The 144,179-nt window shown below is 36.8% G+C and overlaps 2 protein-coding genes across 2 annotated transcripts; one reads left to right on the top strand and one right to left on the bottom strand.

Moving 5' to 3' along the window:
- The first annotated feature begins 81,034 nt into the window (after positions 1 to 81,034).
- Positions 81,035 to 97,121, top strand: timm8a (translocase of inner mitochondrial membrane 8 homolog A (yeast)). Its single transcript, XM_072663291.1, has 2 exons — positions 81,035 to 81,249; positions 96,706 to 97,121. The coding sequence occupies exons 1-2, from the start codon at positions 81,139 to 81,141 to the stop codon at positions 96,865 to 96,867; spliced, it is 273 nt and encodes a 90-aa protein (XP_072519392.1). The 5' UTR covers positions 81,035 to 81,138; the 3' UTR covers positions 96,868 to 97,121.
- Positions 97,122 to 106,699: 9,578 nt separating this feature from the next.
- btk (Bruton agammaglobulinemia tyrosine kinase) lies at positions 106,700 to 138,194 on the bottom strand. Its single transcript, XM_072663069.1, has 18 exons — positions 138,114 to 138,194; positions 131,734 to 131,898; positions 131,430 to 131,534; positions 115,089 to 115,170; positions 114,869 to 114,997; positions 114,686 to 114,744; positions 114,410 to 114,597; positions 113,997 to 114,059; positions 111,102 to 111,156; positions 110,909 to 110,991; positions 110,675 to 110,802; positions 110,511 to 110,585; positions 108,272 to 108,443; positions 107,939 to 108,155; positions 107,790 to 107,854; positions 107,569 to 107,687; positions 107,318 to 107,475; positions 106,700 to 107,216 (listed from the first exon to the last, which is right to left on the bottom strand). Exons 2-18 carry the CDS (start codon positions 131,872 to 131,874, stop codon positions 107,145 to 107,147), a joined length of 1,911 nt encoding a protein of 636 aa, XP_072519170.1. The 5' UTR covers positions 131,875 to 131,898; positions 138,114 to 138,194; the 3' UTR covers positions 106,700 to 107,144.
- Positions 138,195 to 144,179: the final 5,985 nt, after the last annotated feature.

Genomic DNA, 144,179 nt, shown 5'->3' with positions numbered 1-144,179 from the left:
CCAGCTTTAAATAGCGTTTAGAGCCTTCTAGCTCATAAAAGAACTCGTTTTGTACTAAATTCTGAACAGGGTTATTTTTACTGAAGTGAAAAGTGGCAGAGAATTCTTTTCTGCTTCTGGCACACTGAACATTCGTTTCAGCAACTGAAAAACAATATCAAACACTTTATCTTTGTGTTGAAGCACCAATAACAGTTTTCTGAAGGGAAAATATCAACTACATTCAGAAACGACTTTTCTAGCTTTAAATAGCGGTTACAGCCTGCTAGCTCATAAAAGAACTCGTTTTGTACTAAATTCTGAACAGGGTTATATTGCCTTCAGTTATAAGTGGCAGAGAATTGTTTTCTGCTTCTGGCACACTGAACATTCGTTTCAGCAACTGAAAAACTATATCAAACACCTTCAACCTTTGTGTTGTATCACCAATAACAGTTTTCTAAAGGGAAAATATCAACTACTTTCAGAAACGACTATTCTAGCTTTAAATAGCGTTTACAGCCTGCAGACTCATAAAAGAACTCGTTTTATACTAAATTCTAAACAAGGTTGTATTACCTTCAGTTAAAAGTGGCAGAGAATTTTTTACTGCTTCTGGCACACTGAACATTCGTTTCAGCAAATGAAAAACAATATCAAACACTTTACCTTTGTGTTGAAGTACCCGTTTTCTTAACGGAAAATATCAACTACTTTCAGAAACGACTATTCGAGGTCTAAATAGCGTTTTGAGCCTTCTAGCTCATAAAAGAACTCGTTTTGTACTAAATTCTAAACAAGGTTATATTACCTTCAGTTAAAAGTGGCAGAGAATTCGTTACTTCTCCTGGCACACTGAACATTCGTTTCAGCAACTGAAAAACAATATCAAACACTTTATCTTTGTGTTGAAGCACCAATAACAGTTTTCTGAAGGGAAAATATCAACTACATTCAGAAACGACTTTTCTAGCTTTAAATAGCGGTTACAGCCTGCTAGCTCATAAAAGATCTCGTTTTGTACTAAATTCTAAACAAGGGTATATTACCTTCAGTTAAAAGTGGCAGAGAATTATTTTCTGCTTCTGGCACACTGAACATTCGTTTCAGCAGCTGAAAAACTATATCAAACACTTTACCTTTGTGTTGAAGCACCAATAACAGTTTTCTGAATGGAAAATATTAACTTCTTTCAGAAACGACTATTCTAGCTTTAAATAGCGTTTACAGCCTGCTAGCTTATAAAAGAACTCGTTTTGTACTAAATTCTGAACAGGGTTATTTTTACTGAAGTTAAAAGTGGCAGAGAATTCTTTTCTGCTTCTGGCACACTGAACATTCGTTTCAGCAACTGAAAAACAATATCAAACACTTTACCTTTGTGTTGAAGTACCAGTTTTCTTAAAGGAAAATATCAACTACATTCAGAAACGACTTTTCTAGCTTTAAATAGCGTTTACAATCTGCAGGCTCATAAAAGAACTCGTTTTGTACTAAATTCTAAACAAGGTTGTATTACCTTCAGTTAAAAGTGGCAGAGAATTTTTTACTGCTTCTGGCACACTGAACATTCGTTTCAGCAACTGTAAAACTATATCAAACACTTTACCTTTGTGTTGAAGCACCAATAACAGTTTTCTGAAGGGAAAATATCAACTACATTCAGAAACGACTTTTCTAGCTTTAAATAGCGTTTACAGCCTTCTAGCTCATAAAAGAACTCGTTTTGTACTAAATTCTGAACAGGATTATATTGCCTTCAGTTAAAAGTGGCAGAGAATTGTTTTCTGCTTCTGGCACACTGAAAATTCGTTTCAGCAACTGAGAAACTATATCAAACACTTTACCTTTTTGTTGAAGCACCAATAACAGTTTTCTGAAGGGAAAATATTAACTTCTTTCAGAAACGACTATTCCAGCTTTAAATAGCGTTTAGAGCCTTCTAGCTCATAAAAGAACTCGTTTTGTACTAAATTCTGAACAGGGTTATTTTTACTGAAGTTAAAAGTGGCAGAGAATTCTTTTCTGCTTCTGGCACACTGAACATTCGTTTCAGCAACTGAAAAACAATATCAAACACTTTACCTTTGTGTTGAAGTACCAGTTTTCTTAAAGGAAAATATCAACTACATTCAGAAACGACTTTTCTAGCTTTAAATAGCGTTTACAGTCTGCAGGCTCATAAAAGAACTCGTTTTGTACTAAATTCTAAACAAGGTTGTATTACCTTCAGTTAAAAGTGGCAGAGAATTTTTTACTGCTTCTGGCACACTGAACATTCGTTTCAGCAACTGAAAAACTATATCAAACACTTTACCTTTGTGTTGAAGCACCAATAACAGTTTTCTGAAGGGAAAATATCAACTACATTCAGAAACGACTTTTCTAGCTTTAAATAGCGTTTACAGCCTTCTAGCTCATAAAAGAACTCGTTTTGTACTAAATTCTGAACAGGATTATATTGCCTTCAGTTAAAAGTGGCAGAGAATTGTTTTCTGCTTCTGGCACACTGAACATTCGTTTCAGCAACTGAAAAACTATATCAAACACTTTACCTTTGTGTTGAAGCACCAATAACAGTTTTCTGAAGGGAAAATATTAACTTCTTTCAGAAACGACTATTCCAGCTTTAAATAGCGTTTAGAGCCTTCTAGCTCATAAAAGAACTCGTTTTGTACTAAATTCTGAACAGGGTTATTTTTACTGAAGTGAAAAGTGGCAGAGAATTCTTTTCTGCTTCTGGCACACTGAACATTCGTTTCAGCAACTGAAAAACAATATCAAACACTTTACCTTTGCGTTGAAGTACCAGTTTTCTTAAAGGAAAATATCAACTACATTCAGAAACGACTTTTCTAGCTTTAAATAGCGTTTACAATCTGCAGGCTCATAAAAGAACTCGTTTTGTACTAAATTCTAAACAAGGTTGTATTACCTTCAGTTAAAAGTGGCAGAGAATTTTTTACTGCTTCTGGCACACTGAACATTCGTTTCAGCAACTGAAAAACTATATCAAACACTTTACCTTTGTGTTGAAGCACCAATAACAGTTTTCTGAAGGGAAAATATCAACTACATTCAGAAACGACTTTTCTAGCTTTCAATAGCGTTTACAGCCTTCTAGCTCATAAAAGAACTCGTTTTGTACTAAATTCTGAACAGGATTATATTGCCTTCAGTTAAAAGTGGCAGAGAATTGTTTTCTGCTTCTGGCACACTGAAAATTCGTTTCAGCAACTGAGAAACTATATCAAACACTTTACCTTTTTGTTGAAGCACCAATAACAGTTTTCTGAAGGGAAAATATTAACTTCTTTCAGAAACGACTATTCCAGCTTTAAATAGCGTTTAGAGCCTTCTAGCTCATAAAAGAACTCGTTTTGTACTAAATTCTGAACAGGGTTATTTTTACTGAAGTTAAAAGTGGCAGAGAATTCTTTTCTGCTTCTGGCACACTGAACATTCGTTTCAGCAACTGAAAAACAATATCAAACACTTTACCTTTGTGTTGAAGTACCAGTTTTCTTAAAGGAAAATATCAACTACATTCAGAAACGACTTTTCTAGCTTTAAATAGCGTTTACAGCCTTCTAGCTCATAAAAGAACTCGTTTTGTACTAAATTCTGAACAGGATTATATTGCCTTCAGTTAAAAGTGGCAGAGAATTGTTTTCTGCTTCTGGCACACTGAAAATTCGTTTCAGCAACTGAGAAACTATATCAAACACTTTACCTTTTTGTTGAAGCACCAATAACAGTTTTCTGAAGGGAAAATATTAACTTCTTTCAGAAACGACTATTCCAGCTTTAAATAGCGTTTAGAGCCTTCTAGCTCATAAAGAACTCGTTTTGTACTAAATTCTGGACAGGGTTATTTTTACTGAAGTTAAAAGTGGCAGAGAATTCTTTTCTGCTTCTGGCACACTGAACATTCGTTTCAGCAACTGAAAAACAATATCAAACACTTTACCTTTGTGTTGAAGTACCAGTTTTCTTAAAGGAAAATATCAACTACATTCAGAAACGACTTTTCTAGCTTTAAATAGCGTTTACAGTCTGCAGGCTCATAAAAGAACTCGTTTTGTACTAAATTCTAAACAAGGTTGTATTACCTTCAGTTAAAAGTGGCAGAGAATTTTTTACTGCTTCTGGCACACTGAACATTCGTTTCAGCAACTGAAAAACTATATCAAACACTTTACCTTTGTGTTGAAGCACCAATAACAGTTTTCTGAAGGGAAAATATCAACTACATTCAGAAACGACTTTTCTAGCTTTAAATAGCGTTTACAGCCTTCTAGCTCATAAAAGAACTCGTTTTGTACTAAATTCTGAACAGGATTATATTGCCTTCAGTTAAAAGTGGCAGAGAATTGTTTTCTGCTTCTGGCACACTGAACATTCGTTTCAGCAACTGAAAAACTATATCAAACACTTTACCTTTGTGTTGAAGCACCAATAACAGTTTTCTGAAGGGAAAATATTAACTTCTTTCAGAAACGACTATTCCAGCTTTAAATAGCGTTTATAGCCTTCTAGCTCATAAAAGAACTCGTTTTGTACTAAATTCTGAACAGGGTTATATAGCCTTCAGTTAAAAGTGGCAGAGAATTCTTTTCTGCTTCTGGCACACTGAACATTCGTTTCAGCAACTGAAAAACTATATCAAAGACTTTATCTTTGTGTTGAAGCACCAATAACAGTTTTCTGACGGGAAAATATCAACTACATTCAGAAACGACTTTTCTAGCTTTAAATAGCGTTTACAGCCTTCTAGCTCATAAAAGAACTCGTTATGTACTAAATTACAAACAAGGTTGTATTACCTTCAGTTAAAAGTGGCAGAGAATTTTTTACTTCTTCTGGCACACTGAACATTCGTTTCAGCAACTGAAAAACTATATCAAACACTTTACCTTTGTGTTGAAGCACCAATAACAGTTTTCTGAAGGGAAAATATCAACTACATTCAGAAACGACTTTTCTAGCTTTAAATAGCGTTTACAACCTTCTAGCTCATAAAAGAACTCGTTTTGTACTAAATTCTGAACAGGATTATATTGCCTTCAGTTAAAAGTGGCAGAGAATTGTTTTCTGCTTCTGGCACACTGAACATTCGTTTCAGCAACTGAAAAACTATATCAAACACTTTACCTTTGTGTTGAAGTACCAGTTTTCTTAACGGAAAATATCAACTACTTTCAGAAACGACTAATCGAGCCCTAAATAGCGTTTTTAGCCTTCTAGCTCATAAAAGAACTCGTTTTGTACTAAATTCTAAACAAGGTTATATTACCTTCAGTTAAAAGTGGCAGAGAATTCTTTACTGCTTCTGGCACACTGAACATTCGTTTCAGCAACTGAAAAACTATATCAAACACTTTATCTTTGTGTTGAAGCACCAATAACAGTTTTCTGAAGGGAAAATATCAACTACATTCAGAAACGACTTTTCTAGCTTTAAATAGCGGTTACAGCCTGCTAGCTCATAAAAGATCTCGTTTTGTACTAAATTCTAAACAAGGGTATATTACCTTCAGTTAAAAGTGGCAGAGAATTATTTTCTGCTTCTGGCACACTGAACATTCGTTTCAGCAGCTGAAAAACTATATCAAACACTTTACCTTTGTGTTGAAGCACCAATAAAAGTTTTCTGAATGGAAAATATTAACTTTTTTCAGAAACGACTATTCTAGCTTTAAATAGCGTTTACAGCCTGCTAGCTTATAAAAGAACTGGTTTTGTACTAAATTCTGAACAGGGTTATTTTTACTGAAGTTAAAAGTGGCAGAGAATTCTTTTCTGCTTCTGGCACACTGAACATTCGTTTCAGCAACTGAAAAACAATATCAAACACTTTACCTTTGTGTTGAAGTACCAGTTTTCTTAAAGGAAAATATCAACTACATTCAGAAACGACTTTTCTAGCTTTAAATAGCGTTTACAGTCTGCAGGCTCATAAAAGAACTCGTTTTGTACTAAATTCTAAACAAGGTTGTATTACCTTCAGTTAAAAGTGGCAGAGAATTTTTTACTGCTTCTGGCACACTGAATATTCGTTTCAGCAACTGAAAAACTATATCAAACACTTTACCTTTGTGTTGAAGCACCAATAACAGTTTTCTGAAGGGAAAATATCAACTACATTCAGAAACGACTTTTCTAGCTTTAAATAGCGTTTACAGCCTTCTAGCTCATAAAAGAACTCGTTTTGTACTAAATTCTGAACAGGATTATATAGCCTTCAGTTAAAAGTGGCAGAGAATTCTTTTCTACTTCTGGCACACTGAACATTCGTTTCAGCAACTGAAAAACTATATCAAAGACTTTATCTTTGTGTTGAAGCACCAATAACAGTTTTCTGACGGGAAAATATCAACTACATTCAGAAACGACTTTTCTAGCTTTAAATAGCGTTTACAGCCTTCTAGCTCATAAAAGAACTCGTTATGTACTAAATTCTAAACAAGGTTGTATTACCTTCAGTTAAAAGTGGCAGAGAATTTTTTACTGCTTCTGGCACACTGAACATTCGTTTCAGCAACTGAAAAACTATATCAAACACTTTATCTTTGTGTTGAAGCACCAATAACAGTTTTCAGAAGGGAAAATATCAATTACATTCAGAAACGACTTTTCTAGCTTTAAATAGCGCTTACAGCCTTCTAGCTCATAAAAGAACTCGTTTTTTACTAAATTCTGAACAGGATTATATTGCCTTCAGTTAAAAGTGGCAGAGAATTGTTTTCTGCTTCTGGCACACTGAACATACGTTTCAGCAACTGAAAAACAATATCAAACACTTTACCTTTGTGTTGAAGTACCAGTTTTCTTAACGGAAAATATCAACTACTTTCAGAAACGACTAATCGAGCTCTAAATAGCGTTTTTAGCCTTCTAGCTCATAAAAGAACTCGTTTTGTACTAAATTCTAAACAAGGTTATATTACCTTCAGTTAAAAGTGGCAGAGAATTCTTTTCTGCTTCTGGCACACGGAACATTCGTTTCAGCAGCTGAAAAACTATATCAAACACTTTACCTTTGTGTTGAAGTACCAATAACAGTTTTCTGAATGGAAAATATTAACTTCTTTCAGAAACGACTATTCTAGCTTTAAATAGCGTTTTGAGCCTTCTAGCTCATAAAATAACTCGTTTTGTACTAAATTCTAAACAAGGTTATATTACCTTCAGTTAAAAGTGGCAGAGAATTCGTTACTGCTCCTGGCACACTGAACATTCGTTTCAGCAGCTGAAAAACTATATCAAACACTTTACCTTTGTGTTGAAGCACCAATAAAAGTTTTCTGAATGGAAAATATTAACTTCTTTCAGAAACGACTATTCTAGCTTTAAATAGCGTTTACAGCCTGCTAGCTTATAAAAGAACTCGTTTTGTACTAAATTCTGAACAGGGTTATTTTTACTGAAGTTAAAAGTGGCAGAGAATTCTTTTCTGCTTCTGGCACACTGAACATTCGTTTCAGCAACTGAAAAACAATATCAAACACTTTACCTTTGTGTTGAAGCACCAATAACAGTTTTCTTAAGGGAAAATATCAAATACTTTCAGATACGACTATTCGAGCTGTAAATAGCGTTTACAGCCTGCTAGCTCACAAAAGAATTCGTTTTGTACTAAATTCTGAACAGGGTTATATAGCCTTCAGTTAAAAGTGGCAGAGAATTGTTTTCTGCTTCTGGCACACTGAACATTCGTTTCAGCAACTGAAAAACAATATCAAACACTTTATCTTTGTGTTGAAGCACCAATAACAGTTTTCTAAAGGGAAAATATCAACTACTTTCAGAAACGACTATTCTAGCTTTAAATAGCGTTTACAGCCTGCAGGCTCATAAAAGAACTCGTTTTGTACTAAATTCTGAACAGGATTATATTGCCTTCAGTTAAAAGTGGTAGAGAATTGTTTTCTGCTTCTGGCACACTGAACATTCGTTTCAGCAACTGAAAAACTATATCAAACAATTTACCTTTGTGTTGAAGCACCAATAACAGTTTTCTGAAGGGAAAATATTAACTTCTTTCAGAAACGACTATTCCAGCTTTAAATAGCGTTTAGAGCCTTCTAGCTCATAAAAGAACTCGTTTTGTACTAAATTCTGAACATGGTTATATAGCCTTCAGTTAAAAGTGGCAGAGAATTATTTTCTGCTTCTGGCACACTGAACATTCGTTTCAGCAAATTAAAAACAATTTCAAACACTTTACCTTTGTGTTGAAGTACCAGTTTTCTTAACGGAAAATATCAACTACTTTCAGAAACGACTATTTGAGCTCTAAATAGCGTTTTGAGCCTTCTAGCTCATAAAAGAACTCGTTTTGTACTAAATTCTGAACAAGATTATATTACCTTCAGTTAAAAGTGGCAGAGAATTCGTTACTGCTCCTGGCACACTGAACATTCGTTTCAGCAACTGAAAAACAATATCAAACACTTTATCTTTGTGTTGAAGCACCAATAACAGTTTTCTGAAGGAAAAATATCAACTACATTCAGAAACGACTTTTCTAGCTTTAAATAGCGGTTACAGCCTGCTAGCTCATAAAAGAACTCGTTTTGTACTAAATTCTGAACAGGGTTATTTTTACTGAAGTTAAAAGTGGCAGAGAATTCTTTTCTGCTTCTGGCACACTGAACGTTCGTTTCAGCAGCTGAAAAACTATATCAAACACTTTACCTTTGTGTTGAAGTACCAATAACAGTTTTCTGAATGGAAAATATTAACTTCTTTCAGAAACGACTATTCTAGCTTTAAATAGCGTTTTGAGCCTTCTAGCTCATACAAGAACTCGTTTTGTACTAAATTCTAAACAAGGTTATATTACCTTCAGTTAAAAGTGACAGAGAATTATTTTCTGCTTCTGGCACACTGAACATTCGTTTCAGCAGCTGAAAAACTATATCAAACACTTTACCTTTGTGTTGAAGCACCAATAACAGTTTTCTTAAGGGAAAATATCAAATACTTTCAGATACGACTATTCGAGCTGTAAATAGCGTTTACAGCCTGCTAGCTCACAAAAGAATTCGTTTTGTACTAAATTCTGAACAGGGTTATATAGCCTTCAGTTAAAAGTGGCAGAGAATTGTTTTCTGCTTCTGGCACACTGAACATTCGTTTCAGCAACTGAAAAACAATATCAAACACTTTATCTTTGTGTTGAAGCACCAATAACAGTTTTCTAAAGGGAAAATATCAACTACTTTCAGAAACGACTATTCTAGCTTTAAATAGCGTTTACAGCCTGCAGGCTCATAAAAGAACTCGTTTTGTACTAAATTCTGAACAGGATTATATTGCCTTCAGTTAAAAGTGGTAGAGAATTGTTTTCTGCTTCTGGCACACTGAACATTCGTTTCAGCAACTGAAAAACAATATCAAACACTTTACCTTTGTGTTGAAGTACCAGTTTCCTTAACGGAAAATATCAACTACTTTCAGAAACGACTATTCGAGCTGTAAATAGAGTTTTTAGCCTTCTAGCTCATAAAAGAACTCGTTTTGTACTAAATTCTAAACAAGGTTATATTACCTTCAGTTAAAAGTGGCAGAGAATTCGTTACTGCTTCTGGCACACTGAACGTTCGTTTCAGCAACTGAAAAACTATATCAAACAATTTACCTTTGTGTTGAAGCACCAATAACAGTTTTCTGAAGGGAAAATATTAACTTCTTTCAGAAACGACTATTCCAGCTTTAAATAGCGTTTAGAGCCTTCTAGCTCATAAAAGAACTCGTTTTGTACTAAATTCTGAACATGGTTATATAGCCTTCAGTTAAAAGTGGCAGAGAATTATTTTCTGCTTCTGGCACACTGAACATTCGTTTCAGCAGCTGAAAAACTATATCAAACACTTTACCTTTGTGTTGAAGCACCAATAACAGTGTTCTGAATGGAAAATATTAACTTCTTTCAGAAACGACTATTCTAGCTTTAAATAGCGTTTTGAGCCTTCTAGCTCATAAAAGAACTCGTTTTGTACCAAATTCTAAACAAGGGTATATTACCTTCAGTTAAAAGTGGCAGTAAATTTTTTACTGCTTCTGGCTCACTGAACATTCGTTTCAGCAACTGAAAAACTATATCAAACACTTTACCTTTGTGTTGAAGCACCAATAACAGTTTTCTGAAGGGAAAATATCAACTACTTTCAGAAACGACTATTCGAGCTGTAAATAGCGTTTACAGCCTGCTAGCTCATAAAAGAACTCGTTTTGTACTAAATTCTGAACAGGATTATATTGCCTTCAGTTAAAAGTGGCAGAGAATTGTTTTCTGCTTCTGGCACACTGAACATTCGTTTCAGCAAATGAAAAACAATATCAAACACTTTACCTTTGTGTTGAAGTACCAGTTTTTTTAACGGAAAATATCAACTACTTTCAGAAACGACAATTCGAGCTCTAAATAACGTTTTGAGCCTTCTAGGTCATAAAAGAACTCGTTTTGTACTAAATTCTAAACAAGGTTATATTACCTTCAGTTAAAAGTGGCAGAGAATTCTTTTCTGCTTCTGGCACACTGAACATTCGTTTCAGCAACTGAAAAACTATATCAAACACCCTCAACCTTTGTGTTGAAGCACCAATAACAGTTTTCTAAAGGGAAAATATCAACTACTTTCAGATACGACTATTCTAGCTTTAAATAGCGTTTACAGCCTGCAGGCTCATAAAAGAACTCGTTTTGTACTAAATTCTAAATAAGGTTGTATTACCTTCAGTTAAAAGTGGCAGAGAATTCTTTACTGCTTCTGGCACACTGAACATTCGTTTCAGCAACTGAAAAACTATATCAAACACTTTATCTTTGTGTTGAAGCACCAATAACAGTTTTCTGAAGGGAAAATATCAACTACTTTCAGAAACGACTATTCGAGCTGTAAATAGCGTTTACAGCCTGCTAGCTCATAAAAGAACTCGTTTTGTACTAAATTCTGAACAGGGTTATTTTTAACTGAAGTTAAAAGTGACAGAGAATTCTTTTCTGCTTCTGGCACACTGAACATTCGTTTCAGCAGCTAAAAAACTATATCAAACACTTTACCTTTGTGTTGAAGTAGCAATAACAGTTTTCTGAATGGAAAATATTAACTTCTTTCAGAAACGACTATTCTAGCTTTAAATAGCGTTTTGAGCCTTCTAGCTCATAAAAGAACTCGTTTTGTACTAAATTCTAAACAAGGTTATATTACCTTCAGGTAAAAGTGGCAGAGAATTCTTTACTGCTTCTGGCACACTGAACATTCGTTTCAGCAACTGAAAAACTATATCAAACACTTTATGTTTGTGTTGAAGCACCAATAACAGTTTTCTGAAGGGAAAATATCAACTACATTCAGAAACGACTTTTCTAGCTATAAATAGCGTTTACAGCCTGCTAGCTCATAAAAGAACTCGTTTTGTACTAAATTCTGAACAGGATTATATTGCCTTCAGTTAAAAGTGGCAGAGAATTGTTTTCTGCTTCTGGCACACTGAACATTCGTTTCAGCAACTGAAAAACTATATCAAACACTTTACCTTTGTGTTGAAGTACCAGTTTTCTTAACGGAAAATATCAACTACTTTCAGAAACGACTATTCGAGCTCTAAATAGCGTTTTGAGCCTTCTAGCTCATAAAAGAACTCGTTTTGTACTAAATTCTAAACAAGGTTATATTACCTTCAGGTAAAAGTGGCAGAGAATTCTTTTCTGCTTCTGGCACACTGAACATTCGTTTCAGCAACTGAAAAACTATATCAAACACTTTACCTTTGTGTTGAAGCACCAATAACAGTTTTCTGAAGGGAAAATATTAACTTCTTTCAGAAACGACTATTCCAGCTTTAAATAGCGTTTAGAGATCTTCTAGCTCATAAAAGAACTCGTTTTGTACTAAATTCTAAACAAGGTTATATTACCTTCAGTTAAAAGTGGCAGAGAATTCTTTACTGCTTCTGGCACACTGAACATTCGTTTCAGCAACTGAAAAACTATATCAAACACTTTATGTTTGTGTTGAAGCACCAATAACAGTTTTCTGAAGGGAAAATATCAACTACATTCAGAAACGACTTTTCTAGCTATAAATAGCGTTTACAGCCTGCTAGCTCATAAAAGAACTCGTTTTGTACTAAATTCTGAACAGGATTATATTGCCTTCAGTTAAAAGTGGCAGAGAATTGTTGTCTGCTTCTGGCACACTGAACATTCGTTTCAGCAACTGAAAAACTATATCAAACACTTTACCTTTGTGTTGAAGTACCAGTTTTCTTAACGGAAAATATCAACTACTTTCAGAAACGACTATTCGAGCTCTAAATAGCGTTTTGAGCCTTCTAGCTCATAAAAGAACTCGTTTTGTACTAAATTCTAAACAAGGTTATATTACCTTCAGGTAAAAGTGGCAGAGAATTCTTTTCTGCTTCTGGCACACTGAACATTCGTTTCAGCAACTGAAAAACTATATCAAACACTTTACCTTTGTGTTGAAGCACCAATAACAGTTTTCTGAAGGGAAAATATTAACTTCTTTCAGAAACGACTATTCCAGCTTTAAATAGCGTTTAGAGATCTTCTAGCTCATAAAAGAACTCGTTTTGTACTAAATTCTAAACAAGGTTATATTACCTTCAGTTAAAAGTGGCAGAGAATTCTTTACTGCTTCTGGCACACTGAACATTCGTTTCAGCAACTGAAAAACTATATCAAACACTTTATGTTTGTGTTGAAGCACCAATAACAGTTTTCTGAAGGGAAAATATCAACTACATTCAGAAACGACTTTTCTAGCTATAAATAGCGTTTACAGCCTGCTAGCTCATAAAAGAACTCGTTTTGTACTAAATTCTGAACAGGATTATATTGCCTTCAGTTAAAAGTGGCAGAGAATTGTTGTCTGCTTCTGGCACACTGAACATTCGTTTCAGCAACTGAAAAACAATATCAAACACTTTACCTTTGTGTTGAAGTACCAGTTTCCTTAACGGAAAATATCAACTACTTTCAGAAACGACTATTCTAGCTTTAAATAGCGTTTTGAGCCTTCTAGCTCATAAAAGAACTCGTTTTGTACTAAATTCTAAACAAGGTTATATTACCTTCAGTTAAAAGTGGCAGAGAATTCTTTACTGCTTCTGGCACACTGAACATTCGATTCAGCAACTGAAAAACTATATCAAACACTTTATCTTTGTGTTGAAGCACCAATAACAGTTTTCTGAAGGGAAAATATCAACTACATTCAGAAACGACTTTCCTAGCTTTAAATAGCGTTTACAGCCTGCTATCTCATAAAAGAACTCGTTTTATACTAAATTCTAAACAAGGGTATATTACCTTCAGTTAAAAGTGGCAGAAAATTTTTTACTGCTTCTGGCACACTGAACATTCGTTTCAGCAACTGAAAAACTATATCAAACACTTTACCTTTGTGTTGAAGCACCAATAACAGTTTTCTAAAGGGAAAATATCAAATACTTTCAGAAACGACTATTCTAGCTGTAAATAGCGTTTACAGCCTGCAGGCTCATAAAAGAACTCGTTTTGTACTAAATTCTAAATAAGGTTGTATTACCTTCAGTTAAAAGTGGCAGAGAATTCTTTACTGCTTCTGGCACACTGAACATTCGTTTCAGCAACTGAAAAACTATATCAAACACTTTATCTTTGTGTTGAAGCACCAATAACAGTTTTCTGAAGGGAAAATATCAACTACTTTCAGAAACGACTATTCGATCTGTAAATAGCGTTTACAGCCTGCTAGCTCATAAAAGAACTCGTTTTGTACTAAATTCTGAACAGGGTTATTTTTAACTGAAGTTAAAAGTGACAGAGAATTCTTTTCTGCTTCTGGCACACTGAACATTCGTTTCAGCAGCTAAAAAACTATATCAAACACTTTACCTTTGTGTTGAAGTAGCAATAACAGTTTTCTGAATGGAAAATATTAACTTCTTTCAGAAACGACTATTCTAGCTTTAAATAGCATTTAAAAGAACTCTTTTCTGCTTCTGGCACACTGAACATTCGTTTCAGCAACTGAAAAACTATATCAAACACTTTACCTTTGTGTTGAAGTACCAATAACAGTTTTCTGAATGGAAAATATTAACTTCTTTCAGAAACGACTATTCTAGCTTTAAATAGCGTTTAAAGAACTCGTTTTGTACTAAATTCTGAACAGGGTTATATTACCTTCAGTTAAAAGTGGCAGAGAATTCTTTACTGCTTCTGGCACACTGAACATTCGTTTCAGCAACTGAAAAACTATATCAAACACTTTACCTTTGTGTTTAAGTACCAATAACAGTTTTCTAAATGGAAAATATCAACTTCTTTCAGAAACGACTATTCTAGCTTTAAGTAGCGTTTAAAAGAACGCGTTTTGTATTAAATTCTGAACAAGGTTATATTGCCTTCAGTTAAAAGTGGCAGAGAATTCTTTTCTGCTTCTGGCACACTGAACATTCGTTTCAGCAACTGAAAAACTACATCAAACACTTTACCTTTGTGTTGAAGTACCAGTTTTCTAAAGGGAAAATATCAACTACATTCACAAACGACTTTTCTAGCTTTAAATAGCGTTTACAGCCTGCTAGCTCATAAAAGAACTCGTTTTGTACTAATTTCTGAACAGGGTTATATTGCCTTTAATTAAAAGTGGCAGAGAATTCTTTTCTGCTTCTGGCACACTGAACATTCATTTCAGCAACTGAAAAACTATATCAAACAATTTACCTTTGTGTTGAAGCACCAATAACAGTTTTCTAAAAGGAAAATATCAACTACATTCAGAAACGACTTTTCCAGCTTTAAATAACGTTAAGAGCCTGCTAGCTCATAAAAGAACTCGTTTTGTACTAAATTCAGAAAAGGGTAATATTGCCTTCAGTTAAAAGTGACGGAGACTTCTTTACTGCTTCTGGCACACTGAACATTCGTTTCAGCAACCGAAAAACTATATCAAACACTTTACCTTTGTGTTGAAGCACCAATAACAGTTTTCTGAATGGAAAATATTAACTTCTTTCAGAAACGACTATTCGAGCTCTAAATAGCGTTTTGAGCCTTCTAGCTCATAAAAGAACTCGTGTTGTACTAAATTCTAAACAAGGTTATATTACCTTCAGTTAAAAGTGGCAGAGAATTCGTTACTGCTTCTGGCACACTGAACATTCGTTTCAGCAACTGAAAAACAATATCAAACACTTTATCTTTGTGTTGAAGCACCAATAACAGTTTTCTGAAGAGAAATGTCAACTACATTCAGAAACGACTTTTCTAGCTTTAAATAGCGGTTACAGCCTGCTAGCTCATAAAAGAACTCGTTTTGTATTAAATTCTGAACAAGGTTATATTGCCTTCAGTTAAAAGTGGCAGAGAATTCTTTTCTGCTTCTGGCACACTGAACATTCGTTTCAGCAACTGAAAAACTACATCAAACACTTTACCTTTGTGTTGAAGTACCAGTTTTCTAAAGGGAAAATATCAACTACATTCAGAAACGACTTTTCTAGCTTTAAATAGCGTTTACAGCCTGCTAGCTCATAAAAGAACTCGTTTTGTACTAATTTCTGAACAGGGTTATATTGCCTTCAATTAAAAGTGGCAGAGAATTCTTTACTGCTTCTGGCACACTGAACATTCGTTTCAGCAACCGAAAAACTATATCAAACACTTTACCTTTGTGTTGAAGTACCAATAACAGTTTTCTGAATGGAAAATATTAACTTCTTTCAGAAACGACTATTCTAGCTTGAAATAGCGTTTAAAAGAACTCTTTTGTGCTTCTGGCACACTGAACATTCGTTTCAGCAACTGAAAAACTATATCAAACACTTTACCTTTGTGTTGAAGTACCAATAGCAGTTTTCTGAATGGAAAATATTAACTTCTTTCAGAAACGACTATTCTAGCTTTAAATAGCGTTTAAAAGAACTCGTTTTGTACTAAATTCTGAACAGGGTTATATTTAACTGAAGTTAAAAGTGGCAGAGAATTCTTTTCTGCTTATGGCACACTGAACATTCGTTTCAGCAACTGAAAAACACTTTACCTTTGTGTTGAAGTACCAATAAAAGTTTTCTAAATGGAAAATATCAACTACATTCAGAAACGACTTTTCTAGCTTTAAATAGCCTTTACAGCCTGCTAGCTCATAAAAGAACTCGTTTTGTACTAAATTCTAAACAAGGTTATATTACCTTCAGATAAAAGTGGCAGAGAATTCTTTACTGCTTCTGGCACACTGAACATTCGTTTCAGCAACTGAAAAACTACATCAAACACTTTACCTTTGTGTTGAAGTACCAGTTTTCTAAAGGGAAAATATCAACTACATTCAGAAACGACTTTTCCAGCTTTAAATAACGTTAAGAGCCTGCTAGCTCATAAAAGAACTCGTTTTGTACTAAATTCAGAAAAGGGTAATATTGCCTTCAGTTAAAAGTGACGGAGACTTCTTTACTGCTTCTGGCACACTGAACATTCGTTTCAGCAACCGAAAAACTATATCAAACACTTTACCTTTGTGTTGAAGCACCAATAACAGCTTTCTGAATGGAAAATATTAACTTCTTTCAGAAACGACTATTCGAGCTCTAAATAGCGTTTTGAGCCTTCTAGCTCATAAAAGAACTCGTGTTGTACTAAATTCTAAACATGGTTATATTACCTTCAGTTAAAAGTGGCAGAGAATTCGTTACTGCTTCTGGCACACTGAACATTCGTTTCAGCAACTGAAAAACAATATCAAACACTTTATCTTTGTGTTGAAGCACCAATAACAGTTTTCTGAAGAGAAATGTCAACTACATTCAGAAACGACTTTTCTAGCTTTAAATAGCGGTTACAGCCTGCTAGCTCATAAAAGAACTCGTTTTGTATTAAATTCTGAACAAGGTTATATTGCCTTCAGTTAAAAGTGGCAGAGAATTCTTTTCTGCTTCTGGCACACTGAACATTCGTTTCAGCAACTGAAAAACTACATCAAACACTTTACCTTTGTGTTGAAGTACCAGTTTTCTAAAGGGAAAATATCAACTACATTCAGAAACGACTTTTCTAGCTTTAAATAGCGTTTACAGCCTGCTAGCTCATAAAAGAACTCGTTTTGTACTAATTTCTGAACAGGGTTATATTGCCTTCAATTAAAAGTGGCAGAGAATTCTTTACTGCTTCTGGCACACTGAACATTCGTTTCAGCAACCGAAAAACTATATCAAACACTTTACCTTTGTGTTGAAGTACCAATAACAGTTTTCTGAATGGAAAATATTAACTTCTTTCAGAAACGACTATTCTAGCTTGAAATAGCGTTTAAACGAACTCTTTTGTGCTTCTGGCACACTGAACATTCGTTTCAGCAACTGAAAAACTATATCAAACACTTTACCTTTGTGTTGAAGTACCAATAGCAGTTTTCTGAATGGAAAATATTAACTTCTTTCAGAAACGACTATTCTAGCTTTAAATAGCGTTTAAAAGAACTCGTTTTGTACTAAATTCTGAACAGGGTTATATTTAACTGAAGTTAAAAGTGGCAGAGAATTCTTTTCTGCTTATGGCACACTGAACATTCGTTTCAGCAACTGAAAAACACTTTACCTTTGTGTTGAAGTACCAATAAAAGTTTTCTAAATGGAAAATATCAACTACATTCAGAAACGACTTTTCTAGCTTTAAATAGCCTTTACAGCCTGCTAGCTCATAAAAGAACTCGTTTTGTACTAAATTCTAAACAAGGTTATATTACCTTCAGATAAAAGTGGCAGAGAATTCTTTACTGCTTCTGGCACACTGAACATTCGTTTCAGCAACTGAAAAACTATATCAAACACTTTACCTTTGTGTTGAAGTACCAATAAAAGTTTTCTGAATGGAAAATATCAACTTCTTTCAGAAACGACTATTCTAGCTTTAAGTAGCGTTTAAAAGAACGCGTTTCGTATTAAATCCTGAACAAGGTTATATTGTCTTCAGTTAAAAGTGGCAGAGAATTCTTTTCTGCTACTGGCACACTGAACATTCGTTTCAGCAACTGAAAAACTATATCAAACACTTTACCTTTGTGTTGAAGCACCAATAACAGTTTTCTAAAGGGAAAATATCAACTACATTCAGAAACGACTTTTCTAGCTTTAAGTATCGTTTACAGCCTGCTAGATCATAAAAGAACTCGTTTTGTACTAAATTCTGAACAGGGTTATATTGCCTTCAGTTAAAAGTGGCAGAGAATTATTTTCTGCTTCTGGCACACTGAAAATTCGTTTCAGCAACTGAAAAACTACATCAAACACTTTACCTTTGTGTTGAAGTACCAGTTTCCTAAAGGGAAAATATCAACTACATTCAGAAACGACTTTTCTAGCTTTAAATAGCGTTTTCAGCCTGCTAGCTCATAAAAGAACTCGTTTTGTACTAATTTCTGAACAGGGTTATATTGCCTTCAATTAAAAGTGGCAGAGAATTCTTTACTGCTTCTGGCACACTGAACATTCGTTTCAGCAACTGAAAAACTATATCAAACAATTTACCTTTGTGTTGAAGCACCAATAACAGTTTTCTAAAAGGAAAATATCAACTACATTCAGAAACGACTTTTCCAGCTTTAAATAACGTTAAGAGCCTGCTAGCTCATAAAAGAACTCGTTTTGTACTAAATTCTGAAAAGGGTAATATTGCCTTCAGTTAAAAGTGGCAGAGAATTCTTTTCTGCTTCTGGCACACTGAACATTCGTTTCAGCAACTGAAAAACTATGTCAAACACTTTACCTTTGTGGTGAAGTACAAATAACAGTTTTGTAAAGGGAAAATACCAACTACTTTCAGCAACGACTATTCGAGCTTTAATTAGCGTTTACAGCCTGCTAGCTCATAAAAGAACTCGTTTTGTAATAAATTCTGAACAGGGTTATATTTAACTGGAGTTAAAAGTGGCAGAGAATTATTTTCTGCTTCTGGCACACTGAACATTCGTTTCAGCAACTGAAAAACTATATCAAACACTTTATCTTTGTGTTGAAGCACCAATAAAAGTTTTCAGAAGGGAAAATATCAAGTACATTCAGAAACGACTTTTCTAGCTTGAAATAGCGTTTAAAAGAACTCTTTTGTGCTTCTGGCACACTGAACATTCGTTTCAGCAACTGAAAAACTATATCAAACACTTTACCTTTGTGTTGAAGTACCAATAACAGTTTTCTGAATGGAAAATATTAACTTCTTTCAGAAACGACTATTCTAGCTTTAAATAGCGTTTAAAAGAACTCGTTTTGTACTAAATTCTGAACAGGGTTATATTTAACTGAAGTTAAAAGTGGCAGAGAATTCTTTCCTGCTTATGGCACACTTAACATTCGTTTCAGCAACTGAAAAACTATATCAAACACTTTATCTTTGTGTTGAAGCACCAATAACAGTTTTCTGAAGGGAAAATATCAACTACATTCAGAAACGACTTTTCTAGCTTTAAATAGCGGTTACAGCCTGCTAGCTCATAAAAGAACTCGTTTTGTACTAAATTCTAATCAAGGTTATATTACCTTCAGATAAAAGTGGCAGAGAATTCTTTACTGCTTCTGGCACACTGAACATTCGTTTCAGCAACTGAAAAACTATATCAAACACTTTACCTTTGTGTTGAAGTACCAATAAAAGTTTTCTGAATGGAAAATATCAACTTCTTTCAGAAACGACTATTCTAGCTTTAAGTAGCGTTTAAAAGAACGCGTTTCGTATTAAATCATGAACAAGGTTATATTGCCTTCAGTTAAAAGGGGCAGAGAATTCTTTTCTGCTTCTGGCACACTGAACATTCGTTTCAGCAACTGAAAAACTATATCAAACACTTGACCTTTGTGTTGAAGCACCAATAACAGTTTTCTAAAGGGAAAATATCAACTACATTCAGAAACGACTTTTCTAGCTTTAAGTATCGTTTACAGCCTGCTAGCTCATAAAAGAACTCGTTTTGTACTAAATTCTGAACAGGATTATATTGCCTTCAGTTAAAAGTGGCAGAGAATTCTTTTCTGCTTCTGGCACACTGAAAATTCGTTTCAGCAACTGAAAAACTACATCAAACACTTTACCTTTGTGTTGAAGTACCAGTTTTCTAAAGGGAAAATATCAACTACATTCAGAAACGACTTTTCTAGCTTTAAATAGTGTTTTCAGCCTGCTAGCTCATAAAAGAACTCGTTTTGTACTAATTTCTGAACAGGGTTATATTGCCTTCAATTAAAAGTGGCAGAGAATTCTTTACTGCTTCTGGCACACTGAACATTCGTTTCAGCAACTGAAAAACTATATCAAACAATTTACCTTTGTGTTGAAGCACCAATAACAGTTTTCTAAAAGGAAAATATCAACTACATTCAGAAACGACTTTTCCAGCTTTAAATAACGTTAAGAGCCTGCTAGCTCATAAAAGAACTCGTTTTGTACTAAATTCTGAAAAGGGTAATATTGCCTTCAGTTAAAAGTGGCAGAGAATTCTTTTCTGCTTCTGGCACACTGAACATTCGTTTCAGCAACTGAAAAACTATGTCAAACACTTTACCTTTGTGTTGAAGTACCAATAACAGTTTTGTAAAGGGAAAATACCAACTACTTTCAGCAACGACTATTCGAGCTTTAAATAGCGTTTACAGCCTGCTAGCTCATAAAAGAACTCGTTTTGTAATAAATTCTGAACAGGGTTATATTTAACTGGAGTTAAAAGTGGCATAGAATTATTTTCTGCTTCTGGCACACTGAACATTCGTTTCAGCAACTGAAAAACTATATCAAACACTTTATCTTTGTGTTGAAGCACCAATAAAAGTTTTCTGAAGGGAAAATATCAAGTACATTCAGAAACGACATTTCTAGCTTTAAATAGCGTTTACAGCCTGCTAGCTTATAAAAGAACTCGTTTTGTACTAAATTCTGAACAGGGTTACATTGCCTTCAGTTAAAAGTGGCAGAGAATTCTTTTCTGCTTCTGGCACACTGAACATTCGTTTCAGCAACTGAAAAACTATATCAAACACTTTATCTTTGTGTTGAAGTACCAATAACAGTTTTCTGAAGGGAAAATATCAACTACATTCAGAAACGACTTTTCTAGTTTTAAATAGCGGTTACAGCCTGCTAGCTCATAAAAGAACTCGTTTTGTACTAAATTCTGAACAGGATTATATTGCCTTCAGTTAAAAGTGGCAGAGAATTCTTTTCTGCTTCTGGCACACTGAACATTCGTTTCAGCAACTGAAAAACTAAATCAAACCCTTTACCTTTGTGTTGAAGCACCAATAACAGTTTTCTGAAGGGAAAATATCAACTACTTTCAGAAACGACTATTCGAGCTGTAAATAGCGTTTACAGCCTGCTAGCTCATAAAAGAACTCGTTTTGTAATAAATTCTGAACAGGGTTATATTTAACTGGAGTTAAAAGTGGCAGAGAATTATTTTCTGCTTCTGGCACACTGAACATTCGTTTCAGCAACTGAAAAACTATATCAAACACTTTATCTTTGTGTTGAAGCACCAATAAAAGTTTTCAGAAGGGAAAATATCAAGTACATTCAGAAACGACTTTTCTAGCTTGAAATAGCGTTTAAAAGAACTCTTTTGTGCTTCTGGCACACTGAACATTCGTTTCAGCAACTGAAAAACTATATCAAACACTTTACCTTTGTGTTGAAGTACCAATAACAGTTTTCTGAATGGAAAATATTAACTTCTTTCAGAAACGACTATTCTAGCTTTAAATAGCGTTTAAAAGAACTCGTTTTGTACTAAATTCTGAACAGGGTTATATTTAACTGAAGTTAAAAGTGGCAGAGAATTCTTTCCTGCTTATGGCACACTTAACATTCGTTTCAGCAACTGAAAAACTATATCAAACACTTTATCTTTGTGTTGAAGCACCAATAACAGTTTTCTGAAGGGAAAATATCAACTACATTCAGAAACGACTTTTCTAGCTTTAAATAGCGGTTACAGCCTGCTAGCTCATAAAAGAACTCGTTTTGTACTAAATTCTAATCAAGGTTATATTACCTTCAGATAAAAGTGGCAGAGAATTCTTTACTGCTTCTGGCACACTGAACATTCGTTTCAGCAACTGAAAAACTATATCAAACACTTTACCTTTGTGTTGAAGTACCAATAAAAGTTTTCTGAATGGAAAATATCAACTTCTTTCAGAAACGACTATTCTAGCTTTAAGTAGCGTTTAAAAGAACGCGTTTCGTATTAAATCATGAACAAGGTTATATTGCCTTCAGTTAAAAGGGGCAGAGAATTCTTTTCTGCTTCTGGCACACTGAACATTCGTTTCAGCAACTGAAAAACTATATCAAACACTTGACCTTTGTGTTGAAGCACCAATAACAGTTTTCTAAAGGGAAAATATCAACTACATTCAGAAACGACTTTTCTAGCTTTAAGTATCGTTTACAGCCTGCTAGCTCATAAAAGAACTCGTTTTGTACTAAATTCTGAACAGGATTATATTGCCTTCAGTTAAAAGTGGCAGAGAATTCTTTTCTGCTTCTGGCACACTGAACATTCGTTTCAGCAACTGAAAAACTACATCAAACACTTTACCTTTGTGTTGAAGTACCAGTTTTCTAAAGGGAAAATATCAACTACATTCAGAAACGACTTTTCTAGCTTTAAATAGTGTTTTCAGCCTGCTAGCTCATAAAAGAACTCGTTTTGTACTAATTTCTGAACAGGGTTATATTGCCTTCAATTAAAAGTGGCAGAGAATTCTTTACTGCTTCTGGCACACTGAACATTCGTTTCAGCAACTGAAAAACTATATCAAACAATTTACCTTTGTGTTGAAGCACCAATAACAGTTTTCTAAAAGGAAAATATCAACTACATTCAGAAACGACTTTTCCAGCTTTAAATAACGTTAAGAGCCTGCTAGCTCATAAAAGAACTCGTTTTGTACTAAATTCTGAAAAGGGTAATATTGCCTTCAGTTAAAAGTGGCAGAGAATTCTTTTCTGCTTCTGGCACACTGAACATTCGTTTCAGCAACTGAAAAACTATGTCAAACACTTTACCTTTGTGTTGAAGTACCAATAACAGTTTTGTAAAGGGAAAATACCAACTACTTTCAGCAACGACTATTCGAGCTTTAAATAGCGTTTACAGCCTGCTAGCTCATAAAAGAACTCGTTTTGTAATAAATTCTGAACAGGGTTATATTTAACTGGAGTTAAAAGTGGCATAGAATTATTTTCTGCTTCTGGCACACTGAACATTCGTTTCAGCAACTGAAAAACTATATCAAACACTTTATCTTTGTGTTGAAGCACCAATAAAAGTTTTCTGAAGGGAAAATATCAAGTACATTCAGAAACGACATTTCTAGCTTTAAATAGCGTTTACAGCCTGCTAGCTTATAAAAGAACTCGTTTTGTACTAAATTCTGAACAGGGTTACATTGCCTTCAGTTAAAAGTGGCAGAGAATTCTTTTCTGCTTCTGGCACACTGAACATTCGTTTCAGCAACTGAAAAACTATATCAAACACTTTATCTTTGTGTTGAAGTACCAATAACAGTTTTCTGAAGGGAAAATATCAACTACATTCAGAAACGACTTTTCTAGTTTTAAATAGCGGTTACAGCCTGCTAGCTCATAAAAGAACTCGTTTTGTACTAAATTCTGAACAGGATTATATTGCCTTCAGTTAAAAGTGGCAGAGAATTCTTTTCTGCTTCTGGCACACTGAACATTCGTTTCAGCAACTGAAAAACTAAATCAAACCCTTTACCTTTGTGTTGAAGCACCAATAACAGTTTTCTGAAGGGAAAATATCAACTACTTTCAGAAACGACTATTCGAGCTGTAAATAGCGTTTACAGCCTGCTAGCTCATAAAAGAACTCGTTTTGTACTAAATTCTGAACAGGGTTATTTTTAAATGAAGTTAAAAGTGGCAGAGAATTCTTTTCTGCTTCTGGCACACTGAACATTCGTTTCAGCAGCTGAAAAACTATATCAAACACTTTACCTTTGTGTTGAAGTACCAGTTTTCTAAAGGGAAAATATCAACTACATTCAGAAACAACTTTTCTAGCTTTAAATAGCGTTTACAGCCTGCTAGCTCATAAAAGAACTCGTTTTGTACTAATTTCTGAAAAGGGTTATATTGCCTTCAATTAAAAGTGGCAGAGAATTCTTTACTGCTTCTGGCACACTGAACATTCGTTTCAGCAACCGAAAAACTATATCAAACACTTTACCTTTGTGTTGAAGTACCAATAACAGTTTTCTGAATGGAAAATATTAACTTCTTTCAGAAACGACTATTCTAGCTTGAAATAGCGTTTAAAAGAACTCTTTTGTGCTTCTGGCACACTGAACATTCGTTTCAGCAACTGAAAAACTATATCAAACACTTTACCTTTGTGTTGAAGTACCAATAACAGTTTTCTGAATGGAAAATATTAACTTCTTTCAGAAACGACTATTCTAGCTTTAAATAGCGTTTAAAAGAACTCGTTTTGTACTAAATTCTGAACAGGGTTATATTTAACTGAAGTTAAAAGTGGCAGAGAATTCTTTTCTGCTTATGGCACACTGAACATTCGTTTCAGCAACTGAAAAACACTTTACCTTTGTGTTGAAGTACCAATAAAAGTTTTCTAAATGGAAAATATCAACTACATTCAGAAACGACTTTTCTAGCTTTAAATAGCCTTTTCAGCCTGCTAGCTCATAAAAGAACTCGTTTTGTACTAAATTCTAAACAAGGTTATATTACCTTAAGATAAAAGTGGCAGAGAATTCTTTACTGCTTCTGGCACACTGAACATTCGTTTCAGCAACTGAAAAACTATATCAAACACTTTACCTTTGTGTTGAAGCACCAATAACAGTTTCCTAAAGGGAAAATATCAACTACATTCAGAAACGACTTTTCTAGCTTTAAGTATCGTTTACAGCCTGCTAGCTCATAAAAGAACTCGTTTTGTACTAAATTCTGAACAGGGTTATATTGCCTTCAGTTAAAAGTGGCAGAGAATTATTTTCTGCTTCTGGCACACTGAAAATTCGTTTCAGCAACTGAAAAACTACATCAAACACTTTACCTTTGTGTTGAAGTACCAGTTTTCTAAAGGGAAAATATCAACTACATTCAGAAACGACTTTTCTAGCTTTAAATAGTGTTTTCAGCCTGCTAGCTCATAAAAGAACTCGTTTTGTACTAATTTCTGAACAGGGTTATATTGCCTTCAATTAAAAGTGGCAGAGAATTCTTTACTGCTTCTGGCACACTGAACATTCGTTTCAGCAACTGAAAAACTATATCAAACAATTTACCTTTGTGTTGAAGCACCAATAACAGTTTTCTAAAAGGAAAATATCAACTACATTCAGAAACGACTTTTCCAGCTTTAAATAACGTTAAGAGCCTGCTAGCTCATAAAAGAACTCGTTTTGTACTAAATTCTGAAAAGGGTAATATTGCCTTCAGTTAAAAGTGGCAGAGAATTCTTTTCTGCTTCTGGCACACTGAACATTCGTTTCAGCAACTGAAAAACTATGTCAAACACTTTACCTTTGTGTTGAAGTACCAATAACAGTTTTGTAAAGGGAAAATACCAACTACTTTCAGCAACGACTATTCGAGCTTTAAATAGCGTTTACAGCCTGCTAGCTCATAAAAGAACTCGTTTTGTAATAAATTCTGAACAGGGTTATATTTAACTGGAGTTAAAAGTGGCATAGAATTATTTTCTGCTTCTGGCACACTGAACATTCGTTTCAGCAACTGAAAAACTATATCAAACACTTTATCTTTGTGTTGAAGCACCAATAAAAGTTTTCTGAAGGGAAAATATCAAGTACATTCAGAAACGACATTTCTAGCTTTAAATAGCGTTTACAGCCTGCTAGCTTATAAAAGAACTCGTTTTGTACTAAATTCTGAACAGGGTTACATTGCCTTCAGTTAAAAGTGGCAGAGAATTCTTTTCTGCTTCTGGCACACTGAACATTCGTTTCAGCAACTGAAAAACTATATCAAACACTTTATCTTTGTGTTGAAGTACCAATAACAGTTTTCTGAAGGGAAAATATCAACTACATTCAGAAACGACTTTTCTAGTTTTAAATAGCGGTTACAGCCTGCTAGCTCATAAAAGAACTCGTTTTGTACTAAATTCTGAACAGGATTATATTGCCTTCAGTTAAAAGTGGCAGAGAATTCTTTTCTGCTTCTGGCACACTGAACATTCGTTTCAGCAACTGAAAAACTAAATCAAACCCTTTACCTTTGTGTTGAAGCACCAATAACAGTTTTCTGAAGGGAAAATATCAACTACTTTCAGAAACGACTATTCGAGCTGTAAATAGCGTTTACAGCCTGCTAGCTCATAAAAGAACTCGTTTTGTACTAAATTCTGAACAGGGTTATTTTTAAATGAAGTTAAAAGTGGCAGAGAATTCTTTTCTGCTTCTGGCACACTGAACATTCGTTTCAGCAGCTGAAAAACTATATCAAACACTTTACCTTTGTGTTGAAGTACCAGTTTTCTAAAGGGAAAATATCAACTACATTCAGAAACAACTTTTCTAGCTTTAAATAGCGTTTACAGCCTGCTAGCTCATAAAAGAACTCGTTTTGTACTAATTTCTGAAAAGGGTTATATTGCCTTCAATTAAAAGTGGCAGAGAATTCTTTACTGCTTCTGGCACACTGAACATTCGTTTCAGCAACCGAAAAACTATATCAAACACTTTACCTTTGTGTTGAAGTACCAATAACAGTTTTCTGAATGGAAAATATTAACTTCTTTCAGAAACGACTATTCTAGCTTGAAATAGCGTTTAAAAGAACTCTTTTGTGCTTCTGGCACACTGAACATTCGTTTCAGCAACTGAAAAACTATATCAAACACTTTACCTTTGTGTTGAAGTACCAATAACAGTTTTCTGAATGGAAAATATTAACTTCTTTCAGAAACGACTATTCTAGCTTTAAATAGCGTTTAAAAGAACTCGTTTTGTACTAAATTCTGAACAGGGTTATATTTAACTGAAGTTAAAAGTGGCAGAGAATTCTTTTCTGCTTATGGCACACTGAACATTCGTTTCAGCAACTGAAAAACACTTTACCTTTGTGTTGAAGTACCAATAAAAGTTTTCTAAATGGAAAATATCAACTACATTCAGAAACGACTTTTCTAGCTTTAAATAGCCTTTTCAGCCTGCTAGCTCATAAAAGAACTCGTTTTGTACTAAATTCTAAACAAGGTTATATTACCTTAAGATAAAAGTGGCAGAGAATTCTTTACTGCTTCTGGCACACTGAACATTCGTTTCAGCAACTGAAAAACTATATCAAACACTTTACCTTTGTGTTGAAGCACCAATAACAGTTTCCTAAAGGGAAAATATCAACTACATTCAGAAACGACTTTTCTAGCTTTAAGTATCGTTTACAGCCTGCTAGCTCATAAAAGAACTCGTTTTGTACTAAATTCTGAACAGGGTTATATTGCCTTCAGTTAAAAGTGGCAGAGAATTATTTTCTGCTTCTGGCACACTGAAAATTCATTTCAGCAACTGAAAAACTACATCAAACACTTTACCTTTGTGTTGAAGTACCAGTTTTCTAAAGGGAAAATATCAACTACATTCAGAAACGACTTTTCTAGCTTTAAATAGCGTTTTCAGCCTGCTAGCTCATAAAAGAACTCGTTTGGTACTAATTTCTGAACAGGGTTATATTGCCTTCAATTAAAAGTGGCAGAGAATTCTTTACTGCTTCTGGCACACTGAACATTCGTTTCAGCAACTGAAAAACTATATCAAACAATTTACCTTTGTGTTGAAGCACCAATAACAGTTTTCTAAAAGGAAAATATCAACTACATTCAGAAACGACTTTTCCAGCTTTAAATAACGTTAAGAGCCTGCTAGCTCATAAAAGAACTCTTTTTGTACTAAATTCTGAAAAGGGTAATATTGCCTTCAGTTAAAAGTGGCAGAGAATTCTTTTCTGCTTCTGGCACACTGAACATTCGTTTCAGCAACTGAAAAACTATGTCAAACACTTTACCTTTGTGTTGAAGTACCAATAACAGTTTTGTAAAGGGAAAATACCAACTACTTTCAGCAACGACTATTCGAGCTTTAAATAGCGTTTACAGCCTGCTAGCTCATAAAAGAACTCGTTTTGTAATAAATTCTGAACAGGGTTATATTTAACTGGAGTTAAAAGTGGCATAGAATTATTTTCTGCTTCTGGCACACTGAACATTCGTTTCAGCAACTGAAAAACTATATCAAACACTTTATCTTTGTGTTGAAGCACCAATAAAAGTTTTCTGAAGGGAAAATATCAAGTACATTCAGAAACGACATTTCTAGCTTTAAATAGCGTTTACAGCCTGCTAGCTTATAAAAGAACTCGTTTTGTACTAAATTCTGAACAGGGTTACATTGCCTTCAGTTAAAAGTGGCAGAGAATTCTTTTCTGCTTCTGGCACACTGAACATTCCTTTCAGCAACTGAAAAACTATATCAAACACTTTATCTTTGTGTTGAAGTACCAATAACAGTTTTCTGAAGGGAAAATATCAACTACATTCAGAAACGACTTTTCTAGTTTTAAATAGCGGTTACAGCCTGCTAGCTCATAAAAGAACTCGTTTTGTACTAAATTCTGAACAGGATTATATTGCCTTCAGTTAAAAGTGGCAGAGAATTCTTTTCTGCTTCTGGCACACTGAACATTCGTTTCAGCAACTGAAAAACTAAATCAAACCCTTTACCTTTGTGTTGAAGCACCAATAACAGTTTTCTGAAGGGAAAATATCAACTACATTCAGAAACGACTATTTGAGCTGTAAATAGCGTTTACAGCCTGCTAGCTCATAAAAGAACTCGTTTTGTACTAAATTCTGAACAGGGTTATTTTTAAATGAAGTTAAAAGTGGCAGAGAATTCTTTTCTGCTTCTGGCACACTGAACATTCGTTTCAGCAGCTGAAAAACTATATCAAACACTTTACCTTTGTGTTAAAGTACCAGTTTTCTAAAGGGAAAATATCAACTACATTCAGAAACAACTTTTCTAGCTTTAAATAGCGTTTACAGCCTGCTAGCTCATAAAAGAACTCGTTTTGTACTAATTTCTGAAAAGGGTTATATTGCCTTCAATTAAAAGTGGCAGAGAATTCTTTACTGCTTCTGGCACACTGAACATTCGTTTCAGCAACCGAAAAACTATATCAAACACTTTACCTTTGTGTTGAAGTACCAATAACAGTTTTCTGAATGGAAAATATTAACTTCTTTCAGAAACGACTATTCTAGCTTGAAATAGCGTTTAAAAGAACTCTTTTGTGCTTCTGGCACACTGAACATTCGTTTCAGCAACTGAAAAACTATATCAAACACTTTACCTTTGTGTTGAAGTACCAATAACAGTTTTCTGAATGGAAAATATTAACTTCTTTCAGAAACGACTATTCTAGCTTTAAATAGCGTTTAAAAGAACTCGTTTTGTACTAAATTCTGAACAGGGTTATATTTAACTGAAGTTAAAAGTGGCAGAGAATTCTTTTCTGCTTATGGCACACTGAACATTCGTTTCAGCAACTGAAAAACACTTTACCTTTGTGTTGAAGTACCAATAAAAGTTTTCTAAATGGAAAATATCAACTACATTCAGAAACGACTTTTCTAGCTTTAAATAGCCTTTTCAGCCTGCTAGCTCATAAAAGAACTCGTTTTGTACTAAATTCTAAACAAGGTTATATTACCTTAAGATAAAAGTGGCAGAGAATTCTTTACTGCTTCTGGCACACTGAACATTCGTTTCAGCAACTGAAAAACTATATCAAACACTTTACCTTTGTGTTGAAGCACCAATAACAGTTTCCTAAAGGGAAAATATCAACTACATTCAGAAACGACTTTTCTAGCTTTAAGTATCGTTTACAGCCTGCTAGCTCATAAAAGAACTCGTTTTGTACTAAATTCTGAACAGGGTTATATTGCCTTCAGTTAAAAGTGGCAGAGAATTATTTTCTGCTTCTGGCACACTGAAAATTCGTTTCAGCAACTGAAAAACTACATCAAACACTTTACCTTTGTGTTGAAGTACCAGTTTTCTAAAGGGAAAATATCAACTACATTCAGAAACGACTTTTCTAGCTTTAAATAGCGTTTTCAGCCTGCTAGCTCATAAAAGAACTCGTTTGGTACTAATTTCTGAACAGGGTTATATTGCCTTCAATTAAAAGTGGCAGAGAATTCTTTACTGCTTCTGGCACACTGAACATTCGTTTCAGCAACTGAAAAACTATATCAAACAATTTACCTTTGTGTTGAAGCACCAATAACAGTTTTCTAAAAGGAAAATATCAACTACATTCAGAAACGACTTTTCCAGCTTTAAATAACGTTAAGAGCCTGCTAGCTCATAAAAGAACTCGTTTTGTACTAAATTCTGAAAAGCGTAATATTGCCTTCAGTTAAAAGTGGCAGAGAATTCTTTTCTGCTTCTGGCACACTGAACATTCGTTTCAGCAACTGAAAAACTATGTCAAACACTTTACCTTTGTGTTGAAGTACCAATAACAGTTTTGTAAAGGGAAAATACCAACTACTTTCAGCAACGACTATTCGAGCTTTAAATAGCGTTTACAGCCTGCTAGCTCATAAAAGAACTCGTTTTGTAATAAATTCTGAACAGGGTTATATTTAACTGGAGTTAAAAGTGGCAGAGAATTATTTTCTGCTTCTGGCACACTGAACATTCGTTTCAGCAACTGAAAAACTATATCAAACACTTTATCTTTGTGTTGAAGCACCAATAAAAGTTTTCTGAAGGGAAAATATCAAGTACATTCAGAAACGACTTTTCTAGCTTTAAATAGCGTTTACAGCCTGCTAGCTTATAAAAGAACTCGTTTTGTACTAAATTCTGAACAGGGTTATATTGCCTTCAGTTAAAAGTGGCAGAGAATTCTTTTCTACTTCTGGCACACTGAACATTCGTTTCAGCAACTGAAAAACTATATCAAACACTTTATCTTTGTGTTGAAGCACCAATAACAGTTTTCTGAAGGGAAAATATCAACTACATTCAGAAACGACTTTTCTAGCTTTAAATAGCGGTTACAGCCTGCTAGCTCATAAAAGAACTCGTTTTGTACTAAATTCTGAACAGGATTATATTGCCTTCAGTTAAAAGTGGCAGAGAATTCTTTTCTGCTTCTGGCACACTGATCATTCGTTTCAGCAACTGAAAAACTAAATCAAACCCTTTACCTTTGTGTTGAAGCACCAATAACAGTTTTCTGAAGGGAAAATATCAACTACTTTCAGAAACGACTATTCGAGCTGTAAATAGCGTTTACAGCCTGCTAGCTCATAAAAGAACTCGTTTTGTACTAAATTCTGAACAGGGTTATTTTTAAATGAAGTTAAAAGTGGCAGAGAATTCTTTTCTGCTTCTGGCACACTGAACATTCGTTTCAGCAGCTGAAAAACTATATCAAACACTTTACCTTTGTGTTGAAGTACCAGTTTTCTAAAGGGAAAATATCAACTACATTCAGAAACAACTTTTCTAGCTTTAAATAGCGTTTACAGCCTGCTAGCTCATAAAAGAACTCGTTTTGTACTAATTTCTGAAAAGGGTTATATTGCCTTCAATTAAAAGTGGCAGAGAATTCTTTACTGCTTCTGGCACACTGAACATTCGTTTCAGCAACCGAAAAACTATATCAAACACTTTACCTTTGTGTTGAAGTACCAATAACAGTTTTCTGAATGGAAAATATTAACTTCTTTCAGAAACGACTATTCTAGCTTGAAATAGCGTTTAAAAGAACTCTTTTGTGCTTCTGGCACACTGAACATTCGTTTCAGCAACTGAAAAACTATATCAAACACTTTACCTTTGTGTTGAAGTACCAATAACAGTTTTCTGAATGGAAAATATTAACTTCTTTCAGAAACGACTATTCTAGCTTTAAATAGCGTTTAAAAGAACTCGTTTTGTATTAAATTCTGAACAGGGTTATATTTAACTGAAGTTAAAAGTGGCAGAGAATTCTTTTCTGCTTCTGGCACACTGAACATTCGTTTCAGCAACTGAAAAACTACATCAAACACTTTACCTTTGTGTTGAAGTACCAGTTTTTTAAAGGGAAAATATCAACTACATTCAGAAATGACTTTTCTAGCTTTAAATAGCGTTTACAACCTGCTAGCTCATAAAAGAACTCGTTTTGTACTAATTTCTGAACAGGGTTATATTGCCTTCAATTAAAAGTGGCAGAGAATTCTTTACTGCTTCTGGCACACTGAACATTCGTTTCAGCAACTGAAAAACTATATCAAACAATTTACCTTTGTGTTGAAGCACCAATAACAGTTTTCTAAAAGGAAAACATCAACTACATTCAGAAACGACTTTTCCAGCTTTAAATAACGTTAAGAGCCTGCTAGCTCATAAAAGAACTCGTTTTGTACTAAATTCTGAAAAGGGTAATATTGCCTTCAGTTAAAAGTGGCAGAGAATTCTTTTCTGCTTCTGGCACACTGAACATTCGTTTCAGCAACTGAAAAACTATGTCAAACACTTTACCTTTGTGTTGAAGTACCAATAACAGTTTTCTGAATGGAAAATACCAACTACTTTCAGCAACGACTATTCGAGCTTTAAATAGCGTTTACAGCCTGCTAGCTCATAAAAGAACTCGTTTTGTAATAAATTCTGAACAGGGTTATATTTAACTGGAGTTAAAAGTGGCATAGAATTATTTTCTGCTTCTGGCACACTGAACATTCGTTTCAGCAACTGAAAAACTATATCAAACACTTTATCTTTGTGTTGAAGCACCAATAAAAGTTTTCTGAAGGGAAAATATCAAGTACATTCAGAAACGACATTTCTAGCTTTAAATAGCGTTTACAGCCTGCTAGCTTATAAAAGAACTCGTTTTGTACTAAATTCTGAACAGGGTTATATTGCCTTCAGTTAAAAGTGGCAGAGAATTCTTTTCTGCTTCTGGCACACTGAACATTCGTTTCAGCAACTGAAAAACTATATCAAACACTTTATCTTTGTGTTGAAGCACCAATAACAGTTTTCTGAAGGGAAAATATCAACTACATTCAGAAACGACTTTTCTAGTTTTAAATAGCGGTTACAGCCTGCTAGCTCATAAAAGAACACGTTTTGTACTAAATTCTGAACAGGATTATATTGCCTTCAGTTAAAAGTGGCAGAGAATTCTTTTCTGCTTCTGGCACACTGAACATTCGTTTCAGCAACTGAAAAACTAAATCAAACCCTTTACCTTTGTGTTGAAGCACCAATAACAGTTTTCTGAAGGGAAAATATCAACTACTTTCAGAAACGACTATTCGAGCTGTAAATAGCGTTTACAGCCTGCTAGCTCATAAAAGAACTCGTTTTGTACTAATTTCTGAAAAGGGTTATATTGCCTTCAATTAAAAGTGGCAGAGAATTCTTTACTGCTTCTGGCACACTGAACATTCGTTTCAGCAACCGAAAAACTATATCAAACACTTTACCTTTGTGTTGAAGTACCAATAACAGTTTTCTGAATGGAAAATATTAACTTCTTTCAGAAACGACTATTCTAGCTTGAAATAGCGTTTAAAAGAACTCTTTTGTGCTTCTGGCACACTGAACATTCGTTTCAGCAACTGAAAAACTATATCAAACACTTTACCTTTGTGTTGAAGTACCAATAACAGTTTTCTGAATGGAAAATATTAACTTCTTTCAGAAACGACTATTCTAGCTTTAAATAGCGTTTAAAAGAACTCGTTTTGTACTAAATTCTGAACAGGGTTATATTTAACTGAAGTTAAAAGTGGCAGAGAATTCTTTTCTGCTTATGGCACACTGAACATTCGTTTCAGCAACTGAAAAACACTTTACCTTTGTGTTGAAGTACCAATAAAAGTTTTCTAAATGGAAAATATCAACTACATTCAGAAACGACTTTTCTAGCTTTAAATAGCCTTTTCAGCCTGCTAGCTCATAAAAGAACTCGTTTTGTACTAAATTCTAAACAAGGTTATATTACCTTAAGATAAAAGTGGCAGAGAATTCTTTACTGCTTCTGGCACACTGAACATTCGTTTCAGCAACTGAAAAACTATATCAAACACTTTACCTTTGTGTTGAAGCACCAATAACAGTTTCCTAAAGGGAAAATATCAACTACATTCAGAAACGACTTTTCTAGCTTTAAGTATCGTTTACAGCCTGCTAGCTCATAAAAGAACTCGTTTTGTACTAAATTCTGAACAGGGTTATATTGCCTTCAGTTAAAAGTGGCAGAGAATTATTTTCTGCTTCTGGCACACTGAAAATTCGTTTCAGCAACTGAAAAACTACATCAAACACTTTACCTTTGTGTTGAAGTACCAGTTTTCTAAAGGGAAAATATCAACTACATTCAGAAACGACTTTTCTAGCTTTAAATAGCGTTTTCAGCCTGCTAGCTCATAAAAGAACTCGTTTGGTACTAATTTCTGAACAGGGTTATATTGCCTTCAATTAAAAGTGGCAGAGAATTCTTTACTGCTTCTGGCACACTGAACATTCGTTTCAGCAACTGAAAAACTATATCAAACAATTTACCTTTGTGTTGAAGCACCAATAACAGTTTTCTAAAAGGAAAATATCAACTACATTCAGAAACGACTTTTCCAGCTTTAAATAACGTTAAGAGCCTGCTAGCTCATAAAAGAACTCGTTTTGTACTAAATTCTGAAAAGCGTAATATTGCCTTCAGTTAAAAGTGGCAGAGAATTCTTTTCTGCTTCTGGCACACTGAACATTCGTTTCAGCAACTGAAAAACTATGTCAAACACTTTACCTTTGTGTTGAAGTACCAATAACAGTTTTGTAAAGGGAAAATACCAACTACTTTCAGCAACGACTATTCGAGCTTTAAATAGCGTTTACAGCCTGCTAGCTCATAAAAGAACTCGTTTTGTAATAAATTCTGAACAGGGTTATATTTAACTGGAGTTAAAAGTGGCAGAGAATTATTTTCTGCTTCTGGCACACTGAACATTCGTTTCAGCAACTGAAAAACTATATCAAACACTTTATCTTTGTGTTGAAGCACCAATAAAAGTTTTCTGAAGGGAAAATATCAAGTACATTCAGAAACGACTTTTCTAGCTTTAAATAGCGTTTACAGCCTGCTAGCTTATAAAAGAACTCGTTTTGTACTAAATTCTGAACAGGGTTATATTGCCTTCAGTTAAAAGTGGCAGAGAATTCTTTTCTACTTCTGGCACACTGAACATTCGTTTCAGCAACTGAAAAACTATATCAAACACTTTATCTTTGTGTTGAAGCACCAATAACAGTTTTCTGAAGGGAAAATATCAACTACATTCAGAAACGACTTTTCTAGCTTTAAATAGCGGTTACAGCCTGCTAGCTCATAAAAGAACTCGTTTTGTACTAAATTCTGAACAGGATTATATTGCCTTCAGTTAAAAGTGGCAGAGAATTCTTTTCTGCTTCTGGCACACTGATCATTCGTTTCAGCAACTGAAAAACTAAATCAAACCCTTTACCTTTGTGTTGAAGCACCAATAACAGTTTTCTGAAGGGAAAATATCAACTACTTTCAGAAACGACTATTCGAGCTGTAAATAGCGTTTACAGCCTGCTAGCTCATAAAAGAACTCGTTTTGTACTAAATTCTGAACAGGGTTATTTTTAAATGAAGTTAAAAGTGGCAGAGAATTCTTTTCTGCTTCTGGCACACTGAACATTCGTTTCAGCAGCTGAAAAACTATATCAAACACTTTACCTTTGTGTTGAAGTACCAGTTTTCTAAAGGGAAAATATCAACTACATTCAGAAACAACTTTTCTAGCTTTAAATAGCGTTTACAGCCTGCTAGCTCATAAAAGAACTCGTTTTGTACTAATTTCTGAAAAGGGTTATATTGCCTTCAATTAAAAGTGGCAGAGAATTCTTTACTGCTTCTGGCACACTGAACATTCGTTTCAGCAACCGAAAAACTATATCAAACACTTTACCTTTGTGTTGAAGTACCAATAACAGTTTTCTGAATGGAAAATATTAACTTCTTTCAGAAACGACTATTCTAGCTTGAAATAGCGTTTAAAAGAACTCTTTTGTGCTTCTGGCACACTGAACATTCGTTTCAGCAACTGAAAAACTATATCAAACACTTTACCTTTGTGTTGAAGTACCAATAACAGTTTTCTGAATGGAAAATATTAACTTCTTTCAGAAACGACTATTCTAGCTTTAAATAGCGTTTAAAAGAACTCGTTTTGTATTAAATTCTGAACAGGGTTATATTTAACTGAAGTTAAAAGTGGCAGAGAATTCTTTTCTGCTTCTGGCACACTGAACATTCGTTTCAGCAACTGAAAAACTACATCAAACACTTTACCTTTGTGTTGAAGTACCAGTTTTTTAAAGGGAAAATATCAACTACATTCAGAAATGACTTTTCTAGCTTTAAATAGCGTTTACAACCTGCTAGCTCATAAAAGAACTCGTTTTGTACTAATTTCTGAACAGGGTTATATTGCCTTCAATTAAAAGTGGCAGAGAATTCTTTACTGCTTCTGGCACACTGAACATTCGTTTCAGCAACTGAAAAACTATATCAAACAATTTACCTTTGTGTTGAAGCACCAATAACAGTTTTCTAAAAGGAAAACATCAACTACATTCAGAAACGACTTTTCCAGCTTTAAATAACGTTAAGAGCCTGCTAGCTCATAAAAGAACTCGTTTTGTACTAAATTCTGAAAAGGGTAATATTGCCTTCAGTTAAAAGTGGCAGAGAATTCTTTTCTGCTTCTGGCACACTGAACATTCGTTTCAGCAACTGAAAAACTATGTCAAACACTTTACCTTTGTGTTGAAGTACCAATAACAGTTTTCTGAATGGAAAATACCAACTACTTTCAGCAACGACTATTCGAGCTTTAAATAGCGTTTACAGCCTGCTAGCTCATAAAAGAACTCGTTTTGTAATAAATTCTGAACAGGGTTATATTTAACTGGAGTTAAAAGTGGCATAGAATTATTTTCTGCTTCTGGCACACTGAACATTCGTTTCAGCAACTGAAAAACTATATCAAACACTTTATCTTTGTGTTGAAGCACCAATAAAAGTTTTCTGAAGGGAAAATATCAAGTACATTCAGATACGACATTTCTAGCTTTAAATAGCGTTTACAGCCTGCTAGCTTATAAAAGAACTCGTTTTGTACTAAATTCTGAACAGGGTTATATTGCCTTCAGTTAAAAGTGGCAGAGAATTCTTTTCTGCTTCTGGCACACTGAACATTCGTTTCAGCAACTGAAAAACTATATCAAACACTTTATCTTTGTGTTGAAGCACCAATAACAGTTTTCTGAAGGGAAAATATCAACTACATTCAGAAACGACTTTTCTAGTTTTAAATAGCGGTTACAGCCTGCTAGCTCATAAAAGAACACGTTTTGTACTAAATTCTGAACAGGATTATATTGCCTTCAGTTAAAAGTGGCAGAGAATTCTTTTCTGCTTCTGGCACACTGAACATTCGTTTCAGCAACTGAAAAACTAAATCAAACCCTTTACCTTTGTGTTGAAGCACCAATAACAGTTTTCTGAAGGGAAAATATCAACTACTTTCAGAAACGACTATTCGAGCTGTAAATAGCGTTTACAGCCTGCTAGCTCATAAAAGAACTCGTTTTGTACTAATTTCTGAAAAGGGTTATATTGCCTTCAATTAAAAGTGGCAGAGAATTCTTTACTGCTTCTGGCACACTGAACATTCGTTTCAGCAACCGAAAAACTATATCAAACACTTTACCTTTGTGTTGAAGTACCAATAACAGTTTTCTGAATGGAAAATATTAACTTCTTTCAGAAACGACTATTCTAGCTTGAAATAGCGTTTAAAAGAACTCTTTTGTGCTTCTGGCACACTGAACATTCGTTTCAGCAACTGAAAAACTATATCAAACACTTTACCTTTGTGTTGAAGTACCAATAACAGTTTTCTGAATGGAAAATATTAACTTCTTTCAGAAACGACTATTCTAGCTTTAAATAGCGTTTAAAAGAACTCGTTTTGTACTAAATTGTGAACAGGGTTATATTTAACTGAAGTTAAAAGTGGCAGAGAATTCTTTTCTGCTTATGGCACACTGAACATTCGTTTCAGCAACTGAAAAACACTTTACCTTTGTGTTGAAGTACCAATAAAAGTTTTCTAAATGGAAAATATCAACTACATTCAGAAACGACTTTTCTAGCTTTAAATAGCCTTTACAGCCTGCTAGCTCATAAAAGAACTCGTTTTGTACTAAATTCTAAACAAGGTTATATTACCTTAAGATAAAAGTGGCAGAGAATTCTTTACTGCTTCTGGCACACTGAACATTCGTTTCAGCAACTGAAAAACTATATCAAACACTTTACCTTTGTGTTGAAGTACCAATAAAAGTTTTCTGAATGGAAAATATCAACTTCTTTCAGAAACGACTATTCTAGCTTTAAGTAGCGTTTAAAAGAACGCGTTTCGTATTAATTCCTGAACAAGGTTATATTGCCTTCAGTTAAAAGTGGCAGAGAATTCTTTTCTGCTTCTGGCACACTGAACATTCGTTTCAGCAACTGAAAAACTATATCAAACACTTTACCTTTGTGTTGAAGCACCAACAACAGTTTTCTAAAGGGAAAATATCAACTACATTCAGAAACGACTTTTCTAGCTTTAAGTATCGTTTACAGCCTGCTAGCTCATAAAAGAACTCGTTTTGTACTAAATTCTGAACAGGGTTATATTGCCTTCAGTTAAAAGTGGCAGAGAATTATTTTCTGCTTCTGGCACACTGAAAATTCGTTTCAGCAACTGAAAAACTACATCAAACACTTTACCTTTGTGTTGAAGTACCAGTTTTCTAAAGGGAAAATATCAACTACATTCAGAAACGACTTTTCTAGCTTTAAATAGCGTTTTCAGCCTGCTAGCTCATAAAAGAACTCGTTTGGTACTAATTTCTGAACAGGGTTATATTGCCTTCAATTAAAAGTGGCAGAGAATTCTTTACTGCTTCTGGCACACTGAACATTCGTTTCAGCAACTGAAAAACTATATCAAACAATTTACCTTTGTGTTGAAGCACCAATAACAGTTTTCTAAAGGGAAAATATCAACTACTTTCAGAAAGGACTATTCGAGCTGTAAATAGCGTTTACAGCCTGCTAGCTCATAAAAGAACTCGTTTTGTACTAAATTCTGAACTGGGTTATTTTTAACTGAAATTAAATGTGGCAGAGAATTCTTTTCTGCTTCTGGCACACTGAACATTCATTTCAGCAGCTGAAAAACTATATCAAACACTTTACCTTTGTGTTGAAGTACCAATAACAGTTTTCTGAATGGAAAATATTAACTTCTTTCAGAAACGACTATTCTAGCTTTAAATAGCGTTTTGAGCATTCTAGCTCATAAAAGAACTCGTTTTGTACTAAATTCTAAACAAGGTTATATTACCTTCAGTTAAAAGTGGCAGAGAATTCTTTACTGCTTCTGGCACACTGAACATTCGTTTCAGCAACTGAAAAACTATATCAAACACTTTATCTTTGTGTTGAAGCACCAATAACAGTTTTCTGAAGGGAAAACTATCAACTACATTCAGAAACGACTTTTCTAGCTTTAAATAGCGGTTACAGCCTGCTAGCTCATAAAAGAACTCGTTTTGTACTAAATTCTGAACAGGATTATATTGCCTTCAGTTAAAAGTGGCAGAGAATTCTTTTCTGCTTCTGGCACACTGAACATTCGTTTCAGCAACTGAAAAACTAAATCAAACCCTTTACCTTTGTGTTGAAGCACCAATAACAGTTTTCTGAAGGGAAAATATCAATTACTTTCAGAAACGACTATTCGAGCTGTAAATAGCGTTTACAGCCTGCTAGCTCATAAAAGAACTCCTTTTGTACTAAATTCTGAACAGGGTTATATTGCCTTCAGTTAAAAGTAGCAGAGAATTCTTTTCTACTTCTGGCACACTGAACATTCGTTTCAGCAACTGAAAAACTATATCAAACACTTTACCTTTGTGTTGAAGTACCAATAACAGTTTTGTAAAGGGAAAATACCAACTACTTTCAGAAACGACTATTCCAGCTTTAAATAGCGTTTACAGCCTGCTAGGTCATAAAAAAACTCGGTTTGTACTAAATTCTGAACAGGGTTATATTTAACTGAAGTTAAAAGTGGCAGAGAATTCTTTTCTGCTTCTGGGACACTGAACATTCGTTTCAGCAGCTGAAAAACTATATCAAACACTTTACCTTTGTGTTGAAGTACCAATAACAGTTTTCTGAAGGGAAAATATTGACTTCTTTCAGAAACGACTATTCCAGCTTTAAATAGCGTTTAGAGCCTTCTAGCTCATAAAAGAACTCGTTTTGTACTAAATTCTGAACAGGGTTATATTGCCTTCAATTAAAAGTGGCAGAGAATTCTTTACTGCTTCTGGCACACTGAATATTCGTTTCAGCAACTGAAAAACTTTATCAAACAATTTACCTTTGTGTTGAAGCACCAATAACAGTTTTCTAAAAGGAAAATATCAACTACATTCAGAAACGACTTTTCAAGCTTTAAATAACGTTAAGAGCCTGCTAGCTCATAAAAGAACTCGTTTTGTACTAAATTCTGAAAAGGGTGATATTGCCTTCAGTTAAAAGTGACGGAGACTTCTTTTCTGCTTCTGGCACACTGAACATTCGTTTCAGCAACCGAAAAACTATATCAAACACTTTACCTTTGTGTTGAAGTACCAATAACAGTTTTCTGAATGGAAAATATGAACTTCTTTCAGAAACGACTATTCTAGCTTTAAATAGCGTTTAAAAGAACTCTTTTTGTATTAAATTCTGAACAGGGTTATATTTAACTGAAGTTAAAAGTGGCAGAGAATTCTTTTATGCTTCTGGCACACTGAACATTCGTTTCAGCAACTGAAAAACTATATCAAACACTTTACCTTTGTGTTGAAGTACCAATAACAGTTTTCTGAATGGAAAAAATTATCTTCTTTCAGAAACGACTATACTAGCTTTAAATAGCGTTTAGAGCCTTCTAGCTCATAAAAGAACTCGTTTTGTACTAAATTCTGAACAGGGTTATATTTAACTGAAGTTAAAAGTGGCAGAGAATTCTTTACTGCTTCTGGCACACTGAACATTCGTTTCAGCAACTGAAAAACTATATCAAACACTTTACCTTTGTGTTGAAGTACCAATAAAAGTTTTCTGAATGGAAAATATCAACTTCTTTCAGAAACGACTATTCTAGCTTTAGGTAGCGTTTAAAAGAACGCGTTTTGTATTAAATTCTCAACAAGGTTATATTGCCTTCAGTTAAAAGTGGCAGAGAATTCTTTTCTGCTTCTGGCACACTGAACATTCGTTTCAGCAACTGAAAAACTATATCAAACACTTTACCTTTGTGTTGAAGCACCAATAACAGTTTTCTAAAGGGAAAATATCAACTACATTCAGAAACGACTTTTCTAGCTTTAAGTAGCGTTTACAGCCTGCTAGCTCATAAAAGAACTCGTTTTGAACTAAATTCTGAACAGGGTTATATTGCCTTCAGTTAAAAGTGGCAGAGAATTCTTTTCTGCTTCTGGCACACTGAACATTCGTTTCAGCAACTGAAAAACTACATCAAACACTTTACCTTTGTGTTGAAGTACCAGTTTTTTAAAGGGAAAATATCAACTACATTCAGAAATGACTTTTCTAGCTTTAAATAACGTTAAGAGCCTGCTAGCTCATAAAAGAACTCGTTTTGTAGTAAATTCTGAACAGGGTAATATTGCCTTCAGTTAAAAGTGGCAGAGAATTCGTTTCTGCTTCTGGCACACTGAACATTCGTTTCAGCAACTGAAAAAATATATCAAACACTTTACCTTTGTGTTGAAGCACCAATAAAAGTTTTCTGAAGGGAAAATATCAACTACATTCAGAAACAACTTTTCTAGCTTTAAATAGCGTTTACAGCCTGCTAGCTTATAAAAGAACTCGTTTTGTACTAAATTCTGAACAGGGTTATATTGCCTTCAGTTAAAAGTGGCAGAGAATTCTTTTCTGCTTCTGGCACACTGAACATTCGTTTCAGCAACTGAAAAACTGTATCAAACACTTTACCTTTGTGTTGAAGCACCAATAACAGTTTTCTAAAGGGAAAATATCAACTACTTTCAGAAACGACTATTCGAGCTGTAAATAGCGTTTACAGCCTGCTAGCTCATAAAAGAACTCGTTTTGTACTAAATTCTGAACAGGGTTATTTTTAACTGAAATTAAAAGTGGCAGAGAATTCTTTTCTGCTTCTGGCACACTGAACATTCGTTTCAGCAACTGAAAAACTGTATCAAACACTTTACCTTTGTGTTGAAGCACCAATAATAGTTTTCTAAAGGGAAAATATCAACTACTTTCAGAAAGGACTATTCGAGCTGTAAATAGCGTTTACAGCCTGCTAGCTCATAAAAGAACTCGTTTTGTACTAAATTCTGAACAGGGTTATTTTTAACTAAAATTAAAAGTGGCAGAGAATTCTTTTCTGCTTCTGGCACACTGAACATTCATTTTACGAACTGAAAAACTATATCAAACACTTTATCTTTGTGTTGAAGCACCAATAACAGTTTTCTAAATGGAAAATATCAACTACATTCAGAAAAGACTTTTCTAGCTTTAAATAGCCTTTACAGCCTGCTAGCTCATAAAAGAACTCGTTATGTACTAAATTCTAAACAAGGTTATATTACCTTCAGTTAAATGTGGCAGAGAATTCTTTACTACTTCTGGCACACTGAACATTCGTTTCAGCAACTGAAATACTATATCAAACACTTTACCTTTGTGTTGAAGTACCAATAAAAGTTTTCTGAATGGAAAATATCAACTTCTTTCAGAAACGACTTTTCTAGCTTTAAGTAGCGTTTAAAAGAACTCGTTTTGTATTAAATTCTGAACAAGGTTATATTGCCTTCAGTTAAAAGTGGCAGAGAATTCTTTTCTGCTTCTGTCACACTGAACATTCGTTTCAGCAAATGACAAACTATATCAAACACTTTACCTTTGTGTTGAAGCACCAATAACTGTTTTCTGAAGGTAAAATATCAACTACTTTCTGAAACGACTTTTCTAGCTTTAAATAGCGTTTTTACAGCCTTCTAGCTCATGAAAGAACTCGTTTTGTATTAAATTCTGAACAAGGTTATATTGCCTTCAGTCAAAGGTGGCAGAGAATTATTTTCTGCTTCTGGCACACTGAACATTCGTTTCAGCAGCTGAAAAACTATATCAAAAACTTTACCTTTGTGTTGAAGCACCAATAACAGTTTTCTAAAGGGAAAATATCAACTACATTCAGAAACGACTTTTCTAGCTTTAATATCAACTACAATCAGAAACGACTTTTCTTGCTTTAAGTAGCGTTTACGACCTGCCAGCTCATAAAAGAACTCGTTTTGTACTAAATTCTGAACAGGGTTATAATTGCCTTCAGTTAAAAGTGGCAGAGAATTCTTTTCTGCTTCTGGCACACTAAACATTCGTTTCAGCAACTGAAAAACTATATCAAACACTTTACCTTTGTGTTGAAGTACCAATAACAGTTTTGTAAAGGGAAAATACCAACTACTTTCAGAAACGACTATTCGAGCTTTAAACAGCGTTTACAGCCTGCTAGCTCATAAAAGAACTCGTTTTGTAGTAAATTCTGAACAGGGTTATATTTAACTGAAGTTAAAAGTGGCAGAGAATTCTTTTCTGCTTCTGGCACACTGAAAATTCGTTTCAGCAGCTGAAAAACTATATCAAACACTTTACCTTTGTGTTGAAGTACCAATAACAGTTTTCTGAAGGGAAAATATTAACTTCTTTCAGAAACGACTATTCCAGCTTTAAATAGCGTTTAGAGCCTTCTAGATCATAAAAGAACTCGTTTTGTACTAAACTCTAAACAAGGTTATATTACCTTCAGTTAAAAGTGGCAGAGAATTCTTTACTGCTTCTGGCACACTGAACATTCGTTTCAGCAACTGAAAAACTATATCAAACACTTTACCTTTGTGTTGAAGCACCAATAACAGTTTTCTGAAAGGAAAATATCAACTTCTTTCAGAAACGACTATTCTAGCTTTAAGTAGCGTTTAAAAGAACTCGTTTTGTATTAAATTCTGAACAAGATTATATTGCCTTCAGTTAAAAGTGGCAGAGAATTCTTTTCTGCTTCTGGCACACTGAACATTCGTTTCAGCAAATGATAAACTATATCAAACACTTTACCTTTGTGTTGAAGCACCAATAACAGTTTTCTGAAGGTAAAATATCAACTACTTTCTGAAACGACTTTTCTAGCTTTAAGTAGCGTTTACAGCCTGCTAGCTCATAAAAGAACTCGTTTTGTACTAAATTCTGAACAGGGTTATATTGCCTTCAGTTAAAAGTGGCAGAGAATTATTTTCTGCTTCTGGCACACTAAACATTCGTTTCAGCAACTGAAAAACTATATCAAACACTTTACCTTTGTGTTGAAGTACCAATAACAGTTTTCTGAAGGGAAAATATTAACTTCTTTCAGAAACGACTATTCCAGCTTTAAATAGCGTTTAGAGCCTTCTAGCTCATAAAAGAACTCGTTTTATACTAAACTCTAAACAAGGTTATATTACCTTCAGTTAAAAGTGGCAGAGAATTCTTTACTGCTTCTGGCACACTGAACATTTGTTTCAGCAACTGAAAAACTATATCAAACACTTTACCTTTGTGTTGAAGCACCAATAACAGTTTTCTGAATGGAAAATATTAACTTCTTTCAGAAACGACTATTCTAGCTTTAAATAGCGTTTAAAAGATCTCGTTTTGTACTAAATTCTGAACAGGGTTATTATTAACTGAAGTTAAAAGTGGCAGAGAATTCTTTTCTGCTTCTGGCACACTGAACATTCGTTTCAGCAACTGAAAAACTATATCAAAACACTTTACCTTTGTGTTGAAGTACCAATAACAGTGTCGTAAAGGGAAAATACCAACTACTTTCAGAAACGACAATTCGAGCTTTAAATAGCGTTTTCAGCCTGCTAGCTCATAAAAGAACTCGTTTTGTACTAAATTCTGAACAGGGTTATATTTAACTGAAGTTAAAAGTGGCAGAGAATTCTTTTCTGCTTCTGGCACACTGAACATTCATTTTACGAACTGAAAAACTATATCAAACACTTTATCTTTGTGTTGAAGCACCAATAACAGTTTTCTAAATGGAAAATATCAACTACATTCAGAAACGACTTTTCTAGCTTTAAATAGCCTTTACAGCCTGCTAGCTCATATAAGAACTCGTTTTGTAGTAAATTCTGAACAGGGTTATATTTAACTGAAGTTAAAAGTGGCAGAGAATTCTTTTCTGCTTCTGGCACACTGAAAATTCGTTTCAGCAGCTGAAAAACTATATCAAACACTTTACCTTTGTGTTGAAGTACCAATAACAGTTTTCTGAAGGGAAAATATTAACTTCTTTCAGAAACGACTATTCCAGCTTTAAATAGCGTTTAGAGCCTTCTAGATCATAAAAGAACTCGTTTTGTACTAAACTCTAAACAAGGTTATATTACCTTCAGTTAAAAGTGGCAGAGAATTCTTTACTGCTTCTGGCACACTGAACATTCGTTTCAGCAACTGAAAAACTATATCAAACACTTTACCTTTGTGTTGAAGCACCAATAACAGTTTTCTGAATGGAAAATATCAACTTCTTTCAGAGACGACTATTCTAGCTTTAAGTAGCGTTTAAAAGAACTCGTTTTGTATTAAATTCTGAACAAGATTATATTGCCTTCAGTTAAAAGTGGCAGAGAATTCTTTTCTGCTTCTGGCACACTGAACATTCGTTTCAGCAAATGACAAACTATATCAAACACTTTACCTTTGTGTTGAAGCACCAATAACAGTTTTCTGAAGGTAAAATATCAACTACTTTCTGAAACGACTTTTCTAGCTTTAAGTAGCGTTTACAGCCTGCTAGCTCATAAAAGAACTCGTTTTGTACTAAATTCTGAACAGGGTTATATTGCCTTCAGTTAAAAGTGGCATAGAATTATTTTCTGCTTCTGGCACACTAAACATTCGTTTCAGCAACTGAAAAACTATATCAAACACTTTACCTTTGTGTTGAAGTACCAATAACAGTTTTCTGAAGGGAAAATATTAACTTCTTTCAGAAACGACTATTCTAGCTTTAAATATCGTTTAAAAGAACTCGTTTTGTACTAAATTCTGAACAGGGTTATTATTAACTGAAGTTAAAAGTGGCAGAGAATTCTTTTCTGCTTCTGGCACACTGAACATTCGTTTCAGCAACTGAAAAACTATATCAAAACACTTTACCTTTGTGTTGAAGTACCAATAACAGTGTCGTAAAGGGAAAATACCAACTACTTTCAGAAACGACAATTCGAGCTTTAAATAGCGTTTACAGCCTGCTAGCTCATAAAAGAACTCGTTTTGTACTAAATTCTGAACAGGGTTATATTTAACTGAAGTTAAAAGTGGCAGAGAATTCTTTTCTGCTTCTGGCAAACTGAACATTCATTTTACGAACTGAAAAACTATATCAAACACTTTATCTTTGTGTTGAAGCACCAATAACAGTTTTCTAAATGGAAAATATCAACTACATTAAGAAACGACTTTTCTAGCTTTAAATAGCCTTTACAGCCTGCTAGCTCATAAAAGAACTCGTTTTGTACTAAATTCTAAACAAGGTTATATTACCTTCAGTTAAAAGTTGCAGAGAATTCTTTACTGCTTCTGGCACACTGAACATTCGTTTCAGCAACTGAAAAACTATATCAAACACTTTACCTTTGTGTTGAAGTACCAATAAAAGTTTTCTGAATGGAAAATATCAACTTCTTTCAGAAACGACTATTCTAGCTTTAAGTAGCGTTTAAAAGAACTCGTTTTGTATTAAATTCTGAACAAGGTTATATTGCCTTCAGTTAAAAGTGGCAGAGAATTCTTTTCTGCTTCTGGCACACTGAACATTCGTTTCAGCAAATGGCAAACTATATCAAACACTTTACCTTTGTGTTGAAGCACCAATAACAGTTTTCTGAAGGTAAAATATCAACTACTTTCTGAAACGACTATTCCAGCTTTAAGTAGCGTTTAGAGCCTTCTAGCTCATAAAAGAACTCGTTTTATACTAAACTCTAAACAAGATTATATTACCTTCAGTTAAAAGTGGCAGAGAATTCTTTTCTGCTTCTGGCACACTGAACATTCATTTCAGCAAATGACAAACTATATCAAACACTTTACCTTTGTGTTGAAGCACCAATAACAGTTTTCTGAAGGTAAAATATCAACTACTTTCTGAAACGACTTTTCTAGCTTTAAATAGCGTTTTTACAGCCTGCTAGCTCATAAAAGAACTCGTTTTGTATTAAATTCTGAATAAGGTTATATTGCCTTCAGTCAAAGGTGGCAGAGAATTCTTTTCTGCTTCTGGCACACTGAACATTCGTTTCAGCAACTGAAAAACTATATCAAACAGTTTACCTTTGTGTTGAAGCACCAATAATAGTTTTCTAAAGGGAAAATATCAACTACATTCAGAAACGACTTTTCTAGCTTTAAATAGCGTTTACAGCCTGCTAGCTCATAAAAGAACTCGTTTTGTACTAAATTCTGATCAGGGTTATATTTAACTGAAGTTAAAAGTGGCAGAGAATTCTTTTCTGCTTCTGGCACACTGAACATTCGTTTCAGCAACTGACAAACTATATCAAACACTTTACCTTTGTGTTGAAGTACCAATAACAGTTTCGTAAAGGGAAAATACCAACTACTTTCAGAAACGACTATTCGAGCTTTAAATAGCGTTGACAGCCTGCTAGCTCATAAAAGAACTCGTTTTTTACTAAATTCTAAACAAGGTTATATTACCTTCAGTTAAAAGTGGCAGAGAATTCTTTACTGCTTCTGGCACACTGAACATTCGTTTCAGCAACTGAAAAACTATATCAAACACTTTACCTTTGTGTTAAAGTACCAGTTAAAAGTGGCAGAGAATTCTTTACTGCTTCTGGCACACTGAACATTCGTTTCAGCAACTGAAAAACTATATCAAACACTTTACCTTTGTGTTAAAGTACCAGTTTTCTTAAAGGAAAGAATTTACTACTTTCAGAAAAGACTATTCTAGCTTTATATAACGTTAAGAGCCTGCTAGCTCATAAAAGAACTCGTTTTGTACTAAATTCTGAAAAGGGTAATATTGCCTTCAGTTAAAGTGACGGAGACTTCTTTTCTGCTTGTGGCACACTGAACATTTATTTTACGAACTGAAACACTATATCAAACACTTTATCTTTGTGTTGAAGCCCCAATAACAGTTTTCTGAAGGGAAAATATCAATTACATTCAGAAACGACTTTTCTAAGCTTTAAATAGCGTTTACAGCCTGCTAGCTCATAAAAGAACTCGTTTTGTACTAAATTCTGAACAGGGTTATATTGCCTTCAGTTAAAAGTGGCAGAGAATTCTTTTCTGCTTCTGGCACACTGAACATTCGTCTCAGCAACTGAAAAACTATATCAAACACTTTACCTTTGTGTTGAGGTACCAATAACAGTTTCGTAAAGGGAAAATACCAACTACTTTCAGAAATGACTATTCGAGCTTTAAATAGCATCTACAGCCTGCTAGCTCATAAAAGAACTCGTTTTGTACTAAATTCTGAACAGGGTTATATTTAACTGAAGTTAAAAGTGGCAGAGAATTCTTTACTGCTTCTGGCACACTGAACATTCATTTTACGAACTGAAAAACTATATCAAACACTTTATCTTTGTGTTGAAGCACCAATAACAGTTTTCTAAATGGAAAATATCAACTACATTCAGAAACGACTTTTCTAGCTTTAAATAGCGTTTACAGCCTGCTAGCTCATAAAAGAACTCGTTTTGTAATAAATTCTCAACAAGGTTATATTGCCTTCAGTTAAAAGTGGCAGAGAATTCTTTACTGCTTCTGGCACACTGAACATTCATTTCAGCAACTGAAAAACTATATCAAACACTTTACCTTTGTGTTGAAGTACCAATAACAGTTTTCTGAAGGGTAAATATCTTATACGTTCAGAAACGACTTTTCTAGCTTTAAATAGCGTTTACAGCCTGCTAGCTCATAAAAGAACTCCTTTTGTATTAAATTCTGAACAAGGTTATATTGCCTTCAGTTAAAAGAGGCAGCGAATTCTTTACTGCTTCTGGCACACTGAACTTTCGTTTCAGCAACTGAAAAACTATATCAAACACTTTACCTTTGTGTTAAAGTACCAGTTTTCTTAAAGGAAAATATCAACTACATTCAGAAACGACTTTTCTAGCTTTAAATAGCGTTTACAGCCTGCTTGCTCATAAAAGAACTCGTTTTGTACTCAATTCTGAACAGGGTTATATTTAACTGAAGTTAAAAGTGGCAGAGAATTCTTTTCTGCTTCTGGCACACTAAACATTCGTTTCAGCAACTGACAAACTATATCAAACACTTTACTTTTGTGTTGAAGCACCAGTAAAAGTTTTCTTAAGGGAAAATATCAACTACTTTCAGAAACGACTTTTCTAGCTATAAGTAATGTTTTTACAGCCTGCTAGCTCATAAAAGAACTCGTTTTGTATTAAATTCTGAACAAGGTTATATTGCCTTCAGTTAAAAGTGGCAGAGAATTCTTTTCTGCTTCTGGCACACTGAACATTCGTTTCTGCAAATGAAAATCTATATCAAACACTTTATCTTTGTTTTGAAGCACCAATAACAGTTTTCTAAAGGGAAAATATCAACTACATTCAGAAACGACTTTTCTAGCTTTAAATAGCGTTTACAGCCTGCTAGCTCATAAAAGAACTCGTTTTGTAATAAATTCTCAACAAGGTTATATTGCCTTCAGTTAAAAGTGGCAGAGAATTCTTTACTGCTTCTGGCACACTGAACATTCGTTTCAGCAACTGAAAAACTATATCAAACACTTTACCTTTGTGTTGAAGTACCAATAACAGTTTTCTTAAAGGAAAATATTAACTACTTTCAGAAAAGACTATTCTAGCTTTAAATAACGTTAAGAGCCTTCAAGCTCATAAAAGAACTCGTTTTGTACTAAATTCTGAAAAGGGTAATATTGCCTTCAGTTAAAAGTGACGGAGACTTCTTTTCTGCTTGTGGCACACTGAACATTCATTTTACGAACTGAAAAACTATATCAAACACTTTATCTTTGTGTTGAAGCACCAATAACAGTTTTCTGTTATTACACTAAACATTCGTTTCAGCAACTGAAAAACTATATAAAACACTTTACCTTTGTGTTGAAGTACCAATAACAGTGTCGTAAAGGGAAAATACCAACTACTTTCAGAAACGACAATTCGAGCTTTAAATAGCGTTTACAGCCTGCTAGCTCATAAAAGAACTCGTTTTGTACTAAATTCTGAACAGGGTTATATTTAACTGAAGTTAAAAGTGGCAGAGAATTCTTTTCTGCTTCTGGCAAACTGAACATTCATTTTACGAACTGAAAAACTATATCAAACACTTTATCTTTGTGTTGAAGCACCAATAACAGTTTTCTAAATGGAAAATATCAACTACATTAAGAAACGACTTTTCTAGCTTTAAATAGCCTTTACAGCCTGCTAGCTCATAAAAGAACTCGTTTTGTACTAAATTCTAAACAAGGTTATATTACCTTCAGTTAAAAGTTGCAGAGAATTCTTTACTGCTTCTGGCACACTGAACATTCGTTTCAGCAACTGAAAAACTATATCAAACACTTTACCTTTGTGTTGAAGTACCAATAAAAGTTTTCTGAATGGAAAATATCAACTTCTTTCAGAAACGACTATTCTAGCTTTAAGTAGCGTTTAAAAGAACTCGTTTTGTATTAAATTCTGAACAAGGTTATATTGCCTTCAGTTAAAAGTGGCAGAGAATTCTTTTCTGCTTCTGGCACACTGAACATTCGTTTCAGCAAATGGCAAACTATATCAAACACTTTACCTTTGTGTTGAAGCACCAATAACAGTTTTCTGAAGGTAAAATATCAACTACTTTCTGAAACGACTATTCCAGCTTTAAGTAGCGTTTAGAGCCTTCTAGCTCATAAAAGAACTCGTTTTATACTAAACTCTAAACAAGATTATATTACCTTCAGTTAAAAGTGGCAGAGAATTCTTTTCTGCTTCTGGCACACTGAACATTCATTTCAGCAAATGACAAACTATATCAAACACTTTACCTTTGTGTTGAAGCACCAATAACAGTTTTCTGAAGGTAAAATATCAACTACTTTCTGAAACGACTTTTCTAGCTTTAAATAGCGTTTTTACAGCCTGCTAGCTCATAAAAGAACTCGTTTTGTATTAAATTCTGAATAAGGTTATATTGCCTTCAGTCAAAGGTGGCAGAGAATTCTTTTCTGCTTCTGGCACACTGAACATTCGTTTCAGCAACTGAAAAACTATATCAAACAGTTTACCTTTGTGTTGAAGCACCAATAATAGTTTTCTAAAGGGAAAATATCAACTACATTCAGAAACGACTTTTCTAGCTTTAAATAGCGTTTACAGCCTGCTAGCTCATAAAAGAACTCGTTTTGTACTAAATTCTGATCAGGGTTATATTTAACTGAAGTTAAAAGTGGCAGAGAATTCTTTTCTGCTTCTGGCACACTGAACATTCGTTTCAGCAACTGACAAACTATATCAAACACTTTACCTTTGTGTTGAAGTACCAATAACAGTTTCGTAAAGGGAAAATACCAACTACTTTCAGAAACGACTATTCGAGCTTTAAATAGCGTTGACAGCCTGCTAGCTCATAAAAGAACTCGTTTTTTACTAAATTCTAAACAAGGTTATATTACCTTCAGTTAAAAGTGGCAGAGAATTCTTTACTGCTTCTGGCACACTGAACATTCGTTTCAGCAACTGAAAAACTATATCAAACACTTTACCTTTGTGTTAAAGTACCAGTTAAAAGTGGCAGAGAATTCTTTACTGCTTCTGGCACACTGAACATTCGTTTCAGCAACTGAAAAACTATATCAAACACTTTACCTTTGTGTTAAAGTACCAGTTTTCTTAAAGGAAAGAATTTACTACTTTCAGAAAAGACTATTCTAGCTTTATATAACGTTAAGAGCCTGCTAGCTCATAAAAGAACTCGTTTTGTACTAAATTCTGAAAAGGGTAATATTGCCTTCAGTTAAAGTGACGGAGACTTCTTTTCTGCTTGTGGCACACTGAACATTTATTTTACGAACTGAAACACTATATCAAACACTTTATCTTTGTGTTGAAGCCCCAATAACAGTTTTCTGAAGGGAAAATATCAATTACATTCAGAAACGACTTTTCTAAGCTTTAAATAGCGTTTACAGCCTGCTAGCTCATAAAAGAACTCGTTTTGTACTAAATTCTGAACAGGGTTATATTGCCTTCAGTTAAAAGTGGCAGAGAATTCTTTTCTGCTTCTGGCACACTGAACATTCGTCTCAGCAACTGAAAAACTATATCAAACACTTTACCTTTGTGTTGAGGTACCAATAACAGTTTCGTAAAGGGAAAATACCAACTACTTTCAGAAATGACTATTCGAGCTTTAAATAGCATCTACAGCCTGCTAGCTCATAAAAGAACTCGTTTTGTACTAAATTCTGAACAGGGTTATATTTAACTGAAGTTAAAAGTGGCAGAGAATTCTTTACTGCTTCTGGCACACTGAACATTCATTTTACGAACTGAAAAACTATATCAAACACTTTATCTTTGTGTTGAAGCACCAATAACAGTTTTCTAAATGGAAAATATCAACTACATTCAGAAACGACTTTTCTAGCTTTAAATAGCGTTTACAGCCTGCTAGCTCATAAAAGAACTCGTTTTGTAATAAATTCTCAACAAGGTTATATTGCCTTCAGTTAAAAGTGGCAGAGAATTCTTTACTGCTTCTGGCACACTGAACATTCATTTCAGCAACTGAAAAACTATATCAAACACTTTACCTTTGTGTTGAAGTACCAATAACAGTTTTCTGAAGGGTAAATATCTTATACGTTCAGAAACGACTTTTCTAGCTTTAAATAGCGTTTACAGCCTGCTAGCTCATAAAAGAACTCCTTTTGTATTAAATTCTGAACAAGGTTATATTGCCTTCAGTTAAAAGAGGCAGCGAATTCTTTACTGCTTCTGGCACACTGAACTTTCGTTTCAGCAACTGAAAAACTATATCAAACACTTTACCTTTGTGTTAAAGTACCAGTTTTCTTAAAGGAAAATATCAACTACATTCAGAAACGACTTTTCTAGCTTTAAATAGCGTTTACAGCCTGCTTGCTCATAAAAGAACTCGTTTTGTACTCAATTCTGAACAGGGTTATATTTAACTGAAGTTAAAAGTGGCAGAGAATTCTTTTCTGCTTCTGGCACACTAAACATTCGTTTCAGCAACTGACAAACTATATCAAACACTTTACTTTTGTGTTGAAGCACCAGTAAAAGTTTTCTTAAGGGAAAATATCAACTACTTTCAGAAACGACTTTTCTAGCTATAAGTAATGTTTTTACAGCCTGCTAGCTCATAAAAGAACTCGTTTTGTATTAAATTCTGAACAAGGTTATATTGCCTTCAGTTAAAAGTGGCAGAGAATTCTTTTCTGCTTCTGGCACACTGAACATTCGTTTCTGCAAATGAAAATCTATATCAAACACTTTATCTTTGTTTTGAAGCACCAATAACAGTTTTCTAAAGGGAAAATATCAACTACATTCAGAAACGACTTTTCTAGCTTTAAATAGCGTTTACAGCCTGCTAGCTCATAAAAGAACTCGTTTTGTAATAAATTCTCAACAAGGTTATATTGCCTTCAGTTAAAAGTGGCAGAGAATTCTTTACTGCTTCTGGCACACTGAACATTCGTTTCAGCAACTGAAAAACTATATCAAACACTTTACCTTTGTGTTGAAGTACCAATAACAGTTTTCTTAAAGGAAAATATTAACTACTTTCAGAAAAGACTATTCTAGCTTTAAATAACGTTAAGAGCCTTCAAGCTCATAAAAGAACTCGTTTTGTACTAAATTCTGAAAAGGGTAATATTGCCTTCAGTTAAAAGTGACGGAGACTTCTTTTCTGCTTGTGGCACACTGAACATTCATTTTACGAACTGAAAAACTATATCAAACACTTTATCTTTGTGTTGAAGCACCAATAACAGTTTTCTGTTATTACACTAAACATTCGTTTCAGCAACTGAAAAACTATATAAAACACTTTACCTTTGTGTTGAAGTACGAGTTTTCTTAAAGGAAAATATTAACTACTTTCAGAAAAGACTATTCTAGATTTAAATAACGTTAAGAGCCTGCTAGCTCATAAAAGAACTCGTTTTGTATTAAATTCTGAAAAGGGTAATATTGCCTTCAGTTAAAAGTGACGGAGACTTCTTTTCTGCTTGTGGCACACTGAACATTCATTTTACGAACTGAAAAACTATATCAAACACTTTATCTTTGTGTTGAAGCACCAATAACAGTTTTCTAAAGGGAAAATATCAACTACATTCAGAAACGACTTTTATAGCTTTAAATAGCGTTTACAGCCTGCTAGTTCATAAAAGAACTTGTTTTGTACTAAATTCTGAACAGGGTTATATTGCCTTCAGTTAAAAGTGGCAGAGAATTCTTTTCTGCTTCTGGCACACTGAACATTCGTTTCAGCAACTGAAAAACTATATCAAACACTTTACCTTTGTGTTGAAGTACCAATAACAGTTTTCTGAATGGAAAATATTAACTTCTTTCAGAAACGACTATTCTAGCTTTAAATAGCGTTTAGAGCCTTCTAGCTCATAAAAGCACTCGTTTTGAACTAAATCCTGAACAGGGTTATATTACCTTCAGTTAAAAGTGGCAGAGAATTCTTTTCTGCTTCTGGCACACTGAACATTCATTTCAGCAACTGAAAAACTATATCAAACACTTTACCTTTGTGTTGAAGTACCAATGACAGTTTTGTGAAGGGAAAGTATCAACTACTTTCAGAAAGGACTATTCGAGCTTTAAATAGCGTTTACAGCCTGCAAGCTCATAAAAGAACTCGTTTTGTATTAAATTCTGAACAAGGTTATATTGCCTTCGGTTAAAAGTGGCAGAGAATTCTTTTCTGCTTCTGGCACACTGAACATTCGTTTCAGCAACTAAAAAACAATATCAAACACTTTACCTTTGTGTTGAAGTACCAATAACAGTTTTGTAAAGGGAAAGTATCAACTGCTCTCAGAAACAACTTTTCCACCTTTAAATAGCACGTAGTGCCTGCTAGCTCATAAAAGAACTCGTTTTTTAATTAATACTGAAAAAGTTCATATTGCCTTCAGTGAAAAGTGGCAGAGAATTATTTTCTGCTTCTGGCACACTGAACGTTCGTTTCAGCACCTGAAAAACTATATCAAACACTTTACCTTTGTGTTGAAGTACCAGTTTTCTTAAAGGAAAATATTAACTAATTTCAGAAAAGACTATTCTAGCTTTAAATAACGTTAAGAGCCTGCTAGCTCACAAAAGAACTCGTTTTGTACTAAATTCAGAACAGGGTTATATTGCCTTCAGTTAAAAGTGGCAGAGAATTCTTTTCTGCTTCTGGCACACTGAACATTCGTTTCAGCAACTGAAAAACTATATCAAACACTTTACCTTTGAGTTGAAGTACCAATAACAGTTTTCTGAATGGAAAATATTAACTTCTTTCAGAAACGACTATTCTAGCTTTAAATAGCGTTTACCGCCTGCTAGCTCATAAAAGAACTCGTTTTGTACTAAATTCTGAACAAGGTTATATTGCCTTCAGTTAAAAGTGGCAGAGAATTCTTTTCTGCTTCTGGCACACTGAACATTCGTTTCAGCAACTGGAAAACTATATCAAACACTTTACCTTTGTGTTGAGGTACCAGTAAAAGTTTTTGGAAGGGAAAATATCACCTACTTTCAGAAATGACTTTTCGAGCTTTAAATAGCGTTTACCGCCTGCTAGCTCATAAAAGAACTCGTTTTGTATTAAATTCTGAACAAGGTTATATTGCCTTCAGTTAAAAGTGGCAGAGAATTCTTTTCTGCTTCTGGCACACTGAACATTCGTTTCAGCAACTGGAAAACTATATTAAACCGTTTACATTTGGTTTAAACAACCAATAACAGTATTTTGAATAGATATGATAAAGTTCTCTCAGAAACGACTTTTCTAGCTTGAAATAGCGCTTAGAGCCTGACAACTCACGAAAGAACTCGTTTTGTTATAAATTCTGAAAAATATTATGTTGCCTTCAGTTAAAAGTGACAGAGAATTTTTTTTCTGCTTCTGGTACACTGAACATTCGTTTCAGCAACTAGAAAAGAATATCAAACAGTTTGCCTTTGTCTTGAAGTACCAATAACAGTATTGTGAAGGGAAAATACCAACTACTCTCAGAAACGCACTTTCTTGCTGTAAAAAACGCTTAGAGCCTGAAAGGTCACGAATGTACTCCTTTTGTATTAAATCCTGAACAAGTTTATATTGCCTTCAGTTAAAAGTGGCAGAGAATTTTTTTCCTCTTCTGGCAAACTGAACATTCGTCTTCAGCAACTGGAAAACAATATCAAACAGTTTACCTTTGTGTTGAAGTGCCAATAACAGTTTTGTGAAGGGAAAATACCAACTACTCTCAGAAACGCACTTTCTTGCTGTAAAAAAGGCGTAGAGCCTGAAAGCTCGCGAATGTACTCCTTTTGTATTAAATCCTGAACAAGTTTATATTGCCTTCAGTTAAAAGTGGCAGAGAATTTTTTTCTGCTTCTGGCAAACTGAACATTCGTTTTCAGCAACTGGAAAGCTATAACAATCTGTTTACATTTGATTTAAACAACCAATAACAGTATTGTGAATAGATATGATCAAGTTCTCTCAGAAACGACTTTCATAGCTTGAAATAACGCGTAGAGCCTGATCGCTCACGAAAGAACTCGTTTTGTTATAAATTCTGAACAATATTATGTTGCCTTCTGTTAAAAGTGGCAGAGAATATTTTTCTGCTTCTGGCAAACTGAACATTCGTTTTCAGCAACTGGAAAACAATATCAAACACTTTACATTTGTGATGAAGTACTAATAACAGTTTTGTGAAGCTAAATTATCAAGTTCTCTCAGAAACGACTTTTCTAGCTTGAAATAGAGCGTAGAGCCTGATAGCTGAAGAAAGAACTCGTTTTGTTATAAATTTTGAACAAGATCATATTGCCTTCAGTTAAAAGTGGCAAAGAATTTTTTTCTGCTTCTGGCAGAAACATTCGTTTCAGCAACTGGAAAACTATATCAAACACTTTTCCTTTGTGTTGAACTAGTAGTAAAGTTATTTGAAATGATCAAGTTCTCTCAGAAACGACTTTTATAGCTTAAAATAGCGCGTATAGCCTGATGGCTCACGAAAGAACTCGTTTTGTAATAAATAGTGAACAAATTTATATTGCCTTCAGTTCAAAGTGGCAGATTTTTTTTTCTGCTTCTGGCACACTAAACATTCGTTTCAAGCAACTGGAAAACTATATCAAACACTTTACATTTGTGTTGAATTACCAATTACAGTATTGTGAAAGGGAAATATCACCTACTCTCCGAAAGGACATTTTTACCAGTTTAAGGTGATTCAGAGACAGAAAGCTCCCAAAGTATCTTGTTTTGTATGATATTTTGGGTAAGTGTATAATGCCTTGCAGAATGGCAGAGTTATTATTTTCTGCTTGTGGCACACTGCCCTTTCGTTTAAGCAACTGGAAAACTATATCAAACAATTTACATTTGTGTTTAACGATTAATAACAGTAATGTGTAGGGAAAATATCAACAACTCTCCGAAACCACTTTTCGAGCTTTAAAAAGCGCCAAGAGCCTTAAAGCCAGCGAAAGAACTCGTTTTGTATTAAAACCTGAACAAGTATATATTGCCTTCAGTTAAAAGTGGTGGAGAATTTTTATCTGTGTCTGGTACACTGAACATTCGTTTCAGCAACTGAAAAAATATATAAAACACATTTCTTTTGAACTACCAATAACAGTATTGTGAAAGGAAAATATCAACTACTCATACATTTTTGCTTTTCTAACGTGATTTAGAGACAGAAATCTCCCGAAATATCTTGTTTTGTATGATATTTTGGGCAATTTGAGCATACCTTTAGTTAAAAGTGGCAGAGTTTTTTTTTTATCTGCATCTGGCACGTTGAACATTCGTTTCAGAAACTGGAAAAGTATATGAAACAATTTAAATTTGTGTTAAACGACCAATAACTGTCTTGTGAAGGGAACATATAAAATACTCTCAGAAACAACTTTTCTATCTTTAAAAAGTGCTAAGAGTTAGTAAGCTCCCGAAGACTCCTGATTTGTTTTAAAACTTGTACAAGTGTATATTGACTTCTGTAACATTCGTTTCAGCGCATTAAAAATAACATCAAACACTTTACATTTGTGTTAAACGACCAATCAAAGTATTGGGATGGGAAAATATCAATTACTCTGAAACCACTGTTTCAGCCAGAAAGCTCCCAAAATAAATTGTTTTTGTGTTAGAACTTGAACAAATGTACACTCTAAAAAAGAATATAGTGGCTCTACTTAAAAAGTATTGTTACCATTTGCATGGATTTTTGTAAGTAATCTCAACTAGAATTGTTTTAAGTAAATGTTATGAGCATTTTGCCATTAGACTTTAATAGTTTACATACTATCAATATTAAAATCTTCCACATTAGAAAACCAAAATAATTTGGTCCCACTTGATAGTAATTACAACACAATTTTGTTTCTGTTCCACCTAAAAATGTAAATTCAAAAAGTTACCTTGCTGTTTTCTATTACAATCAAGGGCAGATGAAGGCTCATTTGGCAATGTGACCATTTATTACATACAAAATTAAGTGTACAATAAATACATAAACATACATATACATAGTATAGTACATATAATACATATAGTACATTTTTTGCATAGTACAAAAAAAAACAAAAAAAAACAAAACAAACAAAAACCCTGGCAACATTCTATCTGAACATTGCAAACATTAATACTCTCAATCTGAACTGAACATGTAGTTAGTAGATATTTGATGGTGATTTACAGATAAACTGAATAAATGACATTTGAATGCATTCCACTCACTGCCATGAATTGATTCTCCACGTGATAGAACTTAGCCGCAGCGAAGTCTGGACCACCACCCACCAGCACATCCAGACCTTCCTGCGACACTATAAACATCAGGTGAATCGTAGGAGAGGGGAAACCCCGTCCTATGAGCCTGGATATCTACAGACGGGGATTCCACCCTCACAAACTTTCAGTTAAGTTTTCTGGACCTTATTTGATTTCAAAGAAAATGATGTTTCTTATAAGTTACAGTTTGCACCCCGCTCACGCATTCACCCTGTTTAATTTTTTCCAGCCTGTGGTGCTGGGCCCCCTGGACGAGGTGTCCCTGGCGGACACAACCTGGAGCCAGTGGAAGTAGAGGGGACCCCCACTTACACGGTCAGGCAGATGCTGGATTCCTGGAGGCACAGAGGTCGAATGCAGTACCTCTTGTACTGGGAGGGCTTTGGTCCTGAAGAGCGCTCCTGGGCTCCTTGTGTAGATTCTTAGTTTATTCCGGCTCATCCCCTGTCACTCCCTGCTCCTCCCAGGTTTGTTGTGTTTGACACTTGGTTTGTCACCTGTTTGTCTAGTTTTGACCTGCACCTTGTTTTCTTTGCACCTTGTTTTGTACTCCCTTTATGTTTAAATTAAACATTGCTTAGTTCCATCTCTGCAAGTGTTTATCCCATCTTGTCTGGCGACACATGCCATGTCACAGGTCAGTTTGTGTCAGGAGTGACTAGGTCGGACAGAGAGGGTGAACACTCGCTGGGGATGGACCAAAGCGAGAATGTTTATTTAACACAATAAATGGGGTAAACACAAGAAATGGCAGCAAACGTTACAGGGGGAAAAGGGTCAACCAAAATCAAACAGTGACAACAGAATGTGGGCGAAACAAAGGAGCACACCTGAGGCTGGCGAGAAACAAGGGCTAGGCTAGCTTGCCAGGGCTGAGCTAGAACTATGATGCTAACCAAAACCTATGGGCAGTGCCTGGGAAAACTATAGATAAACAAAGGACTGCACTCGTCAGGCGCTCTTGAACTTACTTGACTCAAGAGCTGAGGGAACAGCTGCCGAACCTAAATGACAGAACCGATACAGTAACGGGGCTAGCTACCCTGAGTACTTTACATGAATACAGCTCATTGCTAGAGCTCAAGACCGTGATTAAGCTTCGTGAGAGAAGCTAAATGAGTTAGGCGCACTCTCGTGAATCAGCCCCTGAAGGTTCCTACGGTTCAGTCTGTTCCTCGGGTGAAGTGAGTCAGCTTGCCCAGTGCGCCCTCTCAAGCCAAGGTGAGCAGTGCCGGCTGCCTGAGTTTTGGCCATGCCGGTGCTTGCTGCCCTGGTATCCATGATGATTGCATTGGCCCCTGCTATGTTGATGGCGCCCTCCGCGCCGGTTCCTATGATGACTAAGGCGCCCTCCACGTCTTTACCCGCGATGATGACGCCCACTGCATCGGTTCCAGAGTCTGCGGCCGGGGTAGTCCGGGGTAGGCCACGGTGGTCTCAAACCGCAGACGCCTAGAGTCTATGAGTTAAGTTGTTTTCGTTCTAGTCTGGTTTCTTGTTTTCATGTCATATTCTTGTTCACGTTTTTACCCCAGTCATGTCTTGTTTTTCATGTGTTCCAGATCAGCCTGTGAGGCTGTATATCCTTTATTAATCCTGTTTTGTAGTTAAAAGTTAAAAGAATGTGCCACTAAATATACCAATCAGTCATTAAGCAAACACCAAATAATGACCCACACCCAATTAATACCTATTCTGTGGGTCCTGTGGGGTCCTGACCATTGAAGAACAGGGTGAAATGAAGCTAACAAAGTATTCAAAGAAACAGATACAGTCAGACTACAGTCTGTAATTACAGAACTACAAAGTTCTCCTACATGATAAGTGGAGCTGATAAAACAAACAATGAGTGTAGAACCAATGACATGGTGTCAAGGTTGTGGCTGATTGGTGTATACCACTTGTTAAAGTGACTTTAAACTGTCAGTTTAGGGCTTTATTTTATTGTGTTCAAGTTATTACATTATTCTTATTCTTAATATATATTTTTTTGTTACTGATTTATAATGTAACAAGCGCATAATGTAATAGCTTACTACATTTTGTGTAGAAGCATTGCTGTGGAATTGGATGAAGATTTTATTGTTATTACCAGTTTATTACATTATGAGCTTTTATTACATATGCATAATTACATTATGTGCAGTTATTACATTATGAGTTGCTCCACTGGATTAAGATACTCTTGTTTTTTGTCATAAAAACGTGTCTTCTAGTTGTTTTCCACATTTAAATGTTTCAGATCATCCAGCTCATTGTAATATAAGATTAAGACAACATGTCTAAACACAAAATGCAGCTTTAAATGACCATTCCATTTATTAAAGATTTGTTCAAAAGCAGCACCTCAGAGAGTTACTTACTTTGAAAGTGGTCATTCTAATTGCAGTTATACATCAGAATTTTTTATGTCTCAAGGAAACTTGGATTAGACCTGATAAATATTTAGCACTCTTACAGGTTATAATTACGTACACAGCCCAAGATTATCAGACAAATTATGCGTATAAGTTACAGAAAATACTTTGTACCTTGTGGTGAGACCAAGTGTGAACACCAGTAAATGTTTTTACCCTCTCTTTTGAGCTATAGTCATTCTGACATAAGATTCAAGACTCAGTTCGAGACTATGGAGAACATAAAATGAAAATAAATAAATAAATTTGCAAATGTACTTACATATTATGTTATATTGTTATATATATTATATTATATTGTTGTATGTATGTTGTGAGCAGTCTTAACCTGAGTTTAAACAGGATTGGCTAAAAAGGTGTTAAAGGGGGTTGGTCCTTTTTTCAAGTCTAAGGAGCCTGAACAGCTAAAACTAAACCTGGTGAGCTAAAGTCAAATCAACTGGCGTTGTCATAAAGCATTTGTACAGAATCAGTAATCAGTAAGAAGACAAGAAATCAACAACAGAAAAAGACATGAAAACCTAAGCAAGGCGACAGTGGCAATGAAAAACTTCAAGATCATCAGAGCTGGGGGAAAAATCCTTGGGAGGAGCCAAGACTCACAAGGGGGACCCCTGCTATATAGAGCTGTATATCATCTGCATAAGTTTGCTAATAACTGTGCCCAGTGGTAACATGTATAATGTGAATAATAGTGGTACAAAATAGAGTGTTCTCACATATCTCACATTTCTCACTTTTGTAAATTTTTAAGATAAATCTTAAACTGATAGCATTCTTTACTAGTTATCTTTACTAGAACTGTTTCAGTGCTAAGATAGGGTCTGAATCCAGATTGGAATTTCTCATACATGTGGTTCTTACCCAGTCTCTTACCCAGGGCCACAGCTTTTTCTAAGACCTTAGAAATCAATGTTAAGTTAGAAATAGTACTAGTAATTAGACAGTACACTAGGATCAAGATTTGGTTTCTTGATTGAAGGTTTTATGACTGCTAATATAAGGGCTTGGGTACATGCTCTAAGCTAAGGGACAAAGTTACTATTGTTGAAAGAGGTCTGATTATAATTGTGAATACTTCTTTTAGTAGTTTTGAGGAAAATTTGTTAAATGCACCGGTTTACATTACATTCAATTCAACTTTTGTATGTGAACAGATATCGCGGAACAGCCTCGCTACAGTCTCAAAATTCTGCGGTCACAGATTTTGGTGAAACACCTGATTCTGGAGTCGGAATTTGCCACAATACCTGTTCCACCTGCTAATGTGGAAAACCTCTAATGTGTGGCTTCTGTGGAAAATAAAACCTTTGCAGAAAAAGGTAAGTTTATTGCCTGTTTTCTGTCAAGAAAATAAAGGAAATAAAATATGTAACTTAGGGTACAGCTAAGTTATCTAATACAATGTAATTTAGCTAATACTTGCTAACTGACCTGAGCTAGCTCCCTGTTATTATTTTAAAAATGTAATTAAGAATTGGTAAATTGCTAAGTTGTTTTATTAAGTTCACAAAGTCTGTTACTGACTCTTATTAATTATAATAGCTTTTAGCTAACATTTTGAATCTGTGATTTATCTTGGATGAATGAGTCAGCATGATTTTGAGAGCCAGCTAACTAACCAAAAGAGCAAACGTAAGCATTAAGGAATGCATTCTGCAGCTATATAAAGTTATCACGTTCGTAGTTATTTAGTATTTACACTTACATTTACATTTAAGACTCTTATCCAGAGCAACTTACAAAAGTGCTTTGCTATAACTTCAGCTAGTTTAAATAGACTAAAAATTCAAAGATACCGTTAAGCTTAGACACTACTAAACACAAGTCAATAGGGAGACCATAATACTCTTCACCCAAGTACTCTCGGAAGAGGTGGGTCTTCAGTCTGCGTTTAAAGACAGCGAGCGACTCTGCCGTTCGGACACGCAAGGGAAATTCGTTCCACCACTTTGGTGCCAGGACAGAAAAAAGCCTGGACGCTTGTCTTCCGTGGATTTTAAGGGATGGTGGGTCAAGCCGAGCCGTACTTGAAGCTCATGGGCTCTTGTGCAGATCGGCTTTTGACCATTGCCATCAAGTATGGAGGGGCTGGTCCGTTCTTGGCTTTGTAGGCCAGCGTCAAGGTTTTGAATCTGATGCGGGCAGCTATAGGAAGCCAGTGAAGAGAACGCAGCAGTGGAGTGACATGGCTGAATTTAGAAACGTGGAAGACAACCCATGCCGCTGCATTCTCAATAAGATGCAGGGGCCTGATGGTGCGCAAAGGAAGACTAGCCAGAAGAGAGTTGCAATAGACAAGTCTTGAAATGACATGAGACTGAACGAGCACCTGGGCTGTTTGGAACATGGCTTGAGAACGATAACTGATCGTTCATGACTACACCAAGGCTTTGAGCTTCTGTAGATGGGGTGACAAGTGAGTTCTCAAAGGACATGGCAAGATCAATGTGAAGTTCCGCAGTTCCCGGGATGTACAGCAGCTCTGTCTTGCTGGGGTTGAGTGTAAGGTAGGGAGCCTAACTAAGAGGATATCACTTTACCAAGAGAGCTAGTGTAGAGTGAGAAAAGAAGAGGACCATGCACCGAGCCTTGTGGAACGCCAGTGGAGAGACTACAAGGAGCGGACGTGTCCCCCTGCCATGTTACCTGGTATGAGCATCCCTGCAGGTACATTGCAAACCATCGCCATGCAGAGCCGGTAATTGCAAGGCCGCCAAGGATAGACAACAGGATCTTGTGGTCCATTGTGTCAAAAGCTGCGAAGAGATCAAGGAGAATCAGAACCGATGACAGTTTGGCAGATTTAGTTGCATGGAGCTTCTGCTGTGTAACTGCTGTGTGCTGCTTTGAAGCCAGACTGGTTAGGGTCCTGTAGATTGTTCTAAATGAGAAAGAGAGACAGTTGTCTCAGTTGTAGATGGAATGTTCAAGAATTTTTGAAAGAAAGAGAGAAGAGAAATGGGTCTATAGTTGCAGATGTCCAAGCTGTTCAGAGTTGGTTTCTTTAAGATAGGGACAACTTTGGCCAACTTGAAGGCAGATGCATGATCTGATGACAAAGAGCTGTTTATGATAAAAGAGATGAAAGGAAGGAGGTTTGAAGCAATAGTTTGGAATAGTGTGGATGGAACAGGGTCTAGCGGACAGGTGGTAGGATTATTAGAAGTGATAAAATGTAGGAGGTCATCTGTGGAAAGAGGAGAGAAGCAGGACAGAGAAGAGGGAGGAGGAAGACTGTGTCTATTTATCTGTAAATCACCATTCAATTTTTACTAACTGCATGTTAAGTCCATTACACTGCACAATCAAATTAGTTATTGGTAATTCAGGATCCCTGAGTATTTAATTGTAGCTACATATTAATTAATTTTCTTATGTTCACTACCTGCTGTCTGAACAAACATAGTCACATCAAATGATTGAGAAAATGACATTAAATATATAATAAAATAATGGTTGCAGGTGGCTGCAGACCTGGAAGGAGTAAGAAAGAGGCGAATGAGGAGTGAGGAGTAGTTGCATGGACAAGTGTTTTTTGTTACACATAACATGACCCCTTTCAACCCACATATCTCACCACACACAGTCATATGACAAAACAAGTACACCCACTTCTCTGGTTTTATGTATCAGGGCATAAAACAGAATTTGGTCTATAGGAGGTCTATTAGATGGACAACAACACACAACATATATCACCAAATTATTCTTCATCTAACAAAAATTATTTCAAAATGTACATGCAGTGTGTGGGGAAAAAGTGTGGTATATTCCATGATTCAGTAGCTTGTAGAACCACCTTTAGCAGAATATGCTGAATGTCATGTCGGGTTAGGCCAGACATAGAGGGATGAACACTCGCAGAGATGGGTCCAATTGAAGTAGTTTATTAACACAACTCAAGAAAATACACGGGGGCAAAATAAAGCAAAAGAGGCAGCAGCTACACGGCATAAATGTGAACACAACGCAAACTTGACAAACGAAAAGGCGAAAACAAAACACACCTGAGACTGGGGGTTTAGCTGGGGGACCAGCTACTTGGCAAGAACGCTCGCGCAGCAGTGCCGACCAAATCTGGCACTGCTGCGTGGGTCGCCTAGCTAGAACGAGAGTTGTGGAACTCGCTGAGTCCTTGAATGGCCGGGTGGCCTGCTCGCGAACGAGGATGTAGATCAGAAGCAGGCCTTAACACACCGTGGGCAGTAACGGCAACCTCTCAGGCTACCTCAAGGTTCCAAGCATGCAATTCTCGACCTCGAACTAAACGTCGAGGTTCCTTAAGTACACCTAGCCTCAGGTGAAACACATGAACATAAAATGAGACACTGAATCGACACAATTAACCAAACATGAACACAAATAAACATGAATCACGATTCGAAACACATGAAAAGAACCAAATGTGGGCAGCGGCTCGGAATTTCCCCGGGAGAGGCCACGATACAGAGGGGCTGACAGTACCCCCCCGAGGCGGTCGGGCGTCGTCATCTCAAGAAACCGACACGGAGGGCAGCGTCATCTCAGGAATGGGGCGGCAGGAACCGCCTTCGCTAAACCAGTGGTAGTGGGCACTGCTCGCCTTGGGGCAGTTGCAGGTACCACTGCCTGACCAGACCTTGAAACAGGGGCAGCTGGCACTGCTTGCCTGGTAGTAGGTGCAGATGCCGGGACATGAACAGAGGCAGGCAGGCTGGTGAGACATGAACAGAGGTGAGTGGTGCCGCCGAGACAGGAGCAGAGGTTGGCGGGGCCGCCGAGACAGAAACAGAGGCAGGGGGGGCACCGAGACAGGAACAGAAGCGGGCGGAGAGGCGCTGGTCGGAGAGGCGCTGGGCGCAGCCACCAGAGTAGGGACCATTGGCGTAGACCAGGGGGCGTGGACCTCGGGCGTAGATGTTGGCGTGAGGAGACACACGCCCACCACCATCGGTCCGCTGTCCGGCGGACCCATCACGGAGGTGGCTAGGCTGATCAAGGCTAGGCCGACCCATCACGAACGGCTAGAACGAGAATCGTGGGTTTATGTTGGCAGAGAGCGAGCGCACCTCGCTGAGTCCTTGAAAGGCCGGGTGACCTGCTCGCGAACGAGGACGAAGATCAGAAGCTGGCCTTAACACACCGTGGGCAATAACGGGCTACCTCAAGGTTCTAAGCATGCAATTCTCGGCCTCGGACTAAGCGTTGAGGCTCCTTAAGTACCCCCTGCCTCAGGTGAAACACATGAACATGAAATGAGACACTGAATCGACACAATGAACCAAACATGAGCACAAATGAACATGAATCATAAACCAAAACACATGAAAAGAACCAAACACATGAAGCAAACGAGGCAGAACTTCTTATTTGAGCCTGTGGGTGGCGGCTTGAAATCGCCCCAGGAGAGGGTGCATTGCCGAGGGGCTGACACTGAAGTAATGGTTTTCTGTATGACTTTTAATAATTCTGGAAGAATTTTGGACCACTCTTCTTTATATTATTGCTTCAGTTCTTTGAGGTTTGTAGACATTTGTTTATGCATAGCTCTCTTAAGGTTCCTCTGATATGCTGATATGCTGTGTTTGGTTTTCATCAAATGTACAGCAACATCTCCACTTTGGTGTCATCTGTCCAAAGGACATTATTCCATAAATCCTGTGGTTCATTCAGATGCAACTTTGCATTAACTTTTCCACTGTGCTGCCATGTTATTTTTGGAAAGACAAAGCTTTCTCCTAGTAACCCTTTCAAACAAGCCATATCTGTGTCTTTTTCTAATTTTTACTGTCTTGAACTTTTACCATGATAATTGAGGGCAGCAGAGTCTAACTCTTGGGTTTCTGCAGTTTCTCTAAACATTGCACGGTCTGACTTCAAATTGTTTGAAAATGGCCTTATAACCCTCTCCAGATTGTCTTTCCTTTCTGGCAACACACAACTGAATGCCCACTATGTGGTCAATAGTTATACTAACTATCTTCTAGCAAGAACGAAATCCAAGACTGGACACTGGATACTGTGTAACTGGGTCCTGGATTTCCTATTATTTAACAACATCTCCAGCACCACCATACTGAGCACCGGTGCACCCCAAGGCTGTGTGCTAAGCCTACTGCTGCTGACATGGTCCCTCAACACCGGCTCCACAGCCAAGAAAGCCCAGCAGCACCTCTTCTTGTAAAGACTGAGGAAAGCTCATCTTTCCCCTTCAATCATCCAATTCCATGTTGCACTGTTGTTCTGGAAAAAAATAATTTCATTCCACTGTGTACTTGTACAGAGCTGAAATGACAACAAAAGCCTCTTGACTTGACTTGGATTTAAGGTCCAGATTTGAAGACCTGGGCAGAGGAGGGCAACAAGACACAGAATCCAGCAACAGACCTACTACAACAAATAAAAGGTGGACTCAATTAGGCGTACTTGAACAGTAAAAGGACACAACTGTGCAAGTGGTAACTTACAGCCTTACAACACTTGAGGCCAGGTAGCTACACCACAATATAAATTTCAACTGACCACATAGCCTGGGGAAATGACAACGTACTGATGATGAGAGCAGAGTAGAAAGACACACCCAATATACAAATATATGGTGCTGTCATGGTGTGTACGGCTAGACAAGAAGGGATGAACACTCGCATAGATGGAACAAAGCAGTTCCCAGTCCCAGGCGCAACGCATGACCACAAACAAACACAAATGAACAGAAATCAACACAAATGACCAGGAAGTCAGAAAAATGCCAAAAAAAGGTGAGAGTTTTACTCAAGATTGCACTTCCCAAACATAAGGCTCACCCGAAAGACCACCAAATTCATTTAAATCAACTGAAAATAAAATCTTCTTGCACACAATATGCCACAAAAGTTGACACAAAGTAACTGTGTGTGTGTGTTTCTCAACTATTCATTTTTAAGCTAGTTGGACTGAATCAGCTTAAGTGATCCCAACTTTCTGTAGTATTTAAGGTATGTGAACCTAATTCATTTACGTAGTGCGTAAAATACGTAGTTAGCTGTTACAGTGACAGTGGTGCTTGAATATTTAAAAAATTAATTTAACATTTATGTATGTTTGACTTAAAACTATTTACACTTTTCACAGAATTATTAAAAGCAGAGAAGAAGAACAAATAACTTTGTTTTTGTCATGATACACTGACACAAACCTGTGTTGTAAAGATCAGACTTTGATAGATATCTGCTATTTAGATAAAACAAGGCACCTATTTGTCATCCCACTGATTGAAAACACATGACTCTAATTTCACCTTCAAATGGTCCTAAATAGGATTATTGCTAATACTAAAGATCACAGATTCCAGATATGTAATATTGGATCATATTCCAGATATGTAATATTTTCAGCAGAAAAATAACCAATTAAATATTTTCTTCTAGTCTTCTTCTGGTTCCTAAGGTCTTCATAAAGTCCCCTGAAAAGACAAGTTACATGCTCAGAATCAAAATGTTTCGTAACTCGTTAAGCATTTATCAGCAGTACAACTACTTTCAACAGTTAATTTGACATGAAACATTTATTTTTGACTAAATAAACTAAAATACAGGTCAGAGAATGAAAAATACCAAAGCTACTGAAACATTGCTATTTTGAATGAGTCGATGACGAGTAAAGGAGGCAGCCTTCTGCAGAGGTAAAAGCTAGGGCTAATGATAAAGGAACACTTGTATTACTTGTTGCTTGCTTTGTTGGTAAACCTTATTGTGAATTAATTAATTAATTATCTTCATACACAATATTTAAAGGTGAAGGTCACTGTACAGCAAAATGTGTCCTCTGCATTTAACCCATCGGTGGTAGTGAACACACACACACACTAGAGGCAGTGAGTACACACACCCAGAGTGGTGGGCAGCCAACTCCAGCGCCCAGGGAGCAGAGAGGGTAAAGGGCCTTGCTCAAGGGCCCAACAGTGGCAGCCTGGGAATTGAACCCACAACCCTGTTATCGATAGCCCGGCGCTCTAACCGCTGAGCCACCAATACCCCTCTACTTAATAGCAAAACAAATAAAAACTACATGCTTTAAAGACCTATGTACACTATATTGCCAAAAGTATTTTCTTGCATGCCTTCGCATGCATATGAACTTGAGTGACATCCCATTCTTATATGGTTATGTTATTCTATAACAGCCTCAACTCTTCTAGGACCGTTTTTCCATGAGGTTTAGGAGTGTGTTTATGGGAATTCTTCCAGAAGCACATTTGCTCACAAATGACACTGATGTTACTATTTAAATAAAGCTGCTTTGTGATGACAACAGTTGTAAAAAGCTCTATACAAATAAATCTGACTTGACTTGACTTGACATATGTAACTGCTTTTAATGTAATATGTGTGATGTACATGTGATGAAGCTGTTTTGTCATTTTTTGCATAATCAAAAACTTGTTTTGACCAGCATTTTTCCATCATTAAACTGACAAAGCATATCTTCAGACTCTGTCTTCATTTGACTTTCATCAAAGACCTTAAACAGTTGACTGTGGAATATTTAGTAGTGAGGAAATTTCACGACTGGACCTGTTGCTCAGGTGGCCTCCTATAATGGCACCATGCTGGAATTCACTGAGCTCCTGAGAGCGTCCCATTCTTTTCCAAATGTTTGTAGAAGCAGAAAGTAGAGCGCTTCAGTTGTTTACAGGTTTTACACTGCACTCCAGTGTACTATATAGGGAATCTAATTTGTCATAAGTGAAAGCAATAACTTAGAATCTGGTTGAATTTGTTGTGCTGGATGACCAGCCCTTATCAGTCGTCGATAATATAGGTTTTCGAAACAAGAACCAAGGTACAACTTGCCTAATCTGTGCTACCTTACTGAGACGGCTCTACCACAGCTATACACCCGAGTCTATGAACATGTAAAGGAGACCTTGAAAGATGTTCCCAAGGTTAGCTTTACCTCAGATGTGTGCGCCTGGAGGATTTTCAGCCTGACTTGAAATGACCTGTTAAACGACTGCAGCAAGATGTACATACCAGGTAGAACAGCTGGAAACAGAAAGAAAATGTTGCTACAAAAACATACTTGCTGTCATACTTGCTACAAAAACATACTTGGGTGATGGTTATCAGCCGATATAGCTTATTTGTTGTAGCTCAGGCTCCTTGCAAAAGGCAAGGATTGCTTTGACACAAATTGTTGAGAATATGGAAGAAAAAGGTTCTGAAACTTTTTTTTTTACATAGAACGTTTTTGTTTGCTTACTTTTACATTAGCACTTCTTTGTTTTAATTGGAAATGCAGTGTGAATTGAATGTAAACCATTAAAAAGCTGTTTGGTGACCTTCTAGCATCTGTTTTTGCATTGTGGCAATTTTTATTTTTTCATAGCTCTGAAACTTTTTAAAGGTGCAGTTACTCAACCAATAAACGCTGTTATTTCAAGCTTATTATATATTATTTATGATAAGATATAAAAAGTACCTATAAAAAGTAAAATTATATAAACACTATAAATATTTATAGCCATATTTGGAGCATTTAAGTTAGAGTTGGTATCGATATCGGTACTCGGTTTCTGCAGATACTTGAAAAGCTGGTCTTGGTATTGGAAAGGAAAAAGTGGTATCGGTGTATCCCTAAGAAAAACACCAATCAATATGACTATGTCAGCATTGTCTAATTAACATCTTGTTGTTTAACTCAGATGGTTATAGAAGGCTACTCTGGTGGCTTCAATTGTTCAAGGACAAACACAACAATTTCTTATCTCATGACACTGCATCCTTCTTTATTAACAATCAGTTTCCGTACATCAAATAATATTTAAGTGTCTTAAAGTCTGTGAAAAGGCGAATGAGAAGACCTGATTTGTTGGAAAATGCCTGTGTACTGCTTTACGCTGTGTAGGACAGGCTTGGTTACTAGCACATCCCTCAATTAGCTTGTTTTCCCTGTAGATAATGCTCTCTCATCTTGAGACCACTTCATCTCAGTACTGCCAAACACATTCAAGTGTCTCCAAGGCCTGAACAGTCACTGTGAGACAGCTAAAGAAATAACATATTAAAGACCACATATCCTTATTAATGATAATATATATATATATATATATATATATATATATATATATATATATATAGGTAATACATTATTAAAAAGAACAACAAAATCAGTTATAAGAGAGTTAGGGGGTTTGTCCTTAGTTGCCCTCCTCAATGCGTTCATACTGAAGATAAGAGCTGAATACAGAACAAATAAGGTTATTATAGTTTTACAATAATTTATTATTGAGTAAAAGAACAGGATGAAGGTATGTCTTTGCATGAAAACATTTGTGAACCCCTTCTTTAGGCTGTAAGCTGATAGCAACATGCCATGCTAAGCTAGACTCAAGCTGACTGATGTCTGAAATGAAAATAAAAATTAAAGCAAGAAACCTTGCAGTGGCAGCCCGGGTATTGAACCCACAACCCTGTTATCGATAGCCCGGCGCTCTAACCGCTGAGCCACCAATACCCCTCTACTTAAGAGCAAAACAAATAAAAACTACATGCTTTAAAGACCTATGTACACTATATTGCCAAAAGTATTTTCTTGCATGCCTTCGCATGCATATGAACTTGAGTGACATCCCATTCTTATATGGTTATGTTATTCTATAACAGCCTCAACTCTTCTAGGACCGTTTTTCCATGAGGTTTAGGAGTGTGTTTATGGGAATTCTTCCAGAAGCACATTTGCTCACAAATGACACTGATGTTACTATTTATGTAAAGCTGCTTTGTGATGACAACAGTTGTAAAAAGCTCTATACAAATAAATCTGACTTGACTTGACTTGACATATGTAACTGCTTTTAATGTAATATGTGTGATGTACATGTGATGAAGCTGTTTTGTCATTTTTTGCATAATCAAAAACTTGTTTTGACCAGCATTTTTCCATCATTAAACTGACAAAGCATATCTTCAGACTCTGTCTTCATTTGACTTTCATCAAAGACCTTAAACAGTTGACTGTGGAATATTTAGTAGTGAGGAAATTTCACGACTGGACCTGTTGCTCAGGTGGCCTCCTATAATGGCACCATGCTGGAATTCACTGAGCTCCTGAGAGCGTCCCATTCTTTTCCAAATGTTTGTAGAAGCAGAAAGTAGAGCGCTTCAGTTGTTTACAGGTTTTACACTGCACTCCAGTGTACTATATAGGGAATCTAATTTGTCATAAGTGAAAGCAATAACTTAGAATCTGGTTGAATTTGTTGTGCTGGATGACCAGCCCTTATCAGTCGTCGATAATATAGGTTTTCGAAACAAGAACCAAGGTACAACTTGCCTAATCTGTGCTACCTTACTGAGACGGCTCTACCACAGCTATACACCCGAGTCTATGAACATGTAAAGGAGACCTTGAAAGATGTTCCCAAGGTTAGCTTTACCTCAGATGTGTGCGCCTGGAGGATTTTCAGCCTGACTTGAAATGACCTGTTAAACGACTGCAGCAAGATGTACATACCAGGTAGAACAGCTGGAAACAGAAAGAAAATGTTGCTACAAAAACATACTTGCTGTCTTTGGGTGATGGTTATCAGCCGATATAGCTTATTTGTTGTAGCTCAGGCTCCTTGCAAAAGGCAAGGATTGCTTTGACACAAATTGTTGAGAATATGGAAGAAAAAGGTTCTGAAACTTTTTTTTTTACATAGAACGTTTTTGTTTGCTTACTTTTACATTAGCACTTCTTTGTTTTAATTGGAAATGCAGTGTGAATTGAATGTAAACCATTAAAAAGCTGTTTGGTGACCTTCTAGCATCTGTTTTTGCATTGTGGCAATTTTTATTTTTTCATAGCTCTGAAACTTTTTAAAGGTGCAGTTACTCAACCAATAAACGCTGTTATTTCAAGCTTATTATATATTATTTATGATAAGATATAAAAAGTACCTATAAAAAGTAAAATTATATAAACACTATAAATATTTATAGCCATATTTGGAGCATTTAAGTTAGAGTTGGTATCGATATCGGTACTCGGTTTCTGCAGATACTTGAAAAGCTGGTCTTGGTATTGGAAAGGAAAAAGTGGTATCGGTGTATCCCTAAGAAAAACACCAATCAATATGACTATGTCAGCATTGTCTAATTAACATCTTGTTGTTTAACTCAGATGGTTATAGAAGGCTACTCTGGTGGCTTCAATTGTTCAAGGACAAACACAACAATTTCTTATCTCATGACACTGCATCCTTCTTTATTAACAATCAGTTTCCGTACATCAAATAATATTTAAGTGTCTTAAAGTCTGTGAAAAGGCGAATGAGAAGACCTGATTTGTTGGAAAATGCCTGTGTACTGCTTTACGCTGTGTAGGACAGGCTTGGTTACTAGCACATCCCTCAATTAGCTTGTTTTCCCTGTAGATAATGCTCTCTCATCTTGAGACCACTTCATCTCAGTACTGCCAAACACATTCAAGTGTCTCCAAGGCCTGAACAGTCACTGTGAGACAGCTAAAGAAATAACATATTAAAGACCACATATCCTTATTAATGATAATATATATATATATATATATATATATATATATATATATATATATATATATATATATATATAGGTAATACATTATTAAAAAGAACAACAAAATCAGTTATAAGAGAGTTAGGGGGTTTGTCCTTAGTTGCCCTCCTCAATGCGTTCATACTGAAGATAAGAGCTGAATACAGAACAAATAAGGTTATTATAGTTTTACAATAATTTATTATTGAGTAAAAGAACAGGATGAAGGTATGTCTTTGCATGAAAACATTTGTGAACCCCTTCTTTAGGCTGTAAGCTGATAGCAACATGCCATGCTAAGCTAGACTCAAGCTGACTGATGTCTGAAATGAAAATAAAAATTAAAGCAAGAAACCTTGCAGTGGCAGCCCGGGAATTGAACCCACAACCCTGTTATCGATAGCCCGGCGCTCTAACCGCTGAGCCACCAATACCCCTCTACTTAAGAGCAAAACAAATAAAAACTACATGCTTTAAAGACCTATGTACACTATATTGCCAAAAGTATTTTCTTGCATGCCTTCGCATGCATATGAACTTGAGTGACATCCCATTCTTATATGGTTATGTTATTCTATAACAGCCTCAACTCTTCTAGGACCGTTTTTCCATGAGGTTTAGGAGTGTGTTTATGGGAATTCTTCCAGAAGCACATTTGCTCACAAATGACACTGATGTTACTATTTATGTAAAGCTGCTTTGTGATGACAACAGTTGTAAAAAGCTCTATACAAATAAATCTGACTTGACTTGACTTGACATATGTAACTGCTTTTAATGTAATATGTGTGATGTACATGTGATGAAGCTGTTTTGTCATTTTTTGCATAATCAAAAACTTGTTTTGACCAGCATTTTTCCATCATTAAACTGACAAAGCATATCTTCAGACTCTGTCTTCATTTGACTTTCATCAAAGACCTTAAACAGTTGACTGTGGAATATTTAGTAGTGAGGAAATTTCACGACTGGACCTGTTGCTCAGGTGGCCTCCTATAATGGCACCATGCTGGAATTCACTGAGCTCCTGAGAGCGTCCCATTCTTTTCCAAATGTTTGTAGAAGCAGAAAGTAGAGCGCTTCAGTTGTTTACAGGTTTTACACTGCACTCCAGTGTACTATATAGGGAATCTAATTTGTCATAAGTGAAAGCAATAACTTAGAATCTGGTTGAATTTGTTGTGCTGGATGACCAGCCCTTATCAGTCGTCGATAATATAGGTTTTCGAAACAAGAACCAAGGTACAACTTGCCTAATCTGTGCTACCTTACTGAGACGGCTCTACCACAGCTATACACCCGAGTCTATGAACATGTAAAGGAGACCTTGAAAGATGTTCCCAAGGTTAGCTTTACCTCAGATGTGTGCGCCTGGAGGATTTTCAGCCTGACTTGAAATGACCTGTTAAACGACTGCAGCAAGATGTACATACCAGGTAGAACAGCTGGAAACAGAAAGAAAATGTTGCTACAAAAACATACTTGCTGTCTTTGGGTGATGGTTATCAGCCGATATAGCTTATTTGTTGTAGCTCAGGCTCCTTGCAAAAGGCAAGGATTGCTTTGACACAAATTGTTGAGAATATGGAAGAAAAAGGTTCTGAAACTTTTTTTTTTACATAGAACGTTTTTGTTTGCTTACTTTTACATTAGCACTTCTTTGTTTTAATTGGAAATGCAGTGTGAATTGAATGTAAACCATTAAAAAGCTGTTTGGTGACCTTCTAGCATCTGTTTTTGCATTGTGGCAATTTTTATTTTTTCATAGCTCTGAAACTTTTTAAAGGTGCAGTTACTCAACCAATAAACGCTGTTATTTCAAGCTTATTATATATTATTTATGATAAGATATAAAAAGTACCTATAAAAAGTAAAATTATATAAACACTATAAATAAAAATATAAAAATATATATATATATATATATATATATAAATAGGTAATACATTATTACAAAAGAAAAACAAAATCAGTTATAAAAGAGTTAGGGGGTTTGTCCTTAGTTGCCCTCCTCAATGCGTTCATACTGAAGATAAGAGCTGAATACAGAACAAATAAGGTTATTATAGTTTTGAGACATTTACATTTACATTTACATTTACGGCATTTAGCAGACGCTCTTATCCAGAGCGACTTACAAAGTGCTTTGCTATTTACCCAAGAAAAGCCTTAGCTAGTTAGAATAGACTAATAATACAAAAAATACCTCCAAGCTTAGACATTACTAAACACAATACAATAAGGCGACCATAGAACTATTCGTCCAAGTACTCTCTGAAGAGGTGGGTCTTCAGTCTGCGTTTGAAGACAGCGAGCGACTCGGCCGTTCGGACATCCAGGGGCAGCTCGTTCCACCACTTTGGTGCCAGGACAGAAAAAAGCCTGGACGCTTGTCTTCCGCGGATTTTGAGGGATGGTTGGTCGAGCCGAGCCGTACTTGAAGCTCGAAGGGCTCTTGGTGCGGATCGGCTTTTGACCATTGCCATCAGATACGGAGGGGCTGGTCCGTTCTTGGCTTTGTAGGCCAGCGTCAGGGTTTTAAATCTGATGCGGGCAGCTACTGGAAGCCAGTGGAGAGAACGCAGCAGTGGAGTGACATGGCTAAATTTTGGGACATTGAAGACGACCCGTGCCGCTGCGTTCTGGATGAGTTGCAGGGGCCTGATGGTGCGCAGAGGGAGACCAGCCAGAAGAGAGTTGCAGTAGTCAAGTCTGGAAGTGACGAGAGACTGAACAAGCACCTGGGTGGCCTCTCTAGAGAGGAAGGGTCGAATTCTGCGGATGTTGTACAGGAGAAATCTGCAGGACCGAGTTACGTTTGCAACATGACTTGAGAACGATAACTGATCATCCATCACTACACCAAGGCTTCGGGCTTCAGTAGAGGGAGTGACCAGTGAGTTCTCGAAGGTGATGGCAAGATCGTTTCTTGGTCCAGCAGTTCCCGGGATGTACAGCAGCTCCGTCTTGCTGGGGTTGAGTTTGAGGTGGTGAGCCGCCATCCAAGACGAGACGTCGGCAAGGCATGCTGAGATACGGGCAGAAACCTGTGTGTCAGACGGTGGGAAAGAGAGCATGAGTTGAGTGTCGTCGGCGTAACAGTGGTAAGAGAATCCATGGGAGGATATCACTTTACCAAGAGAGTGAGTGTACAGTGAGAAAAGAAGAGGACCAAGAACTGAGCCTTGTGGAACGTCAGTGGAGAGACTACAAGGAGCGGACGTGTCGCCCTGCCACGTTACCTGGTATGAGCGTCCCTGCAGGTATGATGCAAACCATTGTCATGCAGAGCCGGTAATTCCAAGACCGGCAAGGATAGACAGGAGGATCTTGTGGTCCACTGTGTCAAAAGCTGCGGAGAGGTCAAGAAGGATCAGAACCGAGGACAGTCTGGCAGCTTTAGCTGCATGGAGCTTCTCTGTAACTGCAATGAGAGCAGTTTCAGTAGAGTGTGCAGCTTTGAAGCCAGACTGGTGGGGGTCCTGAAGATTGTTCAGAGTGAGAAAGAGAGACAGTTGGTTGTAGACGGAATGTTCGAGAATCTTTGAGAGGAAAGAGAGAAGAGAGATAGGTCTGTAGTTGCCGATGTCCAAGCTGTCTAGAGTTGGTTTCTTTAGGATGGGCACGACTCTGGCAGACTTGAAGGCCGAAGGTACCTGACCTGACGACAAAGAGCTGTTTATGATAGAGGAGATGAAGGGGAGGAGGTTTGGAGCGATTGTTTGGAACAGAGGGGATGGAATAGGGTCTAGTGGACAGGTGGTAGGATTATTGGAGGTGAGAAGATGTAGGAGGTCATCTGTGGAAAGAGGAGAGAAGCAAGTCAGAGAAGAGGGAGGAGGAGGGCAGTGTCTAAAGAGGGGGGAAGAGGCAGGGGGGAAGGATCGGTGGATCTTGTCAACCTTTTCTTCAAAGAAGGAGACAAAATCATCTGCAGACAGGGTAGTGGGAGGTGGGGGAGTAGGAGGGTTGAGGAGAGAGGAGAAGATGGTGAATAGTTTGCGTGGGTCAGATGCAGAGGATTCCAATTTCCACCTGTAGTAAGATGCTTTAGCGGCAGCAACCATTCTAAACCTGGAGAGAAGAGACTGATAGGAGTGGAGGTCGGAGTCGTGTTGTGACTTCCGCCACTTCCTTTCAGCCAGTCTTAGCTCTCTACGGTTGTTGCGGAGAACATCTGACAGCCACGGGGAAGGTGGAGAAGAATTTGCTGACCTAGGGGAGAAAGGGCAGAGAAGGTCGACAGAGGTGGAGATAGAAGAGAGGAGAGTGTCCCATTCTTTTCCAAATATTTGTAGAAGCAGAAAGTAGAGTGCTTCAGTTGTTTACAGGTTTTACACTGCACTCCAGTGTACTATATAGGGAATCTAATTTGTCATAAGTGAAAGCAATAACTTAGAAACTGGTTGAATTTGTTGTGCTGGATGACCAGCCCTTATCAGTCGTCGATAATATAGGTTTTCGAAACAAGAACCAAGGTACAACTTGCCTAATCTGTGCTACCTTACTGAGACGGCTCTACCACAGCTATACACCCGAGTCTATGAACATGTAAAGGAGACCTTGAAAGATGTTCCCAAGGTTAGCTTTACCTCAGATGTGTGCGCCTGGAGGATTTTCAGCCTGACTTGAAATGACCTGTTAAACGACTGCAGCAAGATGTACATACCAGGTAGAACAGCTGGAAACAGAAAGAAAATGTTGCTACAAAAACATACTTGCTGTCTTTGGGTGATGGTTATCAGCCGATATAGCTTATTTGTTGTAGCTCAGGCTCCTTGCAAAAGGCAAGGATTGCTTTGACACAAATTGTTGAGAATATGGAAGAAAAAGGTTCTGAAACTTTTTTTTTTTACATAGAACGTTTTTGTTTGCTTACTTTTACATTAGCACTTCTTTGTTTTAATTGGAAATGCAGTGTGAATTGAATGTAAACCATTAAAAAGCTGTTTGGTGACCTTCTAGCATCTGTTTTTGCATTGTGGCAATTTTTATTTTTTCATAGCTCTGAAACTTTTTAAAGGTGCAGTTACTCAACCAATAAACGCTGTTATTTCAAGCTTATTATATATTATTTATGATAAGATATAAAAAGTACCTATAAAAAGTAAAATTATATAAACACTATAAATATTTATAGCCATATTTGGAGCATTTAAGTTAGAGTTGGTATCGATATCGGTACTCGGTTTCTGCAGATACTTGAAAAGCTGGTCTCGGTATTGGAAAGGAAAAAGTGGTATCGGTGCATCCCTAAGAAAAACACCAATCAATATGACTATGTCAGCATTGTCTAATTAACATCTTGTTGTTTAACTCAGATGGTCATAGAAGGCTACTCTGGTGGCTTCAATTGTTCAAGGACAAACACAACAATTTCTTATCTCATGACACTGCATCCTTCTTTATTAACAATCAGTTTCCGTACATCAAATAATATTTAAGTGTCTTAAAGTCTGTGAAAAGGCGAATGAGAAGACCTGATTTGTTGGAAAATGCCTGTGTACTGCTTTACGCTGTGTAGGACAGGCTTGGTTACTAGCACATCCCTCAATTAGCTTGTTTTCCCTGTAGATAATGCTCTCTCATCTTGAGACCACTTCATCTCAGTACTGCCAAACACATTCAAGTGTCTCCAAGGCCTGAACAGTCACTGTGAGACAGCTAAAGAAATAACATATTAAAGACCACATATCCTTATTAATGATAATATATATATATATAAATAGGTAATACATTATTAAAAAGAACAACAAAATCAGTTATAAGAGAGTTAGGGGGTTTGTCCTTAGTTGCCCTCCTCAATGCGTTCATACTGAAGATAAGAGCTGAATACAGAACAAATAAGGTTATTATAGTTTTACAATAATTTATTATTGAGTAAAAGAACAGGATGAAGGTATGTCTTTGCATGAAAACATTTGTGAACCCCTTCTTTGGGCTGTAAGCTGATAGCAACATGCCATGCTAAGCTAGACTCAAGCTGACTGATGTCTGAAATGAAAATAAAAATTAAAGCAAGAAACCTTTTTTTCCTCTGCTATACTGAAATCATACTAAACTGTGAAGTGTGTGTGCCAAATTGTGACTTTTGTGTACTGTTACACACCTACACGCCTGTAGTAATTGTATTATTCTATACCACAAAAAAGTATTATGTTTCTAGTGCCCCTTTGAATGAAAATGGTTTGTTTCTTAATAATGGTATATTTATGAAAGTACATGAAATATCTATGAAAGCCACAGAGAAAACAATTACTGCTATATTGTATTTCACACTGAAGTTGTTGTGCATTTGATTTTGTGTTTAAAATATATGTAATATTTGATTGGTTAACTATATATATGTATATATATATATATACACACACAATTAACTATATATATATATATATATATATATATATATATATATATATATATATATATATAGATCAGCCAGTTATTATATGTATATTGTATTAATTTCACAGATTTCACATGTGTGTGGATTTTCAATGGACATAAAATGAGTTTATATGTATAGACATGTACAGACATTGTGTTTTACCAAAAGTCTTATAGAGATTTTATTGTGGTTTTACATAGCTAAAATGTGTTGCTTCTTGCTTCATCTCTAACTAATCGGTGCTGCAAACTCCAGACCAGTATGTGGCGGTAATGCGAGATTCGTTTGTCAACCCCCTTCAAAAATCTACGAGAAAGAAGACTATCTCTAGCTAAGCTTCCATATGAAGGTCAGCCTGATAACGCTGACTTATCACATTATCACAGTACATTATAAACCTGCTATAAAGTCGGTCTAATGGATACTCAGGGAGTGACGACGGACCCTCATCTGCAGCAATTCATCGAGGTTGAGTCTCAGAAGCAGAGGTTTCAGCAGCTGGTTCACCAAATGACAGACGTATGTTGGGTAAGTAACCTAAGATTGGATGTTAACATAGGGCGTTTTCTCGCTTCAAAGTCCGGACCAAGGTCCCAGCCAAGGTTCGTGGTTCTGTTACATTAAGCACTACCCCGGAAGAAGGTAGAGGAATCGAGAAGCGGAGAGGAGCAGGAGGAATCAAGAGAAGGAGCAGTAATTGAACAGTATTACTGTCCAGCCAATCACAGCTGTTGCATAAAGCAGCACATATACGACAATTCTGTCCATTTAACTGCGTTAATTGTGAATTACACCCCCTGCTCATTGCAGATATAGTGAACAGTATAATCTAAATGTAATAATATACACAATACATAAAATATATAATAACGTGTTAGAAATAGGGCCATTAATAAAGTTTTGCTATACATACAGTACTTGCAGTTGTGTTAACTGCATATAGAATATTTAAGCTCAGTTCCTATATATAAGCCATGTGGTAAGTAAGCAGGGGAGCGTGTTAGTTTATCTAAAGTCTATTTATATACTTTATTGGTCATTGTATTAGATAAGGAACCTAGTTAATATATACATTTATGGTGTGTGTTGCCTTCTTCATTTCCCCATGGTCTCTGGGTGTGCAGGCAGTGATGTCACTCCAAAAGACTTCCTGGGTAGGATATTCTAATGTAAGATGGCGCCACAAAATAAGTTTCCGGGTCATGGAGGAAAGGAGGAGGATCTGTGGGAAAAAGCAGTAACTTTTGGGGTTTCTGGACGCAGCCTGTCCCATTTGAAAGGCTCCTTCGTATGTGGCCGAGAAATGCGTCCTTCTTTTCCATGGTAACGAACGATCCAAAGGGTTGATCCTTCACCAGCATTACAGTCAAGGACATCCAAACTAAAAGTTTTCGGTTCATTTTGTGTCGAAATGGTAGGGGCAGGAACAGCAGTGCTGTGACATAAACAGGAAAAATCTTGTGTTCTCATGTAGCAAATCCCCAGTCAACTAAATTATATGTACCGTTACTGCTGGATCAAAACCTTATCTACAAAACAAGAAAGATCTTTAAATGTTAATGGTAAAGGTTGCAAAACATGAAATGATTTTATTCCAAGTATTTTGGTTGACTTATATTGGTCCATTCACCATATTAAATAACCGTTTGAAACAAACATCTTGCCCCAGCATGCGGGTTATTAAAAAAAGAAAGAAAAAGTCACAACAAACATCAACAACAGTGGTATCTCACAAAAACACACTTGTTTACTTAATTAGAGACAAACATGGTAATAGTAGTGATTCCTTTTAAGGTGTAATGTAATCCTGCTAGCAATCACTCTATTTTATAAATGTAACTCTAATACTAATAATAATGGTGGAAGCATCTGTGAGTTTGTAACAGGCCTTAAGCATTACCCAAGAGAGAATCTTTGTAGAGAATCTCAACTTCAAAAGTAAAGGTAGAGCTATGTTGTTGTAGATGTCCTCATCTAATCTGGACTTGATTTAGCTACATGCCTGTCAATCACTTTATCTTATTAAATCACAAGATGGTGTCTCTTATATTTCGGTTTGTGGTTGATATGCATTACTGTTTCCGGGTGCAGTAGTTGTAAGCAGAACTGAGAGAATTTGTGGATAGCAATAGCGATCATGAGGGATAAAGGAGAAATTATTAACATATCAACATCAAGAGAAGAAGATGTGTCTACAATGTTGTGTGCCTTTGTGTGCTAATTCTTTAAGGTACGACTCGAAGAAAAGCTTTCATAGGTTTCTAGTGGATCCTGCGATGTGGGCTCTGTGGCTTACAAAGACACTTATGGACAACTATAAAGTACTCTCCCCTTTAAAGTACTCGCATTTGTAGTAGGCATTTCAACACAGGTGACTTTGTTGTGACGGCTGTGAGAAAGAGAAAACTCAATAAACAAGCAATGAAGCAATGAAAAAACGCGTCTTTGCATTTAAAGCTTATTTATTGCATATTTAGTTGATTGTCAAATTAGCATCTACAGTAGGCCATCCAACTAAAGTGATGCCTGGACTAATTCTAAGAGCTGTGCGAGATAGATGAGTACAGAGTTAATTTATCTTTAAATAAATAAATGTCAGAGGACAGACACTGACATCTGTAAAACTACTCTTTGATTAGTCTAATTAAAAAGGCAAATGCATCCTCCGTACTGTGTTTGTCTTTAATTACACTAAAAGAAGGCAATAGGGCTGAATAACTAAATTTATTACCACTGGCCACATGAAAAAATTGCAGATTTACAATTACTAACTTCAAACAAACTGCCATTTTAAAGTAAAAACATTTTTTTCTGTGATTCTTTTTTTTTTTGCTCAATATCAGATACACAGGGTTTGATTTGTTGTCTAATATTTTCTGCTTTATTATAGAAAATCGTACTAAAAGTATTCTCTGATTGTTTTTTGTTATTCCCAGTCAGCGAGGCCAGATATGCTGAGCGGGCTTTAGTGGACTTCCAGGCAGTGTGGAATACCTCCAGCTTGGTCAACTGCATTTTTCGCTCTAATTATAATACCGTTTGTTTAAAGATCCAAATTTGTTCACAGGCCCAGTTACGTTTTTGGGTAATAGTAAACGCATCTAATGGATTATTGGTCCATACAGAATTAATGTCAAAATCTTCTACAATTATAACTTTATCACTGCACACTGCTAAGCCTGTGGCAAAATCACAAAATTGTTTGACTAATTCTGACTGGAGGCCTGTAAATAGAGCTGGGCAAAATAATATTTTATCGTATTGTGATAACTTTTGTTATTGTGATAATATGCTTTTCTAAGCTGCAGGTTTCATTACAAACAGTGCAATTAGATTGGTTTAATTAGATGAAGTGCAGCAGATGTTAAATAAAAATCAATCTGTACAGTACAGGAGAGTATCTGAATAGTAGTTTTTAAGAATCTGTTGCTACTGTTTTGTTTTTTTTTTTAGTCTGTGATTGCATGTATTGTGATAATTTCCGTGTATTGCGAAGTCTTACTTGAACAAAATAAAAAAATGTGTATGCATAGGTTGCAACAGTGGCATGCCTCAACCTTGGGCATTTTTCATTAGCTCCAAATGGGGAGACACGCTACTAGTTAGATTAGAAAAGCCCTGTCCTTCAGCAAAAACAGCCAATCAGCTTGCTAGTTATGCCGCAAGCAGAAGGCAGTCGAGGATGTTGTGATGCTAGTGGGAAAACCCACCTGATGTGGAGATCTGTTCAAGGACTGTGGTCCGAACAAGCCAAAAAGTCAGGTTCTTGAGCCAAATGCTACAAACTATTAATGAGGTGTTGTTTTAAAAATGGTAATCTGACCTTCAGTTTCCAGTATTCTTGTCTTGCCCCATTCTGAAATGGAAGCCTGGTCTGGTGTGACTGGAAATAACTGCCTGGTGGTGTTGTTAAGATGGCCGCCGAATGAGCAGAATTGCATATAAGGACTTTGACCGAGTTTCATATGTTTAATTTACATTGTTACATGATCACATTCACAACAACTGCGTTCAAACAGTGCAACAAGTGCTGGTTCCAACAGTAATTTAATTTATATTTAATTTCAGAAAGTTTCTGTGTAGCATTTCGGAAAATATTTAATATTCACCAGGGGTGCTCAGATACCTGTAACTCTGTAGTGTACACTGAAACTTGGCTAAATTTGTGATTGTAATGTAGGTATTACTAGGGATGCACCAGTATAATACTAGGATTGGATATTGGCCCCGATATCTAACCAGCATAGTTCCCACGACCTGTCATCAACTGTCAGCACGTAATCCAGCTTGGGAAAATGGCTAAAATCCCAGCTAAAATTGGGCGTCCCAAAAGTATCCAAAATCTACAGATTATGTTTTTTTTACCAAATATTAGTTTATGTCAGATTTAAATCCCCGGTCACTGTTTTTAAAAGCCACAGAATTACTGTTTCTGGCGTTTTTCGAAGACTGACAGAGACAAAAGCTAAACTGTTCGGTTGGAGACTTGCGGTTAGAGGACAGCGGAGAGTGAGGGGAAAGGGTAATGATTTCACTGCCATAGCTGGTCTTTCATATAAAGAGAACCGAGAGCTGCTAGCTCCTCTTTGATTTTACAATTTCAGAATAAAAGTCCAGAGACCAGACAACAGTATGCATAGGTCCAGCACAATTATTTGTTTTAGTAACAAATAAAAAGCAGTTAATTTAAATCTGTGTTAATTTAATTAGCAAAATATAACAAACTAATAAAATAAATGATGGTGCTTTAAATCTCTCCGACATGGTGGTATTGGTTTAATAATTATTTAATAATGAGGTATTGGTATCGGCTGGCATGCAAAATGTATCTATTAAATTGGAACAGAAAAAGTTGGATTTGTGCATACCTAGGTATTACATGTATCGCACTGTACCTCTATTGCCTGAAAATGAAAAAAAAACAGTGACAGGTACAATATTTTGCTTAGTGCATTGCCCAAATACAGAAAACTGTAATGTTTTAATGCTGCGCAACATAGTAGTAACTTTTCAGTAAAACAATAGCAAAGCCCCTCACAACAAGATCTGATTTCATTCTGGGTTTGATTTCACAAACATTTGGTTAAGAATTTATAGAGCAGATTTCTTCTTGGGCTGAAGCCCAGGTCTCTAGGCACTAGACCTAGGCAAATTAATGCAATTTATACAGCACAAATACCTAGAATGGATCACTGACAGTGCTGAAAGAGGGCATATTTTAAAGTGTATAACTGATATTCATAACCCCAGTTAAACCATTACAGTAAGCATCTAAATATAACTGAAGCTCCACTACAAGCATGTATTCCAAAGAAGCAGTATAAATACAATCAATGTTAAATTCAAATATGGATACTGACAGAGCCTTCTTTTGGTACTCTATGTTCATTTAATCTCAATTTGTGCACATTCCCTGAAAGTTTAAGGCTTATTTATACTCCTTTTACCTATGAAAATGAAAATGTAACGGTCACTGCCCCCATACATCTATGTGTCTTTGGTATGGCATTGCTGTGGATATTAAGCAATACATCCACTAGAGGGCTGTTCAGAGTCAAAGGTTTCTGACGATAAACATGGCAACAGTGATGGCGGTTGTGATGATGCACTTATTACAAAAATACGAAAGAAACAGCAGTGTAAATGGCAGTAAGCTGTCTTTTCTGCCAGAGTATCGTCTTTATTGTGTCCATATTGCAGTAGTCGTGCTTCACTGCTTTAACTGTTGTCAACATTGGCCCTGTGATTTCCAGTGATACTGCTCTGTTTCTGTTCTGTGCCATTGTCTGACTCATGTCTTGTACATTGCTTACATAAAGTAACATACAACAGAAAGAGTAACACTTGCTCCTGCCCCTAACACCTGGGGTTTCAGATGGGGCCCAGCCCAGTCCCTTTCCCTATACTCTACTCGCACACTACATCATGAGCTCTTCCGGGTAGGCACCTCCCGTTCTATGTTGCTGTGGCCTTTTATGATCCGATCGGAAACACTTTCATCTCTTGTGAAATTTACTTGCATGAAAATGACAAGATCCTACATCTAACAATTAAGGTTGCTGTGGCCGATCAGCATTGTTTAACATTAAGTAAACTAATGCACAAAAATTAGAAGATCCTACACCTAACATTAAAGCTACATTAAACCTTCCCCTTTACCCATACACTAATCACCTACTACATCACAAGTTCTTTACAGGTGTCATCACTTAGGCGCCTCCCTTTGTTAGTGTTTTGCTGAAGTAAGCCCATGACATTTCTGGAAGGCTCAACAGTAAAGTTTGGCATCCCAGACCCACTCCTCTCCAAGCTCACTTGATAGGATTTCAAAGGATTTTACTCACAGCCTAAATACCACAATTCCAACAGAATACACACAAAGCAGCATATATTGGCTCTGCTGTTCTTTACCTAACTTCAGCACTTCTTAGCTACAACCACTGACTAGATCTTTTAGCTTGCTGCCCTCAGCATCCAGCCACTGAATTGTTAAAGGGAACTGTTAGTTCCCTTAAAAAAACAACAACTGTCTGTTTGTCTGAGTATAACAATATCCAGGCCTCAGAGTAGGTCCTGCCGTGCAATGTGGAACCTGTAGTTTATTGCCTACATCTGCAGCTTGCAATCTTGCGCATCAGCCTGTTTATCAATATTCAAACCCTGTACTCATTCTTCATTACTGCCCCTCATGCGCAAATCAATTGCCCTGTTGCCACTAACAGTAGGCATGTCATTAACCTCTAAGTGCTTCTTATCAAATGCACCTGCTAGACCTGATACCTGATTATACCTTATACCTTTATGCTTCCATGTGTAGCTTGTAACAAACACCTTACATGCTGACAAAATGTATTTTGACACTCCATTTGCAGCACATAATTTATAACTTGGATCTTCACTTAATCACTGCCCAAGGTTTTGCACAGGGCTGCTGATTGTCAAAAGTATGATTCGCAATTCAAAAAGGTAAACTGTAAATTTATTTATTTATTAAATGTACAGTGACATAAACTTAAAGGCTTATAGCTTGTGAAACTCAAAAAATATATTTTAAATTATTTGTAATTTAAATTGATTAATATTTTGTAAGATCAAACTGAAGTATTAGAGAGCATTGATATTTTTCAAAACCAATATTCAGTAGGCTACAATAAACGATTTTTACGAGGGGTCCCTCTGACACAGGAGGAACAATGGTGTACCTGGGGCAAAACCTCATAGCTGGATGTTGTCTACCTTAGGAATGCTTCAGGAGGTTGTTGAACACACAAAATTCATTATTTTCATTGATCTCCTCATACCAGACAAAGCTCAGTTGTTTTTTCTGACTCAATTCAGTATTGTCTCATCGGCTCTATAGCGCCACATATGTTTTCAAAGTATATTTGACACTTCTGGAATGCTAGAAAACTTTTAACAAAAAATCTTGGACATGCATGCATTCTAGAAAATCTGTTGGCATACATTTTAAATGCAACTTTGACACTTTGAAATCTTATCCAATTTGACACACACATTAATGTTTGATAAAGGTTCACAATTCTTTGGCCACTTACCTTGGGTGTGGCCAGTGAACCCCTAATTTTTTTTAAATAAGTGTCACTGTGATTGCCACAATCTTTGTCCAATGTTCACAAAATTATGCGTGGCTACTAATGGTCTAGTTCTGATTACATACATGTTATGAAGCATGGGTATAATGCCAATTACAAAAAATCATGTTTACTGCATGTTAAGGTATGCTTTTTGTAAGTTTTTGGGTGATGTGCAGTCAACAGTTACATTCAGTTTTGTGGATTGGCCCAGGTCCACTTTGTACTGCTGTGCGAGGGCCCTTCATCCCTCTGTCTCAGAGGGAACTCTTGCTGTTATTATTATTATTATTATTATTATTATTATTATTAGGGTCCGAACACCGGAGGCACAGTCAAAGCCTGCACAGGAAGTGCAAAGCCCTATTGGTTTTTTTGGTGTTTATTGTTATTATTTATTTATTTTAATCCGTATTTCATTTAAATGTCGTGTGAAAATGTATGAAATTTTGCACAAGCCTCAAGCCAGTGAAAAATCTAAAGTTACATAGACCATAGGCTTGGATGTGGCTCCATGGAGCCATCAAATGCAGACAATGGTAAGGTGTTGGCAGTGGCAGTGTTTTGAGGGATGTACGATGATTGCAAACTCATAAAACTAGTCTACTGGATATAGTACATGTTTGATATGATGTTGCAGGTCAGTAAATGCTGACTCATTGCCTCTCAATAGCTAGTGGACTCAGTAGCTCTCCCTAAAGGTTTAAAATCAGTTTATTAATTTGGTTGGCGCAGTCTTCGTTCAGAGTACACAAATTTTGACAGGAACATTGTACTCACTATGACTGTTAGATCACCCATTGGGTTGTCTTAGCTTTGCCCAACAGGATGTCTGCCATATTGGGATTTGTGCATTTGACATATTATGAGCTCTTTTGATCTACTTGAAGGTACTTCATTGGATTTCCTAGAAATCCAGTGGAAATGACCTGTGCTGACATGCAGTGATACATTTTGAAGGACTAATGGATATCTCCAACAGGGACATAATGGTGGGCATTTGCTTGAGACACAACTCTACATGCGACAAATGTTATATACTACAAGCTCAAAAATTCATGTATTTTGGTTTAAGCATAACTGACAGTGATGTAATGTCTCTGCTTTCTCTTGTTTGTGTATATGTGTGCATATATGCTTTTGTGTGTATGTGTGTGAGAATGTGTGGTGAGGACTAGGTACACCACATTTGGCACACTATCTCAGAATCATGTGTTGTATATGAATCCGTCTTGTAAACGTACGAGTTATTACCCGAAGAATTGTCCAGATATGTTGATTGACATGTAGGTACCCTGGGTTATAATTTCACGTTACATCAATAATTATTCCCCATTTATTTGATTTATGAGTAACACTTGAAATATGAAAAACTGATTCTTGAGTCAAATACAACACTTTGTATTCAATGCAATGCAGCACTTTGTATTCAAACAATACATACAAACCACAGTCAATATAAATATAACCCTATATGAACAAAAGTATTGGAATACCCGCTCATTCATTGTGTCTTATGATATCAAGGGTACTAAAACAAGTTTATCATGTTGTTGTTGGAGTAACTGTCTACTTTCCAGGGAAGGCTTTCTTCTACATTTTGAAGCTTTTTGAGGATGTGAAATCAGCCAGATCAACCTATAGCGCATGCAAACACGTAAGCAAAAATGTTCACATTTTTATTTGTTTTTTACCTGATTCCTTGGGCCATGACAAACCAAAGCTTGATACTTGATGGAGATGCAGATTTGACAAGATTATCATTGCCCAATCAGGATAAAACTTGAATGGTATGTTCATGTAATGCCTTTATAGTTATGTGTAACGTTTTTAACAGGTTGGCCACTGGGGCCATTATTAATGAAAATCAAGTATACCAGGTTCAGATTTTGACCAGTTGACATAAAATTGGATATGTTTTATCCAATACAGTGGTCCAGACACAGTTTAATATTCAAGGGTGTTAAATAATGCTTTGTTTATTTGTAATGGTTCTGAAATCTAGCTAGTCTCTGAAATTTTGTCTGGCAATGTCTGATTGCAACAGATTTAATGTTGTTGCACACCTTGGAGCTTAAAGAAGTAATTGTAAACTTTTTGGCGATTTGTATTATCAACATATTGATCAAATAGGTACAGGAATTTATTTTCTGAGTTGCATATCTGAAGCTTTTGTGGTTAGATAAATATGACATTCTGAGGAAAACTGCCAAGTTTGAGCTAGATCAGCCACTGGTAGGCTCTGCAGTGTTGTAGTGTCCAGTTACCTCTTTTGCATATATTCAAAGGCCTGGTGTATTCAAACCTAAATGGACAAGTCACATCAACCCAGAAATTGAAACACTTTTATGTAATGACCGTATGATGTTGAGTGCTATGTTTGAGCCAGATAAGCAATCAATTAACTAAAGAGCGCCCACTAACCCTCTATATATGTCACAGGTCTTGATTTTCAAAGATAGGCAGATACCTTGGATACAGGATACTTAGGCCATATCAACATAGAAATTTACACACATATATGTAATGATATTATGATGTCCATTGGGAGAATTTATGCTGATGTAATCAGAAAATAATGTGACTAATAAAATCAAAGTAGAGTTAGTACAAATTATGAAAGTAATGATGGTGGTTAATGGTGGCAGTAATAATAATAGTAAATAGTTAGAGTCTATGTAAACTTTAACATGGTCACAGAGGATCTGACAAGAACAGCTTAACTAAAAGGCAGAGCCATAAGGTAACACCCTAGGGAGCACTTTAAAATGCTGGCATCTGTCCGTTCCACTGTCCATAAACCTGAGTAATTGTGTTCAAGCTGCGGGGATGGCAGCTCCAACATCTCACCACAATTCCCTGTGTCCATGTACCTCTGAATCTGCAGCCCTTATCTAAAGGGAAATATTACCAACATCTAAACTAAACAAATGTGTTTTCAGCCTAGATTTGAAGATTAAGACTGAGCCGACATTATCTAGAAGGTTATTCCGGAGTTGGGTGGCTTTAAATGAAAATGGTGGTTTATATGAAGTGGTTATGATGTTTTATAGAATATTTAGGTTATCAGTGCTAACACTGAGGTCAAAACTAAATCCAGGGTATGATTACAGTAATGTATAGGCCCAGTTACATTTTAATGCCACCAGAATCTAAGATTAATGTAAATGCCGGTAATGGCTTTTCTGTCTTTTCAAAATGAAAGTTAAAATCTCCTACAATTATTAATTTATCACTGCTAATTCACAAAATCCTCAGCCTTTTTTGTGACTGGATTGGATATGTTCATGGAAAAACTCTCAAAAGAAGTGACTGTGTCAGTGTTTCTGATTAATTACACATTTGCCACCTTCTCTGCCTTCATATTGTGCTAAATATTGATCAGGTCATATCCAAGTTTCAGTGAGACAAAACTCTAATTTTACTTTTAATCTCTCACTGCTTTTGATTTTTGTGATCTTATATTGAGTAGGCCAAACTTTAGAACCGACATGGTGCTGTTACAATTTAAGCGTGGTGATTTAACGCTGATTAAAGCTGTTTGATTATATCTAGACAGACACAGTCTAAATGCAGTGTCACCTAGGTGACACTTCAAGGGAACTTGCAGGCGGTTAGTTTAGCCTGACTGTCTGTGGCCTGGTCCCGGCTCTAGATTGTCAACAGCTTATAACACTTCTTTGCCGGCTAACTAAAGACTATGGGCTATGCTGCATGAAAGTGAAGCAGCACCCTCCCGTGTGGGTTGGACACTATCCCTTACCTGTAAGACCAGGCATGCTCTCAAACTTCAACCAATTGTCTATAATGCCCACTTTATTTTCTGAACACCTCTTGGATATCCAGCCATTTAGACCTATGAGTCTGCTGTACGCCTCAGCGCTGTGCCTCATTTGGATGGGGCCAGAGCATAGGATGGCATTGGACATTGTCTGGGCCAGTTTAATCACTTTTTTTAATATTACCCTTAGTCACTTCAGACTGCTGCAGATGAATATTTTCATCTTCATCCAGACACCAAATGTCCTGTAGTTTTTCACCCACTACTTAGGCAAGTACAATGTCTCAAATCGGCCTGATGGTGGGCAGTGGTGGCTCAGGAGTTAGAGCTCCGGGTTATTGATGACAGGGTTGTGGGTTCTACACCCGGCTTGGTAAGCTGCCACTGTTGGACTCTTGAGCAAGGTCCTTCACCCTCTCTGCTCTCAGCACCCGATTGTCTGATTAAAATGAAATTTCGCCTGCTGTATCTAGGAGTTCCCTTTTTGGGTAGTCCAGGAAGGACAATTAAAAAACATGACTGCCATTGGCCAGTTAGTTTGTATGAGGCATTTGGTGGGGTAATATAGTCCAATCATCATGAAAATTGAATGATGTGTCTATTTAGGCACTCTCTAATAGCAACCAGTTGGCCATGAGGTGGTGCCCTTCAACAAACCAAGTATATGTCGCGTTTATTTTATCTGACTTTGTGCACCTTGAAGAAATGAACTCTCTTAACTTTAACTTTTTTTAATTAGCTGTTAGGGCTAGGGCTTAATCACAGTAATTTTTAGAAAATTATGTATAAATACTGACTCCTCAAAGCCATGGGCTTCTTTAAGTAGTTACCCATTACATTATGAAAAGAAAAAAATGGCCAACTGAAAATGATTATATATCAATATACTGTTTAAATACTGTATGTCAGAATGCTGTTCATTAGCTTCAGCTTTGAATTCAATGTGGTCATACCCCAGTAGTTAGTCTCAAACTCACATTTTCAGAATTTAATGTGAACTAGCTTGGTGTATGTATGCACACACATTATGGACATCATTGTAATGGCAATATAAAGGTTTTAGTCATTTCTCCACAAATATGTTACTGTACATCAAAAATGTTTTTCCTGCACAAGATTGAATTTTTTTTGTTTTTTTCTGAGCTCAACAGAGAAGGTAAAAAATAAAGCTACACCCACTTGGATTATTAATTTATGCATGCTAAAAGTTCCAAAAGGTCATGGTTCCAGTGCCTTGTTTACAGCTGGTAGTGTCTTGGGGTCCACTTACAAAAATGTGTTGTTTGACAACGCTCATTACACACAATATACACACAGAAAGTCTTACACAGTAAGAGAATGGTGATCAGAGATGATTTCAAGATCATCCATTCAAACAGTTTTATGTATATTCAAGATATTTGGTAGGTGTAGCTGCTTTGTAAAGATCTGGAGGAAACCTCAAACTTTTACCTCAGCCAAGAGAAAATTGGTTTGGATGGTCAGGAACCAACCAAGAACCACCAAGGCACAAGCTGCTGGAATGCACGTTTTACATTGCCATTAACTAAGAGGCTACTCTGAAGTCGACTCCTTCAAGCAAAAGAAAAAATATTTTGGGGAAAAAGGAACATTTTATGGTAAATTAAATTGTTTGTCCACAATAACCAAGGGTATATTTGGAGGAGTTAAGGTGAGGCATTAAGGGCAAATGTAACTGTTCAGTATGTTGGAAGGAAGAATAAAGAAGGAGGACCACCAAAAATTATTCAGAATAGAGTCAGCCCATCATTTTCAATAATACAGTAATCCCAAACACACGTCAGCTATGGTTGTGGAATTTGTAAAGTAGGCTAACATTAGAGTTTTGGAATTGCCTTCCCAAAGTTCATACCTTAATGTGTGGACTGTGCTGAAAATATCCAATCCAGAACTCCAGAAGCATTTTGATGGCTACAAAAAGTGCCTTGTCAATGTTCAACTTGCTTAGAGAAATGTAACCAAAGGTTAACCCTTAATTTTAAAACAAATTTTAGAACAAAAAGCTTCCAAATTCTTTTTTCGGTTTATTTACATAGAGAAAATATACGTGTATATAACTGCTGAACCAAAAAGCCAGTGTTGTATAATTTTATATATAGTATAGTTTTTCTTGTTCTATTTTTATTGTTTTTAGGTGACACATGTCTACACAATCATGTGTTTAGCGTGTATCCCCCCCCCCCCCCCCCCCCCCAAAAAAAAAGAAATCTTGGTTGCAGGTGCACAACTCATACACTCAGAGTTTGCACTCATACACTACAGTTGCTGTAGTGAATATGATGCAAAACACACTCATACATTACACACTGATCAAAAATGACATGTTTCATGTGCTCTAACTTTTGTACCACATCTCAGTGAAATGTGCAAAAGTGATTTGTGCACCTGTAGAACCAGGGGTGGGGGACTGTTCAATAGGGATGCACCGATGCCACTTTTTTCTTTCCGGTACTGGTATTTGTGGACAGAAAGGTACCAACAGTTTTGTCCATATATGTATATTTGTTCAACATGGTAGAATTAAATGTAAGTAATGTATGTAAGTTTGATTCATTTTTTTTTGTTTTTTTCTGAGCTCAACAGAGAAGGTAAAAAATAAAGCTACACCCACTTGGATTATTAATTTAGGCATGCTAAAAGTTCCAAAAGGTCATGGTTCCAGTGCCTTGTTTACAGCTGGTAGTGTCTTGGGGTCCACTTACAAAAATGTGTTGTTTGACAACGCTCATTACACACAGAAAGTCTTACACAGTAAGAGAATGGTGATCAGAGATGATTTCAAGATCATCCATTCAAACAGTTTTATGTATATTCAAGATATTTGGTAGGTGTAGCTGCTTTGTAAAGATCTGGAGGAAACCTCAAACTTTTACCTCAGCCGAGAGAAAATTGGTTTTGATGGTCAGGAACCAACCAAGAACCACCAAGGCACAAGCTGCTGGAATGCACGTTTTACATTGCCATTAACTAAGAGGCTGCTCTGAAGTCGACTCCTTCAAGCAAAAGAAAAAATAATTTGGGGAAAAAGGAACATTTTATGGTAGATGAAACAAAGATTAAATTGTTTGTCCACAATAACCAAGGGTATATTTGGAGGAGTTAAGGTGAGGCATTAAGGGAAAATGTAACAGTTCAGTATGTTGGAAGGAAGAATAAAGAAGGAGGACCACCAAAAAATTATTCAGAATAGGGTCAGCCCATCATTTTCAATAATACAGTAATCCCAAACACACGTCAGCTATGGTTGTGAAATTTGTAAAGTAGGCTAACATTAGAGCTTTGGAATTGCCTTCCCAAAAGTCATATCTTAATGTGTGGACTGTGCTGAAAATATCCAACTCCAGAAGCATTTTGATGGCTACAAAAAGTGCCTTGTCCGTGTTCAACTTGCTTAGAGAAATGTAACCAAAGGTGAACCCTTAATTTTAAAACAAATTTTAGAACAAAAAGCTTCCAAATTCTTTTTTCGGTTTATTTACATAGAGAAAATATACGTGTATATAACTGCTGAACCAAAAGGCCAGTGTTGTATAATTTTATATATAGTATAGTTTTTCTTGTTCTATATTTATTGTTTTTAGGTGACACATGTCTACACAATCATGTGTTTAGCATGTATTTTAAATAGTAAAAACTATGAATAATGTGGGGATTAGTAAGTATAAGTGTAAACTCTAAATTGGCCCCAAGAAAACCAGAATTCCTTGACATTCAGACTCTTTAAATTCGTTTAATGAATAATGGAAAATCATTTAAATTATTATACTGTAATTATAATTTTAAAGAATGTACTGACACACAAGGAACGAAAAAAAAGCCAGATTGAGATGAGCAGTGAAATGAGGGCATAATTACAGCATGCTGACCCTTCCAGGCCTGAATAAAACTATGCTATTCATAAAACATTTTTACTTGCAATACATGCAATGCACAAATGGTTAGTATATATTAATAAACTACATTTAATTTGTTTAATGTGTATGTCCTTTTCATATTCAAGGTTTCTTTACAAAAAAGGTACAGGAATAAGATTGATAAAAGAATACAGTTATCACACGAGTATGTTAGTTATGATTACTAGTAATCACTAACCTATTTAGTTTTTTTAATTGTTGGTGACGAGAGGACAGAATAAACGGCAAGCTTGTGAGCTATGACAAATGATTTCTAAATGTACTCCCTCTTTAGTAACTGAAAAACATGATTACAATAAGCAATGGACTATGATTTCATTTATTCCTGCCATTTTACATTTTGACTACATTCACAAACCTAAAAAATTTAATGAATGGTTAATAAATGTATTCTAAATTATCCTTGACTTTATGCTGCTTATATTAAAAACGAACACTAATAAATGTATTTTGTGTTATTGTCTTGACTTCATTAAGTAATTTACATGCATAAAGCTTTATGGAATATTTCAAAAACCTTTGTGACAGCCATTCAAATAATGAATGCATTTAATGATGTGGTACAATTAAGTGTTAAGTGTAACTTAATGTATTGTTTTCCATCAACTTGTTTTTTCCTTACTACTAGTTACATTCAGTAGATTTCTAATCCCTGTGGTCCTGTTTTTCTGTCTAGGAGAAGTGCATGGATAAACCTGGTCCAAAGCTTGAGTCAAGGACAGAAGTCTGTTTTATTAACTGTGTTGAACGTTTTATTGACACAAGCCAGTTCATCCTCAACAGACTTGAACAAACTCAGAGGACAAGAGGCTCCTTCTCAGAGACCATAACTGACTAACAGGAAACCAAAAAGGAAGCAAATCATCTGTTCTTTGTCATCAAGCATCAAGTGCCTCATTGCCATGACACAAAAGTTCTGAATCAGAATGATGTGGACATAAAAAATAGAGAAACATCTTTGTGTTTAACGCTTATTTCAATGATCTGGAACCATAATGAATGCTTTTTGCTTTCTGTTTACTTTATATTGCATCTGAATTAGTACAGTGTGCTATAGAATGTGCATACGCAATAAAGTTCATATTCACTTGTCTTCTTTGTTGTTAGAAATTTGCTTTATCCATCACAAAATCTCTGAAGGCATCCTGTGGTATCCGTCACCAAGACATTAGCAGCAGATCCTTTAAATCCTTTAAAAGTTCTGAGGTGGCAGCTCCATGGATCCCATCAGTGAGCTAGTTGCCCAGTGGTGATCCTGTCACCAGTCCACCAGTTGTCCTTTCTTGGATCACTTTTGTTAAGAACTGACCACTGCATGCCAGAAAAACTCCAAAAGACCCACTTGTTTAGCCATGTCAAAGTGGCTCAGATCTTCAGGCTTGCCTATTTGTTCTTACCTTCGAGAACTGACTGTTCTTGCTACTTGCTGCCTAATATATCCCATGCCATTACAGATGCCACTTTAAATCAAGATTTGAAACATTTTAAACTTATGCATGTGTATAAACTGTCAGGTGGATGGGCACCTTTTGCTCATGCATTTATAGCTGAGGGATACAGAACTGGCACCTTAAGTACAAATATGACTGTGTTATGCAGCATTACACAGTTCTCTCATACACGGTCATAAATAGAGATGCTATTATCCCTATAGACCCCTTCAAAGTTTGCATACAAAGATTATGTTGCATGCACATTCTGTCATTGACTTGCTCTAGCAGAAGGAATAAATCTAGGTATTTTTGTGGGTTACTCTTAAAAAATAAAAATATGTGACTGTTCTGTATTGGATTGTTGGAGCCATTGAACTGTCTGGTAAGGGCTCTGGAAATAATGGGAGCCGTGTGGATTCTGTAAAATGCACAAAGCCCTTTGCAGGGCTAACTGCACACAACTCTACAAACCACAAAGACATTTTTATTATATCTTACCCCTATGAATTAAGTATTTATTAACTTTAACTTAGGCTCTTGGAATCACTGAAAGCAATCTCAGATACCTGTGACAATTGCCAGGTGAGCCCAATTAAAGAAAAAACTACTTACTTATTATTAACTACTTAATTATTATTAAGCAGGCAACATATGGGAAAGACAAAAAATTTGCTGCTGAAAAGCATCAACTAGTACATTGGACAAGGAATGCAAATGTTAGATATTTCACAAAAACATAAGCATGATCATCATACGCTTTTAGAGCAACAACAGGTTTGTGCATAATGAGGAAGATTTCTGCCTCGCAAATTCATCAGGTTAAGAGAGCAGTGGCTAAAATGCAATTACAAAGCACTAAACAAGTATTTAAAGCTGCTGGTGCCTCTGGAGTCCTGCAAATCAAGGTGCTCTTTAGAGGCTTGCAGTTGTGCATAAACCTACTATTCAGCCACCCCTAACCAGTGCTCACAAGCAGAAACAGTTGCAGTGTTCCCAGACATACATGAAGACCAAACTTTAAACAGTCTTGTTTACTTAGGAATAGTGTGCAACTCTGGATGTTTCAGATGGATGGCGTAGTGGATGGTTGGTGAATGGCCATCATGTATGGCCATTGCAACAAGGCTGCCACATCAGTAAGGAGGTGGAGTCATGTTTTGGGCTGGAATAATGGAGAGAGCTTTATTTATTTATTTATGTGAAAATAACCTCGGGAAAGTGTATAGTAAATACCTCTTTGTCATTGGCTGATATGGGCATTAAAGGAGAGAAACCCATGGTCTGGCCACCATCCTCCCCTGACCTCAACCCTATGAGAACCTTTGGAGTATCCGCAAGCAAAAGATCTATGAGGGTGGGAGGCAGTTCACATCAAAACAGCAGCTCTGGGAGGCTATTCTGACATGCTGCAAAGACTCACAAGTTCAATGGATGCAAGAATTATGAAGGTAATATCAAAGAAGGAGTCCTATGTTAATGTAACTTGAACTGTTAAGATGTCACTGTCATGATTGAAATAGCTTTTGATTTCAGTACATGTGACCTCTTAATGCTGTAAATTCAACAAATGACAATTTTCAGTTATTTACAACCTATAAAATGTTTTGACTCTAAACTCTGTTGTGCATAATAATTTGGAATATCTTAATAATTTATTATTTTTATATTATTTGGAACACTGTGTATTTTATCTATTTTATCCAAATAGAAAGTAATCAAATAATATAGCTAAGTAACAAGGCTAACTAGACTAATTGTTTAGTAATAGTAATATTGTTTAGAGATTTTAAATCAGCCACTTGACATATTTTTTTCAAATGTTATATAGCTCTTGAAACATTTACATTTATGCTAGATGCCACCAAATATGGACAAACACCATATTTTTTAATAAAGAAAAACATTTCTGCTACTACAACTAAAAAAACGGCACCGTTTCAGATATTCCTTGATTTACTGGATCAACTGATTATCTAACCCAGGAATATGTATCTCACAGGTCCACATATCAAATTTTCACCGGTCAAAGGTCCATAGACGACAAACAAGCATTATAAATCCCATACATCCCACAAAGTACAGTCCTCAAAATTTTAAATCAGAACTACACTAAATGCGCAAAAGAGCATTTTGTGGGACACATGCTCATTCATTGTTTTTTTTTCTGAAATCGAAGGTATTAAAAAAAAGACTGCTTTTGTTGGTATAACTGCCTCTAAGCTAAACTGTGATGCTGTTGGTTAACATCATCATAAATGTGTAATCATTGTCTCAGGAACATACTGACAGAAAGAAACTTTATAAGAACTGCTGATCTCCTGTTATTTTCATGTCTGTAGAGATTAGAATAGTGTAATAAAGAAAAAAAACTATGAGTGAGTGGCAGTTCTGCAGACAGTAATTTTGATGTGTTTAATTGTTTTGTGTAATACTATACTTGGGTGTTACGCAGGGTGCAGATATTTTAATTCAATAAATGTGTGTGGTGAAAGTTTTTCATTTGCAGTTTTTTTGTACAAATGGTTTAATTTTTCTGCCATTTATTTTGTCTGTGTTATTTCTGTGGCATGGATTATGTCTGATTAAGTTTTCATATGGGGAAAACAGCAAATGAAACTGGTCTGCACACATTTGGGAAATTAAAAGACCATATAATATTTACGTTTCTCTTTTCTTGTCAAAGAGAGCACAGCAAAAAGCTAAAGCGCATCATGGAAGATTTTAGATCTTAGATAATTCTTGTACCTGGAGTCATTTCTCTCCATATGCCGACTGCGCAAAGACAAGTTAAAAGATCTTTTTTTGTACATCCAATTGGGTCCCCTTAAGATGCAGACTGTGACGCCAGATGACGTCTTTATTCTGACGTCTTCTGCGTTTCAGTATTGACGGTCCTAGGACCTTTGGATAAGGGTTAATTTTAGTTCAAATGAGGTTGTTGTGGACTTCTTTTCTATGTAAAATTTAGACTAATTTTAGACATTGTTTTTAGGGGTATACTGCTTCTAGGCTCTGTGCATACCTGTAGTGCCATTTCAGAAGGTGGAAAACTGTTTGTTAATTTTCCTACAGCTTCATTTGATTGTCTCAGCAGTAGATGGAAACACATACAAAGGTGTAAAGCATTTGCAGTTCAAATCTGCTGCTGAGGCAAACAAAGTTACTGGAAAATGAACTGGAACAGTAAACAGTGATCTTGTAACTTCTGGAAGTACAGTTATACTGGTTACAGTTATACACAACATGCTTTACTAATAAATCACAATTCAGTAATTCAATCCCCACTCATTTCTTTCCATCTTCATTTTTATTAATCACTGGCAAAACATGTCAACATGCCAACAACCAGGAAAAGCAATAGATAACTAATTACCCCCATGTTGATTTTAGAAAGTTGGGTTAAAATACAAAACAAAACAAAACAAAACAAAAAAATACACAGCCCACCTTGCTTGGGGTTACGTGCTAAATTGAGTGTGTTTTTGAGGTAAATTCCATTCACCAACTATACTGAACACTGAAAACACTAAAAAGATTCTCAGTCCTTATTGACTGCTTTATGAAGCCCTCTGTGGCTGGCTCGTCAAATTTCATGACTTTATCTGCACAAGTATAAAAAAACCAAATTATTAGAAATATGAAGGCAATCGGCAGTCATACATATGTGTAAGCAAAAATAGGTTGTCTATGCATCCGCTAACAATACTGGATTAAAACAAAACCATCTCAGCAAATGTTAAAGATAGCCATGGTAGACAGTTGCCATTGTATTTTTAATGTCAACAGGACGTTGAACGTTGTTTTGTCCAATCAAGTTATTATTTACAGTTTGGCAGGGGACCAACATGAAATATGGGCTTACCTTGTATTGCTCTATAAACGTTTGTCCTCTTCAAAGGTTTCTTGCTCTTTTTCCTCTTCCCCTTCATATTGAAGTTTGCCATCAATATGAACAAAATAAATACTAAAATAAAATAAAAATAATCAATAAAAGTGAAGGGTGAAGTGAAGAGAATGCAGCAGTGGAGTGACATGGCTGAATTTAGGAACGTTGAAGATGACCCGTGCTGCTGCATTTTGGATGAGTTGCAGGGGCCTGATGGTGCGCAGAGGGAGACCAACCAGAAGAGAGTTGCAGTAGTCAAGTCTTGAAGTGACGAGAGACTGAACGGGCACCTGGGTGGCCTCTCTAGAGAGGAAGGGCCGAATTCTCCGGATGTTGTACAGGAGAAATCTGCATGACCGAGTTACGTTTACAACATGGCTTGAGAACAATAACTGATCATCCATGACTACACCAAGGCTTCGAGCTTCTGTAGGAGATGACAAGATCGTTTTTAAGTCCATCAGTTCCCGGGATGTACAGCAGCTCTGTCTTGCTGGGGTTAAGAGACGTCAGCAAGGCATGCTGAGAAACCTATGTGTCAGATGGTGGGAAAGAAAGGATGATTTGAGTGTCATCGGCGTAACAGTGGGAAGAGAATCCATGAGAGGATATCACTTTACCAAGAGAGCTAGGGTAGAGTGAAAAAAGAAGAGGACCAAGAACCGAGCCTTGAGGAACGCCAGTGGAGAGGACGAAGTCAAAAGCTGCGGAGAGGTCGAGGAGGATTAGAACCGATGACAGTTTGGCAGCTTTAGCTGCATGGAGCTTCTCTGTAACTGCAATGAGAGCAGTTTCAGTAGAGTGTGCTGCTTTGAAGCCAGACTGGTTAGAGTCCTGTAAATTGTTTAGAGTGAGAAAAAGAGACTAGTTACCTTCTGTTTGGTTGTTTCTTGTTTCTTTGTGCTGTTTGTTAATAAAGCCTTGCATCGTCCATCCCTGCAAAGTGTTTTCACTGCCACGCCTGACCCGGCATGACAATATTAAACATATCATAAATGATAAATGAGATTATTTAAGTTGGGCACAGTATCATCTCCAAAACAAATAAATCGGGCCATATTTCAGTCCACTGACAAGAACAGTACATAGCCATGATCGGGAAGCCGCACTGGCGTAGAGTCTTAGTCTGCCAACAGTGCCAGCACACAGCCACGATCGGTGATAATATAGACATAGAGATATAGATCTGAGATATAGAGATATAGATCTGCATGTATAGAAGACATCTAATGTTTAGTGGGAATGCTGCCCTCAGATTCCTACTGACCTTCATGTGGAAGCCAGACCCTCGTGCAGTCACACTGATCCTGTGCAGACGAAGCAGACGAATAGTTCCTTGAATTAAATGCAGCCATATTTAACCAAATTGATGAGACAAAACACTCTTCTGGGTCTTGTGGGGGAGAATGGTGGTTGTTATGGAGGAACAGCAACAGGAAAACAAGTCTTAAAAGCTTCTCAAAGGAAGTATTTATTACATGAACAAAGTAAACATTTTGACTACTGTCATGTTACATTTTTTATAAATTGTTTGACGTGGGTTACTGGTTTGCTTCAAAAACATTAAGACAAAGAAAACTCATCATAGTTACATTAGTTATTCCATGCACTGGTCCTTGGTGCTTTTCTAAAAGGAATTTAATGTTTGTCTGATGTTTATTCCAAAAGAATTCACTTTAATTAGAGATTACATTTTTCTTAACAAAATTACTTTTTGTCAGATATTCAACTGGTTTATAATAAAACATGTTATTGTTTAGGGTTACATTAGAAAACCCATCTACTGGTGTTTTGGATGTTATATGTGATGGATACATCACATATAGTATAAACAAACTAATATATATCCAAGATATTATTATTTCCAAGATATTTAATATAAAAAGCTGTGGCCCAACAACTCTGCTTATACCTGAGTAAGAATGACATGTATGAAAAATTCCAATCTGGATTCAGACCCCATCATAACACAGAGACAGCCCTAGTGATGATTTCTTGCCTTCGATTAAGGCAACATATCTTTTATTAGCCCTACTTGACCTCAGTGCAGTCTTTGATACAATAGATCACATTATTCTACTAGAAAGATCAGAGAACATGATTGGAATCACAGAAACAGCCCTACTGTGGTTCAAAACATAGGTAAGGTAAAAGATTTATCTTCAAATTACACAAAAGTAAGATATGGTGTTTCGCAAGGCTCTATTTTAGGACCACTATTATTTACATTATACATGTTACTACTGGGCTCAGTTATAAGCAGACATGATGTTAATTTCCACACATAGCTATATATATATCCTGGTCCAGGTAACAATCTTGCTTCAGATCTATCATTTCAGCAACAGTATTAGTAGGACAGCCTTTCTACATCTTAGGAACATTGCCAAACTAAAAAAATCCTTATCTCTACAGGATGCAGAAAAGCTAGTACACACTTTTATTACTTGCACGAAATCACTCAGGTTTGTGTGCGGTGGAGCAGATGGATGCTAGTGTTTCAGGGTGCTCCCGTGTCTGTATTACCTTCTGTTTCTCTCCTTTTAATTAGGCTGTTATAGTCAGATACACTCTGATACTGCTCAACATTCTCTCTATAAATCCTGGTCTGGCATAGGTGGTGGTGGTGGGGGGCGCCTGCTGGTCAGACTGGTAGGTGGCAGCTGGTCTGATGCAGGTAGAGGGGACCTCAGCGGGCAGTCTTCCAGCAGGTCGGGCTTGGTGACCAATTACTCGGAGAAGGTAAAGAGACAGAGTTAGTTCTGACTCCGCCAGGTCTGACTATAACAGCCTAGTTAAAAGGAGAGAGCCAGAGGGTAACACAGACACTGGAGCACCCTGAAACACTAGCGTCCATCTGCTCCACCATACACAAATTTGAGTGATCGCGTGCAAGCAGCGAGAAGACAGCTCCAGCATCTCAGTATACTACAATGCTCGGTGTCTGCGAACCCCTGGACCTACAACCTTTATCTAAGGGGAAACATTAATTACCAAAAGCTCAACTAAACCGATGTATTTTCAGCATAGATTGAAAGATTGAGACTGTGTCTAGGTCTGTTTTTTTTATTTTGGGAAGTACTAAGAAGCCAGCACCCTGACATCTAAGTATTCTTGATGGTTTATAATATGTAGTAAGATTTTGCAGGTACTCAGGAACGATACGGAATTTAACTGGGAGCCAGTGAAGTGCTGATATAATGGAACTAATCAAATCAAATCAAATTTTCTAGTTTTATTAAGGACCTTGGCTGCAGCATTTTGAACTAGTTGAAGTTTATTAAGGTTCCTGTTGAAACAACCTGCATTACAGTAATCTAGCTGTAATCTCAATAAAGAAGGGAATTTCTTAGTTTGGCAATGTTCCTAAGATGCATAAAGGCTGTCCTACTAAGATTAGCGTTTGTCCAGAAAACAGCAATGAGAGTAGTTGCAAGATCTTCTTCCCATTGTTTTATTGGTGTAAAGACTGTTTGGTGTAATTTAAGATAAGAACCAAAGCATTTTTTAAAAGATTTGGTCTGAGAAAAGGATTTTAAGGAATTCTAAGATTGATGGAGTAAGTACTGTTTTATCTTTAATTTTTTCAGTTTAATATAGATAAGATTCCAGAAACTGGTGGCTCTCTGTGCCATATCTCTGTATTAGATGTGAAACTGTTGTCAAGTTATTGTTCTGTAGTATTTAAGTGTGTAATACCTTTTTCTTTCCATTTGTGTAGTTGTAGTATTTTGTTAATAGTAGGGACGTCAGGGTTGTGCCATATGTGAGTATTTAGTGGGTGCAGTATGATGTTTGTGCTCTTGTGCAAGCTGCAGTTTGAGTGTTGTGCTAATAAATGGTAACTTTGCAATTTGTATTTTACTTGTATTTTAATGTTTAATTAGGCACTTCGAGGCCTTCCTGAGTTCTATGTTTCTATAATGTAGTTAATTTGATTCTAGACTGTTGTGTTTGTCTAGTAGAATTTGGAGATGATGGAGTCCAAGATTTTCAACCAGGTAGGAGGAGGTTGAATGGGTATCTTTGAAAATAAGTAGTTTAAAAGACATTCACTCTTCCTGCCTATTGGAACAGTCCATTAGCACAGCATGTACATCTGCACCTTCTGCCTGTCCATGCTCAGGTAATACCTGTAGTGGCTCCTTGTCCTCATGCATGGCTGGAATGTCAGGATCTCCAAGCTCATCACAGATGTTGTGAAGCACACAGCATGTCAAAATAATCTTTGTCAGTTAGTGACTGCAGTCATTCTTTTGTAAATGACACATCCATTGTTTTTCAGCCTCCAAAATGCCATCTCTCCAACTGCCCTTGTGCTGCCTAACGTAGTATGCCAGTATCTGCAAATGGTTTCGTGAGCCAGTTGCGTAGGGGATAAGCTTGGTCTCCAATAAGGAAGTGTTCAAAGTCATGGCCAGGAGATGTTGATTTTCTTTTGACTTAATTGACGATCCCTCAACATAGGAAATTACCCCATATATAGGACTGTCTTAGTACTCTTGTGTCATGTACACTTCCTAGAAAGCCTAAACAAACATCCCAAAAGAGGCCTTTGCCATCCAAAACTGCTTGTAGAATTACTTAATTCCAACCTTTTCGATTAAAGGAATCACAAGATAATATAATGTAACCAAAAACATATATATAATCAAAAGACTCCCGCAAAACTTCACCGAGCTAAATCCAGGTGTGCTCGTGGATGTTCCTATACAGTCAAGGCTGCTTGTCATCAAAAGCAGCAGAAGAGCGCGTACCCCCACGTAGTTTGAAATGTCTTTCGACTTATTTTCCGGTTGATGCCCACATCCACATACGTAATTGTTGGGCTCTCAAACCAGTGAAAAAACACATAGGTTATATATAACATAATAGGTTCGCTAAGTACCAGCTTAGGTACGAGCATCAGCACTTGTGTGCTGTCCACATAAAATCTGGGGTTTCTGTGGGCATGTCAAGATGGGCATTGGCACAGTTTGGGCTAACCCAGTGGCTTTTCTTGGTATTTGAGTGGGCATTCCAATGTAAAAGCTGCACAAAGAAAACCCACATTGGGCCAGTTTGGATTTTTTCTGGGCAAAAATTCTAAACTCCCCCTACATATCTTTTTTCCTCTTTTGCTATACTCATACCTTTTACCTTTTACCCTACAGGTAGTTTTGTACATATATTTTTAATCTGGAATATAGCCTTATGTCAGGTCTGCGTCACCGCGCCCGCCAGCATTTAACTTAAAGGGGTTATCTAAGGGGACATATATTACAAACATCATACCTTACAGGGGTGCAAACTCTAATGCATTGACTGCTGCATACATGTCTGCACCCCTGGCAACAAGAAAGATGATAATCTTCTATGGGTAATCAAAACATTTATCAATTTATTCAATAACATCATGTACATGAATTCCTAGCTTGTACTTTATATGCCCAATTTACTAAAACAGCAACATGCACTAAATAACTTTGTAAATGATTTGTAAATCACTAAGGGAGAATCCTGACTGATTCTCCCTTAGTGATCGCCCTTACTGATATTTGAGCTCAGCAGAATTGTATGTATTAAAACATTACACTTGAAGAGTACGAAATGTAGAAAGTGAAACAGAAAAAAACATTTAAAGAATCCAGGCTATGAAAAATTTAATTTTAACTGTCTATAATCTATTTAATTTTGAATGTTTACTATCTGAGCATAGGACAGTATCCTTACTTTGTCATTAAGACAAATGGTCTTTGTCATTAATGTCATTAAGACAAAAGACCTATGGTCTTTTGGGAGGTTTCAGCCTGAGATCTAGTGCATGTTGTCTACTAAGTCTTGAATAATCATCACAAGATCCTGGAATGTGGGTCGCTCATCTGCTTTCTGCAATGAGAAAGAAAATAGAACCTTTTATTATTTTCTACTGCCTCTCTAGCCAAAAACATTATGGATCTGGCTATCAGTTCAGGACAACAGCAATGTACCTCATGCCAACAGCTGGTCATTATGAAGTAGATTCTGTCATTGGCCATCTGAGGACGATACAGCCTATGTCCAGCAGCAACCTTATCCACTATTTCTGCATTATTCAAACGTTCATATGGCATTCTACCCAGTGTGTAGATTTCCCACATTAAAACACCTGTCAAAACAATTTTATTATTAAATTATTTAAATAGAAATACAAAGTTTTGAATAATGGGGAAAGTATGCTGCAGGTTTGAAATATACTAACCAAATGCCCAGATATCTGACTTGCTGCTGAACTTGCTGTAGAGCAGTACTTCTGGAGGTGACCATCGTACAGGGAACTTTGAGCCAATAGAGCTGGTATACTCATCATCAAGGACATACCTGTAATAACAGAAAGACCCCCCTTATAAGGGCAGTAGAAAAGACAATAACCCAGAAACATGTTTGATAAAAGGTTTAGGATTGTCTTCCCAGTTTCCTTACCTTGACAAACCAAAATCAGTCACTTTAACAGTCCCATTTGAGTCTACTAAGCAATTCCTGGCTGCCTATAAAATAACATATAAGAATTCCCCTTATACAAATTCACTATTAACTGTGATATTTATATTGTGTTTTGTGGTAGAACGCACAAGGTCTCTATGGATATATTGCTGGGATTCAAGGTAGGCCATTCCTTCGCTGACATCTTTACACATCTCAAGAAGCTGAACAGCAGAGGGGTGTTGCAGGTCTTCCCGTAGGTAGGTCAGTAGACATCCATTGGGAAGAAACTCAGTGACTATATAAATAGGTCTTTGTTTTGTGCAAACACCATAAAGTTGAACTAGGTTTTCATGTCGAAGTTTCCTAATTTTATAGAGAACAAAAGCAATGATATATCTAAGATATTGGGGGGTGAATCATTTAAAGTGTTTTTTATTGCAAATTGAAGTAAATAAATGAGTCACTATATTAAGACTCACATCATGACTTTAGCCTCTTCAATGAAATCATCCTCTGACATAGAACCCTCTTTGATCATTTTGATGGCTACATCATGCCGACCTTGCCACTTTCCATACTTGACCACTCCAAATTGTCCATTACCCAGCTCTTTGATAAAAGTAAGCTGGCGAGGATCAATCTCCCAGACACCTGCAGTATATAAAGGGATAGTTAATATATATATATATATATATATTATATATATATATATATATATATATATATATATATATATATATATATATATATATATATATACAGTGTATCACAAAAGTGAGTACACTCCTCACATTTCTATAGATATTTAAGTATATCTTTTCATGGGACAACACTGACAAAATGACACTTTGACATAATGAAAAGTAGTCTGTGTGCAGCTTATATAACAGTGTACATTTATTCTTCTCCCACAATAACTCAATATACAGCCATTAATGTCTAAACCACCGGCAGCGAAAGTGAGTACACCCCTAAGAGACTACACCCCTAAGTGTCCAAATTAAGCACTGCTTGTCATTTTCCCTCCAAAATGTCATGTGACTCGTTAGTGTTACTAGATCTCAGGTGTGCATAGGGAGCAGGTGTGTTCAATTTTGTAGTACAGCTCTCACACTCTCATACTGGTACACCCCTTAGTGAAAGTTCCTGAAGTGTCAATATTTTGTGTGGCTACCATTATTTTCCAGAACTGCATTAACTCTCCTGGACATGGAGTTTACCAGAGCATCACAGGTTGCCACTGGAATGCTTTTCCACTCCTCCATGACGACATCACAGAGCTGGCGGATATTCAAGACTTCCGAAAGATATCCACCTTCCGCTTGAGGATGCCCCAAAGATGTTCTATTGGATTTAGGGCTGGAGACATGCTTGGTCAGTCCATCACCTTTACCCTCAGCCTCTTCAATAAAGCAGTGGTCGTCTTAGAGGTGTGTTTGGGGTCATTATCATGCTGGAACACTGCCATGCGACCCAGTTTCCGAAAGGAGGGGATCATGCTCTGCTTCAGTATTTCACAGTACATATTGAAGTTCATGTATCCCTCAAGGAAATGTAACTCCCCAACACCTGCTGCACTCATGCAGTCCCAGACCATGGCATTCCTACCACCATGCTTGACTGTAGGCATGACATACTTATCTTTGTACTCCTCACCTAATTGCCGCCACACATGTTTGAGACCATCTGAACCAAACAAATTAATCTTGGTCTCATCAGACCATAGGACATGGTTCCAGTAATCCATGTCCTTTGTTGACATGTCTTCAGCAAACTGTTTGCGGGCTTTCTTGTGTACAGACTTCAGAAGAGGCTTCCTTCTGGGGTGACAGCCATGCAGACCAATTTGATGTAGTGTGCGGCGTATGTTTGATCACTGACAGGCTGACCCCCCACCTCTTCAATCTCTGCAGCAATGCTGCCAGCACTTCTGCGCCTATCTTTCAAAGACAGCATTTGGATGTGACGCTGAGCACGTGTACTTAGCTTCTTTGGACGACCAACGTAAGGTCTGTTCTGAGTGGACCCTGCTCTTTTAAAATGCTGGATGATCTTGGCCACTGTGCTGCCTTCTTGTAGCCTTGGCCATCTTCATGTAGTGCAACAATTCGTCTTTTAGGATCCTCAGAGAGTTCTTTGCCAGGAGGTGCCATGTTGGAGCTTTCAGTGACCAGTATGAGAGAGTGTGAGAGCTGTACTACAAAATTGAACACACCTGCCCCCTCTGCACACCTGAGACCTAGTAACACTAATGAGTCACATGACATTTTGAAGGAAAAATGACAAGCAATGCTCAATTTGGACATTTAGGGGTGTAGTCTCTTAGGGGTGTACTCACTTTCGTTGCCGGGGGTTTAGACATTAATGGCTGTATATTGAGTTATTTTGGGGGAAGAATAAATTTACACTGTTATATAAGCTGCACACAGACTACTTTTCATTGTCAAAGTGTCATTTTGTCAGTGTTTTCCCATGAAAAGATATACTTAAGTATCTGCAGAAATGTGAGGGGTGTACTCACTTTTGTAATACACTGTATATATATATATATATATATATATATATATATATATATATATATATATATATATATATATATATAAAATGTGTGTGTATATATGTGTGTGTATTTGTTTCTTATGAAAAAGCTGACTGCTGACTTGTACACTATGACACAATTGAACACTGAACATAGGATAGATAAGCATATAAACTTACCATAGCCCAGACCAGCAGTGGATGGAGCGTTCTGAGCTCGATTTGACACAACATATTTTAACCTGCTTGCCAGTCCTGAGACCATACCAAGAGTGAATTTTACTTATTTGTAAAATAATCATTCAGTACACTGACTTTGTTAGTAGCAGAGGCAGGGGCTTTACCTGCAGCATTGTGCTGATGGTAATTTATGAGATCTGGAATACTGCTGAAATAGTGCTTCTCTGCCAAGTAGAACTGGCCTTGTTGGGTGGTTAATATGTTGTAGTGTCGACAGCTGCCAACAGTCTCCCTGAAGAAAGAGCATACATTTCTACAAAGCTGTACTTTTTGTACTTAAAGTGTATTAGACGTTTCTTCTTTACTATTAATATAAAACATCTGTGTATTACACTCACCCACCACCCTTGGTGAAAACAGACACAGTGTATTTTCCAGTGTATCGCCCAGAATCTCGCACCAGAAAACCTCCATCTTTATTCTGCATTTCAAAGAATTAGCTTTAAATATGCAATTTAACATCATGACAAGATTTGAAACGTGGCCATTTTTAACACTGCATTCACTTGTTTTAACTGGTTCAATTCTCACCTCAGCCTTAAGTAAGTTCTCTGCTTGACTGCGGTTCATGTTCTTGCAATACCATCTACATTGAAAGAAAATGAATAATGTGTTAATGGTTCAACATTAGATAACAAAAATCTATAGTGCAGGCTCCCAAGTGGCACAGTGCTACCTAAACTCCACCAGCATCACCAACCACAAGACACCCACCTTCTTGTGATAAAGATCTACATGCGCTGACCCATTTTTATGCACCGTTTGAAGCACAGTTCAGTGACCACACCTCCTAATGACCAGGTACTATCCCTGTCCACAGCTGATGTGTGGAGGACTATATACAGAGTCAATCTACAGAAAGCACCATGACCGGGCAGAGTGCATAGATAATGTGCAGACCAGCTGGCAGATGTTTCCACTGACATTTCCAACATCTCTCTAAGCACTGCAGTCATCCCAATGTGCATTAAATCCAACACCATCATCTCCTCTGCATTCACTTTTCAGTTAACCTCACATTTTCCCTTAACACCATCGCCAAAAAAACAGCAGCACCTCTAGTTCTAGCAAATACTCATACAGGATTGTGGCAAGTTGCTGAAGCTCTGAAGTAGTGAAGAATCCTCACACTACCACCACCATTTATGACTGTTGGTGCGATGATCTTGTTGTGGAATGCTGGAATGCATATGGATATGAGAAATGAGAGATTACATAGTACAATGCATATTCCAAAAAGCTTAAAAATGCTTAGATTAAATGTGGCTGGCAGGAGGCAGTTACACACAGGGGTAGTTGGTGCTGAATAACATTTTCTTTAGCAAAATAAATGATTATCTTAAAACTTGATTTTCTGACTCAACCTGTCTTTGTCTTATATTACATGTATTTGAATAAGTTAAGTGACAAATATTCAGAAGGGGCTTTTCTAGCCACAGTATACAGAGTCTTGGTTCCTCCCAAGGTTAGTTCCTCCAGCTCTAGGGGAGTGTTTCCTTGCCACTGTCGCCTTTGGCTTGCTCACTGGGGGTCTTAGGTTTTCATGTCTTCTTATGTTGTTGATTTCTTGTCTTTTTACTAATTACTGATTACTGCTTTGTGACAACAACACAGAAAGCAAGGGCTTTCTGGAGCAAATAAACATGAACCTATGGGCACCATTCCTAATGTCAGGCTTGGGCTAGATGGGCATAAAGGCCCTCAGCATTAAGATATGGATCAGTGGGTCTCACAAAATATTAATTGTGTTAGATTTTTAATGAGCGTAGAAGACGTAATTCTCACTAAAGTTGTCAGAAGCCTGGCTCCTCTCAGATGTTTTTAGGACCATCTTTTAGAGTTAAATGTTGCGTTGTACAACACTTGAGATCTTCCAAATTTTTGCTTGATTTGAGCCAAATGTTGCAGCTTTCACTTAATTTCACTTTGAGATGCATACAGCCTTGCTCGAGCGCTTCTTTTTTTAGAAAACCCACAAAAAGTCCAAAAAGTTACCATAATCTGGAGTCCTTTTTTGTCCTTTTAGTCCTTTACTGGCACGCACGTGCACAATCTTTACAGTTCATAAAAAACTGACCTGGGGAATTTTCAAATTAAAATCACTGAGAAACACTGATAATAATGGCATTACCCCACCTCCCCATGTAAAACTAACCACGTCTAAAAAGGGCTTTAATGGGAACAATTCTGAAGCACCACCTCACTACAGTTGTGTTGAAACCTGTGTGAATAGTATCAGTACTGTGGGAAACTAGTCCTATACAATGTAAAGTATGTTTTTTTTATTCAGTATTCATATGTATCAATACATAACAGAACACAGTAAAGGGAGTGACTGGCGATGACCCTCCTTGACACCTAATTATGCTTTTCTAGTCTACTCTTCTCTGGTGTTGCCCCAAGAAGAACAGGGTCTTGGGTTCTCTTGAGGCTTCTCTCACTTTCACATCTGAAGAGTTACTTTTTGCCACTGTTACTTGGCTTGCACAGATAATCGGGTTTATGGACACCAGAATTCTAGCTTTTCACTGTGTCATGGTGATACAATGTGTCTTAGACCTGCTTGTGTACTTTTCCAGTAATCTGGAAGAACAAAGTGATGTGAGGCAAATGTACCCCTGAGTGTGGCGGTGAAGCTTATTTTGCTGTTCTGAGGGAGATGTGCAAGTAACTTCTATAGCCTACGCATGCCTGCTCTATGTGGTGTAAAATCATTTGCAGATATACCATCCTGAATGAACATATCATACCCCCCACAAACACACACATACACACACACTAACGCTCAGGATTGACACCAGTTTTGTTTAACAGCTGTTCGATGGTGTCTCTCTCACTCAGTCTATGGCACATATAGTTGACAGAGATTTAATTGATGCTTATTACATGTTAGAAATAATTGTGTGTAGAAATACATTGACTAGACATTGACCAACCATTTTGTGTATATATATATATATATATATATATATATATATATATATATATATATATATATACAGTCATGCCCGAATAATTTTGGACATGCCACTTTTTGTTCAAATGTGTATAAAAGCTGAGAAATACTTTTTCCCACAATGATGCCTCTTGTACATCATCGTGTTATCTCCTGGGAGATGCCTGTGTCGTTTCAAGGCAAAAATATAACTTCTGGTTAAATAAAAGTAAGTTTAAGTCAAACTTTGCCAGGGGTATGAATACTTTCGGGCATGACTGTATATAATTTATTTTAATTTTTTTTACATAATAGCTAGGGACAATTCAGTAGTCACTGCATATTGATATGCCCTTGTGATGATGTCACTGATTTTAATTTGACAAATCAGAGGTTACATATTTACACAAGTTTGATTGACATATCTGCATATATTAGGCTGCTAACATTTGCATTTATAACCCTACCTAAATAGAAATAGTCATACTCACTCGCATTTCTCCAGTCCATTCAGGGCCTCAACAACATAGTTACTTGGAATGTATCCCTCATTACTGTAAAAACAGTATAAAATACCAGAATAAATATTTATGTGCTTGCATTTTTTCAGAGGTTACACATTTTATGAGAGGGCACACATTTTTTGAGAGAGAACACACAATATTTTGGCATACCGGTTGTATTTCACTTGGTCAGTGATATGCAAGTGACTGTGCTATGACATTAAATAGTTTTTGTTGCATGTTTTTTCATTTAAATAATTTGCTGATCTTTTTCAACTTCAGACAATTTGCACTACTGAAGTACATTATACAGTAGCATGAAATGCACATGCATGAAATACGAAAAGTGTAATAGGCTATTGTATCTCTATTTAACAATTTATTTTTACTCTCCAGCTTACCCATATTTATCTCTGGCTTTAAACCAATTGGCATCACATATTTGCAGGACTGTATACTCCTCGTCCTTCCTCAGCTCCAGGTCTTGGGGGGCCATAGGAGCATACTCATACTCAGCAATGACTGTCATGCCCACTGAAAAGTCAGGCTGCTTTGGCGGATGTGGAGGCAGAGGTCTAGGAGGCTTTTCCTAAAAAAAAAAAAAAAAAGTAAGCAGTTTAAAAATTTGGATGTTTGTGAAGCTAAGACATAACATTCAGAATTGGGAACTAGCTTACCTCTTCTGGTGTTGGTGGGAGAGGTTTTCTAGATTTACGCCGAGAACCTTTGGAAAACCCTTTCAAAGAGAAATGATTTATTCCAAAACAAAAATAATTTACTTATACCTTCTGTTATTCCATACAGTTACAGTAAACAGACATGCTAGTGTGGATTGTCTCCTTTCTGTGGTCTTTACAAACCTCCATTTCTTGTATCGAGGACTCTGCAGCCCATAGCCTGCTTAACTTCCTGCTGACAACATTTCCACATGCCATCCTCCCAGAAACGGGGGTGGTATTTTTGCATTAGATCTTTGTTGAACCGCACCACTGTAAGATAATTAAGAAGATACTGAATCAACTTATAAGTTTAAAAAGATTTGGAGAAATAACACAATATGTGAACAAATACCACACTGACCATGTTTCAGTTTGTGTATCCACTGCTTTCGTACATCATCTGTTTTGGCAAATATGTAGAGTGGTCCCTCATCATAGACTATCTGTTGTTAACAAAGAGATTTATTTCATGATCTGATATTAATGGGTGCATGGTTCATAAACATTTCTTACTGCAACATTGTTGTAAGTGACAAATATACAAGGAGAATATAACGCAGTCTTGCAGGACACACAATATTATGTAACAAGGTTTGATTATTGTGATTAAACCCAGACCCCCTTGTTTCAGAGACCAGTGCTATTTTAGTGAGTCATCAGCTAGGAGCGACTGAAACTGACTCAAATGTAGATGGGAAATTGATAAATTAAACTCTAGTTGTACTAAAATGACCAATGAAAGAAAGTGATGACTTTGCATTTGGGCAGCTTTGAGAAGGTTAACAGAAATAACACAAGTACACTTCATATTCTGGATTTGAACTGGCAATTAAAGGGTTAAAGGAAAAATGTGCAGCAAGACATAGTTGTCTTTATATTTTATCATTTTGATCACAAATGATTGTAATTCCCAAATGATTTCTACTTTCCACAAAATAACCATATGCACAAGTATCTCATATTTACTGAAACCCCAAATGCAGGCGCATCATACATTGTTTTGTACATTATGTGATCTTATGTGAGATTTTAGTGGAATATAATTTTTAGCACTGAAGGGAAAAATGTTCTGCAAATTAAATAGTTTTTATTTAAATGCTTAGACGGTTATAAGAAGTGAAAGTTGCAATATGAACTTAAACCACTGATCATGTCAGTGCATACATATTAACCTCTTAACACTTCAAGGCTTATTACACACTAAAGCACATTATTCAGGAACTACAGAGACAAACTGTGCAAACTGGTGTGACTTTTTTATAGTAATAGAAGTGTGTAATAAAACTGGAAGAACATGCCTGAAGCCCCTAATGGATTCGATTAGACTGGATTAGTTCAGACTGGATCGGATCAGACTAGGCTGGGTCGGACTGGCCTGGAATGGACTAGACATGGTCAGACTAGACTGTCCGTGATCAACCAAGCTGGGTGATTGATTTTCTGTCTGCACGTGAATAAACTCCAACGCTAGAGATCCAGTCTCCTGACTCCTGAATCTGCCTCCTGTATGCTAGATTTCTAACAATTTGGTGCTGTGACCCGGATGGCCTACTGAAACCTTCTTGGTGAGTAAACACCATTTCGAATCTGAGAGAAATTCTGGTTTCCTAAGACAGAGGAGTGAGTAACTGTTAGCCTCTCTGAAACAAGAAAAATTTTCTTTTTGTCACTGGTAAAACCTAGTGTTTTGTAGCTGTTATACTCTCTGTTTCTGAGGGAAGTTTGTTGTTTGTCACGGATAAAACCTACTGTTAAAGAAGTTTGTAACTGTTACCCTCTCTGAAAGGAGAGAAGTTTGTTTTGTTACTGTTAAATGTAACTTTTGTGGAGAGAAGTCAGTTTGTTACTGATAAGTTGTGTCTTTGTTCTTCTGTAGTTTAGTTAATAAGAGAAACCTGGTTTTGTTCTCCTGTTTCCTCGCCATGTCCAGAAAAGGTCAAAATACTTAGAATCTTGATAAAGACTCATGGAAGCCTCTTAACTATAAAAGCAGCACCTTAGTTAAGGGAGGGACTGAAATGCCTGAGTGGACTGATTCTGATTTGGAAAAGGTAATCAATTGCATAGTGAAGAAACATTAATGAGAAAAAGTTTCTCTGCTGATAGAGAATGGACTTTTGCTGAGTGTAAGGCAGCTTTAGTTTATGGCCTCAAGCATGACTGAGTGAAGAAGTGTCTTTTTGTAATTAAGCAATATTGGGAATGCAAGTTAAAGTCTATGGATGATAAGTTAAATGAAGCTCAGGGACAGATCTTAGAACTAATTAGTGAATGCAGATGGCATAAAACAGCTACCATAAATGGCAAAAGAACATTCAGACACTTCGCAAACCCTGACAGAAGTTAGAATTATCCGTAATCGATATAGGCAATGAGACTGTTCACTCTAATGGATCAGAATCTTCATCTTCTGACAAGGGTTCTGAACATGCTAGTGGTAAGGCACCTTTTACAAGGCGAGTTCAGATGAGACCAGTAACCACTGTATCTTCTGAGGTACTTAATCATGCAAAATGCAGAGGTACTGAAACCAAAGTAGAAATTGGTCACATTCCTTTAGATACAGCTACTTTGGTAGAAGTTATCCAAAGAGTTTAAATGTCCAAGGAAAACGTGGCTTCATTTCATTGATCTCATGCATAAAAAAATGAATCTCTACTCTCTGCACCCCAATGATGCTGTAGCTATAGCAAGCCAGGTACTTAACATTACAGATGGTGGACAGCTTGCTAAAAAGGTGTTGAATGCTACGGGAAACAATGGCCAGAACCTTGAAGGGGGATAGAAAGCTTTCAATGATTGGATGAGGTTTGAAAGAGTAATTTTGCATCACACAGGTATTAATACAATGGTAATAACACAATATGAACACAATAGTATACTAACCTGTAACATCGATAAAAGCATGCATGTAATTCACTTTAACCCATATATGATATACATGTATATATATATATATATATATATATATACCTTTTTAAATTCTTTTAGGTCTACCCCCAGAGAATAGTAAACTCTTGTCAGTTTAGTCCGGGTGGGCTATTGAGTATATAAGGGGTAGAATGGTGAATAGAAACGAGAGAGCTTGGAGGAACCAAGAAGCTGAGTGTGTCTCTAGAGAACAGAACATTGTTGGCCGAATAACTATACGCAAGAGACTTATGTTATGGATTGAGTAAACCTTCTTAGCTTAAACAGTGGCAGCATAATGCTACTAAGAGACAAACTTGAAATGCATATATGGTGTATATAGCTGATAGTATATATCACTACACCTTTTGTAACTCCATACCTGGTTTTGTAAGAAGTTTATTTACCACCAAATCACCTCTTGTCCACACGACCCACACTGCCTGAATTGAACGAGAGCGACGATATCAAGCATTATCTAGTCATGTCAGAGAGAGTGGCTGGCCTGGCCACCTGAGAATGGCAGGCTGGCCACCTGAGCACTACGCAATACACCTGGTTCCAGCTCTTGAAGGTAAAGCTAGAGAAGCTTTTGTTGCCATGAACGCTGGGCACAATTGTGTCAAGGTAAAAGGAGCAATACTCCAAAAATATGAAATTAATAGAGGCACAAATAGGCAATGATTCAGAAATTCCTGCATCAAAGCCAAAGAAACCTCAGAGGAACTTTACTGCAGACTGAAAGGACTGTACGAGAAATGGATGACATCTTTGCCATCTTTATCGAGCAGTTCCTGAAGTTTCTGAGCCCAGACTTGAGGTGCTGGATCATCAAATGCAGCCTGGAGTCAACAGCCCAGATTGTTTCATAATAGCACGGCAGTCAAAGAGTACAGCTTCAACATAGGCAGAAGCAACCAGCCTGCAGAAAAGCCAGGTAGGTTTGTGGGCGGTTATGGGAAGAGTTTTGATGCCTATGTTAAGTAACACAGGGGAGAGTCGTTGCCAGAAACCTAAAACTAAAATCAGCTATGATAGCAGAGGTAGTATTTCTCAGCAAAATGCTGCCAAACTAAAATGTTTTCATTGTGGACAGCAGGGCCGTAAAAGTAGAGAGTGTCTGGCTTAACTCCAACAAGCTGTTATGTACCCAAATCTGAGGGAAATATTGAAGCAGTAACAAATACAGTAATTTTTGTTAAAATTGGCAGGAGAACCTTAAAAGCGCTTGTTGACACGGGAGCTAGTCAAACCCTAGTTACTAAACAAAGCTTACCAGGTTTCCAGCTTTTTCACAACAGCAGGTAATGGGTAAAATGCGTATGTGGAGAAATATTGCCAATTAACCGCCCCCTCAAAAAAGTCAGACAGAGAACCACTGATTAATTTGCCAATTTTAGAAGTACTGTTTTCGCAAATTGCCATGGACATTGTGGGTCCATTACCAAGAAGCCGACAGGGTAATAGGTACAGCTTGGTGATTTGTGATTATGAAATGAGGCATTCCCTTTGCAAAACATCAAAGTGTGTCAAGTAGTGAACGCCTTAATACAACATATTTCTAGGGTCAGGATCCCTAAAAAAGTAATAACGGATCAGGGTAATTTTACATCCAGACTCATGATTGAGGTTATGGCACTGCTAGGCATTAATGGCATCAAGACTACCCTGTATCACCCACAGACCGATGGCATGGTGGAAAAATTCATTAAGACTCTTAAAGAGATGTTGAGGAAGTTTCTCTCTTACATGGAATCTGATTGGGACGTGTGGCTTCCTTACCTCCTCTTTGCTTACCAGGAGGTGCCCTAGTTATCCAGCATATTTTCACTAAGCTTCTGTTTGCAAGGGAGGTGAGAGGACCCCTGGATGTGTTGAAAGAAGCCTGAGAAGGTGAGAAACCAGAGCAGCAGCTGAAAGTCCTGTCCTATGTCATGACGATAAGAGACAAGTTAGGAAAACTGACAGTGATAATGAGAGAGAACGTGGAGGTGGCACAGGCAAACCAGAAAAGGTGGTATGATGCTGCATCAAAGAAAAGAGTGCTGTAGGAAGTAGGAAAAAAGGCGCTCCTTCTACTACTAACCTCTGAAACCAACTTTCTGGCAAAGTGGCAAGGCCCATATGAGGTAACACACAAACCTGACAGAACACTTCATTAAACTGAACAAGACTGAACCAATAAGACAGACAAGCTGCAAGCTGAGTCTTGGCAAGACTCATCTCAGACCTCAAAAAGGAGGTAAGGGACATATGGGGTGTGAACCATAAACATGGGGTGTGATTGAGGCCAGTGGCAGGTGCAGTCCAAGAGTCTTAGTTGCAAAGAAGAACGGTTTTGCGTGAACTTCTCTAAGTTGAACAGTGTCTCTGCATTTGATCCATATCCCATGCCCAGAGTGGACGAACTGGTAGAGCGGCTAGGAAGAGCCAAGTATCTCATCTATAATTCAATGGCATTCAGAGCACCCAGTGGGTTATACGGTGATGCAGTTTGAACTCCAAAGGGTAATGATGCTTTTAAAGAACTGAAGTCACAACTCTGCTGAGCACCTGTATTATGGAGTCCTGACTGGGAGAAACCATTCGTGATGCAGACCGATGCATCAAGACTGGAACTGGGAGCAGTTCTCTTGCAAGGAGATGGCAAGGCGCAACACCCAATCCTTTACATCAGCAGGACGTTGCTTCCCATAAAAAATAACTATTCCACCATAGAAAAAGAGGCTTTGGCTATGAAGTGGGCCTTAGACTTGAAGTACTGTATAGGGAGTTCATGCTGGAGACTGACCATTGTGCTCTGCAGTGGATGCAGTGCATGAAGGACAGCAACCTTACCTGTAACCTCAGTGAATCCATGCATGTAAATCCCTTTAACCTGTTATATGTATACATGAGATTGTCTACCTTAAATTCTTTTAGATCTACCCCCAGGGAATAGTATACTCTTGTTGGTTTAGTCTGGGGCGGGTTATTGAGAATATAAGAGTGTAGAATGGCAAATGGACTAGAGAGCTTGGAGGCTGAGTGTGTCTCTAGAGAACAGAACATTGTTGGCTGAGTAACTATACTCGAGAGACTGTTATGGACTGAGGTTGAGTAAACCTTTTAATCTAACCAGTGGTAACATTATGCCACTAAGAGCCGAACTTACCTCCAAGCTGAAGTGTGTATATGGTTTATATAGCTGATTGTTGTCATTTGTTTTGTGTTTGTACAGTTTTTCTTTTTGGGGTTTGGGGCACACAATAAACACAACACCTTTTGGAACTCCATACCATACCTCCATACAGTGGGGCTAAAAAGTAATTAGTCAGCCACTGATTATGCAAGTTCTGATTATGCAAGATTATGCAATATGAGAGAGGTCTGTAATTTTCATCATAGGTAAACTTCAAGTATGAGAGACAAAATGAGAAAAAACCCAGGAAATCACATTATATGATTTTTAACAAACCTGTAACAACATCCTGTAACAACATCTGTAACAACATCTTTAAGAAGCTCTTCTGTCCTCCACTCATTACCTGTATTAATGGCACCTGTTTGACCTCGTTATCTGTATAAAAGACACCTGTCCACAGCCTCAAACAGTCCCAACTTACAGACTCCAAACTTAACCATGGCCAAGACCAAAGAGCTGTCGAAGGACACCAGGAAGACAATTGTAGACCTGCACCAGGCTGGGAAGAGTGAATCTACAATAGGCAAGCAGGTTGGTGTGAATAAATCAACTGTGGGAGCAATTGTAAGAAAATGGAAGACATACAAGACCATTGGTAATCTCCCTCGATCTGGGGCCCCACTCATGATCTCATTCCATGGGGTCAAAATGATCATGAGAACAGTGAACAAAAATCCCAGAACTACACGGAGGGACCTGATGAATGACCTGCAGAGAGCTGGGACCAAAGTAACAAAGGTTACCATCAGTAACACACTATGCCTCCCACGGAGGGAATCAAATATTGCAGTGACAGTCGTGTCCCACTGCTTAAGCCAGTAAATGTCCAGGCCTGTCTGAAGTTTGCCAGAGAGCATATTGATAATCCAGAAGAGGATTGGGAGAATATCATGTGGTCAGATGAAACCAAAATAAAACTTAACTCTTCGAATGCTGAGTTGCGTCCCAAGAACACTATATCTACTGTAAAGCATGAGGGTGGAAACATCATGCTTTGGCACTGTTTTCTGCAAAGGGGACAGGACGACTGATCCGTGTTAAGAAAAGAATGAACGGGGCCATGTATCATGAGAAATCTCCTTCCATCAGTGAGAGCATTGAAGATGGAACATGGCTGGGTCTTCCAGCATGACAATGATCCCAAACACACCACTCGGGCAATGAAGGAGTGGCTCTGTAAAAAGCATTTCAAGGTCCTGGAGTGGCCTAGCCAGTCTTCAGACCTCAACCCCATAGAAAATTTGTGGAGGAAGTTGAAAGTCCATGTTGTCCAACGACAGCCCCAAAATATCACTGCTCTAGAGGAGATCTGCATGGAGGAATGGGCCAAAATACCAGCTACAGTGTGTGCAAACCTGGTGAAGACCAAAAACGTTTGACCTCTGTCATTGCCAACAAAGGTTAAGTTACAAAGTATTGAGTTGAACTTTTGTTATTGACCAAATACTTATTTTCCACCATAATTTACAAATACATTCTTTAAAAAAATCCTAAAATGTGATTTCCTACAGAAAAATGCTCTGTATTTGTATGCAAAGATTCTTAAGCACTTGTTTACACTTAGCCTAACCTCATGAGCTGGGTCATTTGAATGTTTTACTGTCTGAAAGTTAATATACAATATGTAGGTCAGTCACACATTTTAGAGGAGTACAAAAGAAAGGAAACATTTAACATGCAGTTGTATATATGATATGCATAGTATACTTTGGACTGTGGGACCGTATTGAGACTGTGTCTGTGCCCCGAATTAAAGCCAAACATAGAATATCTAAATCAGCTAATTTTAATCATTTAATCAGTGTTAAATTCTCACATTTAAACGATAACAGCACCACCTCAGACCTAAAGCTCGGTCTACTTAATATTAGATCATTAACCTCAAAAGCAGTCATTGTAAATTAAAGTATATGTGATCAGAAACTAGATGTTTTCTGCCTCACTGAAACCTGGATTAGACCTGATCTATATATAGCACTAAATGAAGCCACCCCCGCAGGTTATAAATATGTACATAGCCCTAAATTATCAGACAGAGGAGGTGGATGTATAATCTACCAGAATACACTAGATATTATTCAAAAACACTGTAACATTTAGCCACAAATAAAAATGCATTCAAACTAATACATTTTTATAGGCCTCCAGGGCCCTATCTGAATTTTTAAAAGAATTTAGTGATTTTGCTGCAGACTTGGCAGTGTGCAGTGACAAAGTTATACAAAGTATACAAAGTAATAGTATGAGACTTTAATATTCATTTTGAAAAAGCAGATGATCGATTAACAAAGATTGATGTGTATTGATCTTACATTCTAGCGGCATCCCACGAAACGTAACTGGACCCACACATTACTGTAATCATACCCTAGATTTAGTCCTGACCCTGGGTGTTAGCATTGATCATCTAAATATTCTACCTCAAAGCTCAGTAATATCAGGCCATTATCTAATTTCCTTTGAGCTACATCTTAGGCAAAATGTTAATTTGTCCCCCCGACACTGTCTAAAGCCCGCAATAACCCCAATGACCGTTGTACAGTTTACTGAAAAACTCCCACCCCTATCGACCTTAGCTTACACTCTGTCAGACCAAACGGAGCTAGTTAAATTAACAAAAGATCTAGAAAATACCCTTAGACAAATACCGTTAGACAAAATAGCACAGTTTAAAAGTAAAATGACAAGGCAAAAAAGGCTTGAACCGTGGTACAGTGATCATACTCGTCCCTTAAAACAAACAGTTTGTGGAAGGACAGCCTTAGTCAATATAGAAAGGCCCTCAGTAAAGCTTGTTCAGCGTATTTGGCCTCGCTGATCGAGGAAAAAAACAAACAAAAAACAGTCCGAGTACTTTTTAGTGAGATCTCTAAACTTACTAAAGCCAGGCAGATACTCAACCCCAGATTCCAACATCTTTAACCAGTAATGTTTTTATGGACGATTTTAATAATAAAATAAAATATTAGTCAAGTCAAGTGAAATTTATTTGTATAGCGCTTTGTACAACTGTTGTTGTCACAAAGCAGCTTTACATAATTAGTAATTAGTAAAAGACAGAAAAAACTAAAATAATGTAAGAAGACTTGAAGGATCCAAGACCCCCAATGAGCAAGCCAATGGCGACAGTGGCAAGGCAAAACTCCCTCAGAGCTGGAGGAAGAAACCTTTGGAGGAACCAAGACTGACAAGGGGGACCCATCCTCCTCTGGTCAGAACTACTAAAGTTACCAAACCATCTATGCTGTTGAACTGCTCTGTTCATAATCATACTATATTAATCATGGTGTAGTAGACCTTAATATAGTCATGGCAGTGATGGTCAGAGTAATGATAGTTAATAGTGGTGATATTAATAGTGGCAGATAGTTAAGAGTCCATTTAGGTTTTAACATGGTCATTAAACAAGTAGCAGTGGCAGGAGGGTGTGCTGCAGGTCTGGCTTGGGTGGTGGTGGGGGCGGGGCCTGCTGGTTGTACTGGTAGGTGGCAGCTGGTCTGAAGCAGGTAGAGGGGAAATTAGACAACAAATCCAACCCTGCTTATTAAATCAAACATGGCTGTCTGTTTTAGAACATAACTTAGTTGTAGAACAAAGGCTGGAAGCCTTCTACCCACTTCCACAGCCAGAACTAGAAAAAACTCAGCAAATTGTACAACCTGTACACTTGACTCAATTCCCTGTAAAATACAAAAAAAAATACTCCCAATTATAATCAGACCTCTTTTAACAATTATAATCTCATCCCTTATCTTAGGGCATGTACCCAAAACCCTTAAATTAGCAGTCATAAAACCTTTAATCAAGAAACCAAATCTTGATCCTAGTGTATTGTCTAATTACAGACCCATCTCCAATCTAACATTTATATCCAAGATATTAGAAAAGGCTGTGGCCAAACAACTCTGCTTATACCTGAGTAAAAATGACATGTGTAAGAAATTCTAATCTGGATTCAGACCCAATCACAGCACAGAGTCAGCCCTAGTGAAGATTACAAATGATCTCCTTCTTGCCTCTGATACAATAGGTCATACTATATTACTAGAAAGATAGGGGAAAATTATTGGAATCACAGGAAAAGCCCTATCATGATTCATATAAAACTGAACGTTATCAGTTTGTAAAGATAAAAGATTTACCTTCAAATGACACAAAAGTAAGATATGGAGTTCTGCAATGCTCAATTTTAGTTTCGCTATTATTTACATATGGTACATGTATAATGTTACCACTGGGCTCAGTTATAAGCAGACATGGCATTAATTTCCATTGTTATGCAGATGACACACAGCTCTATATATCAGCCAAACCTGATGATAAATTTAGATTTTAAAAAAATGGACTGTGTAAAGGATATAAAACTGTAACTTCCTTCTTCTTAACAGTGACAAAACCGAGGTTCTCATTTTAGGTCCAAAAGACACTAGAAATAAACTATCAGACTTAATGTTAGACTTGGCTGATGCTTCCATTATTCCTGGTCTAGCAGCTAAAAATCTTGGCGTCATATTCGATTCAGATTTATCATTTGAGCAACATATAGCTAATATTATTAGGACAGCCTTTATGCAGCTTAGGAACATCACCAAACTAAGAAACTCCTTATCTCCACAGGATGCAGAAAAGCTAGTACACGCTTTTATTACCTCAAGGCTAAATTACTGTAATGCACTTTTGTCAGGTTGTTCCAGCAGGAAATTCAATAAACTTCAATTAGTTCAAAATGCTGCAGCCAGGGTCCTTACTAAAACTAGAACATTTTACCATATCAGTCCAGTTCTATCAGCCCTTCATTGGCCCCCATATGAATTCTGTATTGAATAAAAAATTCTTCTATTAACATATAAAGCCCTACATGGCCTCGCCCCTGAGCACCTGCGGGATCTAATTACATATTATGAACCATCAAGAATACTTGAAGATAAAGGTTGTAGGTCCAGGGGTTCGTGGACACGGGCAATTGCAGCACACAGAGATGCTGGAGCTGTCGTCTCGCTGCTTGCATGCGATTACTCAGGTTTGTGGATGGTGGAGCAGATGGACGCTAGCGTTTCAGGGAGCTCCCATGTCTGTGTTACATTCTGGCTCTCTCCTTTTAATTAAGCCGTTATAGTCAGACCTGATACAAGACCACATTCAAAGACTGAATTATGAAGGTTATGCTCACTTCATTTGTGGGGAAATATTATCATCACTGGGATAGATGGTTGCCAGAATTCTGCCTGGCTATCAACACAGCTGTGCATGAAACAACTGGGGTGCAGTGCTTACTTTGGGGTATTCAATTAGAATAGGCCCTTTAGAACACCTAGTCTAATTAATTGCACTTCTAATCTATTTCTAATGGTCTAATGGTCTAATGAATAGACCATTTAGTCTAAAGAATTGCACTTAGCTTATGTTAGCATTTTAGCTTTCTACCACATAAACAACTTTTTTATTATAATATCTACAACATATTTATTTGCTTAATGCACAAACTATGAAACAACAATGAACTTACAAGCAAAGGCAAAGGTTAGCCCTTAACCCTACACTTGACTGAACAAGGACTGTATAAACCAATAAGTCAAATTATTACAACAAACCACCACAAGGTAGCACAGGTAGACAAATGGAACGACACAGTGTATACGCCATGACATTCCCACATGGTATGAAATAGAGACCACTATTTACATGCAATGAGAGACATTGGAATAACTGTTTCTTAAATATGCCTAAGAAATGATTTGATTGTCCTCAGTTCTACCTTTCTGACTTTCCCATCACAGTACGCAATGAGCCATGGGCAAATCATTGCGTTTAGCTGAGATGTCTTTGAGCAGGACTACATCACCTTCTTTCAGGTGTTGACGTTCTTCTTGCTATTTGCTGCGGCTCTGGAGTGTTGCTTTTTCATGTTATCATCTGCCCCAGAAGATGTTGGCAAGCTGCACCTGTCTCCATTGTTGTCAATGCATATTTAATTCCTTGAAGTCTCCCGGAAGTGGAAGTGGAGTGCAAATCTATTGAGTAAGCTGCATAGCCGGTGTCAGCAAAGAAGGTGATCCTAGGTCAGTCAATATAAGGGTAAGAGGTCTTGAGCTAATGATTCCTGTGACCTCTGCCATTAAGGTGGACAACATATGTGGGAAAATATCATGGGAGAAGGACTGGTCTGCTGCAGCTTAGAGTCTAGTATGTGCCTGGCTGCACCTATTATTCGCACTTAGGCCCCTCCCATGTAGGTCGCACGAGGACCCATGAACAACCTTCTTCACTATGATACCTCTTCACTTTGAAATCATGACTATCAATCATTATGATCTCCAACTCTTTACAAGCTTTATGAAGTTCTGCAGTCTGAATGGATCTGCTTAGCAGGGCCCTGCAGAGCGAAGAATCTCCTCAAGGCATTTATAAAGGTTGAGGAGTCCATGAAGTCAGTTAATTCGATGTATATAGCACGAGTGCTCAAGCAAGTGAAAAGAATAGCCCATCTTTTGCTTAGAGCTTGTCCTCTTTGTGTATGCCTGGTAAGTACCATCCAAGGGCCAAACACATCCAGGCTGATGTATACGAATTGTGGTTCAGTACCTAGGCGATCAGCATCAAATCCGCCATCTTTTGTTCAGTGGCTTCCCCACAAAGCCTTTTGCATGTTACACATTTGAAAATGATGTTAATCAACCTCCGAACACCCATGATCCAGTAGCAGAACGAACAGCAGCTTCTGAAAATACACAACCCTGATGCTTGACTCGACTCTGGTAGTGCTTCAGAAAAAGTGATTGCAGGAAACCTCTCTTTGAAGTCCAAGAGTGTTTAAGTTGAACTCCTATTCTAAGAAGGCCTTCATCATAAAGGTTTAGTTTTCTCAGCGCACTGTTCTTTGGCATGTATTTTCCTTTAACAATACAGTCAAGTTCATCTTCAAATGCTTCCAGTTGCACACACTTGATAATGACTGCTTCTGTTTGTGACATTTCCTCAACCATGGGTGGACTTGTGCAGTAGTTCCACGATCTAGATCCTAGATAAGCTGATATAGTAATATAAATTGCTTTGTTTACAAACTACTTTTAGTGTAAAGTAAACATGAACTTCTATTGGTTACAGATAGCTACAGATAGTATAATGAATTGCACTTAGCATTTTAGCTTCCCATGTTATTTTTTAAACCAACATAACATCTACAACATATTTATTTGTTCATTACACACAACTATAAAACAACAATGAACTTACAAGCAAAAGCGTGTCAAGGCACAACAAGAAGAAAATAATAAGAGATTCTTTCTGTCTAACTGCATGGAGAAATTTGGTGGCTTAGCAGTTAGAGCGCCGGGCTATCGATAACAGGGTTGTGGGTTCGATTCCCTGGCTCGGCAAGCTACCACTGTTGGGCCCTTGAGCAAGGCCCTTCACTCTCTCTGCTCCCTGGGTGCTGGAGTTGGCTACCCACTGCTCTGGATGTGTGTGTACTCACTGCCCCTAGTTCACTAGTGTGTGTGTGTGTGTTCACTACCACAGATGGGTTAAATGCGGAGGACACATTTCGCTGTACAGTGTACAGTGACAAATACGTGCACCTTTTCCTGGTTAGCCCTTAACCCTACAGTCACATGGACTGAATAAACCAATAATAAAACAGTTGCAGTAAATTTGTTTTACAACAAACCACCACAAGGTGGCACTAGTAGATAAATAGAACGACACAGTACATGTGCCATAACAACCACAAGGGCGCATCTCTTGTCCAAAGCTTCAAACTATTTCTCAGCCAAGCTTGCACCCAGATGGAACTGGGGTTGAGAAGCAATTATATTCTTTAGCTGTATTTTCTTCAGGAAATGTGCTTTTCTACTTGTATGCTTTTGTTGCGTTATTATACTTGTGCATTGCATCGCAGTTTAATTTGTCCCACAGTTTGAGATATCAACACCTTGCCAACACTAGATTGTTGGGTCTGATTGTGAGATTCTGGCTTATGTTTAGCTTTTTGATCAGACATACAGCTTCTGTGTTGCAACAGATTTAGATATTTTATTTCCCATATGAATGAATGGGGTGCACTCAATGTTTGTGCACTCTCCTTATATCATGATTATACAAATACACTAGTAACACCCAACCAATCACATGGGATAAAACAGCAACCACTTGGCAACGCCACAGCAACCACGTAGCAACACTGTAGCTAACACTTTGGATACGATAGCAACCACTTAGCAACACTATCACAAGCACCTTGGATACTATAGCAACCACGTAGCAGTTTGTAACACTATAGAAACCACTTAGCAACACTGTAGCAAACACCTTGGATACCATAGCAACCACTTAGCAACGCCATCACAAGCACTTTGGATACAATAGCAACGACATAGTAATTAGTTACACCATAGCAACCACCTAGGATACCATAGCAATGACCTAGCAACACCATAGCAACCACCTTGGAAATATTTAGCAATACCATAAAGCCCACCTTTGATGACAAATCAACTGCCTAGCAACAGCTAAACTACCACTAAGCGTTGCCATAGTAACCACCTGGGATACTACAGCAACCACTTAGCAACACTATGGAAACCTATAAGAAACACCATACAAACATCAAGAACAACCTGGAATACCATAGCAGCAGCCTAGCAACCACCTGGAAGTGGAATCCACTTAAGCTGCATTTAAAAAAAAAACAAAAAAAAAGTTTGCAAACCGGTGTTGACTAGAAGAGAACGAGCCCCCTTTTGGGCCCAGGGTCCTATCAAGGTTTCTTTCTTTGTTCTAAAGGAGTTGTATCTTGCCACTATCAATATACAATTGGTTACTGGCTTGCTTACTTAGGGCTCAGACCTCTGTAAAACTGCTTTATGACAACATGTTGTTAAAAAAGCTACTTGAACTTGAAATTACATGACAGGATATAAATTAGGTGCAGGATATGACTGTGGTGGTTAGAGTAATGTGAACGGAACACAGACAAACACCTCAGAGCCAAACTGAGGCAGGTGTTCTTATTTCATTAGTGTTGTAATAGAAATAAAAATTAATCAGACCATAGTTAGCGCTTTAGCAGAGATTTGTCAAACCATAGTCCATCAAATATCGTGTTTGTTTGTTTGTCTGTCTTGCTGTGAGAGCACAAAAGCTTATTTTCCACAATTTATGCAGTTCAAAAATGTTCACAGGTCTCTTCCTTTTGGACCACAACACTGCAGAGCTTAGCATTTCTGCCCCTTGTTCAAAATAATTCCTTTTTTGTAATGATTGTAACACATATAAACATGTGATCTGTTCTTTCCTTAGCTCATCTCTGCATTATTTCACATTCCTAAAAGCTGAAATGCCATTAACTTTATTATAAAACAATCAAATGTCTGAATGTAATTTTCTGTACAACACACAGTTTATTCTTGGTTAACAGTATAGTACCTGTAAAATTAGCCACACTTATGCTGGGTACAGTATACCATATATATTAGTTACAGCACCAGTTTTCTGCTGTACTTCCTCTAGGTTTGGTTTCTAAAAAGAGACCGAAAAACAGTTTCACTTCTGCTTGTTCACTCTCTGCCTAGTTAACTTCTTAATACTTACTCTACCCTAATACTTATTCTAAGAGTAAAATGTAAGGAATCATTTATTTAACCATGTTTCTGAGGTTGATTGAGGCCAGTTACAGAAAACATGGAATTGTACAAAACCTGTCAACATTACAAATAGAAATAAGGACCTACTTTTTTATTTAAAGCACTTTCATATGCATTTTGTATACATTCTAAAGGAATGTTTTGTATGAACATTTTTGGAAGAGAAACCAATATGAAGTTAACTTAAGTGAAATTGCTGAGCAGGTTTTCTCCCTTCTGAATAAGAATATGTTAATTAAGAAAATTTGAAAACTTACATTAGCTAAGAAGCTAGCTTACATTTTAGCACTAAAGTCAAGTCTCAAACAATGTTTTTATGTGACTTACATGGATAATTATTTGACATAAGGTAACTTTAGGTGATTCATTCCAGGTTACTTCAAATTAAAGCCTATCCAATAGGAAAAGAGTAAAGGGGCACATACACTAGTGTTGAAACAATATTCATTTGATGTAACCATGAAGCATGTAAGAGGGGGTGTCATTTAAATATATAATTTAAGGTAACTGTAGCTGATTGTAGGTTATTTCTGCTTATTAGTTTTGTAAAGCATTTTACATCATGCAGATACTGAACTTGAGAAGAGTTTGTGAAATTAAGAGCAAAAATAGCTTGCGAGCATGTATAAGTTTCGAATTTGGAGAGCACTGTTGATTACGTTTTCAGGTTTTAAATGGAATGTAATTGTTTTGCACGCACAAGTTGTTAATGGAAATTACATTGGCTGTCTTTCAAGTTTAGAATAAAAGCAGAGTGCTGAAAGTGCACATGTATTAGCATTATGTTCTCAGAGCACTGTTGTCCCTTAAAGTGTAATATTCCTGTTTTAAGAGACAAACCATCTCTCAAACATTTTGCTACAAAATTAACTAATACATAAACCTCACCATGAACTAATCAAGGAGTACAATATAATTAGTATTAACATGAAATATGCGTAATATTTATTATTGCAAGGGGTCTCACCTGAAATGGAAACAATCTTTCTGGTGGGGGATTATCTTCTGGCATCACAACCTCAACACATTTAATTTTTTCTGTGTCCACAGAACCCTTTAACCCTTTCTTTTTCTGCAATCAGGAGGAATTATCAAAGTAAGCAAAGTAAGGGTAATTTTATAAGTCAAATGTTGGCTAGTTGTTGAACAATTTTCAAATTGCACTCAATAAAGTATCATAAAGACTTTATTACAGAAAAATCTACACCTCTGTCTTTATAGAATACTATTTATTCCAGTGGGCAGTAAAAGTACTTAATTGGTTTACTTACTCCTTTTTCAAAGTCATAGTCGTAGTATGCAATCTTATCCTGTGTGAGTACAAACAACCTCTCTTTGAAGTTTAGTGGTGAAGTTTTCTTCTTTTGCTGGGAGCGCTTTATGAAAATCTCTTCCAGAATAATGTCTGACATTTTCCATTCAGATATAAATGTAACCTTGAAAACAAAAACATGCCATTATGATTCATGAGTTGAGCAACTGTAAACTTTTTCAAATCAATATTGTTACAAGTGAACCTTTTCTACTATTGTTTTATATCAAAAAGTAATTATGATAGTTCATTAAGCTGTTTACAAATCTCTTTCTATTTGTGCTCCTTTATCCACTATGCATTTTGATTTTCTGTGCTCAGATGCTTTATACAGTTATACAGGTAGGCTCTTGTATTGGTGGACAAAGAGACAGGCATGAATATCTAATTTTGGCATTTGCATGTGGCCCCACTGCAAAATCAATGGTAACCTTTGTTGCTAATATTTCCTCCATCAGTACATCTGTTTCCTTTCCAAATATCTTCCTGTACCATGTTGTAGGCTTTGGCCTCGTTCTGTTAATAAATGAATGCATTTCCCCATATGTGCCTCATGATATACCACTTACTGTGTTACATAATTCCCTCCAAACACGTAGCTATATTCTGACATAACTGTTAGAAAATTGGGTTTTGTAGAACATTATTATTGGCTAATTAAGGACAGTTAGTCTCTCTAACCATCAGCCAAATGCTAGAGTTGCAAATGCAAATGTGTTTCAAATCTTACATATGATTCTTTAATTCATTGCACATGTCTTTGTGTCTTTATTTGCCTCTGGATGAGTCTTTCAATGCGGTGACATCTCAAATAATTCAGCTATACACTACTTCATGTCACCATGTCAGTTTTCTGTAGTCTTGCTATTTAGGTTAATGCTGAGTAGTTTTTGTCTGCTTTGTGGTTGAAAAACTGAACTGTCTATTTTGAACATCATCTCAGCATTTCCTGGTTTCTTCAGCTGTGGCCATCACCCTTTGTAACACCTCTCAACCACTCCGTCACAAAGTGTTAAGTTTCCCTGAACAGAATGGACCCAGCACAGTATATGGTTTCTTTATTTAAGAATTCTTTGTTTTTCTTGGTGCAGTTAGCAGGTTTGTTTAACAAGTTGAATATGACTCACTATTCTATCATGGTGGAAAACACAGTATGAGGAAGTAGTGTCAAGACAGCTCAGAAATACAAAAGAAGAAAAAGCTTTTATTGTATCAGTAACCATTGTGAACAGTCACTGTTAACCTTGTCACTGTTTAACATGTCTGTTCTTTTTTTACTGGCAGCCATTATAAGCAAATCTGTTTTGCAAGTATGCTTTTTGATTAACTGATTAAACTGTACTTTCTTAGTTGTAAAAAGGAATGTTAGCCCCCCTTAATTATAATGCACTTAAATTATATGTTATATATTCATTTATTTTTGTAATTTGTGTTCTACAGCGCATGTGTGGGTGTGTGCACAGCTGTTGAAAAATATACATTTTTCATCTGGTTTTGTTTTGTTAAAAAAATATAGTCACTGGTTGAAATAAAGCAATTATGGAATGTGTTATGTTTAATTTACTCTCTTCATATACAGCAACACCAAAAAGATTTGGCACTTTGAGTTCAGACAATAGAAAATTCAAAATAATTTTTTTATTGTGCTTTTAATAAAATGTTTTTTAAATGGGAAGGGTTTCTTTTTATCAAATGTTGTCTTTCCCTTTAGTGAGTGGTGATCATCAGCCCTCAGCATTTGATTTCAAAATGTTTAAATCATATCTAACTGAACAATATCAGTCGTAAAGGTAAAAGATTTCTTCAAATTACACAGAAGTAAGATATGAAGTTCCACCAGGCTCCATTGGGCACAGTTATAAGCAGACATGATGTTAATTTCTATTGTTATGCAGATGACACACAGTTCTATATATCAGCCAAACCTAATGATAAATCTAGATTAAAGAAAATTAAGGACTGTGTAAAGAATATAAAAATCTGGATGTCACATAACTTCCTTCTTCTTAACAGTAACAAAACCGAGGTTCTTTTTTTAGGTCCAAAAGACACTAGAAATAAACTTTCAGACTTAATGTTAGGCTTGGCTGATTTATTCTTTAAATACCATTACATATTGCCATCATATTCGATTCAGATCCATCATTTGAGCAACATATAGCTAATACACTGCTATAATAAAGGAAACACTTAAACAACACAATATAACTCCAAGTAAATCAAACTTCTGTGAAATCAAACTGTCCAAGTAGGAAGCAACACTGATTGACAATCAATTTCGCATGCTGTTGTGCAAATGGAATAGACAACAGGTGGAAATTATTGGCAATTAGCAAGACACACTCAATAAAGGAGTGGTTCTGCAGGTGGGGACCACAGACCACTTCTCAGTACCTATGCTTTCTGGCTGATGTTTTGATCACTTTTGAATGTTGGTGGTGCTTTCACACTCGTGGTAGCATGAGACGGACTCTACAACCCACACAAGTGGCTCAGGTAGTGCAGCTCATCCAGGATGGCACATCAAAGCGAGCTGTGGCAAGAAGGTTTGCTGTGTCTGTCAGCAGAGTGTCCAGAGGAGCACCTGGAGGTGCTACCAGTACACCAGGAGATGTGGAGGAGGCTGTAGGAGGGCAACAACCCAGCAGCAGGACTGCTACCTCCGCCTTTGTGCAAGGAGGAACAGGACGAGCACTGCCAGAGCCCTGCAAAATGACCTCCAGCAGGCCACAAATGTGCATGTGTCTGCACAAACGGTTTGAAACCGACTCCAAGGAGAATGTATGAGGGCCCGACGTCCACAGATGGGGGTTGTGCTCACTACCGTGCAGGACGCTTGGCATTTGCCAGAGAACACCAGGATTGGCAAATTTGCCACTGGCGCCCTGTGCTCTTTACAGATCAAAGCAGGTTCACACTGAACACATGTGACAGACGTGACAGAGTCTGGAGACGTTGTGGAGAGTGATCTGCTGCCTGCAACATCCTTCAGCATGACCGGTTTGGCAGTGGGTCAGTAATGGTGTGGGGTGGCATTTCTTTGGAGGGCCGCACAGCCCTCTATGTGCTCACCAGAGGTAGCCTGACTGCCATTAGGTACCGAGATGAGATCATCAGACCCCTTGTGAGACCATATACTGGTGAGGTTGGCCCTGGGTTCCTCCTAATGCAGGACAATGCTAGACCTCATGTGGCTGGAGTGTGTCAGCAGTTCCTGCAAGATGAAGGCGTTGAAGCTATGGACTGGCCCGCCCGTCCCCCAGACCTGAATCTGATCAAGCACATCTGGGACATCATGTCTCGCTCCATCCACCAACGTCACGTTGCACCACAGACTGTCCAGGAGTTGGCGGATGCTTTAGTCCAGGTCTGGGAGGAGATCCCTCAGGAGACCATCCGCCACCTCATCAGGAGCATGCCCAGGCGTTGTAGGGAGGTCATTCAGGCACGTGGGGGCCACACACAATACTAAGCCTCATTGTAACTTGTTTTAAGGAGATTACATCAAAGTTGGATCAGCCTGTAATGTAATGTGTTTTTCCACTTTAATTTTGTATGTGACTCCAAATCCAGGCCTCCATTGGTTAATAAATTTGATTTCCATTGATGATTTTTGTGTGATTTTGTTGTTAGCACATTAAACTTTGTACAGAACAAAGTTTTCAATGAGAATATTTCATTCATTCAGATCTAGAATGTGTTATTTGAGTGTTCCCTTTATTTTTTTGAACAGTGTATTAGTAGGACAGCCTTTCTACCTCTTAGGAACATTGCCAAACTAAGAAACTTCTTATATGGATGCAGAAAAGCTGGTACATGCATTTATTGCCTCAAGGCTAGATTATTGTAATGCACTATTGTCAGAGTGTTCCAGCAGAACCCTCAATAAACTTTTCCATCAACTAAGTATTGTAAGTACAATGACTAGGTTTTTGCAGGGGTTTTAATTGGTCATGTGTCTTTACATACTTACATCACTTGCACAGTTTCTAAAAGAGGATCTGGCACCTTTTGCTGGTTACCAAAGCAACCATAGCAATACAATAGCTACTGTGAACATGGAGAAAAATGATGGATAATGATGCAAGTGCAGCGGTTGCCACTGGAGAACTTGCAGTGACATATGTTGGCATAGCATTGCTTCATCACTTCCTGTTAGTTCAAAACAGGTTAGTGCATTAGCATTTTTGCACTATTAAGATTAGTATACAGTACGTCACACCAAAGAAACATTTAAAATAATTTTAACTGACGACAGCTGGCAAGCCAAAAGAGTCCTTACAAAAAAGAGGGTAAACACTGGTCATAGCTCCATTACCTGTAAGCATTCAAAAATAAATCTAAATTGAGTTTGTTTTTTGTTTTTTCTGAACAGGCGAGATTCTTTTATTACTAGCAACTGAAACAGGCAACCAGACAATCCTTGTAATGTAATGCATTTCTTTTTTTTTTTTTACAAGTGGAAAACATTTGCCAACATGGCCAGGTCAGACAGTCTAAGCAAGAGCAGCCTAAGAGGAAAAACCCTAGCTGTAAAAACATCAGGCAAGACTACAGTTTGCCATAGACCACCTAGACAAAGCCCAAGACAAACCTAATGACAGTTGAGTTATTTATGCACAGTAACAGAAGACATTTAAGCATTTAACAGAAGCATTTAAGCAATGAAAAATGACATTGGTCCAGAACTTCCAGTAAATCCACCAAGGAATTGCTCAAAGAAAGAAATGGAAAGGAATGGCAAAGCGAAGTTTCTTTGAGGTTGTTTCGCCCAAAGAGGGAAATACCAGCAATTAGCAGAGGGCTTTCTAACTTTGTTATATAACTGTCAAAGTCAAAGTTTCATTGTTTTTTTTTTTTTTTGTATTGTCTATTATATTAATTCATAGCAACAGAATATGACACATAATTTTACTTCAATGTTGCATGTTCGGTGTTAGCTATCGCAACAATAATGCATAATGTGCTAATAATATTAATAATTGATTAATTTATTATTGCCTTAATATGTATTTAATAGTATTGAATGTGTTAATTATGTGATATCTGACAAATAACTGCACTAATTTAAATGGTTTAAGTGCAAGACAAACATATAGCATTTTGCTACTGTCACAAAATGACAGAATATGATGGAAATATGATTTTTGTGCTAATTTATAATATACAAAGTCATGTATCTCTCTTTTACTAGTGTATTAATATATAACCTCTACGTAAATAAGAGAGAACCCTGATGATTCAATCATGGGAAAGAAGTGACAATGTTTGCTTACGATTTTAAAGCTTACTTGTTGTAAGCTATTTTGTTTCTGCTTTTCTAAAACCATTATAGCATGATGATTTTCTATTTAATAGAGAACATAAGGGTTATACTTAACAAAAGAAATCAACTAAATGATTGGATGTGTTCTCATGATTTGTTTTGGATCAGTGGAATTGTTTGTCATGTTATATTTTCTGCAATGTTGCAAAAATAAATGATTTTAAGACAATGTTCATATGTAGAACCAAGTTACTGAAAGCCCATTAAACATTTAGCCTCTAAACTGAAGAATGCAACAACAAACCTTTACTTACTTGTATGTAATAACATCTTCCTCAAATGCCTTTACAAATACATTTCTATATTTGTAATGGTGAAATATTGTCATCTGTCACATGATTATGGCAAATCTATATTTTAAAATCTCCTTTTAAAGGGAAAACCATATTGGCCAGAGCCAACATGACCTGTAACCAGAGCTAATTAACTTAATTAATTGTATTAATTGTATAATGTAAAATCTATTACACACATTAAAAAGGTATGTAAATGTAAATATTTTTGCATATTCAGATTTGAACTACATATGAACTAGCATGAACTACATAAAGTGGATAATCAAAAAAAAATGTCATTCACTATTTTTGAGTAAATGCATATGCTATGAGCACATATTCTCTGTCTCCCTTATTAAAGTAAGTCTGTAATACTCTAGTGTTGATTTGCATGGGGAAGCCACAATGCAGTGAATTTATTTAAATAGCTAAAAGGCACACAACACTAATCTTAATGGTAGTGGCTAAAAGTCCATTGGGTAAACATTGATTACCATGACTCTCACAGCATGACATTTTGTAACCTAATCTATGCAAAGTGTAGAGTGTTAATTTGTATTGTGTAAGTACATGTTTTAAAAGAAAACCAACAAGTACATATATATGTAGGAATGAACTTGAATTATTTTTGTTTGACTATATTTCGGCTCTCTGTCTTTTGTCTAACAGACAAACTTCTAGCAATAGTGTAAATGTCTTTAAAAACTGACATTGCATCAATTCTCAAAAAGTGCTTACCAGATTCCTTGATCCACTATGATCTGCAAACACAATCTTAGACACAGTCTTTGTGCCCGCACATAGGTTTGACTTCCTTGTTCCGCCTATTCAGCAAGTGTGAATGTGCGCAACAGTTGACTTAACCCCACCCTTTCACAGGATTTTTTTTAACCAGTTCCCCTTTTGCTTCCTGCTTATTTTCATATCGCCCTTTGTGTTGTTTAGTGTTTAAATGCTTTATCAGCTCCTAGCAAGTGAAGTGACAGAACTAGATATTAAATAAAGATGTAGAGTAAGGCAGCTTTCTTAAATTATGGTAAATTATGATGTTGATACATGCCAACATTTATCTAAAAAGTTGAATACACTTTCATATAGAAACAAAACATTACTTTACAGTGCTTCATACTGTTACAAGCATTGCCAAGCAGCAATGGCAAGCAGTGATCCAAAATATTTAGAGCTTTGTGGCGCTTTCTAGATTCAATGTCCATGTAGGAAGATGTGCACTGCTCCAAGAGAACAATTGGTTCCTTGTTCAAAAAGAAAGCATCTCCATTTTGGTAGTTGAATTTGCTTCTCCGCACTTAAAGAATCAACTCGATCAGTCAGAATGTAGAAAAACACACTTTATTTCAGCAGTAAACGTGTCAGTTAAACTTTTATATGTTCATTTGCCAAAGTGTACTGGTTTTCATTGCCTTTGATGTCCATATGCTAATACCGCTGTGGTGAGGCTGGAGTGAAGTTGATAGATCCCATTTGAAGATAACGAAGTAACCATTTATCTGCTCATATTCCCCAGACACTTCCATATGTAATAGCATGAGGTAAAACTAAAACAAATGAAATTAAAATAATCTATTCATACAAAACTGAAATTCCTGAAAACATCCCTCACATTCCACATTTTTTTAAAATAAACCACGTGTCACTAAGGTTGTTCAGGAAAAGGAAATAAACTAGTATGGATCCCATCACAATAGTTGACGTCTAAGGCCCCAAGTATCAAGGTAATTTTCATAATTTTCTCCTGAAGTCCTTCACCACGATCCAATTCCTGATCTGTATGGAGTGTACAGAGTCTGTCGGCACTGGAAAGGCTGCTCGCACCATGGACACTTAGCCACTGTGATTGTGTCCTGTTTTCTGAAAAAGAAATGTAAAGTTAAACAACAATCACAAAAAAAATTCAATTGTTAGCAAAAAGTTAATTTAATCAAATCCATTATCTGATGCTGAAATGGACAGGAAATGAACATTAGCAGGGGTATTATGGCATAATACCCCTGCTAATGTTCATTTGAATATGTACAAGACACCTTTTACAATATGCTTTGGTGAATTGTGAAATCCAGGTGTATGCCATTCTTTGTCAATCAAATCCATCATAACTCAAGTCAAGTCAAATTTATTTGTATAGTGCCTTTTACAACTGTTGTTTTTACAAAGCAGCTTTACACAATCAGTAATTAGTAAAGACATGAAATATGAAAAAGACTCCCAAAGAGGAAGCCAACGGCAACAGTGGCAAGGAAAAACTCCCTCCGAGCTGGAGGAAGAAACCTTGGGAGGAACCAAGACTCACAAGGGGGACCCATCCTTGTTGTACTGCTCAGGTGTGCAACATATGCATAATCATAATATAATAATCATAGTAACTTAATATAGTCATAGCAGTGATGGCAAGAGTACTGAGAGTAATTATGGTTACTAGTGGTAATATTAATAGTGGCAGATGGTTAAGAGTCTTTAGGTATTTAACATGTTCGTTCGCAGGTAGCAGTGGTAGGATAGGGTGTGTCGCTGGTCTGGCATGGGTGGTGGTAAGGGGGGCGGGCCTGCTGGTCAGACTGGTAGGTAGCAGCTGGTCTGATGCAGGTAGAGGGTCTTCCAGTAGGTCGGACTGAATGAGTGGGTGACCGTTTACTCTGAGTAGGTAAAGAGACAGAGTTAGTTTTGAATGGATTTATAGAGAGCAGAGAGCAGAATCAGAGTGTCTGATGACTCCAGCAGGTCTGACTATAACAGCTAAATTAAAAGGAGAGAGCCAGAAGGTAACACAGACTGCTCCACCATCCACAAACCTGAGTGATCGCGAGCAAGCAGCAAGACGACAGCTCCAGCATCTCAGTACACTACAATTCCCTGTGTCCGTGAACCCCTGGACCTACAACCTTTATCTAAGGGGAAACATTAATTACCAAAAGCTAAACTAAGTTTTTTTTGCCTAGATTTAAAGATTGAGACTGTGTCTGAGTCCCGAACATTACCTGTAAGGTTATTGGGGGGCTTTATAAGAAATACCTGAAGAAGAAATATCGAAGAAATATCTTTGTCATCATTTACATCTTCATTTGGCTTTTGTGCTCCTGTGCAATCCATCTGAAGTACTACTGCATTTCCTACATACAGTTGTGTTCAAAATAATAGCAGTGTGTTTAAATACATTAGTAAAGCAGAAAATCTTTATAGTAGCTTTTATTTCCATGCATTGGGAACATTGCATACTGTTTTCCAAATCAAAACATGAAGAAATGTATATACTTTTTAACTACTTTACAGAAAATAACAAAAAATTAAAATTGGGCTGTTCAAAAAAATAGCAGTGTCTGCATTTGTCCTTACAAACTCAAAATATGTACTCTTTTTTTTTTAGGATTTAGCATTCCTGTGAATCACTAACCTAATATTTAGTTGAATAACCACAGTTTTTTAGAACGGCTTCACATCTGTGTAGTCAACCAACTTTTGGCACCTGTCAACTGGTATTCCAGCCCAGGATGCTTTGACTACATCCCATAATTAATTTGCATTTCTTGGTTTTGCTTCAGAAACGGCATCTTTGATGTCACCTCACAAGTTTTCTATCGGATTAAGGTCCGGGGATTGGGCTGGCCACCCCATAACCTCAATTTTGTTGGACTGGAACCAAGATTTTGCTCGTTTACTGGTGTGTTTAGGGTCGTTGTCTTGTTGAAACCCATTTCAAGGGCATTTCCTCTTCAGCGTAAGGCAACATGACCTATTCAAGTATTCTGATTTATGCAAACTGGTCCATGATCCCTGGTATGCGGTAAATAGGCCCAGCACCATAATAAGAGAAACATGCCCATATCATGATACTTGCACCACCATGCTTCACTGTCTTCAGAGTGTACTGTGGCTTGAATTCAGAGTTTGGGGGTCGTCTAACAAACTGTCTGCGGCCCTTGGACCCAAAAAGAACAATTTTACTTTCTTTTTCACTTTTTTTTTTTTTTTAACAATGGGACTTTGCGGGGACTTCTTGCTAATAGATTAGCTTCACACAGGCGTCTTCTAACTGTCACAGTACTCACAGGTAACTTGAGACTGTCTTTGATCATCCTGGAGCTGATCATTGGTTGAGCCTTTGCCATTCTGGCTATTCTTCGCTCCATTCGAATGGTAGTCTTGCATTTTCTTCCACGTCTCTCTGGTTTTGCTCTCCATTTTAAAGCATTGGAGATCATTTTGGCTGAACAGCCTATTATTGTCTGCACTTCTTTATAAGTTTTATCCTCTCCAATCAACTTTTTAATCAAAGTTCGCTGTTCTTCTGACCCATATTTCTCAGGCTTTCAAGAAGAAATGCATGTACAGCATGTGCTGGCTTCACCCTTAAATAAGGGTCGCCTGATTCCCACCTGTTTCCTCACAAAATGATTGACCTCACTAATTGAACTCCACGCTGCTATTATTTTGAACACACCCCTTTCAATTAATTATTCAAATACACAGACTCAAGAGCATGCATATCATGAATGCTGAGTCTGTTGGTTTTCTAAGAATATACTGCCCCAACTGGTACATTGTTTGTCATGTGGTAATATAATTTATACCAAAAACAGTGATTATCTGATTAGTCATATTGGATTGCTATTATTTTGAACACAACTGTAACTGTTTCTTGCCACCTGATCTGTGAATTAATTCCCTGCAGATATTGTGTCCTCCTATTTTTTAAATGAGCTTTACATTGATATTAAGATTAGAAACATGATCGCGCTCAACAAATTTTCAAACAAAATTCTGTGTGCCACAGGTTCCCCAAATGTTTTGTGTTAATATGCAAACTCTTCTGAAAGCAGACAATTCTGCTGCTTGCAATGACACACTATCTGCTAACCTGTATGTATCCACTATCTGATTGTCACCATGAAGTAGGTCACAGATGGGTTCCCATTTTCCAACTGCAGTCTGAAACCATCTAAAAACAAAAAAATACACATTAGCATTTTCATTTGGTACATTAGGGTGAGACCGGACCTTTCACCCTTGACTCTGGGCCTCCACGGGTAGACTGAAAAAAAAAAAAAAACACGCATTTGCCAAGTCAAACTAATGAAAAATATGTAGGATTAGATGTAATTTTGGAAAAAATAGTTGCGGGATTAGGTACAATAGGAGCAGCAGGGTATATCGCTTCATTTACCACTCTCAGATCTTGTATCAACCTGTATTTAAACTTTTCATCAGTGAATATGCACATGGAACAATGGCTCCTTTTTCCAAAAGGTAATTTGTAAGTTTGGACAACCTTTCTTCTGCTCCCTTGGACATAGGTATTGAACCTGGTAAGGCCTATCGACTGTTTTGTTTGTACCACTTTAAGTGGATATGCACCCTTTATTGACCCAATATCATACAAGTGGGGTAAAAAGTATTTAGTCAGTCACAAATTGTGCAAGTTCTCCCACTTAAAAAAATGAGAGAGGTCTGTAAATGACATCATAGGTAGACCTCAACTATGAGACACAAAATGAGAAAAAAAATCACATTGTCTGATATTTAAATAATTTATTTGCAAATAATGGTGGAAAATAAGTATTTGGTCACCTACAAACAAGCATGATTTCTGGCTGTCACAGACCTGTAACTTCTTCTTTAAGAGACTTCTCTGTCCTCCACTCCTTACCTGTATTAATGGCACCTGTTTGAACTCGTTAACAGTATAAAAGACACCTGCCCACAACCTCAAACAGTCACACTCCAAACTCCACTATGGTGAAGACCAAAGAGCTGTCGAAGGACACCAGAAACAAAATTGTAGACCTGCACCAGGCTGGGAAGACTGAATCTGCAATAGGCAAGCAGCTTGGTGTGAAGAAATCTACTGTGGGAGCAATAATCAGAAAATGGGAGACCTACAAGACCACTGCTAATCTCCCTCGATCAGGGGCTCCACGCAAGATCTCAGCACGTGGGGTCAAAATGATCACAAGAACGGTGAGCAAAAATCCCAGAACCACACCAGGGGACCTAGTGAATGACCTGCAGAAAGCTGGGACCAACGTTACAAAGGCTATCGTCAGTAACACACTACACCGCCAGGGACTCAGATCTTGCAGTGCCAGACGTGTTCCCTTGCTTAAGCCAGTACATACTGTATCCTGGCGCGTCTGAAGTTTGCTAGAGAGCATTTGGATGTCCCGGAAGAGTATTGGGAGAATGTCTTATGGTCAGATGAAACCAAAGTAGAACTGTTTGGTACAAACACAACTCGTTGTGTTTGGAGGAGAGTGAATGCTGAGTTGCATCCAAAGAACACCATACCAACTGTGAAGCATGGGGGTGGCAACATCATGCTTTGGGGCTGTTTCTCTGCAAAGGGACTAGGACGACTGGTCCGTGTACATGAAAGAATGAATGGGGCCATGTATTGTGAGACTTTGAGTGCAAACCTCCTTCCATCAGCAAGGGCATTGAAGATGAAACGTGGCTGGGTCTTTTAGCATGACAATGATCCCAAGCACACTGCCAGGGCAACAAAGGAGTGGCTTCATAAGAAGCATTTCAAGGTCCTGGAGTTGCCTAGCCAGTCTCCAGATCTCAACCCCATAGAAAACCTTCGGGGGGAGTTGAAAGTCCGTGTTGCCCGCCGACAGCCCCAATGCTCACTTGGCAGCATCAATCTCAATATCATCATTTTCACTTGGCTGTGTAACAGAAGTATCATCAATTATTTGTATCACCTTGGCTTTCCCAATCTTTTATAATTAAATAATGTTCTTAACCACACCCCTATGTCTGTCCATTGACCCCCTTTCTTGCCTAGGGCAA

The sequence above is a fragment of the Salminus brasiliensis genome, chromosome 19 (assembly GCF_030463535.1).
Source record: "Salminus brasiliensis chromosome 19, fSalBra1.hap2, whole genome shotgun sequence".
Taxonomy (NCBI): Eukaryota; Metazoa; Chordata; class Actinopteri; order Characiformes; family Bryconidae; genus Salminus; species Salminus brasiliensis.
The sequence above is the reverse complement of the archived record's forward strand: the minus strand, read 5'-3'. Positions and strand labels throughout refer to the sequence as shown.

Coding starts and splice junctions, on each gene's coding strand:
- timm8a (XM_072663291.1), top strand. CDS start 81,139: ATGGATACTCAGGGAGTGACGACGGACCCTCATCTGCAGCAATTCATC. Junction 81,250..96,705: donor AAATGACAGACGTATGTTGG/GTAAGTAACCTA, acceptor TTTTCTGTCTAG/GAGAAGTGCATGGATAAACC.
- btk (XM_072663069.1), bottom strand. CDS start 131,874: ATGTCAGACATTATTCTGGAAGAGATTTTCATAAAGCGCTCCCAGCAA. Junction 131,535..131,733: donor ACTATGACTTTGAAAAAGGA/GTAAGTAAACCA, acceptor TCCTGATTGCAG/AAAAAGAAAGGGTTAAAGGG. Junction 114,060..114,409: donor AAAGCCAGAGATAAATATGG/GTAAGCTGGAGA, acceptor CTGTTTTTACAG/TAATGAGGGATACATTCCAA.